The sequence below is a fragment of the Myxocyprinus asiaticus genome, chromosome 34 (genome assembly GCF_019703515.2).
Source record: "Myxocyprinus asiaticus isolate MX2 ecotype Aquarium Trade chromosome 34, UBuf_Myxa_2, whole genome shotgun sequence".
Lineage (NCBI taxonomy): Eukaryota > Metazoa > Chordata > Actinopteri > Cypriniformes > Catostomidae > Myxocyprinus > Myxocyprinus asiaticus.
In genome coordinates this window covers 30701027-30845205 of record NC_059377.1, presented here as the reverse complement: position 1 = coordinate 30845205, position 144179 = coordinate 30701027, and the positions used below count along the sequence as shown (strand labels likewise).

The 144179-nt window shown below is 37.8% G+C and overlaps 2 protein-coding genes, 1 long non-coding RNA gene and 1 pseudogene across 4 annotated transcripts; 2 read left to right on the top strand and 2 right to left on the bottom strand.

Moving 5' to 3' along the window:
• Positions 1-31837: 31837 nt before the first annotated feature.
• Positions 31838-34906, bottom strand: LOC127424973 (E3 ubiquitin-protein ligase TRIM71-like; annotated as a pseudogene).
• A 21832-nt stretch (positions 34907-56738) lies between these two features.
• On the bottom strand, positions 56739-113834 carry topaz1 (testis and ovary specific TOPAZ 1). Its single transcript, XM_051670584.1, has 18 exons — positions 113267-113834; positions 113106-113176; positions 109504-109583; positions 102033-102144; positions 101710-101759; positions 101459-101545; positions 101253-101316; positions 99389-99540; positions 99193-99285; positions 98716-98831; positions 78440-78506; positions 63015-63186; positions 60206-60306; positions 59939-60104; positions 59702-59854; positions 58313-58516; positions 57701-57878; positions 56739-57590 (listed from the first exon to the last, which is right to left on the bottom strand). Exons 1-18 carry the CDS (start codon positions 113800-113802, stop codon positions 57380-57382), a joined length of 2613 nt encoding a protein of 870 aa, XP_051526544.1. The 5' UTR covers positions 113803-113834; the 3' UTR covers positions 56739-57379.
• Positions 90611-94532, top strand: LOC127425013 (uncharacterized). Its single transcript, XR_007894548.1, has 3 exons — positions 90611-91123; positions 91275-91999; positions 93603-94532. It is a non-coding gene; the product is annotated as an uncharacterized LOC127425013 (long non-coding RNA).
• A 19845-nt stretch (positions 113835-133679) lies between the features above and the next one.
• LOC127425012 (uncharacterized) lies at positions 133680-137318 on the top strand. Of its 2 annotated transcripts, none has more exons than XM_051670588.1 (8): positions 133680-133837; positions 133997-134121; positions 134379-134661; positions 135560-135693; positions 135781-135813; positions 136010-136292; positions 136584-136720; positions 136812-137318. In XM_051670588.1, the coding sequence occupies exons 2-8, from the start codon at positions 134028-134030 to the stop codon at positions 136814-136816; spliced, it is 969 nt and encodes a 322-aa protein (XP_051526548.1). In that variant the 5' UTR covers positions 133680-133837; positions 133997-134027; the 3' UTR covers positions 136817-137318. The 2 variants fall into 2 exon arrangements, with proteins under 2 accessions (XP_051526548.1, XP_051526549.1); XM_051670589.1 differs by having other exon boundaries at positions 133689-133837; positions 134057-134121.
• Positions 137319-144179: the final 6861 nt, after the last annotated feature.

The following is a 144179-nucleotide window of genomic DNA, read 5'->3' as shown; positions in this document are numbered from 1 at the left end:
ATACACATGTATAGTGCATTTTGATACTGTACCATACAACCAATAGGACGGAAGGAGAAGAAACGAATGTTATAAGCATGGAACAGCACTTTTATACTTAAAAGAATATTCCATGTTCAATACAAGTTAAGCTCAATTGACAGCTTTTGTGGCATAATGTTAATTAGCACAAAAACTTGTTCCTCCTTTATTTATTTATTTATTTATTTTGCAGAAATCAAGGTTAAAAAAGGGGGTCACACACTGAACGCATCTGGTTGATGACACAGCGTTGTTGACAGATGACAATTGTTTTCTATGAAGGTACACACATTGCTGCCACCACTCTGCGTCTGACGTTGGCACTCAGCTTAGACTCCAGAGCCTGCACAAAGTGCCATTCACATATTCACATTTCCATTATATCTGACCCAAATCATTATCAAAGGACATAGATTATTTACTTTGGCCATGACTGGATGATACATTGTGTAAATGTATCTTTCAGATAGCCTATAAAATGTATTTTCTGTTACAAGTATGTCTTTTTGTGGTTTGAGATCTTGAATGAAGCCTATTCAAGGCTACATATAGAGAAATTGCATAATAAGTGTCACCATTTTTAATCATTTAGTTTGCCGGTTTCATACTCCAACCTGAAAACTCATCAACGTCATTTTTTTCATTCTTGAAGACATACAAAAACCTCTAATTTTGTGTGTATGGTGACTAGATTCACAACTTTGGACTGTCAAGTGCACTGCATCGACGCGTCCAGTGTGCGATACCTGTGCCTTGTCCTATAAGTGACGTGGCGTGGTGCTTCTCATATGGTGTGCAACTGGCTTTACAATGGAAGTGAATGGGGACAAGTTTCGGAGGGTTTAAAATCAGAAATGTGAAGCTTAAAATTTTATAAAAGCACTACATTCATTCATTTGTAAAAACTGTTTATTATTTGAGCTGAAAAGTTGTTTAAATCATGGTTTTACTGTTGTTTTAAGGTTTACAGCATTACGTCATCATGGCAACAAAGTTGTAAAATTGGAAACAAATTTACATATAAGAGGTTAGTAAGCAATTTTATCACACTAACAAACTAACATTTAGAAAAGTCTGAACAAATGTCCATGGTAATCAACATTATGCCAAAAATGCTGTAATTTGTGCTTAACTTGTTTTGTACCAAAAATATTCCTTTAACTGAAAAAAAAATGTTGGCTTGTTTTTCATAAAATCGTATCTCAATAAGCAATATACTTTATATATACACTGGTGGCCAAAGTTTGGAATAATGTACAGATTTTGCTGTTTCAGAAGGAAATTTGTACTTTAATTCACCAAAGTGGCATTCAGCTGATCACAAAGTATAGTCAGGACATTACTGATGTAAAAAAAAAACAGCACCATCACTATTTGAAAAAAGTCATTTTTGATCAAATCTAGACAGGCCCAATTTCCAGCAGCCATCACTCCAACACCTTATTCTTCAGTAATCATACTAAATTGCAAATTTGGTACTAGAAAATCACTTGCCATTATATCAAACACTGCTGAAAGCTATTTGGTTTGTTAAATGAAGCTTAACATTGTCTTTGTGTTTGTTTTTGAGTTGCCACACTATGCAATAGACTGGTATGTCTTAAGGTCAATATTAGGTCAAAAATGGCAAAAAAAAAGAAACAGCTTTCTCTACAAACTCATCAGTCAATCATTGTTTTGAAGAATGAAGGTTATACAATGCTTGAAGTTGCCAAAAAAATGGAAGATTTCATACAAAAGTGTACACTACAGTCTTCAAAGACAAAGAACAATTTTGTTTTCAAATTGTAATAGTAATTTTTTTTATATATATATATATATATATATATATATATATATATATATATATATATATAGATATATATAATTCATACTTAATTTATACCGGGAAATGTGAAATACAAGAAAGAAAAAAAAAACCTGTATTAAAATCTGTATTATTCAAGTTAAAACTTTTCTCTCTTTCCTCTTCTGTTCTGACATTTCACTTGCTCGTGTACAATTCTTGTTTGAAATTGAATATTGTGGCAGTGATAATATATCTGGTTCCTTTATGGTAAATTGCTTCTGTTTTTCCTCATTTGTAAGTTGCTTTGGTGTCTTCTGAATAAATAAATGCATATATTATCTAACAATGCATCCGCTTTTTAAAACCGCTCTGCAATGTAGTTTAGTCCCTTTGCATCATTGGTTATCAAAATCCTCTTTGGCTCTAATTACACAATGCACTTTGACTTTCTTGACTTTCTGCATATTGACTAAGATTTGCTCCTCTGGGTCCTCTAATGACGCTCTCAAAGGGACATCTAGGAGGTTTGTCAGAGTGGAAGTTTGTGGTTGACAGAAGTCAATTTAGAAGTTTGGTGTCCCTTGTGGATTTATAACTATTTAGTGGGTGGTTGTGTAATCATTTGGACAAAATGAACATCATGAGCATTACTTTTCAAATATCAAACTGTTATGGTGATTGCTGTATTACATTTACTGGGGCAAAATAAATGCAATAAACTTGATGACCTCTAAAAAGGCAGACCCAAATCTTTCAACTTCAGCTGTTTTGCCCATTTGCAGCCAATTCTTATTTATTTTGTCAACTCAAGGAATGTGTATAGTATTCCTATTACTATCCTATTATGCACTGAAAAAAATTGCGTTGGCATAACATAATTCAGTTGTGGACACTGGTTCCACACAATGAAAATTAGTTTCTTTGATATGACATTAAAATGTTGGCTCGACTCAAATACTTTATGTAGCTAAATGGATTGAGTTAACCTAACTCAAATTTTATCTGTTCAGATTATTCTGTTGAACTTTGCAGCTTGTTGCTAGCTAGCAGTAAATACATTAGCATATTAAACATATCTTTTTGTACTGTGCAACAAGTATGATACTGCTGAGACTATATACAGTAGATCTCCGATCAGTCATTATACTAATGATCCCTCAGATTTCATTAAAACAGCAATACACACTGATGTTCAAGTAGTGATATACCCAACCTCGATCTAACAATTAGCTTCACTCTTTTTCACAATGGTAACCTCCAAAAAATTTAAACATGACAGAAACTCCTCTAAATCCCAACATAACAGAGCATTAAACAGTAACAAGTCTCCTACTTGTTTCATTTTGCTTAGAAATACATTAAAATAACACTTAATTAAAAAATGTACTCTCCCAATCCAGTCCCAGGAAAAGCAATCTGGGAACTGGAAATCCCCTGCCTGGTTTCAGCAATATATTGATGCAACAGATATTATTTGCATTGTCCCAACACAATTTGATGAAGCGAACATAGACAGATTGTACACAATGAAATTAAGTTGAGGCCAAATGCTAAAGAATTTTGTTGCATCAGCTCATTTGAAATAAGTTAATCGAGCAAGCGGCAAAAATCACGTTGTAATATAATTATGTTCTCATCTCAAACATAAATATATTAAGTTGATTACAAGTCTACTGGTTTAGAATTTTCAATAGAGCTGCTTTCTTTTTTTCAGGGTGTCATAATTTTAATCCAACCCTAAAGGATCCTAATGGCATCAGATAAGAGTCCTCTTAAAGGAACAGTTCACCCAAAAATAAAAATGTTGTCATAATTTACTCACCCTTATGCCATCCCGGATGTGTACGACTACATATTCTCCTCTCTGCTCAGTCAATCTCCACTTTCACTTTAACATACTTCTTGTGTTTTTGGTGATTTTCATTCTTCATGCATATGCCCTCTACTGGGCAGGGAGAAGAATTTCAAGCAAAAATGTACTTAAATATTGATCTGTTTCTCACCCACACCTATCAAATCACTTCTGAAGATATGGATTTATCCAATGGAGTCATATGGATTACTTTTATGCTGCCTTTACATTCTTTTTGGAGCATTAAAATTTTAGCACCCATTCACTTTGTATGGACCTACAGAGCTGAAATATTCTTCTAAAAATCTTTATTTGTGTTCTGCAGAAGAAAGAAAGTCATATACATCTGGGATGGCATGAGGGTGAGTAAATGATGAGAGAATTTAAATTTTTGGGTGAACTATTCCTTTAAAATCATAAAGAGATCCTTCTGAATACATTGTTATTTCTGGAGTTTTGAGTCTTATTTGATTCTAAAGACTATTAGATATTGTGTAATGTTTATCACAAATCTTCTTATATTGTATTGGTATAATGTCTCGCTACTGGTAAATTATTGGGGATCACTGGAGAGTTTAAGGGAAGAATTATATTTAAAATCCTTTAGATGTCCTAGAGAGACATTTTATCAAAATCTTAAAGGTCTTTATTGGGAATTACTTGTTCTAAAAGTATCCTACGATGTTCTAAAAGGAATCGAAGTGGGAATCTGATGGGAAAATTTTATTTGGATCCTTTAGGATTGGTTCTAAATTCTGATAGAATTTTCAATAAGAGTCCTTTACACATTCCTTCAGAAATTTTGTCAAGGGCTTGTTGGTAAGATGCACATATAGTGGAATTTGTCATTAGACAAATACAACCTTTTGTGGTGTGCTTGGTTCCTGGCCTACAATTGAAGCTTTCCAGCTGAATTCCTCTATGCTGTTTGTGGCATAGCTAGAAGTTCAATTGATTGATGTCACAACTGGAGTTTAATTGAAAGAGGTTGAAATGAGGAAGATATTCTGTTTTCGTCTGAAATGGAAATTAGATAAAGCTTAAGTCCATGGCCACAGCGGGGGTCTTGTGTTTAAGTGCATACGGTATAAACAAGTCAAACACACTTTGCCCAAGACACCAATTGGCTTGAGGCTTTGCAAAGTGTTGTGTGAGTGTGTGTGCATGTGCAAGTGGTACACTATATAAATGCTTATGGATGCACTTCACCATGCTTATACAGTACAAGTAACTAAGGAGTGTGAGTGAGTGCATTTGAGGTTGTCAGCCAGTGCCTGCCCATATTAAAGTGCATGAGTGTTTATATGTGTGTGTATTTGTGTGCTTATAAATATTTCATTCCTGGCATGTCTTGCAGTAGCAGCAGATGGCTTGTCTCTTGCCTTCTTAATGTGCACCTGTACCCTCACCACACATATTTAATTAAGCCATTCCTGGAGCATCTGAAATTCCCTCAATCTTTCCATCTCTCAACATTTAAAGTGGAATGTTCTCTTTTCCATCATCACCATCTCATCATCCATCTATTCTATATCCACAAATAAAATTCTCTTAATCAGTATTTTTTTCTACTTTTCCAGTAAAGATATTTAAACATCCTTAAAACAAGATGGATTTACTTTAAAAAAAAAAAAAAAAGCAAAATAGTGTAAGATAATATGACTTGCTCTTACAGAATATGATTTGAATTTAATTTATTTCTCTCATTAGCAAATAGCTTTTTCTTGTTTTTAGAGAGGTTTATAAAAAGAAAAAAGAAAAAACTATTTGCCAGTGGGTTAGGAAAAAAAAAAAACTTTTTTCAGGATATTTTTTTTTCAGGATAAGTCTTAATATACACAGTTTTGCTTCTCAAATAAATGTATCTTGTTTTAGGGATGTTCTGATATTTTTACTGGGATAAAAAGAATAATATTAATAATATAATAATAATAATATATAGAGGTGTAATGATTAAAAAGCAAACATATAAATGAACAGATCAATAAGTGTCCCCTGCTAAACTCATGTTAGGCTATCTTCAGAGTGCATCCGGATTATGATTGGTTAGGTGGATGATGTTCTACTGGAGCTTTTGTCATAGAGCGGTATTGAATGTGGGTTGAAGATCTCATTATCATGCTGGCGTAAAGACTCTATCAGGTAAAGTCAATATGTGAAATAGTTGTTAGTCATTAATTACCTGCCATATGGCGTGTCTTCCGTGGAAAACGGAAGACACGCATTAACACGTCATAAACAGCTGAGTAAATGGTGACATTTAGAAGTATAAGAAACCAGCATGCAGCAACAGATGTACGATCACACCGTTATACTGTTTTTGAGATTAAAATAACTTGGAAATCTTAAAAACAATGACCACTTATTTGCTCTGTACTTAGCTCTGATAAACACTGAACCAGACATGTACACTTAAAAATAATGTATATTTCACATTGGTTACATTCACCTAGCAACAGAATACAGTTGTCAGTTCTCTTTAGGGTGCTACATTTGTTCATACACAGTTTCAATTATGAAAGAGATTGACAACTGCATTCTATTACCGAAGTGATTCCCTAAAAATTTGAAAACTTGCAACCAAATTTTGAAAGCAAGTTTGCTGATACAATTAAAAGTCATGACCCTTACTTAATTTAGCTGCAGAAGATTTTTACAAATAATTTAATGTCTTTCATTAATATATAATTGCACCAACATAGTTTAGTTGGATTAGGTCAAATTAGCATACTATAGTAGTTTTAACTCATCTTTATTAGGTTTGTCAATCTCAGTTTAGTGAGGTTTAGTCAATACATTTTCTTATGTTGGTCCAACTTAATTTATTTATTAATCATTAGTATATACCAGGTGAGCAAGTGTAAGGGCAGTGAGGTGAGCTATCCAGCATTCAAATCAAGTATCACTTAAAAGTGAAGGTCCATCCTTAACCTGAGCATAAGCGCCAATCTTCACCACAGTGGTAACACCCAAAACTCAAGGATAACAGACAATTTTTTTTAAATACCAATATAGCAGAACATTAAACATTAACAAATCTCCTATTCTTCTCTTGCTCAAAACCTTCAGAACTTGTCCTTATCCAGTCCCATACAAAGCATGCTGGGAAATGAAAATCCCCTGCCTCGTTTCATCAATGCTACATTAACACCACAAAAAGTATTCATGTAGGCCAAACTCAAATGGATTAAATCAACATCCACTTTACAAATTTAGATGGATAGAACGCAATAAAATCTACTTGTGACAAAATATTCTAGAATTGTGTTGCTTTAAAGTAAATTGAACAAGCAGCAAAAATATTTCTGTACATACAAATATATTTGTTTATGTCCTGTGTAAACAGACAACTTATTGTCTGTCACATTACTGATGACGTATGTACTATGGCATGAGATGTGCACTGTTGGTTATTGCTTGCTATCAATCACTAATGTTAGGGCTGTCAGTATCTCTCAGGTTATGAAAAATGGCAGTTAATAGGGATATTGTGTGGTCAGAGAGTGAGATAAAACTCTTTTAACTCTTTTGGCAGACAAGGAAGGAATAAAAAAGATATTTTCAATGAATAATGTCATACAGACATTATTTGATCCACTACTGTTTGCTGTCAGATTGAAATCACTGTGAATTCAGCGACAGGAGAGATGCATTCCATTCAGAAGTGATCATCCCTATGCCCTATTCCCTTCAAAGACTTTACCATCCACTGTAAAAGCTTTGGACAGCTGAAAGCTGAGGTGCTCAAAAATAATGTTTTTTTCTGAACTCAGTTCTCCCTTTGAAGTGCCCTTCGGAAGCTGATTTATCCCATTTGGAACACAGGGTAGGTCAGACGTTCTTCAGCTGAAATAAGTCTATGCAGCGAAATTCAAACTGCTGCCCTTAGTGGCTAAAACTGGAAGTGTTGTGGAACGTATGGGCAAGTGTGATTTCCAGTTTCCGGGCGAAGCGTCCACAGAGTGCCGTTGTTTTTAATTGTAATTGATATAATACACACTACAGTAATGCATATTTCATTAGCCATACGTCGTAACCCAATTCCCAACCCTAAACCTAACCACCAGTGGAGTAAAAATGCAACCTTAGAATCACACTCATCATTGATTATGTGAGCGCGATTACCTCCTGGTCTCCAAGGGAAGAGAAACTAGGGACTTAAAATGGTTCAAGGAACGAAAACAAAAAACGGACAATTTTTTTGCAGAACATAACCAAAAACAGGTACAAAGTCCATTAATAACTGGGTAATTTCGTTCAGATAATTTTTTTTTAATGAAACGAAAGACCAAAGAGTTAATCATAATAAATTATTAGAATCACACCATAATTCTATCTTGATCTCTATAGTTCCATATCTTTGTCTACTGATGAAGATATTAGCAACTTTGTGTAACCATTACAACTCCCTAAACTGATGACTGAGCAAAAAAAATTATCTTGATTCTGAGATAACCTTGGAGGAGCTTGGCAAGGTAATTCAGGCCTGGCCAACAGGCAAAGATCTGGGGCCAGACGGCTTTGCCGCTGAATTTTTTTAGATCTTATGCTACAGAACTGGATCCACTTTTGTTAGAAGTTTATATAGAATCATTAAAGAATGGAAAGCTTCCGCCAACCATGACACAAGCCCAGATCAGTCTGATTCTTAAAAAGGACAAAGATCCAAGCGAATGTAAGAGTTACCATCCAATTTCCCTGATCCAGCTAGATGTAAAAATATTGTCTAAAATGTTGGCTCACCGATTAAGTAAAGTTATCTCTTATACATATAGATCAGTTGGGGTTTATTCGAGGCTGCAGCTCTTCTGATAACATTAGGCGTTTCATCAATATCATGTGGTCAGTGGCGAATGATCAGACTCTGGTCGCTGCCATCTCACTCAATGCTGAAAAGGCATTTGATATGGTAGAATGGGGTTATCTTTTTAAGATTTTGGAAATATACGGGTTCAGGAACACTTTTATTGGATGGATTAAGTTACTTTATAGACACCGGTATATATATATATATATAGCAGCGGTACAAACAAGAGTTTCCCCATTATTGTTCTGTCTTGTCCTGGAACCATTAGCAGCCGCGATAAGAAAGGAAGATGATTTTTCAGGGGTGGTGGTGGGAGGTATGGCGCATAAACTTTTGCTTTATGCAGATTATATTTTATTATTCGTCTCCGACCACACTAGATCTATGCCTTGCCTCCACAGAATTATTAATTCCTTTTCTAAATTCTCAGGATACAGAGTCAATTAGTCTTAATCCGAAGCTTTGGCTCTGACAGCGTACTGCCCAGTAAAGGCTTTTCAGCCGGGCGCCTTCCGGTGGCCCAAACAGGGCATTAAGTATTTGGGCATTTTATTCCCAGCAAATTTGTGTGATTTAGTTAGAGTTAATTTTGACCCCTTAATAAAAAGTTTTTCGAGCGATGTGGGCAGGTGGGCTTCATTACATTTATCTATGATTGGGAAGGTTAATGTTATTAAACTGAATTGTATTCCAAAATTCAACTACCAGCTACAATCTCTCCCTGTAGATGTCCCCCTCTCTTATTTCAAGCAATTTGATAGCATAGAAAATTCCTTCATTTGGAATGGTGTCTCAGATTACATTTCAATAAGTTACATAGGCCGATTGACAAAGGTGGGCTAGGCCTACCCAAGATTTTGTTTTATTATTATGCATTTGGTCTCAGACATTTGGCTCATTGGTCGCTTCCACCTGAGAGAGCCCCTCACTGCATTGAACAGGAAGTTCTTGCCCCTATTTTGCCTTTGCAAAGCCTTTCTATCAAACTAATCGGAGAAGTTAAGTTACACCCCATTATCTCGCATTTGCACTCGGTATGGACAAAAGTGTCCAGAGTGTTTAATTCGAACATTTATTTAAATGTTGCCTCGAGCATATGGCTGAACCCAAAAATTATGTATAAATAAGTCCCCTTTCTGCTGGTTGCTACAGTAGGTGACCTATATGAGAGTGGAGTGTTGAGATCCTTTGAAAATTTGGTTCAACATTTTGGGATTCCCAGATCTCAGTTTTTAGGTATTTATAGCTGCGCCACCTGCTCTGTACTATTTTTAGGAGTAGCATACACCCCCCTAAAGTGGCAGACACTCTGGGAGTGGTGATTACTGCTTTTGGAAAAGGTCATGAGGCATCAGTGTATTACTCCCTGCTAATTCGGAGTTTGGGGGATGGAGCTTTAACTTCTATCAAAAGATTATGGAAGAAAGATTTAAGCTTGGTATTGGAGGGAGTGTGGACTAGGATTTAAAAAAATGTCAAGTCTGCATCTAGATATGAAAGGGTGCACCTTATGCAATTCAAGATTTTACATCAATTCTATTGGACCCCTTTTAGATTGTATAGGCTTGGTCTTAAAGACTGGGGAATTTCGACTTGTTGGTGGGGAAATGGAGTAAATATCTGCCGTTTTTGGAGGGCTCTCGGGGAGGGGCAGTGGAGAGAGAGGTGTAGTGGTTAATGAGTGTGATTATTATATATATATATATATATATATATATATATATATATATATATATATATATATATATATATATATATATATATATATTTGTTTTTTTTTTTTTTTTTTTTTGGTCTATAATCATGTGTGACCACTGGGTTGTTGTTGGGGGTCAGGGTGAGATTGGGGATTTGGGGGTGGGGTAATAGTGGGGGTTAAGTATTGATTCTGTTTGTATATACTTTGCTTTCCTTTGTTAAATATATTAATCAATAAAAATGTAAAAAAATTTTAAAAAAAATCACAAAAAAAAAATATACACTTATTGAAAAGACATAATTATATATAGGCTATTGTATACAATGCTTGTTATAATTTTTTGCTGATAATTCCCCACAAAAAATAAAATAATTATTGCTTATATTTTCACTTATTTTAAGTGAAGCAAGCTTGTTTTTCTAGGCCAGGTTGCTTGTTTCTCTGGCAACACTGCAACTGGTACATCACCCACCTTTGGCACAGAGAACTGACATTTTAAAAAGAACATTATTTACTGTTCTTTTTATTTTGTTTTAACCGGTTACCAATTGGAAAGGAGGCTGCAAAACGATAGAACCGGAACGAAAAAATACACTTTATGCTCAGAATGAACCAAAATTACAAACATTTCGTTTTTAGTCCCTGCTAGAAACTGTGTCTCTGAGGCTTCTTATGCAGCGCGCTATCAGTCGGACCACAAGAAAATGTAAACACATTTGAATTGATGCAAAAATGTCTGATGGGAGATGAGGCTTGTCAGAGGCAGAATGGGGTCCATGTCAGGGTACTGGAACATTCGGTAGTAACATGTTGACTTCGAGTGTGATCATGTTGTTGCTGTTATACAGGACACTGTTAAGTCACACTTATTAGTGAATATTGTTGTCATCCCTAAAAACTGATTGTGTTAACATAGCTTTGTGAACTGAAATACAATCTCAAAAGTTTTCTCTGTATTACTCACCCAACTTTGGTCCAAAATGTCTGCAGATTGTTTAATTTGGAAGGCTGAATGTCAGCACATCGCCCACATTTTGTCTTTCATCTTTGCTCAAAGATTTTTCTTTGTACCCCAAACAAAGACATCTGACATACCACTGCTACACAAAAAGTAGAGAAAATGCTGGAAACAGAAAAAGACACAGATAAAAATGTTTTGCTTTTGGCACTTTAACCTGTCACTTTACATTAATACATACACTAATACATATTTATAATCTCTCCACTTTACCTTTCTCTACAGAGACACTTTCTATCAGGACATCTATAGAACTGAACCCACAAAAGCCAAGACTTAACAGGGTATTCGCTTGAAAAGTTTGGGTCTAAAGTTTGAAACATTAATAATGGTTATTTCTATAGTGAATATTGGAGTGCGTAGGAGGCCAACTGACGATCTCTCTTGATGTCTGTGTGGAAGAAGGGAGAGGCTAATTACTACGGGCTTCTGAGACACCAGCAGCTCTCACATCCATGCTGTGGAACTCTCAGCCCTCTATCCCACAAATGGTCATTTCAACATCACTTAACAAAAGTGGCAACAGGAAATGGCTGCATTTGTTTAAGTTGGGGATAGGGCCTGTACTGTGTGTGAGGGTGTGGCTCACTGTTTTGGCCATTAACAAGCCTATTAATATTAGATGCTTGAGATTTTCCCTCAGAGAACCTGTGTGAGAAAACATGTCTTTAGATCATCGTTAATCCTCAGAAAGCCCAAATCAATCCAAACCAATTAGAGAGTGTACCCTACAGATTTAATAGAAATCAAACTCATTGAAAGAACTAATCAAATCTTCAAACATGGGTCTCTACAAATCAAAAGATGGTAGACTTTTTATCTGGCCCAAAACACCACAAGTGCCGAATTCTCCTGACTTTTGAGAAATGAACATGGAAATTTATTCATAATTCTCATGTCTGACGTTTCACTGTGAGAGTTGGTGTTGCCATGTGTCCCTCAGGCTTTAATTAGTGTCTTCATTCAGAACTTCTGTGGAACCCTGCGGGATGGCATTATTAGAATTTCAAAGGTTGAAACGTCACCCCTTCACAAACAGCACCATTGTTGCCTAATTAGGACAGTGGCACAATTATAGGAAATAGGGTTTCTGCACCTGTAATGAATTATGTTTATATGTAATTGCGATTATATGAATATTAATTTTGCTTTGGATGCCTTCTTTAGTTTTCAGCAGCAGACAACTGTTGCTGATATTAAATGGAATATTTCAGGTTCAATACAAGTTAAGCTCACTTGACAGCATTTGTAGTATAGGCCTAATGTTGGTCACCACAAAAGATTATTTCTACTCATCTCTCCTTTTCTTAAAAAAATAAAAAATAATTTGATGCTTAGTTTATAAAAGTGCTTTACACATTAATTTGTCTGTTAATTGATGATGTCATGGCAATAAAGTTGTGAAATTGGATATAAATTTACACATAATGGGTTAGTAAGCAATTTTATCACAATAAAATGATGTTAACACAAATATTCTTTACATCTTGTGGCTATACTTTTGAAACAGTGAGTATTTTAACCTTTACAGATCAGGCCCAATTCACTTCCATTGTAAGTGCCTCACTGTAACCCAGAGTTTTGCTTGTTGTGGTAATCAACATAATGCCATACATGCTGTCCATTGAGCTTAACTTGTATTGAACTCGAAATATACCTTTAATAGTTGTCATGGTTGAAGTCATACCGTTCATTGACCATTTCAAAGGATTTTACAGGATTTGCTATAAGTGAGTGCTGTGGTAACAGCTGTACGGGAAATGAGGATGGGACAAGAAAGAAAACAGCAAACATTGTCAGCATTGTAAATCAAAGAATATTTTCTTGTAAGGATTTCTCACTTAAGTACACAAGAGTGTGACATATGCTTGTTTAACCTGCTACATTTTTAATGTTGCTCTTTGTTAATATTTGATGTCTTTGTCCCTGGGCTTGTCCAAGGACAAGAGAAGTGACATGCAACAGAAGTGTCCTTTGTAATGCTGAAAGCTTATGTGGACAATGTGGCACCATGTTTGTACATTATAAAGGTGAGTATTTTGACTGCTGGGGAAAGATTGAAGCCTTGTTAGTGTAACTGCAGTGTCACTCCAGCACTTGTTGATCAAATTGAAAGAGAAACTGATTTATTTATTTTGTGGTTTTGGATATTTCTTATGCAGCTCCATGAATTTGAATACCCCAGGTTCAGCAAGTGCTTAATTAATGCAAAGTTATTCTTAGTGGGATATATTGGCCTACCTTGAAATACTTGGTCGAAATGGAGTTCCAAACAAATTTTCAGAAGGAGCATGTTCAATTAATCCAGCCAATCACAACACACTAATTTTACATGAGCAAGAGTACTGTTGTACTTGATGTCAGCACGATTTCAATTGTGATATTGCTTTTATACAACAGTTCTATAAAAAAAGTTCTTATTGAGTAATTTATATTTCAGACATAATGTGGCCATTTATTTCATGTTTTTGCTCCACTAATCAAGGAAGATCAACTGTTATGTGTCACCAAGAATTGTACAGACTGACAACCTGTCTAGAACGGTGCTCCAGACAAGCAAAGGGGTACAAACACTGAAGTGTCAGTGCTGTTATTCTAAATATCAGTACAATTGCAATGCTACTTGTTCAATAAGATTAGAGGACCAGAACAAACTCCCTTATAAAAATCAAGAGTTCAGGCAAACTTGCTGAAAACTTGCTGCAAAATGAAATGCAAATCGCCGTTGCAACAAATTCTCAATTGTCAGCAAAGGTTTTCTACAGGTTCACTACTTACGATGCAGTGCTGCAAACTTCGGGCAAGCATTTGCGGGGAATCGCAAGCTAATTTGCATTTAAAAATAATGAGGCAAGTTTGTCAGAACTCTAGATTTTTTGTAAGGGCTGTTACATAATTTGGAATATGGAATATTGGACTGTTCAAGTATCCAGCCAATCACAATGTGAAATATATATAATCATCTGCTTACCTCACTTGTGTGACAATGCTTATGACAATCCTTCACCAACCGAAGTCCGCTTTTCATAAAAAATTCAGCACCCAAATGTGAAGCTCCCTAAAGGACAATTTGAAGGACTCAACATACACAGAGACACTTACAAATACATTTTGCTTAAGTGACACCAAGTGCTATAGTTTTAAAAAAGGACAGAAAACAACCTCAGCGCCTTTGCAACTGCACAGTTACCGCGACTGGTGGGTCAGAGAGTTGGGGAACTCGCTGATCTCTGCAGGAATTATTTTCAAACCTGAGGCTGTTTTCCTCAGTTTGTGTTACTGCCGTGGGGTTCACCACAACATTAAACACCTGCTGGGACCCAGTTGCAAAGCAGATTCCACCGTATCGGCCTTGTTGTTGAAAAGAAGCAACAAACAGGTTTATTTTCTGTTCTCTCCTTCTCTCTCCAAACACACTTTCAGGCTTTTCCTCTCACTAAATCAGATGTCACATTATTTAATCCTAAATTAATTATAAATATAAACTCACTGAGCACTTTATTAGGAACACTTGTAAACCTAGTTTCATTCATGCGATTATCTAATCAGCCAATAGTGTGGCAGCAGTGCAATGCATAAAATCATGCAAATATGGGTCAGGAGCTTCAGTTAATGTTCACATCAACCATCAGAATGGGGAAACAATCTCAGTGATTTCGACCGTTGCATGATTGTTGGTGCCAGATGGGCTGGTTTGAGTATTCCTGTAACTGCTGATCTCCTGGCATTTTCACACACAATAGTTTCTAGAGTTTACTAAGAATGGTGCCAAAAACAAAAAACATCCAGTAAGATGCAGTTCTGCTGACTGAAATGCTTTTTTGGTGAGAGAGGTCAATTGAGAATGACCAGACTGGATCAAGCTGACGGAAAGGCCACGGTAACTAAGATAACCCCTCTGTACAATTGTAGTGAGCAGAATAGCATCTCACAATGCACAACACGTCGAACCTTGAGGTGGATGGGCTACAACAGCAGAAGACCACGTCGGGTTCCACTTCTGTCAGCCAAGAACAAAAAGCTGAGGCTGCAGTGGGCACATCTCACCAAAACTGGACAGTTGAAGACTGGAAAAACTTTGCCTGGTCTGATGAATCTCGATTTCTGCTGAGGCACACAGATGGTAGGGTCAGAACTTGGCGTCAACAGTATGAATCCATTGACCCAACCTGCCTTATGTCAACAGTCCAGGCTGCTGCTGGTGGTGAAATGGTGTGGGGGATGTTTTTTGGCACACTTTGGGCCCATTAATACCAATCAATCATCACTTGAATGCCATAGCCTATTTGAATATTGTTGCTGACCATGTGCATCCCTTCATGGCCACAATTTACCCATCTTCTAATGGCTATTTCCATCATGATGATGCACCATGTCACAAAGCAAAAGCCATCTCAAACTGGTTTCATGAACATGACAACACTGTTCTTCAGTGGCCTTCCCAGTCACCGAATCTGAATCCAAGAGAACACCTTAGGGATGTGGTAGAACTGGAGATTCACAGCATGAATGTGCAGTTGACAAATCTACAAAAATTGTGTAATGCAATCATGTCAACATGGACCAGAATCTCAAAAGAATGTTTCCAACATCTTGTGGTATTCATGTCATGAACAATTGAGGCTGTTTTGAGAGCCTCAAGAAAGGGAGGCCCTACCCACTATTAGTATAGTGTTCCTAACAAAGTACTAAGTGATTGTAAATTTAATAAAGATTTAATAAATTGGGGTAACAGGTTTAAAAGCTTTGATTAGTTTAATGTGATGTGTAATTTTTCATTGTGAAAGTACTTTCTCTTCACCCAGTTCAATAAAACAACAATACTCAGACATTTCTAGGTTGATTCCACTGAAAACACTGTGGCCCTCTGGTGCAAACTCCTTGTTTGAGTATTCCACCGATATTGATACTCTGATGGTTCTGCTTTTTTATGCTACCTTGATTAAAATCACTGATAATTAATTGCACATCTTAGAAAGAAATTAAGAAATAATAACTGCATTCTCTATGTCTCTACATGTTCTCCATGTTTCAGAGTACTTGTTGTAATCAAAACACTAAAGCAAAAAGCACATTATTAACTTACAGTAACATTCTGAACTCACATTAACTGAATTCTGAATAACCTATTGTCAGGCTCACATTAAATAAATTTTTTGCCTTTAAAAAAGACACTTTTGTTTTGAAACTAATTACAATATGACAAAATTATTACATTTTTCATTAAAATCGTTTTGGTGAGTTCATAATGTAATACATTTCTCACAATGTAATAATCTACTACATTTCGTTAAAAAAAAGTTATTACATTCTGTGTTCACAATTTATTAAGTTTTAACAAAATTATAACATTATGAGCATTTATTACATTTAACTTATTACATTATGTGCAGTAATAACATTATACTTTGTTGTTATATTATGAATTGCTACAGACCCCCTTCACATAGAATAAAACACATTTTGCAAGGTTACTGATATGACCGGAGCAAGTTTTTGCAAACAGTTTTTTAAACAAATTCTTATTATATAAAATTAAGTAAAATCTACTTAACTTCATGACACCGTATTAATTAAAGTAAATTTAACTTAAACATTTCAGTTAATACAGTACCTTTCACTTTCACATTTAGTAAAATTTAAATGAACATTTTATTGGAACATTTCACATTTGTAACTTTCCTTATAAACACATTAAATCATGTACCACATGACATATGGAAACCTTCTACAGGGAAGCTTATTGCATGCTAGGTAGTCTATTGGACAACATCACCTTGCATTACAGGCAATAGAACAAGAAACAGAGCTGCGCACACATACCTCAACACTTGGTGCGCAAAACACAATGACGGTAAAAAAAATTTTTAATCATGAACAGGTAATTTTGAGTAGAAAATGAACCTCAGACTTCACAAAATAAGAAGTTACCAAACGTAACAGCAATAAACTTTCAAACAGTGAAACCATGCAAGCTCATAAATTATTTAAGCCTGGTACATGCTGGGAATACCAGTTTTGAAAAGTTTATTAAAATTAACTTATTTTATTTAACTGTGAAATGTACTCAAATTAGCGAATAAATGTGACATGGTTTTCTACTTATGACACATTCTAAAGATAACAAACAATCAAGAATAATATTTACTTATAAGCTAGAAAATGTATGTACAAATGCTAAATTTACTTAATATGTTCAAGTTCACGCTTTAACTTGTTCAATGTAGAAAGTACTTAATCTTTTTTGCTATATTTACTTAACCACATAATATATTTTTTTAAGTGCATGTGATTGCTGATGATTTTAAACATATGTTTCAAAGATTAATTTCTTTAGGAATAAAATTTTTTTTTTTTGATGAGAAAAACATTACTGCACCTTTTAACAATCAGCCGATGTCCACTAATGCAGATAATTGTTTTTTGCCGATACATCGGTGCATCTAAACAGTCATTATTTTTGCAGTTCCATTTGGTGATTCTAGTGGCACATAAATTACACACTGCACCTAAAAATGTAGACTTTTAGGATGCTGAAGCTGAGAGTTACTAAACACTAAACTGGCCCCTCCAGGAAGTTACCTCAGGCTACTAAAAATGTCATAGATAGCTTGGAAAAATAGAAATTGAGGAAATGATTGAAGCTAGAGTCACGAAGTAAACCTGTTCAGCCTAAGACACTGGAATTTACAGAGTGAGCAAAATAAATGACTGGGCAACTTGACCTTAGGGGTTTTTTTCTCCCCAAGAAACAGATAAGTTTTCTTCTTCTGAAGGTAAGAAATGGAGTTATAATCTTCACATAGCCATTTTCTGATTTGTAAAAGGACAATCAGCAACTGCAGCCACTGGATAATGCAAGATAAATGCACAAAAACGACAACGCCCTCCTGCAGATCCAAAGAGGCTTCTTCTATAATTCCAAGGGTTGAAGCAGTGATGTCTCAGCAATTACATAATTTCTATTTGAATTACAAGCAGATCTTTCTAACCTAATTCCCTGTTCCTTCCTGGCCACTTCCTGTTCCGGTTGCCGCCGACACGCTGCACGAGTCTGTGTTTGTAGCTTGCTAGCCTGCGTAGCATTTTGTTCTATCCTTTGCCATTTTACCACATGCTTTGTTTTTTAATGCTTTTCTACTTTTCTACTGTTTCAACTGCGTGTATTTTACCACGCGCACCTGTTTCTCACTTTTTTCCACTTGTCTACATCTCGCGTCTCGACTGCATGCATTCGTTTTCTCCTCTGTGTTTTACACTGATTATTGCATCAATCTCAAACTTCTGCTGATCAGGAACCACAACAAACCACATCGATCTCAAACCCTCGCTGCTCAAGAACAACCATAACAAGAACAACAAACAATTGCGGTAAGTCATGGCATCCGCTCATGTTATTTCTTCCTGCATTGCATGCCACGTGTTTACTATAGCTTGTTCTGTCAGCAGTGAGGGATTCACATGTGATAAATGTAAGGAATTAGGTTGACAGAGAAGACTATTGAGTTAGAGACAAGCATCCAAAAACTAGTGGAGGTCAGTGAGAAAGAGGGTAGAACAGCAAGCAACACACACACTTTTGTTCCAGTAGTAGAGCCCTCACAGCAGGGCATTTGGGTGACGTCTCAGCAGCATACTCGCTCAGCAAAGCGACATCACTCTCCTGTTCCTGTTAGGTTTTCCAATCTATTCTCCCCACTCAGTGATGCACCCACTGAGAATCATGTTGAAAGGGCCTTAGTAATATGTGATTCTATTGTAAGGAATGTGGAAATAGAGTCTCCAGCCACTAATGTTAACTGCATTTCAGGGGCTCGGGCATCTGACATCAGATCAAATTTACAAGTGCTGGCTAATGCTAAACGTTGATTTTTCGAAAATTGTTATTCATGTCAGCACTAACGATGTCCGGCTTTGCCTGTTGGAGCTCACTAAAGATAATGTTAAAGAGGTGTGTGAACTTGCAAAAACGATGTCAGACACTGTAATATGCTCTGGCCCCCTCCATGCTCATCATGGTGACGAGGTTTATAGTAGATTAGTATCACTGCATGGCTGGATATCTGGGTGGTGTCTGGAGAATAGCATAGGCTTTATAGACAATTGAAAGAGTTTTTGGGGTAGACTTGACCTGCTAAAGGAGACGGACTCCATCCCTAGTAATTTGGCTCATAGTCTTAATAATTATAGTTTATAACTAACTTGGGCCCAGGTCAGGAAGCATACAAACTGGTTAATTCGATGTCAGCTAGCTGCCTTAAGACATCACACAGGTCACATAAACTACAACACATAGAGACTATATCATCTAGATATCATACAGAGACTGTGTCTGTTCCCTGAACTACCAAACACAAACCTCTCACTAAATCATTTAGAAGAAATTTGATTGAGGTCAAATTTGAAAAAAAGAAAAAAAAAAAATGAAGATAAACCATATAAAGGTAGGGCTACTAAACATAAGATTTCTTTCAACCAAAGCACTAATTGTAAATGAAATTATTACAGATCATATTTTGGATGTGCTCTTTTTGATTGAAACCTGGCTTAAACCAGATGAATATATTAATTTAAATGAATCTACACTCCCAGTTTATTGTTATAAACATGAGCCTCACCTGAAGGGTCGAGGAGGAGGTGTTGCTACAATTTACAGTGAAGTTTTTGGTGTTACTCAGAGGACAGGATATAAGTTTAAATCTTTTGAAGTAATAATGCTTAATATGACACCATCAGATTTAAATCAAAAATCTCTGTCGTCTCTTGCCCCTGCTACAGTATATAGAAAACCCAGGCCGTATTCTGATTTCTTTGGTGAATTTGCCAATTTTCTATTAGATCTAGTAGTTCCCTATCTGTCACTCACTCGACGTTGTGTCGATGTAGTGACACTAGGGGTCACTCTTGGGAGCCCGAAACACTTCTGGTCTTTGATAAAAGGTCAATGAAAATTGGCGAGTGGTATTTGCATGCCACTCCCCCGGACATACGGGTATAAAAGGAGCTGGTATGCAACCACTCATTCAGAGCAGAACGGTCATGCTCATTGAGCTGAATTCTCACGACTGTTCATTCAGCTCTGCTGGATCTGACGGCGCATTTCAGCGGCTTCTCCCTCCTCTGCACTGGTGCACTGCAGAGAACACCCCTGGGCACTTTGGCAGAAAAAGAGAGTATATTTTCCTGAAAGAGTATATTTCTCTAAAAGAGCAGCACACACGGAACGTCTTTTTAAAGACGCGTATAATTAAAGATGCCTTTCCGATTGTGTGTTATTCCTGGTTGCGGATGTTACCTCTCAACTTCAAACGGTCATGATCGCTGTCTTTCGTGTCTGGGTGCGACCCACGCAGAGGCAGCGTTCGTGGATGGTTCATGTTCTCACTGCGAGAACATGACCATGGCAACGTTGCAAAAAAGCAAGCCACCTCAGAGGCTCCCCGCCTCTGTCCTTCTACCTACTGGTTTGAGGCCAGTGCGGCTAGCACTGGGGGCGATTTGGGGACCCCAATGGGATCGCCTCCACCGAGTATCCCCCTGCGGACCTCCCATTCCCCAGCATGCTCATCTGCCCCGATCAGGCTTACGGATGAGTCCGCCGGCTCGTCTCACGGTGAGTTCGACCTCTTGTTCGGAGCCCGCGAAGTTTATGAGCTCTCGAGTGCAGCATCGGAGAGCGGACTTGTCCAGTCGGATGCAGAAGCCTTACCTGGGCTCCCCCTGTCGGGGTCGATTGCCCAGTCACGGGCTGATGCAGAGATGATGGACATGTTTTCTCGGGCGGAACCCTCTGCTCTCCCCTGAACCCTCGTGGCTCGATGATTGGTTCCTGGGCTCACGCCGCTGCTCAAAGCAGCCTCGACCCGCTCCAGTGCCTTTCTTCCCGGAACCCGATTTCTCAGTTCCCCCGCCCTCACTACCCTCGATGGTGGGGCGACCAGGGGCTATACGGCAATTCCCCCGGTGGATAAGGTGCTCGCGGTGCACCTATACCCGCAGAGCGCTGCTACCTGGCGCGGACTCCCAAAGCTCCCGCCTCTCCTATCCGGCATATCCTGCCCCGGCACGGCTCAAGATCCTGCACCTCGTCTGCTCGTCGCCAAGGGTGTCCCCTTGCGGTGACTGCACCGGCTTCACCGCAGCCCGCCCCTTCGGCCCGGCCCCGGCGTGGAGCCCACCGCAGGAAGCAGATGCCACCCGTCTCATGGCCGGCCACCAAGAACCCACGAAGGTCCTCAAAGCACCTCTGAGACGGGCGACCCAAAGTCAATGAAACCCACTGCATTGGAGCTGGTAGTTAGACCACTCCATCCCCCGGTGGAGGGCCGGGTGGAGAATCTTTTGTTGCCTTTTTATTTGATTTTGCTGCATGCCCAAGTGGCTGCAGTACCCAACAGTTCAGCAAAAGAGCGGTTTCCTCCTCCCCTGGGTCACATACCCAGTGTGCACGGTCGTCATCATGACCACCGTCCACCTTCTTTCCCTTGCAGGATTGGCGCTCCAACGGCGGTCTCCCCGCCCCTGCGCGCCCAGCTGTGGCACACATCCGCCCCCGATGTGACAGTCTCCACGGGTTGCGAGGACAGGCCTCTTCCTCCCCTGTCCCAGGCTGTTCTGGGGGTGGTCACAAGGAGCCAGGTAAGAGCTTCGATGTCCCTAGACTCAGCACGGCCACGACATGGTGTGGCACCTCGAGCTCCGCCCGCCGCGAGGCCCCACCTGCCAGTACGTCCGACGACATTGTCCCTTTGGTCCCCCTTGCACGGAACTTGGATGCGTGGCTTGCGCTTTCCAATCTGTCGCAATGGCTGGTCCGGACCGTCAGACTCAGCTATGCGATTCAGTTCGCCAGGCATCCGCCCAGGTTCAGCGGTATCTACTTCACCTTGGTGAAGGACGAAAACGCTGCTACCTTGCGTGCGGAGATCACTACCCTCCTATGGAAGGGTGTGATAGAACCTGTCCCTCCGGCCGAGATGAAGAAGGGGTTTTACAGCCCCTACTTCATCGTACCGAAAAAAGGCGGTTGGTTGCGGCCAATCTTGGACCTGCGAGTACTGAACCTCGCATTCTAAACTATCTCGAGGATTGGCTAATCCTAGCTCACTCTCAGGACATGGCACACAGGGACTTGGTGCTCTCGCACCTCAGCCGATTAGGGCTTCGGGTCAACTGGGAAAAGAGCAAGCTTCTCCCGGTTCAGAGCATCTCTTTCCTTGGTTTGGAGTTGGACTCAGTCTCTGACAGTGCGCCTCACGAACGAGCATGCACAGTCGGTGCTGGCCCTGACATGATCACTCAGGCTAGGGCCCCCTCTACGAGGCGCCTGTATGCCTTTAAGTGGCGTCTATTCACTAAGTGGTGTTCCTCCTGACGGGAAGACCCCCAGAGATGCGCAGTTGGATCAGTGCTTTCCTTCCTGCAGGAAAGGTTGGAAGGGCGGCTGTCCCCTTCCACCTTGAAGGTGTACGTTGCTACTATAGCAGCACCCCACAACACAGTGGACGGTAAGTCCTTAGGGAAGCACGACCTGATCATCAGATTCCTGAGAGGTGCCAGGAGGCTGAACCCCTCCAGACCGCACCTCGTTCCCTCATGGGACCTCTCTGTTGTTCTTCAGGGTCTACAGAGAGCCCCTTTTGAGTCTTTGCAGTCAGCTGAGCTTAAGGCACTCTCCATGAAGACTGCCCTCCTGACTGAGCTCACTTCCATCAAGAGGGTAGGAGAACTGCAAGCGTTCTCTGTCAGCGAAACGTGCCTGGAGTTCACACCGCCAGTTCACATAACACAGTTCAGCCAGTTGCGCCATTTGTATGAGGACCCCTAGTATCACTACATCGACACAATGTCGAGTGAGTGACAGATAGGGAACGTCCTGGTTACTTGCGTAACCTCCGTTCCCTGATGGAGGGAATGAGACGTTGTGTCCCTCCTGCCACAACGCTGAACTACCCGCTGAAATGGCCGGACCCTGTCTCGGCTCCTCAGCATAAAACCTGAATGAGTGGTTGCAATCCAGCTCCTTTTATACCCATATGTCCGGGGGAGTGGAATGCAAATACCACTTGCCAATTTTCATTGGCCTTTTATCAAAGACCAGAGGTGTTTTGGGCTCCCAAGAGTGATCCCTAGTGTCACTACATCGACACAACGTCTCGTTCCCTCCATCAGGGAATGGAGGTTACACAAGTAACCAGGATGTTACTGTAGATAGAGCTTTAATTGTTGGTGACTTCAACATTCACATAGATAATGAAAATGACACATTGGGATTAACATTTATAGGGTGGCCAGACATCCCGTTATTCCCGGGACAGTCCCGAATTTAAGCACTTTTTCTAATGTCCCGACTTATTCTGAAAAAATCAAGTTTTGTCCCGTATTTCACCTCTCCTAAAATTTCTCTATCACCTATGAGCATTCTCAGTCACGTGAGTATTCCAAAGGTAGCCAAGAATATGGTTTGTAAAACCAATAAAATCACACTATGTTATTTGAAGTACATGATTGGATTAAACTATCCAATCATAATCCTATCAGTAGATGTCCAGTTAGTGAACTGATTGAAGAGTAATTTTGAAAGAGCACACAGATGAAATTGCACATTTAATGAAGATCTTCAAAAAGAGTTTACATTTCTAAAAAAAGGAGTCACAGACAGAGCCTAGTAAAGTAAGGTGTGATATTTGTGGAGCTCGCTTTTCCATCGCCCATGGAGGCCGCACCGACATCGCGCAGCATGTTCATACAAAAAAACATGTGGATGCAATTTTTTGTGAAGCAAAGCTCCAAATCTGACAAGGTGTATGCAAGTGAAGAACTTTTTGCTTATCATTTTGATGTGCACAGCCATAGCTTTGCACATTCATGACCTGAGAAAAGTCTTGCAGGCCAGACTGGAGAAATCATTCATACCCTCTGACATTAAAGAGCAGTTGGATGCCCTGGTTGAAGCTGGTGACATGTGAGCGGATGATTTCTTTTGTGCAGTGAGAAACTTTTATTCAGCATCGGTGGATTACCTCCAAAATTGGAGCCACTCATTGGAGAACACAGAAAAACTTGAGTGGGCCCTATTGAGAGACATCCCAGAGTGGAAAGACATTCAGAGCAGCCTCGAACACTTCTACTCCAGAATCCCCGCTCTCAGTTTGATTGACGAAACCACGCTCTCTGAGTGGGCTTGCGCGAAAAACATTGTCACTCGTCGCATCTCTGAGTGGAACATGAATAAGACGGCCATGTCTGGAGTCTTAGCCAAGGTCGTGCAGTTTGTTTTATGCTTGCCTGGGACATCTGCATCTGTGGAGTGTGTGTTCTCATTAATGAACGCAGCATGGACACTGGATAAATCTCGACTCAGTGTAACAGTCACGAAGGCAATGCTTTTCGTATGTCTTCATTTTGGACTGGACTGCTCTGCAAGATAAACTCTTGAAAGACAAACGCACACTGAGAAAAATTGCTGCCAGCGAAAAGTACAAGGTGACAACAGATACAGATGCGGATTCACCCTCTACTTCGCATTGATCTGCGCCTAGGTAAGGATACGTCAATTTCATTTTTGCTGGGAGGGGGCTGTCCCATTTTCCACAAGCAGGAATCTGGTCACCCTACATTTATCGATATTCTCAACTCTCTTGGAGTCAGACAAAATGTGACAGGACCAACTCATCGCAATAATCATCCGCTAGATTTAATTCTGTCATATGGAGTTGATGTTGATACTATAGAAATTCTACCGCAGAGCGATGACATCTCAGATCATTACCTCGTCTTTGTTTGCTGCGATCAGCTAATGTTACTCACTCGACACCATGTTATCATTCAGGTAGAACTATTCTTTCGACCACTAAAGATAGCTTCACTAATAATCTTCCTGAATTATCTCACATACTCAGTAGCCAAATAGTCTAGAAGAACTTGATGTAATAACAGAAAATATAAATACAGACTTCTCTAGCACTCCTGATAGTGTTGCCCCCCTTCGATTAAAGAAAATTAAAGAAAAAAGCCCCACACCATGGTACAATGATCACACTCATGCTCTCAAGAGAGCAGCTCGGAAAATAAAGTGCAAGTGGAAGAATACAAAATTAGAGGTCTAAAAGCTGCCAGGTCAACATATTTTAGCAAACTCATAGAAAATAACCACAACAATCCAAGTCATTAATCTTACAGTTCATACAAAATCTTTGTTTAAACACTGGCCCTTATCACTTACTTAATTTGCAAATTTTAAACCATGACTTGCACTGCACACAAATAACTAATATTGGCAATATGTTCATACTGTTTAGCCAGAGGGAAACTGGCCCCCACAGTGAGCCTGGTTTCTCCCAAGGTTATTTTTACATCTTATGGAGTTTTGTGTTCCTTGCCTTCAGCTTGCTCACTGGGGTTCAAAACACAATTATTATTTAACTATTTAATTATTTATGTTTGTACAGAATTTACAATTACACAATGATGACTCTAAGACTTTATAGATATTACAGTTTCATTTTCTGTTAAAGCATGATTTTCTGTAAATCTGCTTTGAAATCATGTGTGTTGTGAAACGTGCTATACAAATAAAAATGATTGAAATGATCTTGTTCAGGAAAAGGGGTATATTAGCAGCCTGGCCCAAAATTGTACTTTTCCAGCTAGTAAATAGTTGCAATTTTGCTGTTACTGTGTGCAAAGAGGGCTCATGCAGACAGAACACTACAGAAAAAAAAAACAGAGTTTAAAACAACTCTCCAACCACCTTGTTAGGTCAGATGTAATTTATAGACTCTAGTCTTACAGCCTCTATACATTATGTACACTTCATCTGCTGGTTTCAGTGCTACTGTTGAAGGCAGGGTTTAAGTCTTTTCCGCCCTGAGCACTGACCTGAGCAGGCACAGGCAGAGTGTGAACTGACCCAGTCACATAATGCCATGAAGAAGAGAAACTCAATTACTCTTTCAGTATTTTACAGAATTACACATCTGGAGCTCTTGCCTTTTCAATACGCTTCCTGTCAATGTTACTTAATATTTTTTCCTACACTAAAGGTCACGAAGCCCTGCGAGTTTGACTGTTTGTGAGTACGGTTGGCACTTGTACGCTGCAAAAGTAATTTTCTCAATCAGTATTTTTGTCTTGTTTTCCAGTAAAATATTTAAACATACTTAAAATAAGATACATTTACTTGAGAAGCAAGACTGTTTAAGATATTTAGAATAGTTTTCAGAGAATATATCTTAAATTAAGTTTTCTTTTCTTAGTGGCAAAAAAAAAAATAAATTAAAAAAATTCTTGTAAACTTTCATATTCAAGTTATTGGATATGAGTTAATATAAAACTGTTAAGATTTGGCAAACCTATACATTTAATGTTAGTATATTTGTTATATAATTTGTATTTCAACAATTCATACCTTTAATCTTGTAATGTTCTTGAGCAGCTTAATGTAAAATTACATTGATATCACATCCAAATTCAAGTAGAATTTTAAAGTGTTAAAATGATTTTCAAAATGGTGCATCCAGTAAACAGTGCAATCTTTTTTGTCAAATATCCAGGGGTGGGCTCTTGTCAGCCATATTAAAACAATATTCATATTTATCTTTATTCACAACAGTATTTTATGTTCATATAACAGTACCTTGGGAGATCCAAGAAATCTGTACAACTGCTTTAGAGAAATAACCACAGATGGTCTATCAGGAGGACAACCTCGTTTCAAAGCCCACAGATGCTCCAAATTCAATTAATATAATGAAAAGTTGTCATTCTCAATTCACTGTGGAAAAGAAACAGGCTGATTCCTGTTTACAATGATCCCAAATGTCAGCACGGTTTTGAACACATATATTGTACAGCTATTGAATCAATATTGATCTTACAAGACAAAGTCACATTTAATTTAGTGATGGAATCTATTATGTAACAGCGAAGGATCTTGTTTGGTTTGGATCAACATAGCTTTGATTTTGGATCAACAAAAACACCTCATTGTTTAGCTGGACTTTACTGCACAGGGTGGAAGAACTGGCTTTCCATCCATAGTATTAATGTAATGGTATATTTTCAGCTGTCAGGATGTCTTGTAATACTTTCTTTAAGAGTGAAGTTAAAGCAACATTGACATCATGTGGCTGGTATGAAAAATACCTTTTTTTATTCTTAAAAAAAAAAAAGAAAAAAAAAAGGAAAAACGTTATGAATGAGAGCATAATACATATTTTAATGGAAATAAAGTGAAAGGGAGACATTTTAATTTTATGTGTACTTACTGTGTCACACCACACATTGTTCTAAGTTCGCTACCCAATGAGTACATACATTTTTGCACACTCATTTTGTGTTCATTTGTTTAATGTTTTAGTAATCGAAGAGAAGATGCCAAAATTAAATAAATAATATTCATTTAACTTTAAAAAAAATTTGTTTTTAAATGTCTTAAAGTTTTAAACCTGAACAAGTGAACAAGTGCCTTCTTCAAAGTACAAACAGATGAAAAAGCCAACAGGCTTTATCTTTGAACATCAATTGTTTGGTTTGTACGTGTTTTATTAGTTTCACAGGTTTTTAACAGTCATTTGCAAGCACCTCAGCTGGAAAACGCTGAAATAGGTGGTATGAAATTTCACACTAAAAGTAGCCCTAGGCTCAATAAACAGGGGGGAAAATTATGTCCGTGGAATGCTGTCAGATCATCTGTTTGGCCAATCAGTAGACTTTCTGCCTGTCAGTCGCTGTGCGCGTTCACAGGGCAGCTCATATATTGTCATAGTGCTGGTATGGTCCTGCGGCAATATGGAGTGCAGGGGTTTGGAAAGTGGGGGCGTGACTAATTAAATGGCTAGATTGGTGGAAGTTCCAGAATGGCTAAAATCTTTTAAAGAGATTTATACTTAAAAAATGCAAAATGTAAAAAAAAAAAAAAAAAAAATACAATATAAAAAATAAATAAATAAATACAAGCTATTTGTTGTCTTCTATGTTTTGCAGTATTAAAGAAATATACTAGGTTCAATACAATTTAAGCTCAATTGACAGCATTTGGAATAATGTTGATTACCACAAATAATTATTTCAACCTGTCTCTCCTTTTCTTTAAAAAAACAAAAGCAAAAATTGGAGGGTAAAGTGAGGGACTTACAATGGAAATTAATGGGGCCAATTTTTGGAGGGTTTAAAATCGGCATGAAATCAAAACTGACTCTGTTACTGGTCTTATTGTGAAGGATTCTTCCATGCATATTTGCTATTTTATACAAAAAAATTGACCTCGTAATATTTAATCAAAAAGTCATAACTTGCTCTTCCGTTGAAAATACTGATTCTTCTCTGCTGACCTATGCAAGTGGTAGTGAGGTGCGTCACTTTCAAATATTAATTTCCTCCAAACACAACTGTCTGTTTCAACATTTTTTAGAGCACAGTGAAAGGTGTCAAAACCTCCCCAAACATCTTAAAAAAGGGAGGGTAATATAAGTGATTAGAAAAAAAAAGAGAGAGAGAGAGAGAGAGAGAGAGAGAGAGAGAAAACATTAGATAAAATTTAGATTATTTTCTAAAATACTGAGAGTTTAACCTGAACAATACATATCATGAAATATGTAAGCATCAAGGCGTTATCTAACAGAATTTGCTTATAAGTTAGCTTGTTTGATTCATCCTACCCTGACATATACTGAAGCAGGATTTATTGTTAAATACAACAACTTCTAAACACAGTTGCAGACTATTACCTCAAACCTGCATTTCAAACTAAGCAGCAACATAAAATCTGCCATATGAGGCAATGAAAATGTGAAATGTGAAAAATGACCCTTCAGCATGATGAGAACCCCAGAAACTTTGACCGGTTCAGTATCACATTAAGGTTTTAACCCGAGAAATAGGCGTTGAGAGAGAATCAAGAGGACTTAAAACTTTTAAACAAACAAAACTTAAAAATAATACATCAAGTAAATCAAGTTTGTTTGTACACAAACCCATCTGTGCAAATAACAACAGACTACTTCTGATTATTGATTTTTTTTGCAACTTAAATAGATATAAAGGTTCTGAGGTAGGTAAACGTAAGGTGTTCTTGTTAATATTCAATGCAAAAGGACAGTTCTTCTAGGACTACATTCATATATGTGCTCAGGGTTGGGAGGGTTACTTTTGAAATGTATTCCACTACAGATTACAGAATACATGCTGTAAAATATCATTTGTAACGTATTCCGTTAGATTACTCAAGGTCATTAATGTATTCTAAATACTTTGGATTACTTCTTCAGCACTGGTATATGTTTTCACATGTTTTGACTATAAAAACTCTGCCAGTACAGTAAGACAAAATACACACGTTAAAAATACATTCTCTGAAAAATCTAAATATCTTATGCAGTGTTGTTTCTAAAACAAGATAAATCAAACTGATCTTGTTTTAAGGATTTTTAGATATTTTTACAGGAAAACAATACAAACATTATTATCAAGAATATGATTTTTGCCCTAATATCAAAGGTCTTACTAGAAAAAATAAATTATGATCCAACGTAAATTTTCTTGATAAATAAATATGATCGTGCCTGGAAACGTACATGTAAAATGTCTAGAAATAGCATTTTAGCTTAGCGTAAAGCTGACAATTTACACAAGGTTTATTTCTATTTCTTCTGCTCCAAACTTACTTCAAACTTCTCTGTCTGCTCGTATGAATGTAACACATCATAAGAAAGTGTTTCACCGCTGTTCAAATGCACTTTGGATCGCATCATTTATATGTATAAATGTTTTCCATCTGAAAAGACTAAATAATAAATGAAACAAATGACAATAAAATGCAAAGTAATCTCTTCAGTTATCAAAATACTTTTTGAATGTAACTGTATTCTAATTACCAATTATTAAATTGTAACTGTAGTGGAATACAGTTACTTATATTTTGTGTTTTAAATACGTAATCCCGTTACATGTATTCCGTTACTCCCCAACCCTGTATGTGCTTAATGAGGTTGGCAAGATGCTGAGGTAGACAAAGTCACACAACACAAGCAATCCCTGAGATCAAGAGAGGTTACAGTTTACTGGTGAGACATGAGACCACGCCCAAGTCTGACCTTTAGAGCTGCAGTCAAACCACACTTGATAGAGTTTTATTGATTAGCCCCAAAGTCATAAAGTTCAAGATGTCATGTTGAAAGCTTGTCAACTCATGAAAGGTATTTTCCTGTAGATGGATAGTGGCTTCACACTATTAAATTCCACAGGTTATGGTCACCAGTTTATGAAAAGAATAACAAGATTTATCTCATATTATAAACACATAGAAAAGGCATTGAAACAGATCACACTATGAGAATATTTCCCAAATTTGGCCCCTCAAGTATGACTCGTATTTATGTTAACCTTAAAGGTGATGCATGTAATTGTTTTAGATGTTAAAGATACTTTCTCTTATCCCAGCTTAACTTGGAGAGAAAACCATTTAAGTAAACCATTTGTAGGTTAATTCCCATGAAAAATGGCACTGTAGTGCCATTGAACTTGTATGAAAAGTCATTGTTTTTGTAATTCCATTTGGTGCCACTAGTGGTGCAGAAATTATACACTTATTTGTTAAATGAGGTTTTGTCTTGCTCTCATCTTCTCTTTATATTAACAGAGAGCCTGACACAGTTTGAAAGTGAAACAAAGGAGTAAGAGAGCGAAAGATGAATTGGCCAATCAGAACTTAAGTATGCGGTTGTTTCCAAAATCGACCACAACATTCAGCCCTTCTGGTGTTACTGCGACACACGAAGGTTGGTCCATCTGGCTTGGACCTTCCCCTTGTGTGCCAATTTTGCATAGGAAAGTTCTGTCTGCCTGGAGCACTTGCACTCTGTGGTTTCTTGAGTCAGCAACGATGATGCGATTCTCATGGTCGACTGCAACACCTTGTGGATGCAAGCAGGGCCGTAGCCAGGGTTTAGAAATTAGTGATGTCCAGATTTTTTCTTCTTTTAATAGATCTTATTTACGGCAATTCATACCAAAATTACATCTAAACACAAAAGGTATACACTACAGTCACACGAACTCATTATCTATAATGAAATTCATACAGAGGGACCTGTTGGCAAAAATGCTGCACAACCTCTTCTTCTGTGTGTGTGTGTCTGTGTTGTGACAGAGAGGGAGAGAGAGAAGAGAGATAGATAGTAAAAAAAGAAAGGGAGAGAGAGAGTCAGGTGAAGATAAGACCAAAAAAGCTATTAAACTATTTTGAAAAGGACTATTTGATTACATCAGTTTTCATATTCTCTTATGTAAAAACTGAGATTATATTATGCACTATGTAAAGTGACAATACAGATGCAAAAAATGAGATCCACAGCATTATGCAGATACTATAATGTTAGCCATAATGTGCATTAATGTCAGTGCCACTTATATACAGTTTGGAACAAAAACTTTTCAACCCAACCCCCTCTGAGGTGTTAATACATTGATCTGCGCTGGAAACCCTGTATGACACACAATGTATGACATTTCTTTGTTCTGGTTAACAGGGAGAATAATAAGTTGCAATTTACAGACTTTCAAGAGTGATCTCTCTTCAATCACAGAGAAATTATTGCTCCAAGAAGGCCATAATTATATTCAAAGTGGCTCTTTAAGGCTCCTACCTGGAAGTGAAGGCTTGAACCGGGCAGTGGGCAAAGCAATGTTTGGTTGAAGAGCACACTAACTACAGGCCATTCATCATGGTCTTTCTCTCCACTTCTTGGCTCACTGAAATTGCATAAAATAAGATACAGACACACAAGTTATGATCAGGTAGTGCAAATGTGACAATCTTGGTATACTAATCTTCACAACATGCATTACATTTTGGAAGGCTAGTTGGATCCTCCTGTGGCCAGAGGCATCCCACCACCTGAGAACTCTCTCTTTGTCAATTTTCACTTTCCAGTGAACCATTCATTGGACATGCTGGCTCTGAGCCAAGTTTTGAGCCTTCGCATGGCAGAGAATGACATTTCACAGGCACATGTTGTCACTGGAAGTGTAAGAAACAGTTTCAACATACATTTTATGTTGGGAAAGAAGGTAATTTGTGTTGCTTGCAGAGTTTCCAAAGCTAATAGGAATAATAGGGTTCAAAACAGTGTTACTATGAATGCAAACTTTAATACAGTGAAAAAGACACTCTATTAGCATAACAAATATATATTTAAATAAATAAACATTTCCAACATTCTTTTGAATGTCCATGTACTAAAATAAAATATTTGATGCCATGAGTGTACCTTCATTTACTATTACTATTATTTTGAATGGCCATGGAAAATGAAGCAATGTGATAACAATTTTACCTGGTCACAAAAAATAGTCCGTTAATTTACCTGATGAACTTTCACCTTTGCTGACTCTTTATGCTTTGCAGAGCTAATGTGTGCTTCTAAATCACTTGCACCTTTATTAGCATCTGACACATAAGTGCCAGCTTTGTCATACATTCTGCTTCCCACGGATCTCGACCTGGACGAAAGCATGGGAATTTTTTGTGCGAATCTTCTGTAAATTTGCACTTTCGTTTGGGCACTGTTTCCACTCAGCTGTCATTTGCTGCTACTGTCAAGCAACTGTTTGATGCCGAACACAACAGCGCTTCGCGCGTTCGTGGAGAGATTGACAGGCAGGAATTTGGCCAATAGTTGCTGCAAGCCTCTTATAATCGACCAATTGGTGTGCGAGAAGGCGGGACTTACAAAGAGGGGTTAAAGCAATGCAAATATGCACGCACACACAATGAAGTATTAGACCAGATGCACATAATGCAACTAAAGCTGAATCCCGGACATTTTCGCAAATTTAGAAATCCTGGCCGGATGCTTTTTTAAGGTCCGATAAAGAGGACATGTCCAGGAAAAAGAGGACGTATGGTCACCCTAATAGTATTAGTAGCTAGCTAAATAGTTGCATAGAAAAAACGAATGCCATTGTTTAGCGTTGCTTTCTTCTCTCGTGCCGTGCACTTAAGTTTAGCTTAACGTTAATTAAGTTACATTAATTCAAAACAAATATTATATAGTTAGTTTATAGCAAACACCCATGGTTACTTAAATAATTCATGATTGTTAGCTGTCCTAGTCACATACCTTGGTTCATGCCAGGTCAGTTCGACATTGGACTGTGGCTGGATTGCTCGATTCCGGCTGGCTGTGAACTTGAGCAGCTATCCAATCAACACAGAGATAAGTATCCCGCACCAATCAGAGAGTTATTTAAGATGCAGCTCCATGGAAACACCCGCTGTGAAGATAGACCAGATGTTTTCAACTCCTGATTATACAGTTAAATAGCACCGATTGTATTTTTTTTATTATTAGAAAAATGTTTATAGATAGACATATATTTTTAAAATAATTACCGAGGTCCCGACCTCGGTGACCTCATAGCTTGCTATGGCCCTGGATGCAAGAACTGCCCATTTCCAGAGCCTTCTGCACCTAAGAAGCGTGCTGACTTACAATCCGGCTGGATCACCAGAAGACAGTGGTTGTTAAAGTCAGTCACAACTAAGTGGTCCTCGCAGGTAAAGGCGACATCCCGAGGAGAGTCGAAGTGTTTCCAATGGACTCCTTCACAACCATACTTGTTGAGAGAAGAGCCATCCGAGCCAAAGTGTTGTTTCAACAGTTACGTGTGTCTGACACAAGGATCTGTCCAGATGTGTTGACAGCCACATCCCAAGGGTCACACGCCACACCAGCAGGCCTGTCAAACTGGCCAGGCCATGAACTGAGACTGCCAAAAGCATGCTGGAAATGTCCATTGGGCCCAAACACTTGTGTGCAGTTGTTACTGCGATCAGCCACTATGACAAATCCTTCTACAGCCACCCCACGGCCTGCACAACTGCCCTTCTGTTTCTCCTTCACTGCCGAAGGTGACCACTGGCAGCCTGAATGAACAGTAGGCACTTACTGCTGTCACTTGCACAGAAAACGGACTACCCTTTATGTGCCTATTGCAGACAAGCACTGAAAACAACTTTGGAGCATGTAGGTCAGACTGTATGTGCTGTCATGATGGTCCAACACATCTGCTTCAGAAACACTCCCATCAGCCGCTAAAAGTACAGCTGACACAGAGTGCCCCTCCAGTCTGTCGCCGCTGTACCTCATGGTCGTTGACTGTCAAGGTAAATGTAGCAGGCTTTCCCCGGAAGGCAAAACTGAGACCCTCTCCCTGAGCTGGCCGAGAGAGCGCAGGGTCTGGAGCAGGGCTGAATCTGGAGGGGTAAAGAGGAAACGCTCGTCTTCTTGCGAATGTAGCAGTGAAAGTAGCATGTGCATTTCCTATGCCTGAGCCAGCATTCGCTCCTGTGCCACCAGCACGTCCATAGAACTACCACTGTCTTCCAGGAGTTGGGTGACCGCAGTCACTGTAGAGTCCAGCATACACAGGTATTTCCGCAAACACTCCACCTGCTGGTAGAGGGACTTTGCTTTTTGTCTTCCATTTAAAGGAGTATTGTTTTTCCAAACAGGTTTCCCAACACTCCACCTGTCTGCAATTACTTAGACAAAACAGGTTGTCCCACCCCAAAGTCACTCAATTGGTTGAGCCAATATTGCTACAGTATATAGGGCCGGGCCACTGAAAAAAAACAGTTTGCAATTCCATTTGGTGCCGCTAGTGGCGTAGAAATGAAATACTCCACCTTTAATCTGGCCATTACATCCAGAGTTCATGCAGCTGTAACAGACAAAGAGAGACAACATACATTCTGACAAACAGAAATACTGTACATCCACACTTACCTTCCAGAGTAGCTCAGACTCCTGTTACTCTAGGGCTTTTTTATGGCAGAGAATAATGGCATTTACCTCTGTCTGAACCATCTTCGCCTTCATCTCCATTTGCTCAGCTGCAACCTGTGCCCTCTCTTTGCTAACCTAAACATACAAATACGAACACAAACACACAAAGAAAAGAGCATTTTAAAATTCAGCTCTCCTAATTTTCAACAAACATGTACAGGCAACTTGCATGTAAAGTAAGGATTTAAGGCCTGTTCACATAAAGTCAGTTTTTTCGTTGCAATTGTTCATTCTGAATGAGCTTTTGAACAGGAACAATACATTCTTATGGCGCTATTCACATCGGGTCTGACAAATTGTCCACTGAAAATCCTAAGGTTATTTTTATGGAGAGCGGTCTGATTTTTCTTCAGAATGCGATGAAAACTGACTGACCCCATCATCGTTGAAGCCGAAATCCTACATTAACAGAAAATGAGACTGTAATATCTATAAAGTCTTAGAGTCATCATTGTGTAGTTTGATTAAATATGATTGTGAATTGTGTATAATAATAATTAAATAACTGTATTTAGAAACTGTTGGTTGTTGGAAATGATATACTTACAAAGAAATAGTTGCAGTTCATGAACCCTTTGTACAGCAAACATAAACCAGTCTCCTGTTTTTGAAAGTCTGTTTATGGTGTTCTGTCGTAATGTACATTATTTAATATACGTATATCACTGTCAGGCACGTGCACACATAGACATCAAAAGGGGCTTCAGCACCTGCCCTTTTTCTTCCTCGAGAGAAAGTGCCCTTTTTTCTGGGGTGCTTTTTATATATATATATATATATATATATATTCCTGTTTGCGCACAGCTTCCCTGTCAAACAAATATATTTATTGAATAAAAAAATCTAAATATCAGGTCGGGAGATGAGACTTTGTTGAGTTCCTATGCCCTCCCTCCCTCTCTCCCTCTCCGCGCAGCACACATCGGCACATCAGACACACAGACAGGCAGACAGGCAGGCAGCAGCCCCTCCCAGCTCCTATCCCAGTTGTGTTTTTCTTGGCTTGTGTGGAGGTGAGTGGTGATGAACAAAAGACTAAGCTACCAGTGCCTCGACTTTACAGCTAATTAGCCAAAAGTCAAAAGACAAATATAGTTAACTTGTGTCTTGCGAACATGCATGACTCATGAGCTACTAGCTAATGTAATAATTTAGCTAAAGTTTAGCTAAGGCAAAATATCATGGCCATACAGGCTAATGTACTGTACTTAATGGAGACACTACAGGTGAATACAGTAAAATTTTTGTCTAATAACATCATCACATTCGCCACATTGATATGCAAATTAGACATTAAGTACAATTTTTGCAGTGTTTTTTTCATTATTTTTGCAGTGTTTTTTCCTGTAAAATCAACAAAATAGCAGCAACAGCCTTTTTTTAGTTTAGTGTCAAGATTTGTGTTGATTTTGAAGTGTTATGTATTCCAATAACACCAAAAGAATTAAAACGATTTATTGCCTTGTGCAAAATAAATTATTAGTGAAACTATGTCCCTCTCCTTGGTGCAGTAATTTATTCTAAACATATACTTGAAACTAGTAGCATAGAAAACATGCACATTGTGGCATAGTTTCCTTTGCTGTTGCCTGCTCTTGTGATAAACCTAGTGAATACTAAAGACCATGGTCTCTGTGTGAACTGATTATTTTGTAGAAATCTGTTGAGAATGAAACAATTGCGTGAGTGTGAGGGAATTAAAATAAATTGGTAAGGAAGTCAGAGTTGTGTTAATATATTTAACGGTTTAAATTGTTTTTTTTTTTAAATAAATAATGAGAAGTGCCCTTTTTTTCCACTTGAGCCCCTGCCCCCCAAAATGTCTGTGCACATCCCTGATCACTGTGCCTGTTATATTCTCATGGCATTAAAACACAGATTACATACTCCTCAAAATGCATCAACACCATGGAAAGAACATAATGAAACAGTTATGCCAAATTAGGTAAATAAATGGTTTAAAATTGTTAAATATATGAATCTCTAGCACTGAGAGCCGAAGGATGCTAGCCAAGGAGCTCTAAAATACTGTGCAGACAGGAAACTGGTATAAATGTTTGTAGAACAGCAACAACGCCACCTACTGTACAGGGGTGAAATAATTTTTCGTTTCATGGCGGTGTAAATAGACCTTCAGTTGGAAGTTTGTCTCGCAAAATTGTCACGGATTTGGTGTGAACAGGCCTTTAAATAAACATGCCTCTAGATATTTTTAGTTTGATAGTTAAATCACAAGGAAAATTAATAATGCCCCATCTGATGCCTTCATATAATGGTTTGTATACAAATATGCTTTGTATCAGAAGAAATATTAGCTGTACAAAAATAACAGGGATTCACCTCACCATCCAAAGCAGAATGAGTCAAAGAGTGGGGTTAAAGGCCAACTGATGTAATGTGTGCTAACATGCAAAGCTTTCAGGGATATTAACCCATTAAAAAAAGAAGGGGGAAGGGGGAGAGCATCTGTTTAGAGTATCACGTCCACCCTTTTGTCTTTGGTTTGTTCCTGTTTCAGATACCTCCCCATGGCCTATGGAAAAGTCTCTTGGGAGAAGAGGAGCTAAGGCTTTTCAATGCTTTACATTTGAATAAGATTCCAAAACTATATTATGCACTGTAGCTATTGACATGTTCATATCATCTAGTCTATGCAAGTTGTGATTCCAAGTTAGAAGAATGTCACTTAGAGCAGTAATTCCCAATAGGGGTTATGCGTACCCCAAGCATGTTCCAGGGGGTATACGAAAAGAATGAGATGTTGCTATGTTAAACCTAACAAACTGACATGCATGGCACAAAATAAAAATGATGAAATATCACTTTTCCAATTAATCGTGATCCTCATTTGAACAATCCCGATATCTATATTTTACTCTATGCAACGTTTGGCATAAATATATTTTTCCCATGTAATGTGTGTCCAAAGATGAGATCCACGCAATCCATTTGCCATTGAATAATGTCTTTTTTTAATCACTGTTTGAATTGGTTAGTTACATTTTTTTATTTTTTTACTTGGGCAGTCCCCTGGTGTATCTAAAAAACTAGAATACTAGAAACATAAAACTAGATTTTTGTGACACAACACAATATTGACAATGTTGTGTCCCAGTTTTAATAAATAATCAAAATGTAATTTTTATGTCAGAAAATTCTAAACAGGCCCAAGTGTGCCTCGTGCTGTTTTCTGAAGGAACTCACAAACAGTGACTGAGTGACAGTGGATTTTCACCTCACAATAATGGTAAGATAATATTCTTTGATTTATGATTTTGGTACACCTAAATTACTAACATAAAATCATCTTCAATCTTAGAACTAAACAGTTTCTAGAGGTTAATTAATATGCTTGCAGTGAATATGCAGGTTGTTTTGCCAGTAATATCTAACACTATACTCTAAATTTGGCTGGGTTAAAAATAATCCAATTGGCAACCCAGCGCTGGGTAAATATTGGACAGAACACACGTTGGGTTAAACTAGCCCAGCAAGCTGGGTTGTACATTTTAGCCCAACATGTCAGCTCATATTGACAATATGCTAGGTTAATTTGACCTCATAAATGGTTATCAAAATGTGTATATAGAGATTTTGCTGGAAGTTAAAATGAAAAAAATTTGTTTGTTTATATTTTATTATATATATATATATATATATATACACACATACATATATACACACATACACACACACACACACACAGCCATTCAAAGGTTTGGGGTCACTTGACTGAAATGTTTCTCATGATCTGAAATATCTTTTGATTTGAAGGCGTATGCTTAAATGTTTGAAATTAGTTTTGTAGACAAAAAATATAATTGTGCCACCAAATTAATTTCATTACAAAACTAACATTTTATGTAAAAGAAAAACGTTTTTGGACCGAATAATTAAGAAAAACAGCTAATAAGTGCCCAGTATTGATGGGAACTCCTTGAATACTGTTTAAAAAGCATCCCAGGGTGATACCTCAAGATGTTGGTTGAGAAAATGTCGAGTACATTTCTGTAAATTCTAGGTAAAGGGTGACTACTCTGAAGATGCTAAAATATAACACAGTTTTGATTTATTTTGTTTTAGTCACAACATAATTCCCATAGTTCCATTGATGTTATTCCAAAGTTTTGATGACTTTACTATTATTCTAAAATGTAAAATATAATAATAAAGAATGAGTAAGTGACCCTAAACTTTTGACCAGTAGAGTATATATATGATAAGTTTTGATAAGAATGAAATAAACACAAGAACATTTTAGATTAACTTATTTTATTTGATGACAAAAATTTAAAAGTAAACTATGATAAATTCATTCAGATCCATAAAGTAATCATACATAAAACATTTAAAGGAATAGTTCACCAAAAATTTTTTAATTCTCTCATCATTTACTCATCCTCATGCCATCCCAGATGTGTATGATTTTATTTATTTTCTGCAGAGCACAAATTAAGATTTTTAGAAGAAAATCTCAGGTCTGTTGGTCCAAACAATGCTTTAAGTTAATGTTAAGTTAATGGGTGCCAACATTTTGAAGCTCCAAAAAGCAGCAAAAGGCAGCATAAAAGTAAAACAAAAAATGGTGGTTTAATTAATACCTTCTGTAATATCAATATCTTCGATTACACTTCTTACTGCTTGATGCATGCGCACAGCCGCTGGATGGCGCTAGGAAGAGTAATTGAGCTTGAAATAATGATCGTACCTAGAGACTGCAATGGCAAGATGTACAGTGAAAAAGTAGTTACATTTTAGTTTGTTCTCACCCTAAACCAACTGGATAACTTCAGAATGACTTCAGAAGACATGGATTAAACCACTGAAGTCATATGGGTAACTTTTATGCCACCTTTTTCTGCTTTTTGGAGCTTCAGAGTTCTGGTCACCATTCACTTGCATTGTATGGACCTACAGAACTGAGATATTCTTCTAAACATCTTTGTGTTCTGCAGAAGAAAGAAGTCATACACATCTGGAATGGCATGAGGGTGAATAAATGATGAGAGAATTTACATTTTTGGATGAACTATCCCTTTAAGGCAAAACAGTTCTATTACCTTTTAGGATGTGGCAGAAGCAAAAGGAGCAACCTCAGTGCACTGGTACCTGTGGAAGGACAACCAGTATCAGTATAACTGTCTGTTCCAGTTCAATATATGACAATATATTCATGTTTACAAAGTGATGTAGAAGAAAGAGTTTTAGGCTGCCTTGTGTCTCTGTTGTTTCACGTCCTGTCTAAAAGGTGACGCGACTACAGCCGTGACGCAAAGCAAACTCAATCACTCCCATCATCGTTGAAGCCGAAATCCTACATTAACAGAAAATGAGACTGTAATATCTATAAAGTCATCATTGTGTAGTTTGATTAAATATGATTGTGAATTGTGTATAATAATAATTAAATAATAATGGTATTTAGAAACTGTTGGTTGTTGGAAATTCTTTTTAATTTAGAAAACCAGTCTGCAGCATATGCAGCAAGACAGTAGTGTACAACAGAGGAAAAGTAATGACTTTTTATAAGTATTAAGTAATGATCATTTTTAACACAGTTGGAACCATAAACTTAAAGCATTAAGTGCATACACCATTCTACTTGGAAAACAATAAAAAGAAGATTGACAGAAAACCTGGGGACAGTTTTCATTGATCCCACCTTTGATCCACACGCTGGATAGTTATAACAGACATTGTGTACTGGTTAGGCAATGTTAAGTCTATTTATAATGTGACAACTGCACATTACAGTTATTTTCAGTCAGCACCTCTAAGAGCATTTTGAAACTTGGGCACTTTTTCTTGTTTTGTTATGATTGCGATTAAATTAACTGATTGCTAAAATCTGCTAATAAATTGAAAGGAGATTATTCTTTTTGTGATTAAACCAAAAGTTTTTATTATGTGGTCACAATAATTTACCACAATAATAAAGCATAGTACCAGGTTTTCAAAGAATGACCAGCTATGTTACAGATGTTCAGTTTTGAGATTTGCACACACACACAAAAATGAGCATTTGTGAAATTGTACCAAAGTGATGAATGAAAATGTAAAAAAAAAAAAAAAACAAAAGACCAAAAACCAAGCCCTTGAAGTGCAGAATTGTTAATTACAGTATGTTTTATACATACAATTTATATTTTGCTACTTAATTTCATCATTCATAATTCTTTGAACTATAAATTTGAATTCTGTTTGTGAACTCTCTTTCTTTGCCTTTTATTTAAACATGCTAAAAATGTTTATTTCAGATGATGGCAGAGGTCAGAACCTTTTCCACCCAAATGTAAGTTGTTGCGATATTGAATAATTTCCCATGTGTGCTGGACACTTGTTGGCAATTTTTTTAAGGGTTTGTATAAACATCTATAATTTGGCATACATTTTTTGTATGTACAGGATTAATCCCAAACATTTGAACATAACCCTTCAAATCACAAGGTTTTAAGCTTACGAGAAATTAGGTAGTGTCCAGACTTTGGACTGGTAGAGAAGGCTATATTTATTTTAAATGTATGTTTTTTATATTAATTTTATTTACTACATTTTTCTGTTGTATCTTGCTATTGCTGTAGATAAATCTAGAATAACTATATTGTCTCCACAAGAGTTAATGAGTTAAGGTCTCCAAAACCATAAGACACTATTGTTCAAGCAGTAATACATCCCTTTTGCTTGTTATTAAAATATTTGTTGACTATGTTTCTGGTCAGACAGAGCTTAGATCAAACTAATTCAGTAAACTATGCTCATTTCATTTTATCTCTCCATTTGTCTCCTGCTGCTCTCCACCTGCATCTGCCTCTTAGTTGGTAGTCAAGTTGGTTTAATCAAGTTTACGCATCAGACCAAATCAGATATTTCCTGAGAGCGAGAGAGATCTAGTAATAAAATATGGGGGATCAAACGCAGATGAAAAATTAATAGCAATAAATGTGCCTCTGTCAAAGAAAAAGGCCAACAATAAAGGCCCACTGTTCAAACAACAATTTCAAATTAAATTAATATTTGCAGCAGTTCATACTCCAAGTTGGGTTGTCTGTGGAAATGACTCAGTTATATGAACTTAATATTTTGGTAGGTTTGTTTTTCCAAATGGGTGCTATGAGTGAATATACAAATGCAGGATTGAAATAATGTAAGGTAATTACTTATATTGTATGTATATTTTTTTTACAGTTAAGTAATACCAAATACTAATAAAAATGTTTGTCTATGCTAACCATTTCTTTAATGTTTAAATTAAATATGCTATAGGTGTAACCCCTAACCCACATTTTTAAATACCTTTTCTGTAAACTCAGAGGTGGACAAAGTACACAACTCCATTACTTGAGTGAAAGTACAGATACTACTGGTCAAATATTACTCCATTACAAGTGAACGTTGTAAAGGCAGATTTTTACTTAAGTAAAAGTACAGAAGTACTTAGTTTTAAAAGTACTTTAGTATCAAAAGTAAATTTCCTTTTTTATGTCAATGCATTGTTTTATTATTGTTGCATTGTTGTATGTAATACTTACAATACCTTATGCCTCTGAAGCAACCTACTGAATACACTGACTAGATTCTGGATAAACTGAGAATCACAATTTTTGTTTCAAATAAAGATCATGATTCTCCCACGATTCTGAATGCCAACTAAAGAAAATAACATGTAATTTACTAGAGGTTCTGACAAAATATTAACTGCTGCAGTCTATTTATAAATGTTTAATTGATTTGAATGAATTATTTTAAAAAAATAATCTGTTTGAATGATTCAATGACTCACTCAAATACTTCACTTGTTTCATTACTGGATGAATCAGCATTTTTGAACGAATCTCTTGAATGAATGATTCAATGACAAATACATTTTTTTAACAGTCACTTGTCGCCACCTGGTGGCGAAACAATGTAATCGGCACAATCATTATTTCAAGCGTAAAGTTACTCTCAAAAGGTGTTTGCCCTATTTTGATTTGTTTATGTGCGAACTGTAAACTCTTATCCCAGTACTTTTGTGATAATTTGAATATTTGTAACGCAGAAAGAAATAATGATACTGTGTGGTAGAAAAGACCGTTTATGAAGCTGTTTCATACCTATACATGATAACTGCTCTCTCTGGCTCAGCGGCAGCACCAACGCAGATTTGAATGTTCCGGTATGATTTTTGTCAAAGGTTTAACAGACAGGCGAATCGTTATCATTTAGGAAAGATCGTGTGGGTGTTTGAATCGAGATCGCGATCTTTTTACGATTTAATTGTACAGCTCTACACATAACTATAGTAATTATGCAAGGTAAACAACAACAAAAACAACAACAAAAACTATAAAAGTTACTAGATATTAACTTATTTAACTCTTAAGCTCATTTACATTTGAATTCACGCTTTTGCATGCTATCTTACGTCATTGTCGAACCTTACCTATGTGTTAGCGGTGTATCCACAAGGCTATGGCAACTTGGCGGGCAAATCCATAAAAAATTATTTGACTGACCATACTTCATACTGAAACTTTAGCTCTAAAGCACAGATAATTTCAAGCTTTCACAAGTAACTAAAAGTTTACATACCTCAATATGCTTCCGCAGGTTGGACGGCGAGTTTTTGAAGGCTGTGATATGGTTCGTTTTTGGTAAACAAAGCAAACATTTAAAACTAAACAAATCTTTAACATTTTCAGAAAACTGGAACATATAAGTATGGCCATGGGTGCGCACACTCTGCCGAGGAACCGCCATCTTCCATTTTGCCAACTGATCGGTGTTTAAAAAATGCTGGGAAATCATTGAACTTCATGACACCTGACCCTACAAGAGTGATTATTGATAGGCTGTCTGTCACCTGCAAAAAAAACAATCACATTTTAGAGAAGAAAAAAAAATAATCCATGTTTTTCAAAGCTGCTACATAGTAACGACTTTCTACTCGAGGACATTGATAGAAATGTAGTGGAGTGAAAAGTACGATATTTGTCTTTCAAATGTAGTGAAGTTAAAGTCACAAGTTTCCAGAAAACTTTACAGATACTCAAAAAGTGTACTTAAGTACAGTACTCAAGTAAATGTATTTTGGTACTGTCCACCTCTGTGTAAACTCAAGCAGAATTTAACACTCCTTTTTAACACAGACAGGTGGTCCTGTTTCCCACAACACAGTGCTCAAGGTAAACACCATAGATTTCAAGTTTAATGGGGTGATAAGGCTAAAAACAAACATGAGACACAACATGAGATTTACATTATTGTATTCATCAACCCAAGAGAGTGTGTTGGCTTATTCTACACTTTTATCCTAGCAGTTACACACTACACAGCCTAGAGCAGTTGCAGCTACATTGTAAGCCAAGGAAATCTCAGTTCATACTGTACAGTTGAAGTCTGAAGTTTACATACACTTAGGTTTAAGTCATTAAAACTCTTTTTTTTTTTAACCACTCCACAGATTTAATATTAGCAAACTATAGTTTTGGTAAGTTGTTTAGGCCATCTACTTTGTGCATGACACAAGTAATTTTTCCAACAATTGTTTACAGACTGATTGTTTAACTTTTAATAGGCTATATCACAATTCCAGTGGGTCAGAAGTTTACATACATTAAGTTAACTGTGCCTTTAAGCAGCTTGGGAAATTCCAAAAAATGATGTCAAGCCTTTAGACAACTAGCCAATTAGCATCTGATAGGGGGTGTACTGATTTGGATGTACCTGTGGATGTATTTTAAGGCCTCATGTCTTTGCTTGACATTATCAAAAGAAATCAGCCAAGACCTCAGAAAAAAATTGTGGACCTCCACAAGTCTGGTTCATCCTTAGGAGCAATTTCCAAACTCCTGAAGGTACTATGTTCATCTTTACAAACAATAGTATGCAAGTATAAACACCATGGGACCACGCATACTACTCAGCAAGGAGACGCATTCTGTCTCCTAGAGATGACCGTAGTTTGGTGCGAAAAGTGCAAATCAATCCCAGAATAACAGCAAAGGACCTTGTGAAGATGCTGGAGGAAACAGGTAGACAAGTATCTTTATCCACAGTAAAATGAGTCCTATATCGACATAACCTGAAAGGCTGCTCAGCAAGGAAGAAGCCAATGCTCAAAACTCCCATAAAAAAGCCAGACTACAGTTTGCAAGTGCACATGGGGACAAAGATCTTACTATTTGGAGAAATTTCCTCTGGTCTGATGAAATAAAAATTGAACTTTTTGGCCATAATGACCATCGTTATGTTTGGAGGAAAAAGGGTGAGGCTTGCAAGCCGAAGAACACCATCCCAACCGTGAAGCATGGGGGTGGCAGCATCATGTTGTGGGGATGCTTTGCTGCAGGAGGGACTGGTGCACTTCACAAAATAAATGGCATCATGAGGAAGAAAATTATGTGGATATATTGAAGCAATATCTCAAGACATCAGCCAGGAAGTTAAAGCTCGGTCGCAAACGGGTCTTCCAAATGGACAATGACCCCAAGCATACCTTCAAAGTTGTGGCAAAATGGCTTAAGGACAACAAAGTCAAGATATTGGAGTGGCCATCACAAAGCACTGACCTCAGTCTGATAGAAAATTTGTGGGTAGAATTGAAAAAGTGTGTGCGAGCAAGGAGGCCTACAATCCTGACTCAATTACACCAGTTCTATCTGGAGGAATGGTCCAAAATTCCAGCAATTTATTGTAAGAAGCTTGTGTAAGACTATCCAAAACGTGTGACCCAAGTTAAACAATTTAAAGGCAATGCTACCAAATATTAACAAATTGTATGTAAACTTCTGACCCACTGGGAATGTGATGAAAGAAATAAAAGCTGAAATAAATAATTCTCTCTACTATTATTCTGACATTTCACATTCCTAAAATATAGTAGTGATCCTAACTGACCTAAGACAGGGAATGTTTTCTACAATTAAATGTCAGGAATTGTGAAAGAGTTTAAATGCATTTGGCTAAGGTATATGTAAACTTCTGACTTCAACTGTATATTGCCTGTTATTTGAACACATCCATCCACAAAAGGCTAAAAACAACAACAACAACAAAAACCTTTGCAGTACATGCACAGACCATTTTCGTTGTTGCGTTTGTAGTTTGATGGGGTGAAAGATTAAGTCTTCGGCAATAATAAATGAGGTAGCCTTCCGTTGATTCAGCGATGTACAATTAAACAACAAACAAATGGCATGTTCGCGCATTGTTCTAATCTTACACTGATGGGCTGCTCACGTTGAATGCATATTTTGTGTCCATCTGCGCTGTTTTATAATTGGTTTTCAATGAAAACATGCGCTAGACGGATGTCTTTGATGGCTTGTTCATGTTTTTAGATGCCATGTCAAGTTAAAAACAACCTAAACTGTTAAAAGTTTTTTTCTTTTCATAGTGCTGTCTAATTTTAGCACAACAATGCATTCTTGCATGTAAACGGCCCCTAACTTTTCAAACATTGCGCTGAAATCTCAAATATTTTGAACATTAGCTGCCATATAGGCCTAAATATACAAACACAGACAACGCAGGTCGTGTAAACTTCTAGCAAAACTAAAACTAATAAAAGCATATTCAAAGCGGAATACTGTGGCTGTTTACTTGCAAAAACACTTCTGAATAATTAGTCTTTATAAACATGATGTACTTTGTTCAGCAATGTCACATATAGCATATAAACAAGCCATAATGTTCAGTACAAACACAGACAATTTCCGTTTTTACATTTGGAGTTTGATGGGGTGAAAGATTAGTCTTTGCCAATAATAAATGTTTTAACGATACCAAACACGGCATAAACAAAAGACTCTGGTTTGGAGCGATTTGGACTATATGGAATGGAGAGTGACATTACCACTCCTGAATACAAGCTGTTATTTCTAATGAGGGGAGATAGATACAATGTTTATTTTAATGGCACAAATTAAGCATAAACGAAAGACAACAGTTTCTCAGCAATTTGGACAACATGGGGTGGAGTGTGACGTCTCTGCTTCCAACAAGTTTTCCTGCTATATCCGAGAAAGGGAAAGAGTTACAGTGCTTCTTTTAACGCCACAAACAGGCACAAATCGAGCACAAATGAATGGTGTTCTGTCGAAGTCTGCTCCCCCTATGTTTCGCCTTTGATTATTGTCGAAGTCTGTTCCCCCATGTTTAATGGCGCTGTCGAAGTCTGTTCCCCCAAAGGTTAGTGTTGAAGTCTGTTCCCCCTATGTTTAATGGTGCTGTCGAACTCTGTTCCCCCCATGTTTCCCCTTAGGTTAGTGTCGAAGTCTGTTCTCCCTATGTTTAAAGTTTAACGGCGCTGTCAAAGTCTGTTCCCCCTAAGGTTAATGTCGAAGTCTGTTCCCCCTATGTTTCCCCTTAGGTAAGCGTCAAAGTCTGTTCCCTGCATGTTTAATGTTTAACAGTGCTGTCGAAGTCTGTTCACCCTAAGGTTTGTGTCGAAGTCTGTTCCCCCGTGTTTAATGTTTAACTGCGCTGTCGAACTCTGTTCCCCCATGTTTCCCCTTAGGTTAGTGTCGAAGTCTGTTCTCCCTATATGTAATGTTTAACGGCGCTGTCGAAGTCTGTTCCCCTTATGTTTCCCCTTAGGTTAGTGTAGAAGTCTGTTCTCCCTATGTTTAAAGTTTAACGGCGCAGTCGAATCTGTTCCCCCTAAGGTTAGTGTCAAAGTCTGTTCCCCCTGTGTTTAAAGTTTAATGGCACTGTCGAAGTCTGTTCCCCCTATGTTTCCCCTTGGGTTAATGTCGAAGTCTGTTCCCCCATGTTTAATGTTTAATGGTGCTGTTGAACTCTGTTCCCCCTAAGGTTAGTGTCAAAGTCTGTTCCCCCTGTGTTTAAAGTTTAATGGCACTGTCGAAGTCTGTTCCCCCTATGTTTCCCCTTAGGTTAGTGTCGAAGTCTGTTCCCCCTATGTTTAAAGTTTAACAGCGCTGTCGAAGTCTGTTCCCCCTAAGGTAAGTGTTGAAGTCTGTTCCCCCTATGTTTCCCCTTAGGTTAAGTCTGTTCCCCCATGTTTCCCCTTAGGTTAAGTCTGTTCCCCCATATTTAATGTTTAACAGTGCTGTCGAAGTCTGTTCCCCCTATGTTTAAAGTTTAACGGTGCTGTTGAACTCTGTTCCCCCATGTTTCCCCTTAGGTTAGTGTCGAAATCTGTTCTCCCTATGTTTAAAGTTTAACAGTGCTGTCGAAGTCTGTTCCCCCTATGTTTAAAGTTTAACGGTGCTGTTGAACTCTGTTCCCCCATGTTTCCCCTTAGGTTAGTGTCGAAATCTGTTCTCCCTATGTTTAAAGTTTAACGGTGCTGTCGAAGTCTGTTCCCCCTAAGGTTAGTGTCGAAGTCTGTTCCCCCTATGTTTCCCCTTAGGTTAGTGTCAAAGTCTGTTCCCCCGTGTTTAATGTTTAACAGTGCTGTTGAACTCTGTTCCCCCTATGTTTCCCCTTAGGTTAAGTCTGTTCCCCCATGTTTAATGGCGCTGTCGAAGTCTGTTCCCCCTAAGGTTAGTGTCGAAGTCTGTTCCTCCCATGTTTAACAGCACTATGGGGAACATTAATTTAAGAGGAAACATAGGGGGAACAGACTTCGACACAACAACAGCACCGTTTTGGAGCGATTTGGACCACATGTAGTGGAAAGTGACATCACACAGCCAAAAAAAAAAAAAAGAAAAAAAAGTCTAATATTTCAAATATCAAACCAGCACAAACGTTCATTTTTTGCGGCACATATCAGCACAATATCAGTTTTGGAAATGATTTAATGGGGTGCCAACTTCACGGAGGTCAGAAACCTGTAGTAGCTGTGATTGGCCAAAATGCTCTGTTCGACTTTTCTGAAACCCTCTACTTTTCCCTGTGGAACCCGGAAGCTTGACCTACATCTAGGATTCAAATTTACAAAATTCAAATTCAAAACTATAAAATATGCCATGGAGAATTCAATTTTGTTAAATGCCACGTGTCTAAAATTCAAATGTACAAAATTCAAATCTTTTTGCCATTAATTTACTCTATAGTCTTGGAATTCATTAAAATATCTAACTTACACATTTTTATCAATATATCGAATTATCCTGTGAATGTTTGTTAGGGATTCTTGGGGAGTCGTGCATGCATCTGACGTAATTTCTCAGTTCAGACTTAGCATTTTTTCTGCCTCCCCGAATTCTTTTCTCTGACTGTGATACCATCATCTTTCCCCACATTAATGTTTTCATAAATTAGAGTTGCTGAGTGCCAATGCAGTGACACAGTCAGAGATGTAGTAATGAACGTACTGTAGAACGGAGCAGAAACAACATAGTGAGTTTCAGCAAAAATTAAGCTGAGAAAGAACATGAGGCAACAGTGAAACTATTTCAAGTGTTGGGCACCTCATGCACAAAAGCTCAGCTGAATCAGGTAAACAATGTTTGTGGTCAGGTAAACATGGCTGCCCTGTCGTTGTTAGAAAAACCAAAGATAAAAGTTTGATAAAGATACCATAAATATGTGATTAAAGCGGTGACAATGATTATTAGCTGGATCAGTGCTGTAATTTGTTTATCCGAAATATAGCTTCATTTGAACATCACATTGTTTGTGAAATTGGGGTGGGGGGATTGGGTCATGTAAGGGGACACCCCAAGAGCTCTAACTCAATTCGAACAATGCTTTTAATACCCTTTCTGTTCTTTACAGTTTGTTGACCAAAAACAACAAAAAGGAAACATTAATTCAAATCAAACATATTCTCTCTCGTTAATCACTGGCTGAACTGCCGCCGGTAGTATAAAAGAGACAGTATAATTTTAGCTCTAGTTCTACATATCAATCATATCAAATACTAGTAAAGAGTACAAATTGTGCATGTAAACAATAAATATGTACTAAAACACACATATGTAGTATCTGCAAAGCAATACAATTGTGAACATTCTAAATATTCTTACAATTTTAGCATAAACATTTGCACTTGACCACAGGTCTGCAAAGTTTTTTTCATGCAAGTCTTTTGTTTTTTGTGGTTTGAAGCATAAAATGAGAAGTGTGTGTGTGTATGTGTGTGTGTATGACAAACGAGTACATTTTATACTTATATACATTTTGTATATACATTTTATACTTAAGATATCTGATGAAGATCATTCTGATAGAAATGTTGCTGTGGTTTTTAAATTAATAAAAGGGAATAATTAAACAGTGTGTGGATCCACTTCAGTTTTATTTCAATACTTTTAAGATACCACATAAGACAAAGGAAGAGCTCAGAAACTCAACAGATCCTTTACTGTTCTTTGCATTCATACTGTAAACAGCATATGTATCGAATGGTTTAAAGCTTAATTAGTGATGGTGGCGTAGTGAGCTAAAGCACGGAATTGGTAAAGCAGAAGGTTGCCAGTTCGATCAACACAGCCACCACCACTGTGTTCCTGAGCAAGGCACTTAACTGGTTAACAGGTTCCTCCGGGGGGATTGTCCCTGTAATAGGTGCACTGTTAGTCACTTTGATAAAAGCATCTGTCAAATACATAAATGTAAATTAATTAGAACAAAAGGGCATTCACAAACTCCAAGTATTGTTGTTCTGATTATTACTGAGCCTTTCTGTATTTGGTCTACTTCTCATAAAATCTCTCTATACCTGCAGAAAGGAGGATTTCTCTTTAAGGGACAGTGTCTATTTTAAAACAATGTAGTGCAGCAGGTATTTTGTGACATTCTGACCCATGTCCTTTGACCCCGATTAGACCCAGCTAGAGACATAGGACACAGAGGGTTGCCACCATGGGGGTTACTCGGGAAACAATGCTTTCTCTTAACTCAATATGTACCAAATGTATCACATTGCCTGTGTGTTAGTAGATGTGTATGCAGATACCTCATCTATCTACACTGTAAATACTAATATTTATCTCAAATTGTTAAAAATGAAATTTAATTTGAATAAATTATATATGTTTGGTCAAAACAATTTATTTAAATTTATTTTATTTTAATAATGTATATAGATTTAATTCTTATGACTATTGTTGTTGTTTTGTTGCAGTTGGTTGACAGTTGTGATTTGTGAGAAGTCACCATTAGGGTGATTAGTGTTACCTCTGGTGAACTTGGAGCCTGTTATTAAAGCCAATATTTACTTGTAACAGTTAGTCATAAAAAAATATAAAAAATAATTAAGTGTAGTATACTTGAGCCAAATAAGTATGTTTACTTAAAAAAAAAAAAATAAATAAACATTCAAGCCGATTGCTTAAAAAAAAAATAAAAGTTCAAGGTCAACTAATTAGATTTTACAGTCCATCCATCATTTTTATTAACTTGTTACTTTTATTGTACTGTATGTAGCCCTGTCTTATCAAATATGAACAATGTGTATTGCACTAGAACATTAAATTGTCATCCCTACACAGTCTGTTTCTATAGCGTTGCTACTAGCTGCAAATGTCCAGATGTACTTGTTTTACAGGGCTAATGAAGCTTCAATCTAGACATTGATTGCTTGTGAAATCAGAAAGAAAACTAACAAAATTATTCTGAAAATGTCAATGTGCTATCAATGACTAGAAAAAAGAACAAGGGGCAAAAAAATAACCATTCCCCTCACCCATGTCCAACATGTGGCATTTCCCTCAACCTATTTCCACCTATACTTTGCCCTCTTTTCTCTCTCCCTTTCAATGAGTGAGGGAGGACTAACTAAATATCTGAATAAACCTGTCAGATGTTACATATATATAAATCTCAGCAAAAAAGAAACGTCCCTTTTTCAGGACACTGTATTTTAAGGATAATTTTGTAAAAAATACAATTAACTTTACAGATCTTTATTGTAAAGGGTTTAAACAAAGTTTTCCATGCTTGTTCAATGAACCATAAACAATTAATGAACATGCACCTGTGGAACGGTCATTAAGACACTAACAGCTTACAGACAGTAGGCAATTAAGGTCACAGTTATAAAAAACTTAGGACACTAAAGAGACCTTTCTACTGACTTTGAAAAACACCAAAAGTAAGATGCCCAGGGTCCCTGCTCATCTGCGTGAACGTGCCTTAGGCATGCTGCATGAGGACTGCAGATGTGACCAGGGCAATAAATTGCAATGTCCGTACTGTGAGAGGCCTAAGACAGCGCTAGAGGGAGACAAGGAGGACAGCTGATCGTCCTCGCAGTGGCAGACCACTGTAACAACACCTGCACAGGATCGGTACATCCGAATATCACACCTTCGGGATAGATACAGGATGGCAACAAGAACTGCCCGAGTTACACCAGGAATGCACAATCCCTCCATCAGTGCTCAGACTGTCCGCAATATGCTGAGAAAGGCTGGACTGAGGGCTTGCAGGCCTGTTGTAAGGCAGGTCCTTACCAGACATCACTGGCAACAACATCACCTATGGGCACAAACCCACCTTTGCTGGACCAGACAGGACTGGCAAAAAGTGCTCTTCACTGACAAGTCATGGTTTTGTCTCACCAGGGGTGATGGTCGGACTCACGTTTATCGTCGAAGGAATGAGCGTTACAACGAGGCCTGTATTCTGGATCGGGATCAATTTGGAGGTGGAGGGTCCGTTATGGTCTGGGGCGGTGTCACAGCATCATCGGACTGAGCTTGTTGTCATTGCAGGCAATCTCAACGCTGTGCATTACAGGGAAAACATCCTCCTCCCTCATGTGGTACCCTTCCTGCAGGCTCATCCTGACATGACCCTCCAGCATGACAATGCCACCAGCCATACTGCTCATTCTGTGCGTGATTTCCTGCAAGACAGGAATGTCAGTGTTCTGCCATGGCCAGTGAAGAGCCCAGATCTCAATCCCATTGAGCATGTCTGGGACCTACTGGATTGGATGGTGAGGGCTAGGGCCAGCCATTCCCCCCAGAAATGTCCGGGAACTTGCAAGTGCCTTGGTGTAAGTGTGGGGTAACATCTCACAGCAAGAACTGGCAAATCTGGTGCAGTCCATGAGGAGGAGATGCACTGCAGTACTTAATGCAGCTGGTGGCCACACCAGATACTGACTGTTACTTTTGATTTTGACCCTCCATTTGTTCAGGGTTACACTATCCCATTTCTGTTAGTCACATGTCTGTGAAACTTGTTCATTTTATGTCTTAGTTGTTGAATCTTTTTATGTACATACAAATATTTACACGTTAAGCTTGCTGAAAATAAAAGCAGTTGAAAGTGAGAGGACGTTTCTTTTTTGCTGAGTTTATATATACACACACACACACACACACATATATATATATATATACACATACATATATACAGTGGATATAAAAAGTCTACACACCCGTTAAAACAGCAGGTTTTTGTGATGTAAAAATCAGATATCAGACTTTTTGCACCTTTAATGTAAAAATTACAACCTATGCAATGTCACTGAAAACCAAAGTGACATTTCAGAGAAAAAAATAAAAAATAAAAAACTTAGAATAACTTAACTGCATAAGTGTGCACACCCTTTTATAAAATATATACAAAGCATCAACAGGATCTCATTGTTAAAAGGTATCGCTCAGGTGAAGGCTACAAATTGTTTTGCAAGGCATTAGTGAAGAAAGTATGGCACGACAGTGACATTATCAAGAACGTCCCTCCAAAATTGATGAAAAGACAAATAGAAAACTGGTCAGGGAGGCTGTCAAGAGGCCTACAGCAACATTGAAGGAGCTGCAGCTCTTTCTGGCAAGTACTGGTTGCTCCCTACATGTGACAGCTATCTCCCATATTCTTCATCTGTCTGGGCTGTGGGGCAGGGTGGCAAGACCAAGCCTTTTCTGACGAAAAAAAACAAAAAACATCCAAACCCGGCAAAAACGTATATCCAGTCTCCCAAAACCATGTGGAAAAATGTGTTCTGGTCTGATGAGACCAAGATTGAACTTTTTGCCCAAAATTGAAAAAGGTATGTTTGATGCAAAAACAACACAGCACATCACCAAAAGAACACCATACCCACGGTGAAGGATGGTGGTGGCAGCATCATGCTTTGGGGCTGCTTTTCTTCAGCTGGAACTGGGGCTTTAGTGAAGGTGGAGGGAATCATGAATAGCTCCAAGTACCAGTCAATTTTGTCACAGAACCTTCTGGCATCTGCTAGAAAGCTGAAAATGAAGAGATCTTTCACCTTTCAGCATGACAATGATCTAAAGTACACATCCAAATTAACAAAAGAATGGCTTCAGCAAAAAAAGATTAAAGTTTTGGAATGGCCCAGGCAGAGCCCAGACCTGAATCCTATAGAAAATCTGAGGGGAGACCTGAAGAGGGCCGTACACAGGAGATGCCCTCGCAATTTGACAGATCTGGAAAGTTTGTGCACTAATTTCGCTCTTGCTTCATTATGCTCGTCGGTGCAAGTTTTTTTTTTTCTGTTCCCATTGTGATCTCCTGTTTGATGTAATGTTTCTGAGGTAGAGAAACAAAATCATTCTGAAGTATGAGCCCTCAACATAAGAGTTCCCTTACGACTCAGTACACTTGATATTGCATTTATTAACACATATGGGGAGTGCCTTCCACATGACCTAGTTGAAACCTCTCTTCAATAACGCCAATATTCTAATATTCTATATTGGTAATTAGAATACAGTTACATTCAAAAAGTATTTTGATTACTGAAGAGATTACTTTGCATTTTATTGTCATTTGTTTCATTTAATATTTAGTCCTTTCAGATGGAAAACATTTATACATATAAATGATGTGATCCAAAGTGCATTTGAACAGCGGTGAAATACTTTCTTATGATGTGTTACATTCATACGAGCAGACAGAGAAGTAAGTTTGAAGTAAGTTTGGAGCAGAAGAAATAGAAATAAACCTTGTGTAAATTGTCAGCTTTACTTCCTTCCCGACTGGGTTTGTGAAGGAGTTAATTCATACTATTTGACTACAGTTCATATATTCATCATGAGTGCTCCCCTCCTGGACCAACACAAGGGTCACTCACTGCAGCATACTCATGTTAGTCGCCATCCCACGAGACTGCGGAGTCATGCTTCCTTTCTGGGAGGTTATGTCGTGTAGTGCGGCGTGATGGGATTCTGTTCCCCAAATGCGTTAATAAATGCAAAGTCAAGTGTACTGAGTCATAAGGGAACGTCTCGGTTACGCATGTATCCTCGGTTCCCTGAGACCAAGGGAATGAGACATTGCGGACGCTAGCCGCACTGAGTTTTTGAGGAACGAGCGATACGCTCCTTGTTCTCAGTCAAAAATTCTGAGGTGTTTGTGCACCTGCTTTTAAAACAGACAGCTTCGCGCCAAAACGGGCCGGGCTCAAATACCATAGCCAATCTTAGAATATTGGTGTTGTTGTAGAGGTTTCAACTAGGTTGTGTGGAAGGCACTCCCCATATGTGTTAATAAACGCAAAGTAGTGTTCCCTTCGTCTCAAGGAACTGAGGTTACGTATGTAACTGAGAGTTCCTCACGTACTTCGAAGCATTCAGCAAGGCAGCACACGCTGATCATTCATGCACAATGTTGCGCGCTACCCGCCCCCACACAAATATGCTTAATCCCGTGAGAGAAAGGAACAAATGTTCATGTTCTGGAGCTAATTGCACTTCCGGCTAAATACGTTTAGGGGGCTTGACCAGAGAAAGGAGGGAGCTAGGCGTGTGATACGTGCGAGAGAGTGAGGGGGGAAACACAAAAACAGTCGATGTGTGGTAGACACTCTTAACCGGCGACAGTCCATTATTTGAAAGTCATGCTAATGTACACGATCTATAAACTTAAAATTAATTTGGAAGTCATTTTATCTTTATGTGATAATTCACAAGGACCAGGCTTGTAAATGACATAAAATCATAAATGAAGAATGAAACATAACACACACTATTTTTTAATAAGCTACATTTAAACAATTGTGCAGTCAGCGTATCCGAAATTATTTATGCTATGTAATGAAATGTTTTCTCTCTGGAGGAAAACATACAATGAAATATATAACAATTAACAACAATTTTATGCCCACGCGGTTTTCAACAAAAATCCATATAGATTACAATAAACCAAATTATGCGCAAAAATTTAACTTGTGAATTCTTATTAGATTTGTTTTTATTCCTTTGTATTTTTCATTTCACATAGGCCAAAACGTTTTAAAACTAAAATAATAATAAATTGTCTTATGTTTAAATGTATATTGCCTCTTCAATAAGTCAATATTGAATCATGTGTACTAAAATTATATGCACTATATGTTAATTTAACCCAATACCATTTAAATTCACATTAAATTCTGAAATATTACTACTTATTTAACAAACTTTAAAACATGAATTCATCTCCTTTAAAATAATAAAACAAATCTTCGTATTCACCTCAAATATTGAACTAAAAACTATTTTGATATCTCTAGCGTGATTTCACAAAATGAATTTGCGGTTCCTGAGGTTTATTGGCTCTTTCAGACATAATAATAATTATTAAATCAATAATGTCAAACTCAAAAGCATGAAAAATAAGTTCCAGATTTTTGGCAACCAGTGGACGAGAACACGTTTTTGCTAATGCCTAAAACACCTTATTTAAAGAAGCTAGTGCCTTAAAATCAGAGTAAGTCTGAAAATCTCTCTTTGTGAAACATTCAGACAGGATCATCATAATAAAAGCAAGTGATCAGATTAGATGTATTCACTTTCATTTTATTATTTTCAGCTAAACTGAACAAACTGAAATTTGCACATCCCTTGAGAACCAGACAAAATTAGACCTAATGACAGAATGCCTTTTATTTTAATGTATTCGAGTGCATCTCAGAACGACTGCGCTCAAGTGTTTTCACGTTAACCACAAAAATTATTATTTATTTTATTTGCGTGGCCAATGATAACAGTAAAAAAAATTGGATTGACAAATTACACTGCACAAAAGGTGTCTTTTTCTTAAGTAAAAAAATGGATTTAAATCACAAATGCGGCACAATTATTTTAGAAAAGTAAAAAAAAAAAAAAAATTGTGGCCATGGTGCTTTTTCTTTCCACAGGAGAAAAGTGTGTAGTGTCAGGTGAAAACAGCTCCAGGAGTAAATCTTTGGATTCCTTTAAATGTATGGTATTTGTAGATTTATGTCAAATACTTTAAAACAAAAGAACACAAAGGGAATCATTCGGAAAACCTTTCATTTGTACAACTTTAAACAAAATCTTATCCTTCAATTATGTTTTAACAAAGAAATATATAAACATCTATAAAAGGAGATGAACAAATACCACAAAAACAATTATGTGCAAACAGCTTCAAATTAACAGTCTGAAACACATGCTTTGCTCAGAGTAACCTTTGATTAGACATAGAAAAAGATAGCATTAGTTACGAGCGGGACTGGTCACAAGTGTATTAGCTTGCCCATATCTCTTGTGCCCAGCGCTTGTTCTGTAAAAACCATTTGTGGGCAGACCCACGGTCCAGTTGAAAGAGTTGTTCTTGGCTTTGATTGACAGCTGTGTAGCGGATACTCAGTTTGGGGTTTGGTATGAGAGCCGCAGAGAGGAGCCGACAACTGGCTGCCAAGTACACACTCTCAGTTACATCCGCAGCATCAGCTTGCCTAAAACAAACAATTAAACCAAGATAATTCTGTTTCTAGCGAATGATCAATTTTGAATTTAAACTGTAAAGATGTCCATTAAGATGTCTCTCTTTCACACATACACTCACCGTCTGAGCTTAATCAAAAGTGGTTCAGAGGATCCAGCAGGGGTCTGTAGGCTTGTTTTGATAGAGGTGATAAACATCTCAAAGGCCAGTGTCATCTCAATCTCACTGAGACTACAGGGCAGAAACAGAGTGCTGCTTTCGTACACCACTGCCGAGTAAAACCCGGCTGACTGAGCGCCTAGAACAGATATACACAAAATATCTGACGTTCAGGCCCTGTTTATGCTTGGATATATATATATATATATATATCATTACGACACTGTCACTGCATGTGGATTAAGCTCAAAGGCAGCACACAGTTGCTCCCAAATATACTTGAAGAATGGATGACAATAACTGGTGTAAGTGGGGCTTTAGTGCACTGGTGCACTTCTCACAAAAGACATGCTGAGTTTTGGTGTTTGCTTCACGAGAGGATGGGGGAAATGATAACCAAAAGGTCAAAAAATTTGTGCATGTTGCAAATAAATTGGATAAAAATAAAATAAAAGAATCTTGTGCAAAGCAGAATAAGCAACTTATTTACTTGAGCAGAGCACTGATTCTTGTAAGATCAGTTTGGATGCTGTAACAGCAGCTTACAAGAATTTGAAGATGAAAGTCACTCACATTTAAAAAGAGCCCTGGCACGGCTCCAATTGTTCTGCTTGCCCAGTTTATGGATGAGACTCTGAAGCTGGAGGGTTTCAGGAACCATACCCTGTATTAACATGTACTCAAGAATATCTGCAGCAACCGGTAATGTCTGCTTCATCACACACAGACGTAGATGAGCCCTGAACATTTCAGTATACTCATTTACGTGCACACCGTCTGAAAAAACAAATTTTATGGTTGAACTGTCAAAAAAGAAATGTTGAACAATCAGTCACACACGTGGACTTACGATTTGTTAAATAGTTATTTGTTCCTTTTGCGGAGTAAGGCCCCCATATAAAGATAATTAAATATAAGCAACGCATAATAATTTAAATATTTTTTTAAATATATATTAATAATAAATATAATAGATATTCATATTGAAATATAATTATTATATTGGCAGACGATAACAGCATTGATTAGACAATACAAAAAGTGGCTTTAGAAATCCATATATTGTTTGTTTTATTCCCATGCCGTTGAATTCTCATATTACTGTCAATCTGTCCTTTTCTTACACAATGTGTTCTTGCATTCTGTCTGCACTATTTAACATTTTCGTTCTATGTACAAATGCTTCAGATGCACACTTTGAGCGTTTCACTGGTTTTAAGTGTCATAAAAGCCCCGTTTTTAGGTTGCTGTGTCAAGTAAAAAAATAGTGCATTCCAAGGTGCGCTGACAGCCCCCTTGGTGACGCGGCTCATAAAAACAAAACATTTTAGGGATTTAAATTTTGCCGATAGTAGGAAAATAGGTACTTTTATTAAAGCCAAGCACAAGCACACAGCCAAGTATTGTTTTCCATCGTGCTGGTGCGCATACTACATGACTGATGGCAGACGAGGTGTATCAACAACACGACCATTCGTCCCCAATTGAGGCCCTGTGTATACTAGGGATGTGCGAGACTAGTCGACTAAATGGTACTGATGCCGCTATTCGACACTGGAATAACTAGTCAGTTAATATTTTTCTCCATTAAACTGTTCAACATTTTTACACATTTATGTTTGGCTTTATGTTTTTACAAGGGCTGTGCTTAAATTATTGTCATGTTAATGTTACATTTGAAATATAATTAATAATACAATTATTGAAAAAAAGGATATCTGGAGCAGATGTATACAAAGTTTAATTTCACCCCAGGCTGCTTCTTCCCTCTCGCACTCGCGGCATGCAAAATAACTTCGGACAGGGTGCGGGAAGCAGATTTCCAAAACGTTGGCTTGCAAGTAGCTATGGTTGTTAATTATATCACAAAGCATTGTTATATGAAACATAATGCTTCCAATGTCAACAACTGTTTCTAAAGTTTTGTATAGCGCATACGAAAGATCATATTATATAACTCACTTATATGTTGCCTGAGTCCGGGCAAGTTGGTAAGAATCTCAAAGGTGTCTCTGTTTGATGTTTTCCCAGCTAAGAGAGTCAGGACCCGTTTTCGACTATTTATGTCAGCTTGCTCACAAGGCCACATGTTTGAGGTGACAAACCAGTCATCAGCTGCAGGAATAGAAATACATACACCGATAATCCCTTATTGCAAATTCTGAGCCACACACAAAAAGTTCCATAACTTCCCTTTACCTCGCAGCATTTTTAGAGCTCCCTCAATACTCCCGCTGTGGAGAAAGAGCTCTGTTGCTGTGGTGACCAGCTGACAGCGAGACACACTGTGTTCATTACCCATGAGCCCCTTTAGAGTGGTGAACTCAATGTGCAGTCTGAACATCACACTGACTATCTTCACTCCCTGAGAACATGCAAGAGAGCAGGAAAGGCACACAGACAAAGTAGTCAGTCAAAGGTTCATTATTTTACAAGCGGGCTTTTACAAACAGCATATACACTCACCTTATTCCAGTCTCGTGTCCTGTGGTACTTAAAGATCAGCGAGACTCCGATTCTGCCCAGGATAGTTTTCATCATTTCACTGAATGAGACTTGCTGACATACTAGCAAAAGCACACAACATGAAAATCTAAATGTAGTCATGAAACACACAAGGTTCCCACATCTTTTGACCAATATATTTCCTTGACTTTTCTATGACTTCTTCAGTCATTTGTGAATAATGGATAAGAATATTTTAACATTTTAAGGAGGAATTGCACTCCCAAAAGGGAGAAGAACAAAAAGCTTATAACTACAATTTATATAATAAAAATTGACTATATGAATATGTAAATAGATACCATGATTTTTCCATGACTCAGGAATAGTTCACCCAAAAAGGAAAGTTTGCTTATAATTTACTCACCCTCAGGCCATCCAAGATGTATCTGAGTTTCTTTCTTCATCAAAACAGAATTTAAGATTTTTAGGATTTCATTTCAGGCTGCCTCCTTTAAACAATCCAAGTGAATGTACTCTTGAATGTCCAAAATGCATATTTAGGGTGCATCAAAATAATCCACATGACTCCAGTCGACAAATAAAGTTCTTCTGAACCCAAACGATTGATTATTTTTAGAAACAAAACAATACTTATATACTTTTTAACTACAAATGTTGTGCATCTCTGTGACGTGCATTCATGAGAGGGATGACGTAAGCACGTTGGTAAGGTCACACATCACGTGGAGGAGGAGGCAGGAAGTGTGTCATTGTTTACAAGAGAATGTACAAAAGTTTAATTGTCTTTGTTGTAGATTTGTATAAGTGTATTGTTCAAAATGGTCATTTGGTGTGTGTATCCTGGATGCTTCAACCTTCAGAAACCCCAAAGAGAATGCACGCCGGGAAAAATATTAACTTTTCATCTATTGCATATACATGATCATGAGTGATTGAAGCGCTGGCTTATCACTCTGAACCTGGATATCAGTACACCCCTACATTCTCCAAATATTGGAGGGTGTACAGTGAACATTTTACCCCTGAGGATTTCAGACCATCGAAAGAAACAAAGGGTCCATATCTGAATTCATCGGCTGTGCCCGTGCTGTTCTTCCAGCGAACTCAGGTATGTGTGAAAACTTTGTCATTGTCACGCCTCCCTCAGGCTCTGCTCCACATCACCGATTTCTAATTCACCGCACCTGCACTCAATTCACTCGCTCATCACTGCATGCATAAATAAACCCTTCACGCCACTTCACTGTCAAGTCTCACACAAAGGACTCTAGTTTGACCGTGCTGCTCTCATGCAGTGTTTATTTACCTGTCTGTATTTGCTCTTGATCTTCGTCGATATCTGTTTAGTGCTTACCCTGCTGTTGCCTGCTACCTCTTCAGTTTGTGAAGCTTCTCTTCTGTGATTCCGCTTGTACCATTGATCTCACTGTGTAAACCCTGTAAATCCTGTGAATCTCAGTAAACACTCTCGCACTTGGTTTCACTAACTACAACTTGTGTGGCTTGAATTCCTGACTGTCATATAGCCTATATATTTCTGCTAAAGAAAAAGCACAAGTAGATAACGCAACGGCATTGCTCCGAAATAAAGGATGGTTATTTACTGCAGTAATGTTTTTTATTATTATATTGTTTTGAAATTTTTTTGGACTGTTTTGTTTTATGAACGGCGCTTGGTCTGTGGTCTGTGCAAGTTTCTCTTGTAAACAATGATGCACTTCCTGCCTCCACCTCCACGTGATGCGTGACCTTACCAACGAGCTTACGTCATCCCTCTCATGAGCGCACGTCACAGAGATGTACGGAAGCGAACATTTGTAGTTAAGAAGTATATAAGTATTGTTTTGTTTCTAAAAATAATCAATCGTTTGCGATTCAGAAGAACTTTATTTGGTGACTGGAGTCATGTGGATTATTTTGGTGCACCCTAAATATGCATTTTGGACTGTCAAAAAATGGAGGACATTCACTTGCATTGTTTAGAGGAGGAGGCCTGAAATGAAATCCTTTATTCTGTTTTGATGAAGAAAGAAACTCAGATACATCTTGGATGGCCTGAGGGTGAGTAAATTGTCAGCAAATTTTCATTTTTGTGTGAACTATTCCTTTAAGATAGCTGCTGCTTTGGCTTTATTCAAGGGAATCTCCATTGAGAATGTTTGTGCAATGGCCAATTGGGCTTCCCTGCACACATTTGTGAGGTTCTATAAACTAGATATTATGAGATCTGCTTTGACGCATACAGTGCTGGAATTTTGCATGATTTTGAAAAGGATCTTAAAAATTGTTTTTTAAATAAACCAAAAAAAAAAAAACAATGGGGAGGAATGACTTTAATTAGTCCAGGTGCTCTGATGACAGGCCTGTTCTAGTGAATGAATTTATGGTTGAGTATAAATTGTGCCCACGTAGGAATTACAAAACTAAAATGTTAATTTAATTTTGGATGAGCTGGGCCAGATAGTGAAGGAAAAGCACAAAGCAACTGCCCAGCATAAATGGAAACTCCTTCAACACTATTTAAAAAGCATCCCAATATGTACCTAATGAAGATGATTGAGTGAATGCACAGTGTTCAGAGCTGTAATCTAGACAAAAAGTGGCTACTTCAAAGAAACTAAAATATAAGAGTTTTTATTTCATTTGTTTAATATTTAGTTAACTACAAAATTCCATTACTTCCATTTGTGTTACTTCATAGTTGTGATGATTTAAGTATTACTCTAAAATGTAGAGTAGTTAATCAAAAAGAATGAGTAGGTTTGTCCAAACTTTTGACAGATAGTGTAAAGGTGTGCATGTCTACCTGATTCAGCAAACAGCTCATATGGGAGTGTGAGTTTGTCTTTGGGCTGTTTTAACAGTGCCATTGTAACACAGCAGCAGAACGTGGTGAGTTCAGTAGCACTGTGTGAACCCACACAAACACCACAGAACACTTGTGCCAAACCAGCCCAGTCTTCCTGATGCTTCAACATCTGGCCCCACACACACACACACACACACACACACACAAATGAGTGGATAGCACCAAATGAAGTATAAATTAAGTTTTTGTAAATGGTGTATATATATATATATATATATATATACACACACACATACATACACACACACACACACACACACACACACACACACACACACACACACACACACACACACACACACACACATACACACATACACACCGATCAGCCACAACATTAAAACCACCTGCCTAATATTGTGTAGGACCCCCTCATGCCGCCAAAACAGCGCCAACCCGCATCTCAGAATAGCATTCTGAGATGATATTCTTCTCACCACAATTGTACAGAGCAGTTATCAGAGTTACCGTAGACTTTGTCAGTTTGAACCAGTCTGGCCATTCTCTGTTGACCTCTCTAATCAACAAGGCGTTTCCGTCCACAGAACTGCCGCTCACTGGATGTTTTTTGTTTTTGGCACCATTCTGAATAAATTCTAGAGACTGTTGTGTGTGAAAATCCCAGGAGATCAGCAGTTACAGAAATACTCAAACCAGCCCGCCTGGCACCAACAATCATCCATGCGAATATCTAATCAGCCAATTGTGTGGCAGTAGTGCAGTGCATGAAATCATGCAGATACCAGTCAGGAGCTTCAGTTAATGTTCACATCAACCATCATAATGTTGAAAAAATGGGATCTCAGTGATTTGGAGCATTGCATGATTGTTGGTGGCAGATGGGATGGTTTGAGTATTTCTGTAACTGCTGATCTCGTGGGATTTTCATACACAACAGTTCTCTAGAATATACTCAGAATGGTGCCAAAAACGCAAATCATCCAGTGAGTGGCAGTTCTGTGGATGGAAATGCCTTGTTGATGAGAGAGGTCAACAGAGAATGGCCAGACTGGTTCAAACTGACAAAGTCTACGGTAACTCAGATAACCGCTCTGTACAACTGTGGTGAGAAGAATATCATCTCAGAATATTCTGAGCTGTTTTGGCGGCATGAGGGGGACCTACACAATATTAGGCAGATGGTTTTAATGTTGTGGCTGATCGGTGTGTGTGTGTGTGTGTGTATATATATGTGTGTATATATATATATATATATATATATATATATATATATATACACACACACACACACACACACACACACACACACACACTGTACAGTGGATATAAAAAGTCTGCACACCCCTGTTAAAACAGCAGGTTTTTGTGATGTAAAAAATGAAAAAGATAAATCATAACAGAATTTTTGCACTTTTAATGTAAAAATTACAACTTATGCAATGGCACTGACAAACCAAAGTGACATTTCAGAGAAAAAAAATAAAAATAACCTAACTGCATAAGTGTGCACACATCCCTGAACTAATACTTAGTTGAAGCACCCTTTGATTTTATTACAGCACTCAGTCTGTTTGGATGAGTCTATTAGCTTGGCACATCTTGACTTGAGAATATTTTCCCACTCTTCTTTGCGAAAACGTTCCAGATCTGTCAAACTGCGGGGGCATCTCCTGTGTACGGCCCTTTACAGGTCCCCCCACAGATGTTCTATAGGATTCCGGTCTGGGCTCTGGCTGGGCCATTCCAAAACATTAATCTTTTTATGCTGAAGCCATTCTTTTGTTGATTTAGATCTGTACTTTGTATCATTGTCAAGCTGAAAGTTGAAAGATCTCTTCATTTTCAGCTTTCTAGCAGACGCCAGAAGGTTCTGTGCCAAAATTGACTGGTACTTGGAGCTATTCATGATTCTCTCCACCTTCACTAAAGCCCCAGTTCCAGCTGAAGAAAAGCATGCCACCACCATGCTTCACTGTGGGTATGGTGTTCTTTTGCTGATGTGCAGAGTTGTTTTTGCGCCAAACATACCTTTTACAATTTTTTCCAAAAAGTTCAATCTTGGTCTCATCAGACCATAACACATTTTTCCACATGGTTTTGGAGACTGGATATAGGTTTCTGCCAAGTTTAGCCAGGCTTGGATGTTTTTTTTTTTCCGCCAGAAAAGGCTTGTGTCTTGCCACCCTGCCCCATAGCCCAGACAGATGAAGAATAGGGGAGATAGTTGTGACATGTAGAGAGCAACCAGTACTTGCCAGAACTGTGTGAACTGATCACTTACATCACTGGACGTCCTGTTCCTGTTGCCGATGGCACGCTGCATGAGTGTTTGTAGCCTGCTAGCCTGCTTAGCATTGCTTATTGTTATTCTCATACGTTCATCGTTTTATCCTTGTCATTTAACCTCGTGTTTTGTATTTTTTCACTTTTCTGTTTCATCTGTGTGTATTTTACCTGTTGCTGCTGGCGCCTAGCTCGAGTTTGTGGCCTGCTAGCTTTTTTTTTTTTTTTTTTTTTTTTAAGCATCGCTCATCTATCTGTTTTCAGCTTTTAATCCTTCAGCTTAACATCTGCCATTTTTCAGCACGCATCGGGCTTTCCCCCGCACTATTCTCTTATCGCGATTCAACTGCGTGCATTTTCCGCATACATCCGCTTTCTATTTTTATCGCGATTAAACTGCGTGCATTTTACAGCGCACTCCCGTTTTTCTCCTCTGAGTTACACAGATTATTGCATCGATCTCAAAGCACTACTTATCAAGAACAACAACAAACAATTGCGTGAGGGATTCGCATCGATCTCAAACCCTCACCGCTCAGGAAAAACAGACAACAACAATCAATTGCGGTAAGTCATGGAATCTGCTCATGTTATTTCTTCCTGCATTACATGTCACATGTTTACAATAGCTTCTTCTGTCAGCAGTGAGGGATTCACATGTAATAAATATAAGGATTTAGTCAGGCTGATGGAGAAAGTTAATGAGTTAAGAGACACACATCTGACCGCTAGTGGAGGTCAGTGAGAAAGAGAAGCTGATAGATACCATTTCAGATGCGGGTAGTACAATGAGCAACACACACACTTTGGTTCAAGCTCTAGAGCCCCCGTAGCAGGGCGTCTGGGTGACGTCTTGGCGGAATACTCGCTCAGCAAAGCGACATCACTCTCCCGTTAGGGTTTCCAATCAATTCTCCCCACTCAGTGATGCACCCATTGAGAATCATGTTGAAAGAGCCCTAATAATTGGTGATTCTATTTTAAGGAACGTGGAAATAGAGACTCCAGCCACTATTGTTAAATGAATTTCGGGTGCCAGAGCGTCTGACATCAGATCAAGTTTACAAGTGCTGGCTAATACTAAATGTAGATCTTCTAAAATTGTTATTCATGTTGGCACTAATGATGTCCGGCTTCGCCAGTCAGAAATCACTAGAGATAATGTTAAAGAGGTGTGTGAATTTGCAAAAACGATGTCAGACACTGTAATATGCTCTGGCCCCCTCCCTGCTGGAAGAGTTTTTGGGGTAGACCTGACATGCTAAAGAGAGACAGACTCCATCCCTCCAGGGAAGGTGCCACTCTCCTCTCTAGTAATTTGGCTCATAGTCTTAATAATGATAGTATTTGACTAACTGGGGCCCAGGTCAGGAAGCAGACAATCTGGTTAATCCGAACATCTGCTAGCTGCCTTGAGACGTCACACAGGTCACATAAACTAAAACACATAGAGACTGTATCACCTAGATATCACATAGAGACTGTGTCTGTTCCCCGAACTACCAAACACAAAACTCTCACTAAATAATTTAGAAAAAATTTGATTAAGGTCAAACTTGAACAAAACAAAAATATAAAAAATAAACATCATATGAAGGTAGGGCTACTAAACATTAGATCTCATTCTACCAAAGCACTAATTGTAAATGAAATTATTACAGATCATAGTTTGGATGCGCTCTGTTTGACTGAAACCTGGCTTAAACTGGATGAACATATTAGTTTAAATGAATCTACTCCCCCAGGTTATTGTTATAAACATGAGCCTCGTCTGAAGGGTCGAGGAGGTGTTGTTGCTACAATTTACAGTGAAGTTTTTTGGTGTTACTCAGAGGACAGGATATAAGTTTAAGTCTTTTGAACTAATAATGCTTAATGTGACACCATCAGATATAAATAAAAAAATCTCTGTTGTCTTTTGCCCTTGCTACAGTATATAGATCACCAGGGCCTTATTCTGATTTCCTTGGTGAATTTGCAAATGTTTTTATCAGATCTTGTAGTTACTGTAGATAGAGCTTTAATTGTTGGTGACTTCAACATTCACATAGATAATGAAAATGACACATTAGGATTAGCATTTATCGATATTCTCAACTCTCTTGTAGTCAGACAAAATGTGACAGGACCAACTCATTGCCATAATCATATGCTAGATTTAATTCTGTCATACGGAGTTGATGTTGATACTATAGAAACTCTGCCGCAGAGTGATGACATCTCGGATCATTACCTCGTCTCTTGTATGCTGAGATCAGCTAATGTTACTCAATCTACACCACGCTATTGTTCAGGTAGAACTATTCTTTCGACCACAAAAGGTAGCTTCACTAATAAACCCCAAGGCCTAGAAGAACTTGATGAAATAATAGAAAATATAAATACAGTCTACTCTAGCACTCTTGATAGTGTCGCCCCTTCAATTAAAGAAAAAAGCCCTGCTCCATGGCACAATGATCACACTCATGCTCTCAAGAGAGCAGCTCGGAAAATGGAGCACAATTGGAAGAATACAAAATTAGAGGTGCATGGAAGGATAGTGTCTATAGCTACAGACAGGCACTAAAAGCTGCCAGCACAGCAAATTTGAGCAAGCTCATAGAAAATAACCACAACAATCCTAGGTGTTGATTCAGTACTGTGGCTAAATTGGTTAGGAATAAAGTCTCAACAGAATCAGATATTCCGTCACAGCACAAGAGTAATGACTTCATGAATTTCTGTACTGATAAAATTGAAATAATAAGAAACAAATTGGAATTATGCAATCATCTGTCACAGTACCTCAGAAAACAGTGTCTCAATTTTCCTCACATGCAACTTCAATCCTTCGCTGTCATAGGTCATGAAAAGCTAACAAAACTTATCGAAACATCAAAAGCCACAACATGGTGTTAGATCCAATACCAACCAAGCTCTTAAAAGAGGTATTCCCTGTAATCTCAGAACCTCTTCTTAATATTATTAACTCCTCGCTATCCTTAGGACATGTCCCAAGAAACTTTAAAATGGCAGTTATCAAACCGCTTATTTTAATAAAAAATGTTATTGATTCATGCAGCAAATCACACAGACATAATAGAAAATACAACCTCAAACCACATGAAATCAAAACTTTTTTTTTCCCTCCCCCAGCAATAATCCCTCCACCCCACCCGACACAAACAAGCACTCTAGTGATCAGAAGTCAACTGACAAAGACACACAAATAGACAATAAAACGGTAAATATTTAGATACAGAAATATAAAAATAAAAAAAATAAAAAATAAAACTCTAATCCCTCTCCAATTCCCCTCCCCGAGAACCCTCCAAAAAGGCCAGATAACCGCCCCACTTCCTAATGAAAATATCCATGTTATCCAGCCTTCTGTGCACCATCTCCTCAAACGCCGCCACCCTACCCAGCTCAACGCACCACTCACGAAACAAGGGCGCATCAGATGACTTCCATCCCTTGAGAATTAACCACCTGCCAATCATCGCGCCTGTCAAGACCCAACTCTCCATATTTATCACCCACATGCAGGACCGCTCCATCCCCCAAAACACACAATCTGGGGCAAAAAGAAAACCGTGTGTTGACCACTTCACATACGAACCTCTGTACTTTCAACCAAACTCTTGTATCCTAACACATCCCCAAAAAACATGGGATGTGTCCCCGTCTTCCGAATGACATCTCCAGCTGGTGGGTGTGTCTTTAAGACCAAGCCTATACATTCAAGAGGGGTCCAATAAAATCTATGCAAAATGTTAAATTGCATAAGGCGCACCCTTGCATCTCTAGATGCAGACTTGATGTTTTTTAAAATCCCAGCCCACACCCCATCCTCCAACACCAAATTAAAATCTTTCTCCCATAATCTCTTAATAGAAGTTAAAGCTCCATCCCCCAAACTCTGAATTAGCAAAGTGTAATACACTGATTCCTCATGTCATTTACCAAAAGCAGCAAGCACCTCTCCCAAAATATTTGCCATTCTAGGAGGGTGTATGCTATTCCCAAAAATAGTACAGAGCAGGTGGTGCAACTGTAAATACCTAAAAAAAACTGAGATCTGGGAATCACAAAATTATCAAAGGATCTCAACACTCCGTTCTAATATAGATCACCGAGTGCAGCAACCCCCCTGACAATCCACTCTGACCAGCAGAAGGGGGACTTATCAATACATAATTTTGGGTTCAACCATATGCTCGAAGCAGCATTCAAATAACTGTCCGAATTAAACACTCTGGACACTTTTGTCCATACCGAGTTCAAATTCGAGATGATTGGGTGTAACTTAATTTCACCGGTTAATTTGATAGACAGACCCTGCAATGGCGAAATAGGGGCAAGAACTTCTTGTTCAATACAAAACCAAGGAGGGGCCCTTTCGGGTGGAAGCAACCAATGAGCCAAATGTCTGAGACCGAAAGCATAATAATAAAACAAAATCTTGGGTAGGCCTAGTCCACCTTTGTCAATCGGCCTATGTAATTTGTTGAAGTGCAATCTGGGACGCTTACCATTCCAAATGAAGGACATCGCTATACTTTCAAATTGCTTAAAGTAAGAGAGGGGGACATCTATAGGGAGTGACTGTAGCAGGTAGTTGAATTTTGGAATACAATTCATTTTAATTACATTGACCTTCCCAATCATCAATAAATGTAATGAAGCCCACCTGTCCACATCGCTCGAAAATCTTTTTATTAGAGGGTCAAAATTAACTTCAACTAAGTTAGACAAATTTGGTGGAAATAAAATACCTAAATATTTAATGCCCTGTTTGGGCCACTGGAAAGTGCCTGGCTCGTAAGCCACTACTGGACAGTATGCTGTCAGAGCCAAAGCTTTGGATTTAGACCAAATGACTTTGTATCCTGAGAACTTGGAGAAGGAATTAATAATTCTGTGGAGGCAAGGCAAAGATCTAGAAGGGTCGGAGACAAATAATAAAATATAATCTGCATAAAGCAAAAGCACCACACCTCCCGCAATCACCCCAGGAAAATCATCCTCTTTTCTTATCGCGGCTTCTAATGGTTCCAGGGCAAGACAGAACAATAATGGGGAAAGTGGGCAACCCTGCCGGGTGCCCCTATTCAGATTAAAATTATCTGAAATTAATCCATTTGTTTGTACTGCTGCTGTCTATAAAGTAACTTAATCCAAACAATAAATGTACTCCCGAACCCATACATTTCCAAAATCTTAAAAAGATAATCCCATTCAACCATTTCAAATGCCTTTTCAGTGTCGAGTGAGATAGCAGCGACCGGAGTCTGATCATTCACCACTGACCACATGATATTGATGAAATGCCCAATATTATCAGAAGAGCTACGGCCCCGAATAAACCCCACCTGATCTATATGTATAAGAGATGTCATAACTTTACTTAATTGGTTAGCCAGAATTTTTGACAAAATATTTACATCTAACTGGATCAGGGAAATTGGGTGGTAACTTTTACACTCGCTTGGATTTTTGTCCTTTTTAAGAATCAGACTGATCCGGACTTGTGTCATGGTTGGGGGAAGCTTTCCATTCTTTAATGCTTCTGTATAAACTTCTAGCAAAAGTGGAGCCAATTCTGTTGCACAAGATCTAAAAAATTCAGCAGCAAATCCATCTGGCCCCGGAGCTTTGCCTGTAGGCAGGGACTTAATTACCTCGTCAAGCTCCTTTAAGATTATCTCAGAATCAAGAGAGTTTTTTTGCTCGGTTGTCAGTTTAGGGAGTTCTAATGGATCCACAAATTTTCCAATATCTTCATCAGTAGATGAAGACGTGGAACTATAGAGATCAAAATAGAACTCCCTAAAAGCATTATTAAGATCACTGGTCGAGGTAAATATTTCACCGGCAGAAGATTTTATTGAGGGAATGGTAGAAAAAGACTCTCTCTGTTTTATATATCTAGCTAAAAGCTTCCCTGCTTTGTCCCCCGACTCAAAGTATGACGGTCTTGCCCTGAATAACCAAAACTCCACTTTCCGCAAAAAAATAGCATTATATCTATATTTCAATTGGGTCAATTCTCTGAGGCAATCAGACGACATATGTCATTTCAGCTCTGCCTCTGCCCTTTTAATATTCCCTTCCAATTCCACAAGTTCTTGTGCTTTGGATTTTTTGAGGAATGAGGCATACTGTATGATCCGACCTTAAGTGCCTCCCAAGCCACACCCACAGAGGATACTGAGGACCAGCTGGTCTCCATATAAACATTGATTTCAGCCTTTAACATTTGTTGGAAATCAGGATTTTGCAAAAGGGATACATTAAAGCGGCAACTATATGATTTCTTTTTCTCCGTATGTGGCAACATCTCTAAACTCACCAGGGCGTGATCTGAGACTAAGATGTTTCCAATTGAGCAATCGACTACAGATGAAATGAGGGACTTAGATATATATATATATAAAAAAAAAAATCTATTCTAGAATAGATTTTATGAACTGATGAAAAAAAATTTATAGTCCCTACCAGATGGGTTCAAAAGTCGCCAGATATCTGCAAGACCAAGATTTTTACACATCCTGTTAAGTGTCACTGTTGCTCTAGGGGGCTTACACACTTTTGCTTCACTATGATCAAGAACTGAGTCCATCAAAAATTAAAGTCTCCTCACAATTTTTTTTTTGCAACATCCCTTCAAGAGCTATAAAAAAGCCCTGGTCATCAGCATTAGGTGCATCAATATTAGCCAAAATCAGCCTGTACCTGAATTTCAACTAAAACAATAATGACTCTTCCTAATTTATTCTTAATCTGTTTAAGATATTTGAATTGTAGATGTTTATTTATATAATATAATATTCAATATAATAACTCCCCTGCTCTTTCTTGAGCCAGCAGTAAAAAAAACATGTCCACCCCATATCTTCCCAAATTTTTCAGCTTCCTGTGGGGAAAGGTGTTTCTTGAAGAAACACTATATCATATTTCTTACGCTTAAGTAACAACCTTTCTTCTTTTTATGGGGTGCCCCGACCCATTCACATTCTATGTGGAGAAGGATAATCCATTCATAAAAACAAGATTATACAGACCACAATCCCCATTAGTGCAACATTCAAACCCCGAACTCCCCCCGAACCAAACAAACAAAAAGAAAACGTGCGCATTAACCCCGCACACGAGAGCGCCAACCGGCGTCAATCCCTCCAAACTCGAAAGGTCCATGCACGCCTGCAAGCGCCCCCGCGGTGACTTTGCCATCGGATTGCTCAATTTTGCCTCACAAATTTGTAAGGCAAAATTACATAACAGAAAATACTTTGTAAAACAAACCTCTGCCAATAAGCATCATAAACACACGTAACGTATAGATTAATTCACAGAACTGACTCAAAGATGTGTTCTTCCACAAAACAAAATTCCAGCCGCTATAAACCGTTCAGTGTCCTCGAACATTCAAACAGATGAACGGTGAACCGGTTGCTTATGAATGCAGCAGATGACGTAATCATTCCACTATCCCGCAGAAAAACTCCGCAAATCAAACCCCAGCCAACAGGAGGCATAAGAAACAAAGAACATGCAGGTTCATCCACAAAACTGTCCCAAAGCAGTGTTACTCCACAAAGCAAACACCAGCCGCTAGGCAGAACCATCATAAACAGCAGCAAAACAGGAATCCCGGTTCCTCGGGTGATCAAGAGTCAAGTTCACTCAGAGGTCACATGAAAAGAAGGGCACATGAAAAGAATACACCATGACTTACTCAGACCGCCAACTGTAAAAAAGACATCCTTTGTGTGGGCATGTAAACATTTTGCGGTCATCCATAGTGTCTAATCTCAATCTGGCCGGGAACTTCAGTGCAGAAGCTATCTTCCGTCAATGCAAAAGATTGTTTAAGGAAAAGTGTTATTCCACCAAACGGACTCCAGCCGCCAGGCGGAGTCAACGCAAAAAGAAACAAAAATGAAGCCCAACTTCCTCCAACAGTAGAGTCAATGAACAGCGAGTCGATCCACTTACATGAGAAAAACCCCAATGGTTTACTCACTCATAGATTGTATAAAAGACAGTGCTTGTTTCAGACACATGAATACTTTGCGACCGTCCTTCATCTCTATTCTCAGTCTGGCCGGAAACATCAGTGCAAAAACGATATTTCTTTGATGCAAGATTTTCTTACACTCCTTGAATGGCTCGCGTTTCTCTCATCAAATTCGCAAAGTCCTGGAACAAGAAAATACTGTGATTCTTTCAAGAAAGCCTTCCCTTGTTCCTCGCCTGGCGCAACACAAGATCTTTATCGGATGATCTCAGAAATTTGACCAAAATCGATCAGGGCCTGTTTCCCTCAGTAGATCTACCCGCCGGAACTCTGTGAGCTCGCTCGATTTCCAGCCCGCGGCCCTTTATGTCGATCAGACTCGGGAAGAGTTAATCCAAGAATTACACCATATCTCTGCCCTCCTCATGCTCAGGAATTCCAACAATTCGGATGTTATTCCTGCGATTTCTATTCTCAAGATCTTTTTCCAAGAACACATTCAAAATCAACTTTGGTCACGGGTGGATTAGCGGGTAATTCCCTCTCCGATGACTCAAGACAATCGATTCGTCTCTCAACATCCGACACTCTTGTGACTAACTCAGAGAATTTTGTTTCCATCGCCGTAATCGATCGACGTATAACAGCGAGATCCTCCAAGTCAGCAAGAATCCTGGACAGTTGATGCTGGATCTCCTCTCTCGTCGCATCAACCAAATCGAGTCCCCGGTCTGTAGGCCTGACGGGGCTTTCATCCTGAGCACGTAAGTGTCTTTTAATGTCTCCAGAGCCCAAGGATTTTGAATTCTTTGCCATATTTTACCTCAAAGAGCAAATGTGTAACTGACTGTATCGAATTTCACCAGGTTATCACATAAACATAATGAAAAATTTAGCAAAGTGCGCAGAGCTCATTGCTCACACGTCAGCTCCCTGCATGGCGTCACGTGACCCTCCCTATCAAACCGCTTATTAAGAAGCCACAACTTTATCCTGGAGAACTGGCTAATTATAGACCGATTTCAAATCTCCCGTTTATGTCGAAAATACTAGAAAAGGTAGTATCCTCCCAACTATGTTCATTTCTACAGAGAAATAGTATATATGAACAATTTCATTCAGGATTTAGGCCCCATCACAGTACAGAGACTGCACTTATCAGAGTTACAAATGACTTGCTCTTATCATCTGATCGCAGCTGCATTTAAATTCTAATGCTTTTAGATCTTAGTGCTCGACACGATAGATCACGACATTCTCTTGAATAGGCTAGAGAATTATGTTGGCATTTGTGGAGTTGCATTAGCATGGTTTAGAGGTTTATAGAACAGCATTCTTCCACCTAAGAAATATTGCTAAATTACGACACATGCTCTCTGTTGCTGATGCCGAAAAACTAATTCACGCGTACATGACCTCAAGACTAGATTATTGTAATGCATTACTGGGAGGATGTCCAGCAAGATCAATAAATAAACTTCAATTGGTTCAAAATGCAGCAGCCAGAGTGCTGACTAGAATCAAGAAATATGATCATATTAGCCCCATTTTATCGTCTTTATATTGGCTGCCTGTTAAATTTCGTATTAATTTTAAAATTCTGTTAACTACACACAAAGCTTTGAATGGTCTAGCTCTGCAGTACTTCTACCACGATATATTCCATCATGTTCATAATGATCGCAAAATTCTGGCCTGTTAATAGTTCCTAGAATATCAAAATCCAAAAAAGGAGTTAGATCCTTTTCATATTTGGCTCCTAAACTATGGAATAGTCTCCCTAACACTGTTTGAGATGCAGACACACTCAGTTTAAGTCTAGACTGAAGACTTATCTATTTAGCCAGGCATATACCTAATTTATCCTTCAATTCACAATTAGGCTGCTTTAGTTAGGTCTGCCGAAACCAGAAACCAGAAATATTGATCATGATTTATAACTCTGCAATAAATTGAATGGCATCTATGCTAATTTCATTCTATTTGCTTCCCTGTCTCAACTTCAGGACTCCTATCCTGAGGTCACCAGAACTGGCTGGATCCAGCTCCATTACTGCTTTGTGTTGGACTCCACTGCTATGTATCTCTGAGTGATGACAACTAATAGCAGCCGATGCCAGCCAAACATCACTTCAGTCTATTACGATGAACTTCAGAGGATGAACTGATGCCAACTCCAACCATAAGACATGGGATACTTCATATGCTATTGCCTGAACCTTGGATTTAGGATAGACCTCACCGAAATTACCAGCCGGTTGAACTGCGATACACCTAAATGATCTCTGCCTGCATCACCTCAGTCTAATGATGGACTACACTTTTGAAAAGGAATACATAGACTATCAATTAATTGCCAACAAAACCGTTCATCAGCCAACTAACAAGGACAATTGCATCTATGTGAACTTCTGCAGTTAATCAAGGATGGACTTCAAAGACATTAGTCATTAATCTGACAGTTCATACAAAATCTTTGTTTAAACACTGACCCTTAACACTTACTTCGTTTAATAATTTTAAACCATGACTTGCACTATACATAAGTAATATTGGCATTAAATTCATGATGTTAGCCAGAGGGGAACTGGCCCCCAGAGTGAGCCTGGTTTCTCCCAAGGTTATTTTTCTCCATTAACCAACATCTTACGGAGTTTTGTGTTCCTTGCCACAGTCACCTTCAGCTTGCTCACTGGGGTCTAAATACAATTATTATTTAATCACTTATTTTTAAACTATTCACAATCATATTTTATCAAACTACACAATGATGACTCTAAGACATTATAGATATTACAGTTTCATTTTCTGTTAATGCATGATTTTCTGTAAAGCTGCTTTTAAACGATGTGTGTTGTGAAAGGCACTATACAAATAAAAATGACTTGATTTTAATGTTGCTGGAGGCCTCTTTACAGCCTGAATCTTGACCAGTTTTCTCTGTCTTCTCATCAATTTTGGAGGGATGTCCTATTCTTGATAATGTCACTGTTGTGCCATACTTTCTCCATTTGTTGATGACTGTCTTCAATGTGTTCCATGGTATATCTTATGCCTTGGAAAAATCTTTTGTAGCCCTCACCTGAGCGATACCTTTCAACAATGAGATCCTGCTGATGCTTTGTTAGCTCGTTGTGGCCCATGGCCCTTGTAGTAGCATGCAACCAAGATGATGTCAGAAAAATCCTACAAGAACAGCTGAGATTTATTTGGAGTTAATCAGAGTCATTTCCGGTGAAGACAGGTGTGTACTATTTCACATGAGCTTGATGATTGGTTGATTCTGAACACAGCCACATACTCAATTATAAAAGGGTGTGCACACTTATGCAGTTTTCTTTTTTTTTTTCTGAAATGTGCCACTTTGGTTTTCAGTGGCATTGCATAGGTTGTAGTTTTTACATTAAAGGTGCAAAAAGTCTGATATGATTTATCTTTGTTTCATTTTTTACATCACAAAAACCTGCTGTTTTAACAGGGGTGTATAGACACTTTATATTCACTGTATATACATATACTTATATACAGTGCATTCAGAAAGTATTTAGACCCTTTCATTTTTTTCACATTGTTATGCTGCAGCCTTAAAATGTTGATATTGCATACAAATCGGATGAGGACAACCAAATTCAAACTTGCGTCTGGAATGTATTTTGTCATATTCATAGTCACTGGTGAACACAAACAACCATTGTGTAGTTTGATTTAACAATTTTTTTCCCACATCAATCTACACTCCATACCCCATAAAAAAAAATAAAGAAAAAAAAAAAAAAAAAAAGATTTTTGATAACTTTGCAAATGTATTCAAAATAAATAATCTGAAATATCACATTGACATAAGTATTCAGACCCTTTGCTATGACACTTGAAATTTAGCTCAGGTGCATCCCATTTCTATGGATCATCTTTGAGATTTTTCTACACTTTGACTGGAGCCCACCTGTGGCAAATTCAATTGATTGGACATGATTTGGAAAGGCACAAACCTGTCTATATACGGTCTCACAGCTGAAAATGCATATTGGAGCAAAAACCAAGCCATGAGGTCAAAGGAACTGCCTGCAGAGCTCAGAGACAGGATTGTGTCGAAGCACAGATCTGGAGAAGGCTACAATTTTTTGCATGCATTGAATGTTCCCAAAAGCACAGTGGCCTCCATAATTCTTAAATGGAAGTTAGGAACAACCAGGACTCTGGCCGCCCAGCCAAACTGAGCAATTGGGGGAGAAGGGCTTTAGTAGAGAGATGAACAAGAACACGATAGTCACTCTGTTTGAGCACCAGAGATCATGTGTGGAAATGGGAGAAACTTGCAGAAGGACAACCATCACTACAACACTCCACCCATCTGAACTTTATGGCAGAGTGGCCATATGGAAGCCTCTCATCAGTGTAAGACACATAAAAGACTGAACTGTTTGGCCTCAATTCCAAGCATCATGTCTGGAGGAAACCAGGCACCACTCATCACCTGCGCAGTACCATCTCAACGGTGAAGCATGGTGGTGGTAGCATCATGCTGTGGGGGTGTTTTTCAGAGACAGGGACTGGGGGACTGGTCAGGGATGAAGGAAAGCTGAACACAGCAAAATACAGAGATATCCTTATTAAAAACCTGGTCCAGAGCGCTCAGGACCTCAGACTGGGCCGAAGGTTCACCTTCCAACAGGACAATGACCCTAAGCACACAGCCAAGACAATGCAAGAGTGGCTTAGGGACAACTCTGTGAATGTCCTTGAGTAGCCCAGCCAGAGACCGGACTTGAACCCAATCGAACATCTCTGGAGATACCTGAAAATGGCTGTCCACCGACGGTCCCCATTCCAGCCTGACAGAACTTGAGAGAATCTGCAGAGAAGAATGGCAGAAAGTCCCCAAATCCAGGTGTGCAAAGCTTTTCGCATCATACCCAAAAAGACTTGTGGCTGTACTCGCTGCCAAAGGTGCTTCAACTAAGTACTGAGTTAAGGGTCTGAATACTTATGTCAATAAAATAGTGAAGTACTAAATCAAACTGATAGAATAGAAAAGGTAAAACAGTGAAAGAGCAAATGTAAAGAAAAAAGTTAAAGAAAATTATAGATCAACTATGGAAATTTTAAGTAAACTCACCTCTACTGTTACTACAGCCTGGGCCAGATCAGACAGCTCTGCAATGCGTGGGTTAGTGGCCAGTGCTCTACAGACATAAAAGAAAGTGTGAGTGTATGAAAGTGTGAATATTGTTATTCATGAGGGTTAGAATTCTTCCTGAAAATGACAATGAATCTGAAAAACGAACAAATAAAATGATAAAACTTCAATCTTACAGTCCAGTAACACAAAAGAAAATGGTTTTATATTATTCGACTGGATGAAAGCACACATTTGTATGCACCTGAGTAAGCAGCATTTCAGAGTCTGACTATTTTTTTTTTTTACTAAAAAAAAATGCAAAAATACTAAATCAATGGTACATACACCTTATTAAATAACATTTGACCTTAACAGTGTCATACACCACAAAAACGTACATTTATTTGTAAAGAAACATTTGTACATTCATAAATATTGTGCAGATTAAACAATGATAGCCAGATGTTCACATTGCTCTCATGACCTAATCTCCATGTATATTTTAAGACCAACTTTAAATTGATGAGATAAAAGAATCTTTTCAACTCAGAGTTTGATTATTCAGAAACAACTTTTTCAAATGTCTTAATGTTGAGTTATAACCTCCCAATTTGAGTGGAAGGATTGGTTAAACGTTCACCAGTGACTATGAATATGACAAAATACATTCCAGACGCAAGTTTGAATTTGGTTGTCCTCATCCGATTTGTATGCAATATCAATAAATACATATGAAAAAAAAACAAACAAACATGGAAACGTTATCTTTATGCTGTTTGGTTTTTAGTAATAGATGCCTCTCTCTTCATTGCATGTTTAACGCTCTAAACATGCAAACCAGCAATTACATTACAAATAAAAACGGGAATTGAACATGATGCGACTGCGTAATCAATTAAAAGTAAATTAGCTTCAAAAATTTTCTTTTCAGACTTTCAAATTTATTCCTCTGAGAATAACTTTAAAATTGCTTCTCATTTTTCCTCATTGATTGTAACGCTTTACCTGAAAATCACCTTGCTATTTGTCAAGTTAAAATATCAGTTTAAAATTAAGGTTCACTGTCAAGTTCAATCAATGTAGTTCAAAAACGGACTGCAGGCAAATGTTCCAATACACACGTATCAGAGTTGAAAGCGACGACAAAGCAAGTGCGTAGCAGCCGCGGGGGACACGTACCCCGCACTCTTTAAAAAGTAGATTTTTGTCCCCCACACTTTTCCAAGCTAAACCCAAACAGAGTCCAGATGGTGGATTTGTATACAGTATTCTTTGCGTTTTGTTACTTTGGGCTGATTGAGCGACCATCCAGCCAATAACAGGTGAGTTTCATGAGCAAAACAACCCTTACGTAACAGGCCGTCAGTCAGACAGTCTAATCAACGTGGCTCCATTAATTTCTACAAAGTTGCTTTCAACAATGCTCATTTATCCATGTTTTTTTTATCGGCATGTTGATCTAAATTAATAATCTAGAGATGAGGAACACACAAACGAGAGTTATTTATTGGCATATCATTTTTGATTGGCAGCATTACATGAAATGCACTGCAGAAAACAAAAACAAAGGACAATCCTTTCTTTAAAGCACACATTGTAAGTGGAGTTTATTAGTGATCGCCCAATATGGGTTTTTTTAAAGGCCGTTGTCGACATCTAGAGAGCAGGGTGGCCAATAGGCCAATACTAGGGATGTGCCCGAAGTCGAATACCTTATTCGGAAAGGCACGAATAATGACTTCAAAACGAATAACGGATAAATCAGAATAATATAAAAAGTATTTCAGTGATTTCAGATCGGATGGGCGCAGTCTCGACTCCGTTTGTGGTCTCTGTTAATTGTGCGCATCTGGAGCTTATCAAGTGTAACATTAAGATACGACATCATATACACATTCCACTTCTTGAAATATCTATGTTAATGTATCACACGATTCACACATGATTCCCATGTATTCATTTATAGCCTAAACCTGAGCGCAATGTTAAATTCCTGAAATTCGTCTATTTGTCTCTCAAAGTTGAACACATTTATATTCACATCAGTGATTAAGGTAATTATCTGGTTAAGACTTTATTCCAAAAAATGCTCCATAGAGTATTCATCTATTAGGAATATTCCTCCTTATGTAAAACGAAGTAACTGAAACCTGCTCCGTCTTTATTTCTTCTTCTTTAAACTGTGCTACCTCTGGTGAGGCACTATATAAATGTAACATTATTATTATTATTATTATTATAATTATTATTTAACTAAATAACGGTGTCTTATCGTAAAAATTCCTGATAGATTTACGGGATGTTCACCTGCTTGTTGGCTATATTGATTTTATTTTCACTTTTTAATGTTTGAATTTGCATTTATTATTCATTGCAAAATGTGTGCTTGACATTTCACATTTTGCTTAACACCTCCTGCCTTCAGAATAATGTTGTTATACATGCACAGACAAATGAAAATTCTGTTTCATGCAGATATTAATATAAGAAATCTCCTGACAGTTTAAACAGCCTGGATTGCCTGCTTGGATTGTCACGGACTGACCATCATGATTTGCAAATCAGAGGAACTTTTGATCCTGATACTGAAGTTTTGATACTGGCTGATCAAAAATTAACTGGATTTTCGTGAGGTTCATCATCTGTTTAAATGAGATATCTGCATATTTGCAGATGGTATATAATAAGTCTTATTGATATTTGCCTTTTATCATTAGAAAAGTTACAGAGAACTGTTGAGGAAAGACTGCTAGAATACATCCTTCAGAGGAAGACTCCACAGTTTGCTGGATCTGCTGAAGTTGTGTGAGGTTGGTATATTAAATCGGTTTAAACTAGATATGTGCATATTTGCAGACGGTATATGATTAGTTTTATCGATATTTGCCTTTTTATCATTAGACAAGACAGTTAAAAATTACAGGGAACTGATCAGGGAGAGAGGGAGAATGTAAAAGATGAGCACTTTAACATTAAGCTCAAATGCTTCTGCCGCAGCTCTGATATGCGGACCGTTTACATGAGACTGTGTTGCACACATTCTATTATTCTAATACTGGTCTATTGTTGTAGTAACACGAAGCACGTAACAACAAAATGAACCGTGACTGGTCGTTTATATGTCTCAGTCGCTTCACATGCAAGCAGGTGATTCTCAGAGCCCTCAAGAAAAAATTGGCCACACAGGAAAATTTATCGGCTGATGCCGATGATTAAGAAATTTGTGAGGTAATAGTTTGATTGGTTGTTTTTGCCAATTTAAGCAGATTACTTGATCCGTGTTAAATATGTAAAAAAAAATTTAATATCAGCTCCTGTTTTTTACCTCTATGTTGGTGTGCAGTCGACAAACTGTAGGGATAAAGATAGATCTGCTGTGTTCTTAGAACACTTAGGCATTTTACTGAAGTGAATAGACATGTAGAACATGCTTTTTTATACATGAAAACGTATGGACGTTACTGAAACTCATAATTATTAAAAGACTATTATTGCAGTCTTTTGATAAAGGTCATGCTCAGCAGCTCATAAATTGTAGGGAAATTATAGATTTGATTTGTTCTTATAATGCTTAAAGCCTCTACTAATGTCTCTTTGTTGGTCTGTAGACATACAAATTTTAAAGGATTAAAATTTTCTTTTGATCGTTGATTCAGTGATTAACTAATTTCACACAAGATACTCATTTGTCACCACCTTCTGGCATTACCAGAAATGGTCACTGAATTGAATTAATTGGATCTAAACAAATTTTGGTGAACATAATCAAAACACTCGAGCCACATGGATACATTTAAATCCCACAATGCACAAGCACAGAGTAAAAAATTATATTGTGCAGTTGCACTATTGTCATTATTGTAATTGATTAAATCATTTATTCAGGACTAGCTTGTGCTCAGTCTTTTATTGTCATGTGTAAAACAGAAACAAGTGCTCCACAAGATGCCCTTTATTTTTGCAGCTAATTTTGCAAAATTATGCAATTAATAAAAAAATGCAGGACATTTGATTCCTGGAGGGACCTTAGTTCGGTTTTGGTGATCAAAACCGACCCTGAATTGCCGTTCTTCTTATTGGACAGGTAAGCTTACATAACTGCAAAGCATGTGAAATATAGTGCCATAAGGATTGATCTGTGTAATTTTAACTTGATCTTGCCTGCTAACGCTGATGAATTGCAAGCTACCTTGCTTCGTAACTTTCAAATAATTTCAACTATCTTCTCTTTATACTAAAAGTCAGGTTAATGTCAATGTTAATCTGTAATTATTCAGCAAGGAAAACTACAATAATACATGAAATGAATGCTAGACAATGTTCAAGATAATGCAAAAAGCTCCATTCATTAGTGTAACGTAACTTGGTTATACAGAAAATATATACATTCTATTATTATAAAACAATAGTGCATCAATATATCAAAATGTCAGTTGTGATGGAATCACATCAATACTGAATTGTATCAACATATTTATAATGTACAGTCTATTGTATAAACACCTACTGTCATCATCCACCAAATTTAGCTAACAACTATTGATAAAGCTGGCTAGCTAGCTAATGCCAACATAGCCTATCATATAAATGCAGTCAATGTATCATGCAAAGAAAAGTGATTACTTCAAACTACAGTCTCGCATAGTCAGACCTATAGCCACACTTTGTTTTAGCCCTGTTCCAGCACTGGAGAGTCAAATATAATACGCAGTCTCAAAGTTTGTAGTAAAACAATCATAACTGTGTAATTGTAATTGTAATTATACTACCTCATCTGTCAGCATGTATAGTATATTTTTAATATCAAATATAGAAATAAAGGTACTAATGCAAAAAAAAAGGTTGGTAAGCCAGAAACCTGTAAATGTGACTGTGTGACTACACTATGGGAAATACACATATGTTGTTTTTAACTTAGGTAAAGCGAAACACATATATGTTGTTTTTGACTTAGGTAAAGCACACTCAGCAAGGTTAATGTACACTCAGCAATATTATATTTAGAATAGTCCACTGTGGAGAAAAAACATTCCTTAGACACTGGAAGACACAGCCAAGACATTCTAGTATGTTTAGATTGTTATATTCCATATACTTAGAATGTATACTTTCATAATAAATTAGTTTAAAACTTTGGTTTTTTTTTTTTTTTTAAATAAGCTTAGTGTTGAGATTCCACAATTAAAAAAAGAAGTCAGATGGTCTGATAAATAATAGTGGCGAGCTGAGACAGGTGGGGAAGCAAGCCCATTGGTTAAGATAACAAGAATGTATGATTAGTGGGTCAAAAAGAGATAACAGAAATGTATAAGAATGAGAGTTTGGAACTGGGAAGACAGAACGGACAGCTGGCCTTCTCAAGTTTGTTGGTTTACTCAATAAACTTTAACCTTTGACATCTGGAACCCCTGGCTCTGAGAATTTTCTTGCACAGAGGGAAAGAATCTACACACGATGTCGGTGAATCACGTTCAGCCTCTTTGTACGTTATGTCATTGTTTTGGTCGATGCACGCTCGCGTCCCTATGGAGTATGTGCACAAGCACGAGCAACAGGTAGCTGGCTGCAGTTCACATAATGGCCACAGTTGTTATTAATAACAAGGGTTTCTGAATCTTACATACTGCACCTTTAACAGGCATGTTTATTGAAAACAATTGAATGAATAGCGCAGGACCAATAGAACAACCCAGCCTGTTCTAAATGGAATTCACCAAGTAAAAGTTACTTAACATATTAAAACAGTCAGTACATTGTTGAAAATAATTAACAGGTAGGCTAAGCCAAATCTACGAGAGAAAAAATATGCACTGAATAGTTGCATGTATTACACAATGTGCAGTCGTGCATTAGCCATTGATCTAATATGACAGCTGTTCGGTAAAGAATGTTAACCAATAAGTTACGATGTACATTTTTTTTTTTTTTTAAGAAGCTATAGGATAGAAAAAGTAGGCCTGTGACGTCGCCTAAATTAACCTAATGTATTCTAAACATGACGTGCACACAGAATAAAAGATAGTTTAACCCATTAAGCAGTCGGCACCTCATTGAAAATAGCCTTCTTAATCAGCAGATGTAGGGTATGTTTACACGACAACGATGTACTAAAAACGGAAAAGTTCTTCCTTTGCGTTTTTGAAAAGTTTCGCGTACAGACGACAACGTTATCAAAACGATCCCCGTTCACACGGATCCGCTAAAATGACTAAACACGCTGTATTATGCATGCCAGGCCAGTAGTTGGCGATGTCACTTTGTAAAGAAACACTACGCGCCTGCACACAAGCATTCTTCCAAAGAACAGTGAAAACAAACAATGAAGATGGAGAAAGCATCAAGCAATTTTGTCTGGACAGACGATGAGGTTGCTTTATTACTACAATTACTTTGCTGGAGAAGCGTCAATAAACTCAAAATCTTGAGCAGCACAAACACAGTACTGTAGTCCGCCACTGTAGTTTTGAATGTCTCGTGTGTTGTTTTGAAGTACTCACGTGCATGCCTATAGACTGAACTCTCAAGACTTATTCAGTAAACTCTGCTCATTTTTACCATCACTTCGTCTCCTGCCTTCTTCTGTATTCCCGCTCTTGGACTGGTAGGAGAGTGAGTTAACATAAGCTGTTGATGTTGACTGGTTTTGGATATCAGACAGAACTCTGATATATGGATATCTTCTGACGGAGATAGAGATCTTGTGTACACTGGATCTAACATGCATTTTCACTGCCTCATGTTTTCATATTCTAAGCATATCATTGAATACTGCACATGGCATCACATCTCTGTCTATAGGCTATATACAAAAGCGGTGGGTGAATGAATTGCAGGGTAAAAGGTACATCAAATAAAATTATGTAAATCAATAACATTTAAAATACAAATACATTTTTCCCATCTGAGTCCATACATTAATTTCAAGATTTTCAAATTGCAGGTTCTGCCTACTGTACAATGTTCACACTCCATACAAAACACTCCAAATGAATAAATTGTTGATTATTGTTATTTGCACAGACACCAGTATTCATATAATTATACATCTCAAATTGATGTCTATCAATCCATCATTCTTTATATAACACGTAATACACATGCGCATGATGTCATCATTTTCACAAATTCGCTTTTTTGTATGTTTACACGGAGACGATAATGGCATCCTTTTCAAAAACTTGCACTTTGAAACCCGTTTTCAGGCCCTAAAACGTTGTCGTGTAAACGAACCCTTAAAAAAATGGCATAACTAGACTAAAACAGTCATTTTCTAGGCTACTTACTCAAAAGCATAAATTTTTTGATGAGTAAAATTAACATGTTGACATGGTCACCAGAGGCAGCTATCCTGCGCTTGAAAAAGCCTGCACAGCGGAAAAATAACATACAAACACGCACAAATTTAAAGAAGACTCAAATGTGAAAACATCAATAGGGACTTTTCAACGTTTGGAAATCTGATTCCCGCACCACCACCAAAGTGATTTCATACCTAATTTGCTGAGTTTGCTTGTCTAGCGAGAGGGCATTTTCCTGCATGCGTCGCTAGTGAGAGAGGGAAGAAGCACGCGCAGCACATATTTAAAATATGTAACCTTAATATGACAGTAATTTAAGCACAGTCTCTGTAAAAATATAAAGCCAAGCGGGGGTAAAAATGTTGATCAGTTTAATGGGGGGAAATATTAACCGACTAGTAATTCCAGTGCCAACTAGCAGCATCAGAACCATTTAGCCAACTAGTCTCATACATCCCTATCATGATAGCATATCATGGAAGTCTAGGCTAACTGAAAAACACAAATGACACATCTTTAATTTCAAAATCTATAACTTCAGTGATATACTATTATGTGTTACTTATGGTTTAAAAGTCATAAAATGTTGTATTTACAAAGTTATATTGACACAAAAAAAATGATTTTAAAAGGATTTCAACTCAGCCAGTGAATATAGTACCCATTAATAGGTCCCTCAGCCAATGGAATTGCTGTGATGTCAGAGGGAGACCCGATTTTCAGGGGGAACTCGATTTCTCACGACACCGGCTTGTTTTCATCTAGTGATGGGAACCTGTTCTTTTGGACAGTTAAAAAAACGATTCACCAGTTCTTTTACATCATCGCATAATGACGTCACTGTACATAACGCTGATACCCCGGCATCGTGGAACACGTTCAAACACATTCAATAAAGCCATATTGCTGATTATTACATTTTATTTCATTAAGTTAGAATAATAGGGGTGTTTGTCATCAGTGCTTCATTCAGTTGTCTTACAATACATCCTACATTAAAGTTTTGCACCTAAAGCACCCAATACATGACACTGATATATAAACACGGATGTTCTATGTGTCTGAAGAATCTAAAGTGATTAAATTAGTCTTATAGAATACTAGTCTTACAGAAACCATGATCCAGCTCATAACAACTTCAAATATAATCTGCATGCACAATACTCAATAGTCAAATTCATTGGGCCCTGGGTAGCTCAGTGGTAAAATACGCTGGCTACCACCCCTGGAGTTTGCTAGCTCGCTAGTTCGAATCTCAGGGCGTGCTGAGTGACTCCAGCCAGGTCTCCTAATGTGATGACTCACAAACTTCTGTGATCGACTCAATGTACTGTTGACCCAAGAGCTGCTGCCCCAGATCAGTGTGCTGTTGACTCAAAAACTGTTGCGACCGGATTATCTTCATACGTTGATAAAGCAGTAATACAATCAAGTCATAAACATATTTCCAGTCTGTTTTATTTGTTATATTTTTCTGCTGTTCAGCAAAATACACCAGAAACATACACTTCGCCATTTAACCACACACATACTAAGTATCAGCCGCTCATCAGTTCTCAGTATGTTGGACACCTCTGAAAGAGGCGATTCTCAGTTCAGTGTACTGTTAACTCAAGAACTGTTGCGACCGGAGTGTTCAGTCTGATTTTTGAATAAGCGAGCGGTTTGTTGCACCTTCACCTTCTGATATATGACTCCGATGGTTCAGCTAAGGCAGGTTTGTGACAGGACAAGTTAACGTGGTGCCTATAGACCTTATTCACGTAAGCGCCATCTTTGATTTTTAATGGGAATGACAACGAGGCTGTGAGGAATAGACTTAAAGACTGTTCAATGGCACGAATGATATAAAGCTGTATAAAGCTCCTAGATCACATCTGATTTTCTACAACTCATGTTGTCTGGAGTTCTTTGTATACTGAATGTTCTTGGACAGACATTGTATCAATGTTTTGTCCACGGAACGATCCAAAAACACTTTAAACTGCAGTACAGCCCATTGAATAGACTGTAAGTCTCTCCCTCACAGCCTCGTTGTTATTCCCATTAAAAATCAAAGATGGCACAAGCGTGAATAAGATTGTGAGAAAAGTTGACCTCTCAAGTTGACCTTTTAGTAAATATATTTAAGCAAGCTCACATTTAACAGCTAGTACTCGTATTTCCATAGTGTGTGTGTGTGTGTCAGTAACGGAAATCATGTGGAAAGGGTTCCCCGTTTCACTCCTCTGAGTGTCTCAGGTCAAAAGTTGAACACCATCTAGTTGAACTCTTCTATTCTAGAATATTTTCGTTTCATTTACGTAATTAATGCAGAATCTGTATGCATGTCTTCTTCAAATAAGGCAATGATTGATCTCATTGGACAATGTAGTTAGTGTACTGCTTTTCCTGTTCCTATAAAGGTATATAATGCTGTGCTGAACAATAAAGTACAAGAAATCTCTGATGCATACTTAAGTGTCTGTCATTTCTCCCCTCATGAGGATCCGGATCAAGACTGCGACTGCAGACCTGACTTGATACTTAGGGGCCAATCCTGAAAAATTCCTAACAGACCTGGTGTCAGAAGGTGGGATATTTCCAGACAGGTAGGACAAAATTATATACAATTTTAAGAACTCCTGTCTGCTGAAATATTACACATACAATTTGGTAGAGAATTTGATGGTCACGCCTACAGTCGGGAAGTTTTATACCTCAAATTCACGACTGTAGTCGGGAGTCCTCTTTTTAAGGGTTGACGGTAGCCTTATTTTGAAAGATAAATAAGAAGGAGATTCTAATCTCAAAGTCAATTTTCTCTGGGAGTCGTCCTCAGTGGAGTGGACGGTAGCCTTATTCAGATTGAATAGGAAGGAGATTATATTCTCAAGAAAAAATGTATATTGGACTGCCGTCCTGTTCTCCGTCCAGATAGCATTTTTACTAACTTGCTTCATTCCTCTTGACTAACCACTATATACCTGAATTCTCATACTGTGGTGACATGATGGGACAGGAGATAAGCCATCCTTTACCGGAGCAAACACCAAAACAATGGACGTTTCGTAATAATCAAGGTTATAATACTGAGCCGTTTGCTGATGACACGACGGTGGTAGGTCTGATTACTGACAATGATGAAACAGCCTACAGAGAGGAGGTGCACACTCTGACACACTGGTGTCAGGAGCACAACCTCTCCCTCAATGTCAGTAAGACAAAGGAGCTTGTGGTGGACTTCAGAAGAAAAGACAGAGAACACAGCCCCATCACCATCAATGGAGCACCAGTGGAGAGAGTCAGCAGCTTCAAGTTCCTGGGTGTCCACATCACTGAGGAACTCACATGGTCCATCCACACTGAAGTCGTTGTGAAGAAGGCTCATCAGCGCCTCTTCTTCCTGAGATGGCTGAGGAAGTTTGGAATGAACCGCCACATCCTCACACGGTTCTACACCTGCACTGTAGAGAGCATCCTGACTGGCTGCATCTCTGCCTGGTACGGCAATAGCACCGCCCACAACCGCAAAGCACTGCAAAGGGTGGTGCGAACTGCCAGACACATCATCGGAGGTGAGCTTCCCTCCCTCCAGGAAATATATACCAGGCGGTGCGTGAAAAAAGCTCGGAGGATCATCAGAGACTCCAGCCACCCGAGCCATGGGCTGTTCTCACTGCTACCATCAGGTAGGCGGTATCGCAGCATCAGGACCCGCACCAGCCGACTCCATGATAGCTTCTTCCCCCAAGCAATCAGACTTCTGAACTCTTGATCTCCCACGATCAAATACATCAGCACTGCACTTTATTACCCTTACTCTTATATCTCACACCGGACTGTCATAGAATATAATATAATAATAATATAATTTATCTTAACAACTGACTATCAACCGACAGCCTGAATGTCAATACAGTACAATACTGTACATTCTATATATATATATATATATATATATATACATATATATATACATATACACACACACATACACACACATACTTTTTATATATTTTTATTTTTATTGACTAATGTGTATCTATATAGTGCGTATTGTATACTGTACAGTGTATGTTATTATTTGTATACTGTTGAGTGTAATTATGTGTATAACAGATATTTAATTATGCTGTGTTAATTTGATGCTATTGTAAATTGGTACTGTCTCATCACTGTCACGACTGCTATGTTGATTGGAACTGCACCCAAGAATTTCACACACCATTGCACTTGTGTATATGGCTGTGTGACAATAAAGTGATTTGATTTGATTTGATATACAAGTAATTTGGCTTGGTGGTCAAAAAAAAAAAAAAACCCCAGTTAGATCTGTACCCTAGAGATGGCTTATTTGACGATCGAAATATGAATGAGGCCAAATTGATGGTAAAGGCGGGTGGGGAGATCCACAATGGGATTCCTGACTAAACCTAAACCAACCCCAGTAATGGCACAAGTCGTACAAGATAAGAACAATAGAAATTGCTATTACTGTGGCAAGCTGGGACACTAAGCGCGAATGTCGGAAAAGACAATATGATCTAAAACAGTGCAGAAGCAGGCACAATCGCTGACAGGACGACCGTGGAATCGTGATGACAACTGAAATGACCAAAATGCTCCACATAATTGACCTCAGAGCGCTCTGCACCTGCTTATCCAACAGAGTGGACCCCACATTAGGGATGCCCGCCGAGTACTGAACCCTCGTTATATTGTCTACCTTCTGTTTTGCATTTTGCCGATTCTACCTTGCCCTTTCTTGAGCTATGTTGATCGTAAACTTTATACATTCTTGGTAGACACTGGCGCTTCTAAAAAGCAGGGCACTGTTACGAAGGCTCAATTACGGGACGCACCATAAACTCAGTAGGAATTAACGGCATCCCTCTAAAATGTCAAATGACTCCAAAATTGCCCGTTACCTCCCCAGATGACCCAACTCCATTTAAAATGAATGATTTTGTCATTTTACCTGACTTTTCATTCTGCTTATTGGGGCGTGATCTGATTAACAAAATTGGTGCCAAGATACCATTTGAATCTAACTTATTGCAACTTATATTTTCTTCAGTGTATTCTCAGTCTGTGTGTACAGGAACTTGTGGTGAAGTGCTCAGCTCAACATCTGTGAAGTCTTCTGATGTGAAACAGGAACTACTCAATGTCAACCCAGCATTGTGGGCCGCCCACAAAGATGAGGCTGGCCTAACTGACGTTAGGCCATATGTGGCTAAACTTCGGTCTAACATACCAGTATGCTGCAAACAGTACCCACTCTCAAAAGAAAAGGAAGAAGGTATTGGTTCAATAATACAATGGTTGCTGTCACAAGGTATATTGAAACCAACCAATTCACCATATAACACACCAATCAATCCTGTCAAAAAGGCTAATGGTATGTGGTGACTAACACAAGATTTGAGGAAAATTAATGATTTAATTGTTCCATTGTCTCCTGTGGTGCCAGATGTGTACACAACTATTAATTCTGTTCCAGCAGACCACAATTATTTTACTGTTATTGATCTGTGTTCTGCCTTTTTCAGTGTGCCAGTCTTGCCTGTCACGCAGCCCCTGTTCGCGTTCATGTACGGAGGTCGACAGTACACGCGGACAAGAATGCCCCAAGGATTTAGAGACTCGCCTGCTGTGTTCTCTGCTGTAGTGCACGCTACTTTGAAAGACACCAAGCTGCCACCACAGACCTGTCTGCTGCAATACGCTGATGACATCCTGGTTTCAAGGCGTCAAAAGATATGCTGCAATGGGTGAAACTGAGAGTTGACTATCTGGGTCATGAGCTGCAGAAAGGAACAATAGGAAAAAGTTTGAATCTCCACAGATAGAATCAAGACAATAACCACCTTTCAGCATCCGACAACAAAGACCCAAATGCAAAGTTTTCTGGGCCTAGTTAATTATTGTCGAGCCTGGGTCCCGAACTGCTCATTGTACAACAAGATATTGAGAGAGGCCACACTCTCAGGGGCCGAAGAGCGTAACAGTTTAAGTTCCCCATCAGCTCTAGGTTTGCCAAACTATGGTGAACCTTTCCATCTGTACGTGCATGAGGCTGGAGACACAGCAGCAGCGATCCTCGCCCAGTCCCATGGTGGAACATACAGACCGGTGGCGTACTTGTCGAAGACATTAGATGCAGTTGCCAAAGGCCTCCCTGCGTGTCTGTGGGCAGTTGCTGCTGCAGCATTGATGGTACTAGACGCAGAACGCATTGTTCCCACACCCTATGACTGTGCACACCTTGCATCAGGTAGGAGCAATTATGCATAATATTAATACACAACACATGACAGCACAACATTGATCGGTGTATGAGGCTATTTTGTTGGCTACTGCTAATCTGACTATTAAACCAACCTCCGTTGTGCATGGTCCAACTTTGTCATTGCATAAGTTGTTAACCAATGACCAGTTTTCTGATGATTCACATGATTGTTTGGATCGTCTGCATGCATCCACCTCTTGTAGGCTGGACGTTTTCTCATCCTCCCTAGAGGAGGGGGATCGCTGGTATATAGATGGGTCATGTTCAAAACCGAATGATGCTGTATACTGGTGTGGTTATGCCGTAACTGAACTTCCAAATCGTATTATCGAAGCATATACGCTTCCATACAAATCCGCACAAGCAGCTGAGTTGTTTGCATTGATTAGAGCAAGCCAATTGGCCAAAGACAAATCAATCAATATATATACAGACTCAAAATACGCATATGGGTGGTGCACGATTTTGCCCGTATGTAGGAAGAAAGAGATTTTAAGACAGCCGAGGGCAAACCGATATCCCATCATAATCTAGTAGCAGAGCTCCTGAGAGCAGCACAGTTGCCTGCTAAACTGGTTGTAATAAAAGTAGCAGGACACATGACAGGAGATTCTGAGAAGGCAAGGAGAAACAGATTGGCTGATGAGGTTGCGAAATGGGCAGCGAAGGAAGTTGTGGTAAGTCCTGATCTAAATCAAGCAGATGAAACTGTTTCGATGATGCAATCCACTTTAGTCAGAGATATTGACATCAAATTGTTGCAGGCTAATCCATCTGAATCTGATCTCTAACATTGGGCCTCTAATGAAGTAAAACCAGATCAAAATAATTTGTTACAAGACAAACAAGGGCATCTAGCTTTACAAAAAACAGCCATAGTAGTACTTTGCCGACATTATCATGGTATTTCTCACGTGTCAAAAGAAATGGTAATCCAGTCAATTAATCAAATTTATTGCATAAACGGGGTAGTAATTTAATCCTGGATTAATGTTTAACGCGCGCACAGAATAATAGACATAAGCCTATAGAACACGACTCGTTACCGCATCCGGAACTACCATTCCAACATCTGCAAAATGATTTTACCCACATGCCGCCGTGTCGAAACAAACTATTATTAGTCATTGTGGACCGCTTCTCCAAGTGGACGGAAGCCTTCCAGTGTGCGAGGGAAAATGCTAAGACCTGGTTAAAATTTTAGCTAAAGAAATAATACCGAGGTTGGGTATCCCGTCATTCATTGAACGCTATAATGGCAAACAGTTTGCTTCAAAGGTAACACAGCTCTTAGCAAAAGAACTAAACATAAACTGGCATTTTAACATATCGTATAATCGTAGAACTAACCGCACTCTGAAAGAATACCTACATAAGGCCTGTACTGAAACAGGAAGAACATGGGTTCTCAGAATGTCACCATACTCTACCCAAGCTTTCTCAATTTAAAATACTAATGGGTAGGCCTTTCCCGACCCCATGGGTTTCTTTCCACAGGTGATACCGAGGTGGTGATTGCAGAATATGTGGATTCCCTCATTAAGACATGAAATGGCATAAATGATGATGTCTCTCTCTCTCCCTGCAGATAGTCTTACTCACCCATTTGTCAACGGGTTCTGATCAGGTGTTTAAAACCTACTAAGTTGGGGGAGCCAAAGTATCTGGGCCCAGCTACTGTCCTGGCGGTGACCAGAACCAGTGAGCCAACGGATCTTCAACCACAGTGGATACATGCAAGCTGCGTGAAACCTGCACCTGAGGAGAGCCCGACTATTTCGAAAGCGAACGGTGAAAGTACTGGAGGAGCTGAACACGCAGTGCCAGTGCCTAACCGGGAACTTGAGAATTAGAAGGGCCAGAGGAGGGACGAAAATTACATAATATTGCTATGCTTCATTATCTACACTTACACGCTGTCAAAGTCAACTGAGATTCTGAGTGATCCTTCCAGGATCAAAGCGGGCATTGTGAGAAAAGTTGACCTCTTAAGTTGACCTTCCAGTAAATATATTTAAGCAAGCTGACATTTAATGGCTAGTACTCAGTTCCTATTTTCATAGTGTGTGTGTGTGTGTGTGTGTGTGTCAGTAACGGAAATCATGTCGAAAGGGTTCCCGGTTTCACTCCTCTGAGTGTCTCAGGTCAAAAGTTGAACACCGTCTAGTTGAACTCTTCTATTCTAGAATATTTTCGTTTCATTTATGTAATGAATGCAGAATCTGTATGTATGTCTTCTTCAAATAAGATAATGGTTGATCTCATTGGACAATGTAATTAGTGTACTGCTTTTCCTGTTCCTACAAAGGTATATAATGCTGTGCTTTGACTTGATACTTAGGGGCCAATCCTGAAAAATTCCTAACAAATATCTATAACGTTTTTTTTTTCCTCATCTAAATTTAGCTTCATTAATCAGCATGTTAGGAGCCTTTCATAACAAACAAACTGATTTTTGTTCTAATTTTGTGAAAATTAATCAAAGATGTTATCATCTCTGGCATGGATGGCAAATAAAGAGAACCAAAACTTTTAAATTACAAGTTCTCCACTGTTGAGAAAATTTCTATTATATCATAGTCAGCCTATTTATACCTACAGCCTATATATCTATATATAGCAAACAGCATTTTTATGCTGCACTGTTATGTAAAATGTTTGTGTTAGCAGATCGTCACTTTTAGGAATATATAAAAATGGCCCATTCAGACTTAAATTTTACACATTTTCTTTCAGGAGACACCCCTGAAATCCCATACAGTATTTTCTGATCTATCAAAAGGCCTCCTATGTCCCATACATAGTTATGTATTCTGAATGTAAAAAATATATTCACACAAAAAATGGACTGCTGTCATTCAGCTTAAAAATGAACTGTTGAGCTTATCTTTTAATATTCATATCCAATTGCCCTCGACTGATGAACTCTATGAAATATATTAATCTTTTTGTAGAGAAGATCCCTCAGACCCCAACACCTTTGGCCCCCCCAATGTCCTCATCCCTGTACAGTTTTGAAGAGACTACTGTGAATGTTTATTTATTTATTTTTTACAAAGTACTATTGCTGCCAACGTGAAGTTAGAATAACTATATACACACACACACACACACACACACACACACACAGTTGAAGTAGTAGTTTGCGTATACCTTAGCCAAATACATTTAAACTCGCAATTCCAAACATTTAATTGCAGAAAACATTCCCTGTCTTAGGTCAGTTAGGATCACTACTTTATTTTTAGAATGTGAAATGTCAGAATATATATATATATATATATATATATATATATATATATATATATATATATATATATATATAGAGAGAGAGAGAGAGAGAGAGAGAGAGAGAGAGAGAGAGAGAGAGAGAGAGAGAGAGAGAGAGAGAGAGAGAGAGAGAGAGAGAGCTTTTCAAATTCCCAGTGAGTCAGAAGTTTACACACACTTTGTTAGTATTTGGTAGCATTTCATTTAAATAGTTTAACTTGGGTCAAACTTTTTGGGTAGCCTTCTACAAGCTTCTCACAATAAGTTGCTGGAATTTTGGCCCATTCCTCCAGACAGAACTGGTGTAACTGAGTCAGGTCTGTAGGCCTCCTTTCTCGCACACGCTTTTTCAGTTCTGCCCACAAATTTTCTATCGGATTGAGGTCAGTGCTTTGAGATGGCCACTCCAATACCTTGACTTTGCTGTCCTTAAGCCATTTTGCCACAACTTTGGAGTAATGCTTGGGGTCATTGTCCACTTGGAAGAACCATTTGCGACCGAGTTTTAACTTCCTGGCTGATGTCTTGAGATGTTGCTTCAATATATCCACATAATTTTCCTTCCTCATGATGCCATCTATTTTGTGAAGTGCACCAGTCCCTCCTGCAGCAAATCACCCCCACAACATGATTCTGCCACCCCCATGCTTCACAGTTGGGATGGTGTTCTTTGGCTTGCAAGCCTCACCCTTTTTCCTCCAAACATAACGATGGTCATTATGGCCAAACAGTACAATTTATTTTTCATCAGACCAGAGGACATTTCTCTAAAAAGTAAGATCTTTGTCCCCATGGGCACTTGCAAACTGTAGTCTGGATTTTTATGCCGGTTTTGGAGCAGTGGCATCCTCCTTGCTGAGCAGCATTTCAGGTTATGTCGATATAGGACTTGTATTACTGTGGATATAGATACATGTCTACCCGTTTCCTCCAGCATCTTCACAAGGTCCTTTGCTGTTGTTCTGTGATTGATTTGCACTTTTCGCAAATTATACTTGCGTACTATTGTTTGTACAGATGAACGTGGTACCTTCTGGCATTTGGAAATTGCTCCCAAGGATGAACCAGACTTGTGGAGGTCCACAATTTTTCCTCTGAGGTCTTGGCTGATTTCTTTTGATTTTCCCATGATGTCAAACAAAGAGGCATTGAGTTGAAGGTAGACCTTAAAATACATCCACAGGTACACCTTCTATCAGAAGCTATTTGTCTAAAGGCTTGACATCATTTTCAGGAATTTTCCAAGCTGCTTAAAGGCACAGTTAACTTAGTGTATGAAAACTTCTGACCCACTGCAATTGTGATATAGTCAATTAAAAGAGAAACAATCGGTCTGTAAACAATTGTTGGAAAAATTACTCGAGTCATGCACAAAGTAGATGTCCTAAATGACTTGGCAAAACTATAGTTTGCTAATATTAAAACTGTGGAGTGGTTAAAAAAATTAGTTTTAATGACTTCAACCTAAATGTATGTAAACTTCTGATTTCAAATGTGTGTGTATATATATATATATATATATATATATATATATATACACACACATACACACACACACTGATAATTTTGCAGTGGTCCATTAATTTTTCCATTAAAAAAATTAATGGACCACTGCAAAATTATCAGTTTCTCTGGATTTTAGGTATGTGTTTGAGTAAAATGTTTTTTTTTTTTTTTTGTCTCTATAAAGTAAATTTCTTCCAAATAAAAATATTGTCATTTAGAGCAATTACTTGCAGAAAATGACAACTTGTCAAAATAACAAAAAATGAAGCAGTGTTTTCAGACCTCGAATAATGCAAAGAAAACAAGTTCATATTCATTTTTAAACAACATAATACTAATGTTTTAACTTAGGAAAAGTTCAGAAATCAGTATGTGGTGAAATAACCCTGATTTTCAATGACAGCTTTCATGCGTCTTGGCATGCTCTTTACGAGTCTTTCACATTGCTGTTGGGTGACTTTATGCCACTCCTGGCGCAAAAATTCAAGCAGCTTGGCTTTGTTTGATGGCTTGTGGCCACCCATCTTCTCTTGTTCACATTCCAGAGGTTTTCAAAGGGTTCAGGTCTGGAGATTGGGCTGGCCATGACAGGGTCATGATCCGGTGGTCCTTCATCCACACCCTGATTGACCTGGCTGTGTGACATGGAGCATTGTCCTGCTGGAAAAACCAATCCTCAGAATTGGGGAACATTGTCAGAGCAGAAGGAAGCAAGTTTTCTTCCAGGATAACCTTGTATGTGCGTTTGATTCATGCATCCTTCACAAAGACGAATCTGCCCAATTCCAGCCTTGTTGAAGCACCCCCAGATCATCACCGATCTTCCACCAATTTTCACAGTGGGTACGAGACACTGGCATGAAGGCCTCTCCAGGTCTCCATCTAACCATTAGACAACCAAGTGGAGGATCGGTGATGATCTGGGTGTGATTCAGCAAGGCTGGAATCAGGCAGATTCATCTTTGTGAAGGACACATGAATCAAGCCACGTACAAAGTTATTTTCTTTGCATTATTCCAGGTCTGAAAACACTGCATCTTTTTTGTTATTTTGACCAGTTGTCATTTTCTGCAAATAAATGCTCTAAATCGCAATATTTTTATTTGGAATTTGGGAGACATTCTGTCAGTACTTTAAAGAATAAAACAACAATTTTCACTTTACTCAAACACATACTGTACTTATAAATAGTAAATCCAAAGAAACTGATAATTTTGCAGTGGTCTCTTAATTTTTTCCAGAGCTGCATAAATTTCATAGCCATACTGACTACTGACACCAATAAAGTTATTATTATCCGGAACTATGCTGGTAAGGAAATAGAGAGGTCGGACCTTTAGGAACTTTAATTGAATACCCCTGCTCTATAGGCTTGTTTGTGTTCAGTTCAGCACTGCAGCACATATTCAAAGGGCTCCATTTTCATGACCAAAACAATGAACAATGGTAGCGAAACATAGCATATTTCAAGCAGGTGAGACATGGGCGAGCACGACAACGGCCAACAGTCCCAGAGAGGGTGATAGAGAACATAGAGAACATACAACACATACATCGCAGTCCGGAGCAGCGCAGGTGACAAACAGAGCAGGGGATGCCTTGCATTTACACTACCAAATTCTTATGAATGGGCTGTCTTAATTTATTTCGAAGTTGCTTGACATAAAATGGAATATATAATAGGACGCAGACAGTGCAATAAATGGAGAAGAACCTCAAAATTAAATTGCACTTGACCCAGCCCATCAGCGCTTTGTGCACGTGGTTACGTTAACCCACTTGTACCTAGACTCTGCGCATGCTTGCACGAAAATAGAAAAACTTCATGGCCATGCCCACTGATTTTGTGCATATGACATATCGCATTGCGCTTAAGGCATAGCGCCCATATTTCTCAAAAGGGCCCAAAGGGAGAGAGACAATACCTGCACTTCACAGTGAGGAAAATATCCATCTGTTGCCAAGGAACCTGCATCATTTGAAGGTGTCTCTGCATTACCTCACACTGATCAACACTGAAAACACATCCAGCCTCGACAATCTAAACACAATAACACACAGAGATTACTTATGGCATTACTTCAGGTTGTTTTAAATGCCTAACAGGAGATAATCTTAAATTTAGATCCTTTCTCACTTTATCAGTTCAGCTGATATGCAGCCTTAGATGATCTTGCAGGAGGCAAAAAACAAATCTTGATGATATGAGGGCAATAATGACAATTTGTTTTTGTTTTGTTTTTTTCATTTTTGGGTGAACAGTACCTTTAAAACTAAACACGCTGAAGTGCAAATGCAAAAGGATCTGGAGATGAAGTTTTGTATTTAAAAATTAACATGTATAGAACATCTTTGCTCTCCATTATATTATAATGATCTAATGCTCAGAATGTGAACATTACCTTTGAGGTGAGGAGAATGAGCTCTGGTACAGAGTTGATCAGTCCTCTTTCCCTCACATGTTTAAAAACAGCTAACACAATCTCAGATGGAGGCTAACACACATAGATTACAAACACAAATGTTGACATATATGAAGTTATGCACACACACATTACTTTTGATTCATCAATTGCATTTGACCACAAACACACTCACCAGCCTCTTGTATGTGAGAAGTAAGTTGGTGACTACCAAAAATTCTCTCAGTAAACCCAGATTAAGAAGAGAAGAGAGCAGAGAATTTACAGTCTCCTGACTAAATTTCACACTGGGAGAACTTCTGCTGTAATATCCCATAAACACCTCCACTTCATGTAGAAAGATGGACAAAAACAGACAGCATCAATTTGAACCTTGAAGAGAGAGTTAACCGAAAAATATATATATATATTTTAATCATCATTTACTCACCTTCATGCTGTTCCAAACCCATATGACATCTTTTTTCTCTGGAACACAAAAGTAGATGTTAGGAAGAATGTTAGCCTCAGTCACCATTCACTTGCATTGTTTGGGAAAAAAAGATGCAATGAAAGTGAATGATGACTGAGGATAACATTTTGCCTAACATCTCCATTATTGTTCATCAGAAGAGTGAAAGTCAAACTGGTTTTGAACAACAGGAGGGTGAGTACAGTATATGATAACAAAATTTGCATTTTTGGTTGAACTATCTCTTTAAGCTTGTCATGATATTTTGTAGGACTCTGTAAAAATATTGATTTCCGATGCATCTAGATCTTCGTTTGAATGATTTTGAGATCCATTCTTAAATCCCAAGATCGATCTTTTACTCTATGTGGCAACCCTCGACAAAGTGATTAAATCACTTGCATATGCGACCAAATTTCGCGCTATGCAAGTAAAAATGTCTGTGTTTATTCACTGGCTGGTACACTTTCAGATTTCACTCCAGTGTTTGAGTAGCATAGTGGTGAAGAAATTTAGCATCCTTTAACCGAGTGTTGACAGTACAAGTTTGGTTTGATTCGTTCCGTGAAATGACGACCAAAGATGAGATCCACCAATCCATATATCATTAAATAATTTCTCTTTTAATACCCTTTCTGTTAGGGTGTGCTGAGTGACTCCAGACAGGTCTCCTAAGCAACCAAATTGGGTTGACGATTAGTGGTTCTCACTTTCAATGGGGCGCATGGTAAGTTGTGCGTGGATCGCGGAGAGTAGCTTGAGCCTCCACATGCAGGGAGTCTCCGCAGCGTCATGCACAACGAGCCACGTGATGAGATGCGCGGACTGACTGTCTCAGAAGCAACTGAGACTTGTCCTCCGCCACCCAGATTGAGGTGAGTAACCGCGCCACCACGAGGACCTACTAAGTAGTGGGAATTGGGCATTCCAAATTGGGGAGAAATAATAAAATAAAAAAATATTTCTGTTCTTTACAGTCAATTGTTGATTAAAAAAAAAAACAACAACAACAAAAAAAAAAAAAACATTTAATTCTAATCAAACATAGCATGGACGTGCTAGAGATACGCATCCTCTCGTTAATGTGCACTCACTGGCTTATGCCGGTAGTCTTAAAAGACGGTATCGATTTAGTACCGATTTACCACATGATCTACATACATATGTAAATACTTGTAAATAGTAAAATTATGCATGTTAACAGTAAAAATGTAACAAAACCATATATGCAATGTAATGTATGCAATTTCAAGACATTTATTGGAATACACTAAATTTGAACATTTTTCAAAAGCTAAAATATGACCAATATGATGAACAACTACTGAAAATATAAGTTGTATAATTAATATTTTAGAATAGTATAATAAAGGGTTCCCTAGAAGATTAGAAGGTCCCTTTATTATTAACAGCATTAGCTGAGCGAGCATTTTTTTCCATATGTAAGCAAAATGGACATTGAAACTGAAATATACCAATATGAACCAATACTGAATCAAAATCGAATCAGGAGTTTGTGAATCAAATCGGGAAATCTGTATAAATACCCAGCCCTACTGTATTGAACTGTTTTATAAAGATCAGTTACCTGCTCGCAATACAATAACAGGGTTACCAACATGACAGAACTTCTTCACAGTTTCCATACAGAACTACAAAAGTAAAAACAAAGCAAACCATTACAGACCCACTTCAAAAACACAGTTAGACGCAATGTGGACAGTCTGAAATTCCCCCAGAAGGTGGCACTAGTATCAAAACACTGAACCCATATGACATCATTACAGCACAAACCTTTTCATCCCCATCTCTTGGTGTGTGCAGGAACCGACAGGAAGTTCGCAGGCATGCGTTACGTTCACTAAAGTAGTACCAACAATACTAAATGACAGAGAAACAAAGTAAAAGAATGTAAACGCATTATAGAGTCAGTATGGTATAAAATGTGCTAAAATGTTGATTATATGGCAACAAACCAAATATTTTTTTTGTTTGTTTGTTTAATGGTAGTATGAATATCTATTTCCCAGAATGAGCACACTCACATTGGTTGAAATTCTCCAAGCAGATGTCTCTGTTGCAGTCGTGGCACGACCTTGGACATAAAACAGAGCATTTTCCGTGTAATTTATAAAGAATCAAAACAAAGATTGTACTTGTAGAGTTTTGATGTTATGAGTGTTTATGTTAGTTAAATTGTATAATCACATTTACTCAGATACGCCACATGTATTCAAAAGCAAAACACATGAGCATTTCATTTTAAACATAGGTACAATAATCTCAGATTCTCTGTACATAATGCACCTGACCAAAGTCAATGCACATCAGACTTTAAAACTGCACGTGGATGTTGGGTTTTACTTACCATTATTACATGTGTCCATTACAAGCCTTGCTGATCTTGTATTTATCACTTTGATATCATACAGATTATTTGTGTTTCTGATCTCATGTTTGTTATTGCAGTCTGTGGCATTCTGCAAGAAGATGACAATTAATATAAATTCTAAACTCACCACAATTTGTGTTTGGAACAAAACACAAAATGAAGGTTAAAAATGAAGAGTTTAAATTGTGTACCCCAAAACAGAATTGCAAAAATAATCGGCCGTTTCTTCAACTTCTGGCAATTTCATGTCCTAGGGGTTACATTTTATTAAAATTAACTTATTTCATCTTTTTTCTTTTTGTTACATAAAGAACAAATTACAACTGACTGAAACTTTTTACCATGCCTTAATTTATTTTTGGTATTTTTTAAATGCCTTTAAATTTGAGATTATATTGTTTTAGCCTAGTTCCAGATAGAGAAGACAACAGGTAATCGATTAATCGAGTACTCTTTCAGCTTTAAATATTCAACAAGTAAAAACATTAACACTCTACTACTGATTTTCCTTTATCCCTTTGACTGCAGTGGGCAACAGTGAAACGGCTTCCCTTACCTAAATCTTGATATTACAACTAAATGCATTGGTCGGCGCTGTGGATGCATTATGTTAATAAAAGGAATAATACACCCAAAAGAACATTTAATAAAGTGCTGTAGAAAAGTATTTGCCCCCATTCTGATTTCTTTTGTTTTTGTGTATTTTTCATACTAAATTGTTTTAGATCTTCAAATGAGATAAAACATAAAACAACGGCAAACCGAATAAACACACAAAATAAAACAATTCTGAAGCAAAAAGTTATCCTACACCGATCAGCCACAACATTAAATCCACCTGCCTAATATCATGTAGATCCCCCTCATGCCGCCAAAACAGCTCTGACCCGTCGAGGCATGGACTCAACAAGACCTCTGAAGATGTCCTGTGGTATCTGGCACCAGACATTAGCAGCAGATCCTTTAAGTCCTGTAAGTTGCGAGGTGGGGCCTCCATGGATCGGACTTGTTGGTCTAGCACATCCCATAGATGCGCAATCGGATTGAGATCTGGAGAATCTGGAGGCCAAGTTAACACCTTGAACTCTTTGTCACGTTCCTAATACCATTCCTGAACAATTTTTGCAGTGTGGCAGGGCACATTATTCTGCTGAAAGAGGCTATGCCATCAGGGAATACCGTTGCCATGAAGGGGTGTACATGGTCTGCAACAATCTTTAGGTATGTGGTACGTGTCAAAGTAACATCCACAAGAATGCCAGGACCCAAGGTTTCCCAGCGGAATATTGCCCAGAGCATCACACTTCCTCCGAAGGCCTGCCTTCTTCCCATGATGCATCCTGCTGCCATCTGTTCCCCAGGTGAATGACACACACACACCTGGCTGTCCACATGATCTAAAAGAAAACGTGATTCATCAGACCAGGCCACATTCTTCCATTGCTCACGTGCCCATTGTAGGCACTTTTGGTGGTGGACAGGGGTCAGCACGGGCACTCTGACCGGTCTGCAGCTACACAGACCCATACACAGCAAGCTGCGATACACTGTGTGTCCTGACACTATTCTATTATGGCCAGCCTTAAGTTTTTCAGCAGTTTGTGCTACAGTAGCTCTTCTGTGGGATCGGACCAGAGGGGCCAGCCTTCGCTCACCATGCGCATCAATGAGCCTTGGGCACCCATGACCCTGATGCCAGTTCACCAGTTGTCCTTCCTTGGACCAATTTTGGTAGGTACTAACCACTGCATACCAGGAACACCCCACAAGACCTGCAGTTTTTGGGATACTCTGACCCAGTCTTCCAGCCATCACAATTTGGCCCTTGTCAAATTCGCTCAGATCCTTACGCTTGCCCATTTTTCCTATTTCTAACACATGAAATTCAAGAACTGACTGTTCACTTGCTGCCTAATATAACCCACCCTTTAACAGGTGCCACTGTAACGAGATAATAAATGTTATTCACTTCACCTGTCAGTGGTTTTAATCTTGTGGCTGATCAGTGTATATCACCCATGTGAAAAACAAACTGCTCCCTTAAACTTAATAGCTGGTTGTGCCACCTTTAGCAGCAACAACTGCAACCAAATGCTTCCGATAACTGGAGATCGGTCTTTCACAATGCCGTGGTGGAATTTTGGCCCACTCTTCTTTGCAGAACTGCTTTAGTTCAACCACATTGGAGGGTTTTCCAGCATGATCTGCCTGTTTAAGGTCCTGCCACAGCATCTCAATTTGGCTCAAGTCAGGACATTGACTAGGCCACTCCAAAACTTTAATTTAGCTTCTTTTGAGCCATTCAGAGGTGGGCTTACTCTTATGCTTTGGATCATTGTCTTGCTGCATATTCCAGTTGCACTTGAGCTTCAACTCACAGACTGATGACCGGACGTTCTCCTTTAGGATTTTCTGGTAGACAGCTGAATTCACGTTTCTCTCTTTTATTGTAAGTCACCCTGGAGCAGCAAAGCATCCCCACAGCATCACAATACCACCATCATGCTTGACCATAGGTATGATGTTCTTTTTGTGGAATCCCGTGTTTGATTTACGCCAGATGTAACAGGACCCCTGTCTTCCAAACAGTTCCATTTTCGACTCATCAGTCCACAGAATATTCTCCCAAAAGGTTTGAGGATCATCAAGGTGTGTTTTGGCAAAATTAAGACAAGCCTTAATGTTCTTCTGGGTTAGCAGTGGTTTTCGCCTCGCCACTCTTCCATGGATGGCATTTTTAGCCAGCGTCTTTCTGATAGTGGAGTCATGGACAGTGATTGTTGCCTGCAGTTCCTTGGGTGTTGTCCTTGGCTTTTTTGTGACTTCCTGGATGAGTCGTCGCTGTGCTCTTGGAGGAATTTTGGAAGGTCAGCCACTTCTGGGAAGGTTCACTACTGTGCCAAGTGTTCTCCATTTGGAGATAATGGCTCTCACTGTGGTTCTTTGGAGTCCCAGAGCCTTTGAAATAGCTTTGTAACCCTTCCCAGACTAATGTATTTCAATCACCTTTTTCCTCATAATTTCAGGAATTTCTTTCGACTGTAGCAGAGCGTGCTACTGGGTGAGACCTTTTAGCCAACTCCATGCTGCTGAAAAAGTTATATTTAGGTGTTGATTTGATTGAACAGGGTTTGAAGTTATCAGGCCTGGGTTTGTCTAGTCCAGCTGAACCCCATTATGAATGCGGTTTCATAAATTTGGGGATTTAGTAACTAACAGGCCCAGTTGGTATTGGATAACATTTTTTTGCTTCAATAAATAACATTATCATTTAAACACTGTATTTTGTGTTTACTCAAATTGCCTTTGTTTTATGTTAGATTTTGTTTGAATATTTGAAATAATTTAGTATGAGATACACAAAAACATAAGAAATCAGAATGGAGGCAAATACTTTTCCACAGCACTGTAATTTGAAGCAATCACACTGCTTCAGAAGACTTGGAATGTATGTTTCTATATGTGAACAAAAAAAATAAATGTTCTGTCATTTTTTAATCTAGATGTTGTTGTTTATCCATAGTGCTAATTTTTCAAATGAAAAGCATGTTCAGTGGTTGAAGGTTGAAACTTAAATCCTAAATTTCAAGTAATCGATTACTCTCTCTTTTTTTGGTAGTTCTTGACTACAAAATTATTCTAAATACCCATCCCTAGTTCCATACCCAGACTTTCAATATTAAACTGAGAAAATAAATTATAAAAAAACCAATTAAATAAAACTTAAAATTACATTTGTGTGAAAACCATTTCTATAAAAAAAAAATATATTTTTTTTTGTTTAATGACTGTCCTACAGTTGGGGTGTCATTTCCACCACAACAAACTTTGACCCTAAAAAGTTTCTACAAACATTAGTGTATTTGTTTTTTTTATTCATTTATGCATTTTTGCAGACGCTTTTATCTGGTGACTTACAGTGCATAGAGGGTAAACATTTTATCAGTTTGTGTGTTCCCTGGGAAACCAAGTTGACAACTTTTGTTAACCAAGTTGACAAAAGTGTCAGTGAAGTGCATGCTTGAAGTGAAATATGAGACAATATATATATATTTTTTTTTTTTTTTTTAAATATCATTTAAGTAAAATATTTTTATTGGGCATAATTTCCAATCTAGCTGTTGTTTTGACAAATTATGCAAAAAGTGCTAAAACGTTATTTTAAAAATGTTATTTTCTAATAAACAATACAGAATTTGGGATATGGTGAAAATTTCACTGTGATTGGAATTTTCATGACTTGCAGACTTTAACAAAAATGACATAATACTCCTGTAATGCATGTACAACCACAATTCTGAAAAAGTTGGGACAGTATGAAAAATGCTAATAAAAACAAAAAGGAGAGATTCTCCAGAGATTTTTTTTTTGTTGTTGTTGTTGTTTTTTGTTTTTTTTAAATGTACAGTAATTTCAAATCGGATGTTTGCAACACACTCCAAAAAAGTAGGGACAGTCAAATGTTTACCACTGTAAAACATCATTTCTTTTAATAACGCTTATTATTAATTAATGCCATGTACAATATAATAACAACATATAAACAAACAAGGACAAAGATATATACAAAGACGTACTTAACAAAATGATTGTTAAAAAATACAAAGACAATTGACAGGACATCAAAAATTGTTTCTGGGTACTGTAATATGTAACCTGTATTATATATTTTAATTAACTAGAGCAATTCCAAAGGATATTCCCTTTATTTTCCTCCTACCTTCTCCCCCTTCCTTTCTTCTATCTTCCCCCCTTTTCTTTCTTCCAGCTCCCCCCAACCACCCCTGCCCCCATCCCCCCCATTGTTAAGTTTAAAAAGTGGAATTTTCTCCCATTCATCCATTATGCAGGTCTTCAGCTGCACAATTGTACGGGTCTTCTTTGCCGTATTGTGCGCTTCATAATGCACCACATATTCTCAATTGGAGATGGTCAGCACTGCAGGCAGGCCAATCTAGCACCCGCACTCTCTGCTTATTCGGCCAGTATGTGGTTTGAAGTTGTCCTGCTGAAAATTCCGGGACGTCCCTGGAAAAGACGGTGCTGGATGGCAGTATATGCTGCTCCAAAAATTGTACATATCTGTCTGCATTAATGGTGCCCTCACAGATGGGCGAGTTACCCATGCCATGGGCACTGACACACCCCTGGCCCATACAGACACTGGCTTTTGGACATGATGCTGATATCAGCTTGGATGGTACTTTTCCTCTTTGGCCCGGAGAACACAATAGTGCTGCAACTAATAATTATTTTGATAATCGATTAATCTAATGATTATTAGAATGATTATTTGACTGTTCAGTGATTATTGCAATGATTAATCATTAGCTCCTAACCAATTATTCAGCTTGTGCCCTGACATAAAAGGTTGTATTAAGTGTTTACTAACAATAAAGAGGACAAAATCATCTTTTAAAAATACCTCTAAATGAAAAAAAATACTTTGTATTAAGTTTAATTCAGTAAAGAAGTTCACTGCAAAAAATCTGTTGTTAAAGTGTTTTTGTCTTGTTTTCCATTTAAGATCCTTAAAACAAGATACATTTACTTGAGAAGCAACTTATAAGATATTTTGTATATTAAATGTATTTTGTATACAAGTGTAGTTTGCACTTTGTTATACTTCTGCAATTGCAGTAAAGACAAAATATACTTATATTCAAGATCTATTCTCTAAAAGCAAGTCTAAATATCTTATATGCTGCTTCTCAGGTGAATGCATCTTTTTTTAAAGGATTTTTAGATATTTTAAAATATTAGTATTTTTAATATTATAATCAACATTCTCAGATAACAATTTTTTCTTCTCCAGTATAGCTGCTAAAGTAAATGTACGTTGTTTTAAAGGAGTTTTAGATATTTATATTGGAAAACAAGGCAAAACAAATGGGATGGGATGAGCGTCCCCACGACAGTGTGCATCAGCCGGATGCAGTTTCATTCTCCCCCCCTTAGATCGGGACATTCACGCAACTCATAGAAGAGGCGCTGACCGCCCAGAGAAATGCCAGTTTTGGAGTTTGTAGTTATTTACATGATCTGCTTCCATATTATTTGAACTTTAATAAAGCTATAACTCATCAAATATAACTGCATTAAAGATGTAATGCCGGAGTGTTTCTTTTAAAGCTCCGCATTTTTCACAAAGAGAGTGCTTCAGTATTTAATTATTTTGTATTTTGCATTATAATTCCCTCATACGTTGCATCTGTGAGCTGTGTAATTCTTCCTCTTCTCAATCAGGCACGAGCTGCAGTGCTGCTCTCACGCATCAGAGTTTAATGTGATCTCATGTTAAGTTAAATGAGATCAAACGACTATTCGAAAACGAAACTTTTTGTAGACAATTTCTTATTTTCAACGTTGTCGATAGTTTTTCAAAAACTATTTGAAATGTGGACTCATCTGACCAAAAAACACGGTTCCACTGTTCTACTTTCCATCTAAGATGAGACCGAGCCCAGAGAAGTCGGCAGCGCTTCTGGACAGTGTTGATGTAGGGCTTCTGCTTTGCATAGTAAAGTCTTAACTTGCATCTGTCGATGCAGCGGCGAATGGTGTTGACTAACAAAGGTTTACTAAGGTAATCCCAAGCCCCTGTTCATGATATCCATTACAGATGAATGATGCTTTTTTAACACAGTAATGTCTGAGGGATCAGAGATCACACGCATACAGAAGTCTTGCCCTTTACGCACTGAGATTTGACCATATTCCTTGAATCTTTTAACTATATTGTGCACTGTAGAAGGTGAAATGCCCAAAATCCTTCCAATTTGTCTTTAGGGAACATTGTTCTCAAAGTGCTGGAAAATTTGCTGAAGCATCCGTTGGCAAATTGACAAGTCTTGAATGATCCTTGCTCTTGAAGGACTTGGCTGTTTTTGGAGGCTCCTTATATATTATGACATGATTGCCTCACCTGTTTAACATCTCCTGTTTCACATTGCCTTGTTATTTTAACTCGTAAAATTGTTATTAGTCTTAAATTACCCATCAAAACTTTTTTGGAGTGTGTTGCAATCATCTGATTTGAAATTACTATACATAAAAAAAAATAAAAAAAATGAAATTCACAATGTAAAGCATCATATAATGTTTCGTTGTAGTGCTTTCAATATAGCAAAAGGTGATTATAATTTAGAAATAACTCCTTTTTGTTTTTATTAGCATTTTTCATACTGTCCCAACATTTTTGGAATCGGGGTTGTACATAAACTTCTTGACATTGTTAGCAGGCAAATTAAATAAACAAGTGAGAGTGTGAAAAATGTTTTAACGAGACTTTCATTGCCAAATTCACAACTTAGTTTGCATTGCCAGCAAAATCACTGAATATTCAATATATCACCCAGCCCTAGCTGTTTAATTTCTTACTGTATAATCAAAGCAAATTATATATACAATAAATAACAGCACAAGCATTTGAGGCATAAACACTGACCTCTGACTCTATAGCAGGGCTGAACTGGAGGCAACTAATACGATTATCAGGCTGAGCTCTGTAACTCTGCATCTCCTTTACTGTAGGGGAAAAAGACAAACATTAAAAGTCACTCTCTTACTTTTCACTTGTGTACAAATTTGTTAAACAAATAAATTGAATGATAGATTGAAAAACAAAAGAAATCCAAAGAGAGTTTGACTTTCCCACACAATATTAAATTCACATAATCAGCATTAAGACAGACATACTCAAAAAATTAATCTCTTATTTAAACAATTTCAGTTAGGGCTGAACGATTTGGACAAAAAAAAAAAAAAAACTAAACTGTGATTATTTTGAAAAATATTGCAATATGATAAACCAAACTAAATAAATAACACAAGAGGAAAAAAAAAATCAACCCAATCACATTGCATCGGTCCACTGTGTAGTTTTTGTTTGTCCAATTTGAAAAAGGATCAGCTCACTTGTTCATTAATTATTTAAACTCAGTCAATTTGAATTAGATTATAATGAAATTATTATTAATATAAGTAACATTATTATAGAAATATATTATTTGTTTTATTATTATTACTATTATTGAATAGTAATTTATTGCTTAAAGTGTCATGAAACACAACACTTTTTTTAGATGTTAACAGGTATACCTCTTGCACACAAGGGAAGAGAATTTCAACATTCGTTATTTTTAATTTCAAGAGGAAAAGAGTTAATTTAGGGATTTTTCTGTCCATTTTCATCTTCCAGGTTTGAAATGAACATCGAATCAACGTCACAAGACGTGATGTACAAGGTTTAGCTTTCCATTGAATTTCAGCGACTCTTTGTCATGGCGTTCTTGATATTATTCATGAGAAGGCGTGGTCTTTACCCTTTGACAAGTGAGCGCTGTTTGTCAGTGTGTGGTTGACATGCACATGACCAGCGCTTCAAACTCTCAAGCGCCTCAGTTGAGATAGTTTATCGTAACATGACGCGATTCCCCTCCACACTGCTGAGAGGCTTTCAGTCAGTCAAAGGCAACACCTTTTAACCCTCCTGTTATGTTTGGGGTCAAACTGACCCCACAGCAACTTTGCCATCTCTTAAAAATATGCTAAACTTTTTAGAAAAACTGACTTTTCCTATATTTATTAGATATATGTAGTCATGACCTAACATTAATTTTCTCCCCATTAGAGAGCTTTTATGATCTTTTGGTCCCCCTTTCAGTTTCACGCTTCTGAAAACCTCTTTTTTACTAATTGTGATACTTTATAGCAACAGCTTTCCCTAAAATAAAGAAAACTACTATTTGTAAAAACAACATAATAATGCGTTTATAAATATGTTTTATAATCACTTTTCAATCCAATAAACTTACATTTACAAACAATCTGTACATTGTGCATAGTAGCACAGAGGAGGACTGAACATTCAGTGTCATTGAATATTAATATCACTGTTTTCTTGTTCTTGTTTTTTTTTTTTTTTTTTTTTTTAATAAATATGAAAAACCTGTTTGTTTTGACTGGGGTCAAATTGACCCCAAACATAATAAATGTCATCATTTTTAAAAATATACAGTGAATTAATTTGCCCTTTCTGACTAAAATAAAAATATAATACTTAATGCCACAAACTGAGCCTTTAAAAAGCAAAAAGTATTGTTTGTTAACACTATTGTGATATTGCTGGTATAAAAATGATTTTCCTATGCAAACTGGACATTTCATTATAAATATAAAATAAACAAATATCACATGCCATGTTTTATCCTAATAATTTGTATAAAAAGACTGGTCAGAAGGGACACAATCATTAAGTATGACTTAATAGCAAAAAACATTTTGAATTTGAGTAATTAATCTTATTTTAAAACTTTGGGATCAATAAAGTTGTCGCCCAAATTTAAATGCAACAGGAGGGTTACATTTTTTTTTTCTCTCCCCTTTTTCTCCCCAATTTGGAATGCCCAATTCCCAATGTGCTCTAAATCCTTGCGGTGGCGTAGTGACTCACCTCAATCCGGGTGGTGGAGGACGAAACTCAATTGCCTATGCATCTGAGACCGTCAATCCACGCATCTTATCACGTAGCTTGTCGAGCGCGTTACCACGGAGACATAGCGCATGTGGAGGCTTCACGTTATTCTCCGCGGCATCCACACACAACTCACCACGTGTCCCACAGAGAGCGAGAGCCACACATTATAGCGACCACGAGGAGGTTAACCCATGTGACTCTACCCTCCTTAGCAACCTGGCCAATTTGGTTGCTTAGGAGACCTGGCTGGAGTCACTCAGCACACCCTGGATTCGAACTCGCGACTCCAGGGGTGGTAGTCAGCGTCTTTACTCACTGAGCTACCCAGGCCCCCGCAGTACACATTCATTAACACAAAAGTTTTGAGATATGTGGCGAGGTGGACTGTCTCTGACTGGGACTTGTTTGAGACGTGTTTTTTTCTTGTCAAAGACACAAATGTTACTGATCGATCCATCCATCCTTAATGTGTGTTAACTGATCTAAGCACTTATATCTGTGATGAACATCTTGGAATAAGTCTCAAAAGTTATTAAAGTGTAAAAAACATTCACATATTTTCAATACAGAGTACATGGCTTGACTTTTATTTGTGTATTAAATTACAGATATAAAATTACCAGTATGATTCTGTGTACTGTATAGTGAGTTTACAACAGTGTATAATTTCTTTGTGCATTCTGTTACAAGCAATTGTGAGAATCTTTGATGCTGTTAACTGTATTAGTGAAATAATGCTGAGTGACCAATTCAGATGATTTGTTCCCTCAGGCAATGGCTTTCAACATATTTAGTCGGACTTTAACTTTGCCAGCTATACAAATCTTACAATTAGTCATATTTTATCCTGATAATTAGTGAGAGCTGGTATGGGCAACTGACAGATTGCTTGCCCCCCTCTTTCTCCCCTTCCCTGCACTAAACACTAGGGCCCTTGTTCTCACAGATGTCCACGCCCAGTTGAGTTGCATTTTTCAAATGGCTGTGAGGCAGACTTATGCTGAAAGACGAGTGTTTGATGACCCTTTAAAGCATTGCTTTGCAGTCCAGTTCAACCCTCAAGCTTTTATTTTGGCAGAACTGAAGTGCAGTGAAATGCTCTCTTCTCCCTTTCTGTCCACAAAAACCCAGTGTCATGGGGTTAGTTTAGATTTGTATAGAAAATTGTAGCGGCCAAACATGTGAAATTACGCAAATGTGCAATTAAAGTTAACCTGGAGCGCTTTTAAATATACTGTGCTCAGTGCACGTAAGAACACCAAACTAAACTCAGAGCACATCTGGTACCAGATAGACAGAATTGTTATGTATCAGACACAGAACCACTGAAAACACGTGTAATAAAGTACACTGACCCCGTTTACATGATTTTAAGAAAGCACTACACACTACAGACAAAACAGCTGCGCACTAAAGCGCAGCACAGCAGGCAGCATGTTCAGATTATCTATTTATTGAAATAGAGCCCTCTTGGTTTGATAATCGCACTGGATCATATCGCGATTTCGATTTGATTTTGATTAATCATTCAGACCCAGTTATAAATGCACAGTCATTTAAATGTCACACACCTGAAAGCGGACTCCCATCTTCCATATTTTCCATCTTTTTTTCTGCAGCAGTAAGGACAGATTTGCTAGTGCTTCAAAAAGGAATTTAGAGATTTTTATATGATGGCAAACCGAAGAAACAGAACAGATTTAGTGTATATCTACAATGTTAAATGTACCACCTGTCTGCCTTCAGGTCCCAGACAATCTTGCAATGATTCCCAGTTTGATGTTCTGACTCGGTCTTCATCTGATCCTTGCCATTCTCCTCTGCCAACATACCCTGTTGTTTCACAGTTTCAGCGCCAACCGCACCAAACAACTCTGGATCATCTTGTATCACATCCAGTACAAGGACATCTTCCTCATATGCTCGAGAAACATCCAGAAAGCTGTTGGCAACTGCAGAAGTAGACTCAGATGATTGTGGGGGAGTGAAGCCTTGATCTTCATATTTATTTTGACTGATCGTATCATCACATGACCGCAAGCTCTCTGCTGAAGCCAGTCTACTGACCTGTTCATTTTCATCTTCAGAAGAGGACGAGTCTGAGATTGTATAATTGTCAAATACTCTCTTTTGTTTCCTTTCTTTTAAAGAGGAAGGGTTACTGCTGAGTCTAAGTGGAACAGAATTTTGAGGGCCACTCGCAGGGTTAACTGTAACCTGTTCCACTGTAGGAGTTGTCACAGAGGAAGGGCACTGTGCTTTCAGCATTGCTACTTTAAGACATAGTTCTGAGAGTGACTCTGGATCATAGTGAGCCCCAATTCCATTTCCGGCCCCCTCTTCATTCACAGCTGATGGAGTACTTGATGTTTGGTTAACAGGACGGGTACTTATTTGGGTAATTCTGGGATTTGGAACACATCTTGTAAGCAAGTTTGGATCAACTGTTCTGATGAGAGGAATAACATGCAGATTTTTGCACCCCCTTGAGACAGCTTTCTGATCAGGCAAGTTGAGTGGGGAATGATTTACTAAAAGTTGTGATTGAGGACTGCTCCTCTCAAATGACATTGCATTACCATAGCCAACAGGTTTGCAGACTTTAAACTTTTCAGTGAATGCAGGTGTAAAAAACTGAAGAACATTGTTGCAATTCTCAATGGTTTCCTTAACACTTTGGTTTGATTCAATATCTGCAGGTTTTGATACATGAATATCTTCAGTCAATATACCTCTTGGACTGTTAAGACTTTCTGTAAGTTCATTACCAGTCCTTTCTAGCTCGGTTAACACACACAGGGGAGGCTTCTCGCCTGGCGCATAAGAAAGTGGATGCTGTTCCAGTGTTTCTTTGGTTTCTGCACTGCTACTCCTCTGGTCTGCAAGTTTGGAAGTATGAATATGCCGAGTCAATACTGCTCTTGGATTGTTAAGACCTTCTGCTAGAGCTTTCGGAGTCCTTTCCAATGCTGCTAAGGTGCCAGTGGGCAGCTTCATACCTGGTGCAGAAAAAAGTGCCTGCCCCTCCAGTACTTCTCTTGTTTCAACACTGTCCCTGCTTTGCTTTGTGGGTTTGGAGAGTTTATCTTTTTTCAATAAGCATTCAGGTGCTGTAATGAGAGAAGTTTGTGAACTGGCCACAATCCAGCGAGGTCCAGTGCGCAGCAATGATCTCATTTCGTTAGGTGGCCCCGATCTCGGGAAGGGCCAAGTTTTGTAAGCGCGAGCACAGGAGGATTGAGGAAAAAACAAGTAGGCTTGCGTTCTCTGGCAGGAAAAGCTCTCAGACGAATTAACATCACCATCAAAATCCTCATTTGATCCATTTTCCTCGTCCCCCTCATCCAGAGAAAGACCATTGTTCTCATCGTCATCCTCATCTCTGAAATCAAAACCATTCACTGCAATAACTCGTCTGAGTATTAGAGGTGGTACACGATGCACTGGGCTGGATGTACTTTCAAATTTTTCAGAGATGTTTTGCACTGGGCACGACTTTTCTCCTTCACAACAACACACACCAGGACCACCATTGCTCAAATCATGCTCTCCAGCACACTCTGAGTGTACAGGGGCAGTCCCTTCAGCCTGCCTTCTCTCGCAGTCCTTCACACATCCATTCTGAGTCTCTGTTGTGCCTGAATCGAACTCTCTGCAAGAAGTTTCTGATGGAGGATCACCTGATGAGAAAGAAGCACAGCTATTGGTTTGTGTGGAAACATCCCTGGATTGGTAGTCAATCGTACTCTGATGCTTCTTGTTGCCATGAAGATGAGGATGCACGAGACACCTGAATTCTTTCTTTAAGCACCGCACTCTTTCACGTTTTCCCTTTTGTCTTAGTACTGCTGGCAAGACACACGAGAAGTCATGTGAGGCTATGTCAAACACTCTGGCTACATCGCACATTTTCACCATGGGGTATTTCTCAAACCGGAAAATCGGTGCGGTCGGGGGCTGAGGGGATACTGAGATCACACTGGCACCTTTCTGCCATGCAGTCAGGCGGGGGCAGCCAGCTCTCGATCTGTGTTTGAGTAAACGAACCACATTCTTACTAGGAGGGGGACTGTATTTAACGTCACCACACAAAGCACAGCATGAATTTTTCACCAATCGTTTGAGGTCTTTCCTTGAGCTCAGTCTCATGGATGACCTAAGACATCTCCTCACCTCAAGTTTTGAACTGATATCTGCAATCAAGAGACAAGGAGGGTGAGATGGGTGAGAGCATAAATGCAATATAAATATAAAGAGGCGTTGCAAAACAAACTAATGAACTAATTTCTCCTTTCAAAAACTTAAAATACCCTGAATTCACCAACTATTAAAGGAATAGTTTAACTAAAACTTAAAATTCTGTCATTATTTAAGCCTAGTGCACACTACATGACCCAAGCTTGTTTCCTTTGACGTTTGAGTCTGCGACTAGTCTCAGATCACATGACCGATGGTCCTGTAGTGTGCGCACTTCTACGACATACCCAGATTAGTTAATGGTTCATTTGAAACCTTCTTGAAATCTGGCCGACGAGTTGTCAGGTGTGTGCACCATCCCAACGAGTGAGAGACCGACAATGAGAAAAAGCCAGTGAAATACAGAGAGTGAGCAAGAGGAGAATGCATTGAAAAGCAAGAGAAAAAAAGAATAAGCAAATAAAATAAAACATCACCCACGTCTATCTACCCACTGTCTCATTATTTTCAGGTGTTTTTTATTTTTAAATTGTTCTGTGCAAATTAGAGCAATAAACTGGTAGGAGCCCTTCTTTTATGATGTTTGTTGACATGTTGTCATGAATAAATTCTCCAGATGTGATGAGTCTGTGAGTGAATTAAGGGACTGTATCTTTAAGATGCATTTTGGGTGATACTTTGATCTGTTGCCGGTTACATTATTCATGCTTTAACAGTGTTATGTTATGCATATTGTTCTGTGCATTCACAGAGTGGGCAATCCGGCCTTAGTCTTGATTGATTGTTCTCAGTTTTTTTGCATTGAGCCTGACAGAGTTTGAGTTTCATTTGATTGCTTTATCCTGTGTTGTTGTTGGGCTCAGTAAATTGACAGAAAACAGCTAACTCCTATCCCTTTCCCCAGTGTCTTCTTTACACATAACACATATGATTTGGAGTCGCTGTGTTTAGGACAACAACGACCATCCGGCGCAAGTCTAAAGGAAACACTCTTTTGCTCTCCCTCAAATGCAAACATGCGGAAACTGACAGAAGCTGCACATATCACGTGAAGATGACTGAACTGAAAACTCACATGCTAGTTTCAAGTGGTTTTATTTCTGTTCTTGCTGTTTTTATGTCAAAAAGATGGAAAACATTTGGAATTATCCGTTAAACAAAATCATGGATGATTGAGAGTGAGAGAGAGAAGCCATGTACTGTATAATATATATACAGTATATATACAGTTGAAGTCAGAAGTTTACATACACTTAGGTTGAAGTCATTAAAACAAATTTTTTATCCACTCCACAGATTTAATATTAGCAAACTATAGCTTTTGGCAAGGACATCTACTTTGTGTATGACACAGGTAATTTTTCCAACAAGTGTTTTCAGACAGATTATTTTACTTTTAATTGACTATCACAATTCCAGTGGGTCAGAAGTTTATATACACTAAGTTAAAGCTACACTATGTAACTTTTGGCCCTCTAGTGGCTAAAAAAAATAAAACAGCATGTGTCTTGCGGAAGAACATTGTTTTGGTGATGACATAAATTGTGCTTCGGCTCTGCTCCTCTGCATGGATTAATATGGTTCGAGGCACTGGTGTACACGAGGATACAGGACATCTGTATCAGGACAGCTTATAAAGTGAAACGGTCGCTTTTGGTGCGAAAAAGATCAATATTTAGGTACTTTTTAACTATAAATCATCGCTTCCGCTCAGCAGCAGTACACATGTGTGACACATCCGGAAGAGCAGCGCTGTTTACAACTGAATAGGAGGAGCACTGTACAGAAAATGTGATGGTTTTAGTTTAGATCTGTATTTGTATCTGTTTGTTTACTCATAATGGTGTGTTTGTGTGCTCATCCTGGATGTCTCAACTGAGAGAAAAACGTGAGATTACGTCCGTAACATGCCAAAGCGAATACGTCACATGAGAGACCACGTGAACTCCGCCATCTCATGAACGCGTATACTGCTGCTGACCGGAAGCGATGATTTATATCTAAAAGTACTTAAATATGGATCATTTTCACACCAAAAGCTTAAGAGTTTTAAAGAGCTTCAAAAGGTCAGTGTCCATTTGCATAAAACACTTTAGGTTTTTCCCTTAATTATAACACTTTAAATATGATTTTCATTTACCAAAGGAAATGACATGAGGGTGTTGCATAATCCCTTAGACAGTTCTCTTATCTAAGGGAAACAGTTAAAGAATTTACTACAGTGAGCCATATTTTGCCATAATAAAACTGTACTGTTACCGTGGATATGGCATGTCCCTACCTACTTTCAGAAGATTGGAAAAGTCCCGACCACCATGGGCAATTTTACCACATAGAAAATACTTTCACTTTATACTATGTTTTTATTTTCATTTAAATGACTATTAAATTTTCTCAGTCTCATTATTAATGTGTAAATTATTGTCCGACCTCTTCTGAAGCTGTGAATGCATGAGGGGAGCATTGTCACATGTTAAATGCTCATTTTCTCAGCACTTTTCAGGCTGCACCAAAGGTATTTGTTTGTGATTAAGGCATAAAGATTTTTTCAAGCTAATTTCTGAAGGAAACACTGGAGGATTTCCATTTGTATGATCTACAATCCTCGAAATTAATAGATTCAAACACTTTGAATTCAAATCTTTCCCATGTAAGTAAAAAAAACTTCCTGAGTTTTGCATGTGGACCAATTAATGAAAGATTCTGCTTTTACGGCCAGTAAGCGCCCTCCTGAGTAAGACACCATTGAATTTGAATGATGCCAGGTAAGGGGTGCATGGTGGTGCAAGATGTTTAGATGCTTGTGTAACTGTGCAGAGAACTGACTGCCATCCTAAATTAAGAATATTAGTGGTGGTCAGCAAGACTGTAAGATATATAGCCTATATACATATTTGTGATATATCGCAAATGACCTTGCGGCATGATTTATACAGTTTATAAAGATGCAGAGAGCAGAAAACACTAGGCACACTACTGTGTGTGTGTGTTCCTATTACAGATCACCCTCCTGCTTGTTGGCAATTTCTCATATTATGTGACAGTCAAATATGTCCTATAGCAATAGTTTTTCTATCACGAAAAAAATCGCCTTTACTTAATGTACTCTTCAATTTGTTCTATAAACTAAGCCATTTTGATTTTTAGAAACCCTTTAACTCTTAACGTACACTTAAGGTGAAGTTTTCCCAACATTTAGGTTTACTTAGAAAATGGCACTTAAGGGGCTTCATGCAACACTTAACATGTTTTAAGAGTGTTCTTAAGTAAAACCAAAAGGGATTATGATGTTTTACATATAAAACCCCTTAAATAACACTTTACGGTTATTTTCTGCAGCTCCCTTAAATTTAGGGGAAACTTTTGTGTGTTCTTAAGGGAAAATCACACTTGTTGCTTTATGCAACTGGGCGCTGATCACCATTCACTTGCATTTTAAGGACCTACAGAGCCAAGATGTTTTTCTATATCTTCAAATGTGTTCTGCTGAAGAAAGAAAGTCATACACATATGGGATGGCATAAGTAAATGATGAGAGAATTTTCATTTTTTAAATACATTCTTTTGTGTTCTGCAGAAGAAAGTAATATGGGTTTGGAATGGTATGAGGGTGGGTATATATTATCAGAATATTAATTTTTGGGTTAACTATACCTTTCAATTAATGTAATGGTTCATTACTGACAGACATCTAATCTAGGCCTAATCCTGGTAACAAATGTTATCAGTAAAAATCATATTAACAGATTTAATTCCAAACAACTATGCAAGTATTGCAAAAAAAAAAAAAAAAAAAGTCAAATGCTCCTTTGACAAAACTGTGGCTCTCCAGTTCAGTGCTGGTATTTAACCCCACTGAGTGCTGCTGAGAAACATGATGTCTGTGTTTGAATATATGTAAAATACACATAATTTAAACTAAATTACCTCCAACATTTGTCCTTATTTGTGTGTTTAGGAATGTCTTAGCCCTTACTTGGTGCTCCAGACACAACTGCTCGTCCAAATCGAGAGCGACTGGTTCTACTTGCATGACTCTCTTGGGGAGTTTGAGCTCTCCGGACCTCCGTCTTGATGGTAGTTTTCACCTGTGTGTCAGACTCATCAAAACTATTAATATAAACTTTCATCGGTCTTCCCGGTCTCCGACGAGGCTGTTCTTGCCTCAAAGCATCTGAGCCGCCAGTTTTGACACCAGTAGACTTTGGATCTGGTTGTATCTCCCCCTGGACAGGTGGAGTTGGCCCAACTGTTTCCCCAGGCCGCTCCGCACGGAACGTGGATTTAATGGAAATATTACCGGACTTAACCGGCACGTTACTGTTTATATAAGACAACGTGGGACATTGCGAATCGGTTTGCCCGTGTCTCACGCGCTTCCCGCAGTTCCCTTGTCTTTTATCGTCAAAACACAACGCTAATCGCAAACGATAGCAAATAGACTTTTTTTGTCCACACAATCTTTTCAACGATTTACCAGTTTTGGACGCCGACTGACTCCTTGTACGGGGACCTTGAGTTCTACTGTCACTTACTTTGGATGACAAAATACCTTTATTATGACCTGCTTGTCCATCATCATGTTCAGCAGAGTCTTGATTAAGCTCACAGAAGTTGGAGTTTGTCTGCCCGTGCGAGTAGGACGTTTGCTCAAGACTGCAGGTTTCGTTGCCGTTTAGTTCTGGGTTAATTGCGTCTCCTTTCTCTGAAACCGACGCGTTTTCTGGAGCGCCGTCATGGTGTTGTACCTGTATGACACGGTCGGCTAGTGGATTTAAACCAGACCCAGTTTTAAGGCCAGACCATCGCCGTTTATTCGGCTCTAATTTACTCTCGACTTTAAACGAATCTCTCTTTAATTTTATCCTCGAAACACCCTTGGATGGAAGCATTACTGAAAAGCCAATTAGTAAACTTTAACGGAAAACGTGCATTTCTGTCTCGCATAAATGAACTCAAATCTCACAATGCACTTGAAAAATCAATAAGGGGTCGTTTCTACTGACCACAGATTGGCTATTTAAGACAAAGACATAACAGATAAATTAGAGGAATCGAGAAAAGCACGAGATGACAAACTTAAGATAGCACAGCAGTAACTTCGATGTTTCCCACATTAGGTGCATAAAACGCGATAGTGCTGGTTGAAAATAAAATGTCAAGCTCTTTTATAAAAGACTTAAACTGATTTTTGAAGACTGTAATCTCAATACCTTTCCGTTCCACGGCGTGATTATTATTAAAATGACCAAAAAAACCTCCCACCTCCAATTTCGGCGAAAGACATGCGCAATTGATCTCAGTGTGTTCGATGAGGGACTTGTGTAAATACAGCGAAGAGACGCTGCGTGGTTTAAAACGGTTGCTAAGTCAAAACATAGAGTTAAAGGAATATTCCTGGTTCAATAAAAGTTCAGATCAATCGACAGCATTTGTGACATGTTGATTACCTTAAATTTTATTTATTTTTTTTTAAAGCGAAAATCTGGAATATAGTAAGGCTCTTAAGTGAACGGGCCAGTGGCGTATCCAGGACATTTGTACTGGGGTGGCCAAGATGGGGCAGAGACCTAGTGTGGGGTGGCGATACCGGAAGAACCTTTATGAATGGCACATGATCAAAATGTGTAAATATTGCATTGCTTTGCTTCAACATCTACACATGTAGAATAAATGAATTCGTAAACTCATGTTAGCATTCACTGAATTGTTTGTATTCAATATCAGACTGTTGTTTTGACATTTGACAGTTTTCTATTCCTATTCTATTTCAACCTATTACAGTATCTGGGAATCTCTGGTTATTTTAACATAACATCCATTTTTAAATCAGTAATTGTTTAGGAAAAGTCAGTTACACATTTTTAAGAGCTATTCTCATTGTAGAGAATTAATCTGCGTATAACATCAGGTATAGTGTATAATCATAAAAAGATGATGAAGTACAGGTGATAACTGATTGAGGCGCAATTCAATCAATCATTCAGTCAATTATTCATTCATTTATTAGCTATAACTGCACTGTCCAGCAGAAATATTGTTAAATTGGGTACAAATCAGTGTGTGAAATTGGCTATGAGGGCTTATAGGTGTCTGTCTGGAAACCCCAAAATTGCAGATTGAGCTCTGAATACAGTAAAAAAACAAAACTCTATTTACAGTGTCTACTCAGGTTTATTTTCCACATGTTCTGATAGCTTCAATTACTTTGAATATTACCAAATAAAATAGTTAGTCAAATCAGTTGCGGCACTTAAGTGCAATTTGCCCTGCCTCTGCATATTTAAAATGTCAAATAAGGTATAAAAACTTTGAAGATTTTATTGGTCTGACTGACCAATAATACACATAAAGAGCTCATAAATAACTCATGTAAAGATTTAAAGTACAGTCACAGCACAAACCCTTCCATTTCACACACAGGTTAACCATATATATAACTTTAGCTATTGAACATATACATCTGTAAAACGCTTTACACACCTCCGTCATTAAATCAGAATACATGGCATTTCATATTTCATGTCAATATAAAGATACAAGCTGAATGTGGTGTAGGGTCTAGCTTACTCTTTAACCTAGCTACTGTAACAATGAAAAAAATTTTTCACATTCACATGGAAATTCGGGATAAATTAAACGTTAGATTAGATGAACATACCTCTCAAATAGCAGCTTTCTTTTTGACCACAAATCGACGTCGTCAACTCATTGGAAGTTGGAGGTAGACGCTAGCTCATGTCAGCTTCGTGCTTCTGACTGACCATTATACTCCAGACCTGACACCCGCTGCCCGCGACCCGCGGCACCTGCCTGGCCACCCGCGGCCTCCCCCTCCCCCCACTGATCAAAGATCAGCTCACACAGCTTCAGTCCCACCACTACTATAATGGTCAGAAATATAAAACTGACCCTGGGTCAGTGTGGCTCTAAATCAACAAATGACCTGAGATGTCATCTTTGATTGACAGGTGTTTCTATTGGTTCTTCGTTCTTGTGTTGATGAACATGATGAACTACCAATCAGTTCTGGGGTGGCCACAGGGTGGCCAATGAGATTTCAGGGGTGGCCCAGGCCACCACAGGCCACCCCCTAAAATCGCCACTGAACAGGGCCAGTCCATTAATGTTAAAACACTCAATGTTTCAAAAGTTTAGCAACATGATGTAAACATTATATATGTTCACGTGATTTTAGTGCTATAAAATTGCTTACTAATATTTTATGTGTAAAGTTATATCCCATTTACAACTCAGTTGCCATGATGAATGGTGTAAACCACAAAACGACCATAAAAATTATGATTTTAAAGGTGTACTCAGTAATTTTTTCCTATTTAAAAAAACTTAACTCCTAAAGACATCACCAGCAGATTTCACTGAGGGAATGGTAGAATAAGATCTCTCTGCTTTATATATCTAGCCAAAAGCTTCCCTGCTTTGTCCTCCACTCAAAACATGACTGTCTTGCCCTGAATAGCCAAAACTCCACCTTCCGCAACAAAATAGTATTATATCTGTATTCAGGGTTGTGGAGTAACGAAATACATGTAACTGGATATGTATTTAAAATACAAAATATAAGTAACTGTATTCCAATACAGTTACAATTTAAATCATTGGTAATTAGAATACAGTTACATTAAAAAAGCATTTTGATTACTGAAGAGATTACTTTGCATTTTATTGTCATTTGTTTCATTTAATATTTAGTCCTTTCAGATGGAAAACATTTATACATATAAATGATGCGATCCAAAGTGCATTTGAACAGCGGTGAAACACTTTCTTATGATGTGTTACATTCATACGAGCAGACAGAGAAGTAAGTTTGAAGTAAGTTTGGAGCAGAAGAAATAGAAATAAACCTTGTGTAAATTGTCAGCTTTACGCTAAGCTAAAATGCTATTTCTAGCCATTTTACATGCACGTTGCCAGGCACGATCATATTTTTTTATCAAGAAAATTCATGTTGGATCATAATTTCTTTTTTTCTAGTAAGACCTTTGATATTAGGGCAAAAATAATATTTTTGATAATATATATATATATATATATATATACAGTTGTGCTCAAAAGTTTGCATACCCTGGCAGAAATTGTGAAATTTTGGCATTGATTTTGAAAATATGACTGATCATGCAAAAAAAATGTCTTTTACTTAAGGATAGTGATCATATGAAGCCATTTATTAATCACATAGTTGTTTGGCTCCTTTTTAAATCATAATGATAACAGAAATCACCCAAATGGCCCTGATCAGAAGTTTACATACCCTTGAATGTTTGGCCTTGTTACAGATACACAAGGTGACACACACAGGTTTAAATGGCAATTAAAGGTTAATTTCCCACACCTGTTGCTTTTTAAATTGCAATTAGTGTCCGTGTATAAATAGTCAATGAGTTTGTTAGCTCTCATGTGTATGCACTGAGCAGGCTAGATACTGAGCCATGTGGAGCAGAAAAGAACTGTAAAAAAGACCTGCATAACAAGGTAATGGAACTTTATACAGATAGAAAAGGATATAAAAAGATATCTAAAGCTTTGAAAATGCCAGTCAGCACTGTTCAATCACTTATTAAGAAGTGGAAAATCTGGGGATCTCTAGATACCAAGCCAAGGTCAGGTAGACCAAGAAAGATTTCAGCCACAACTGCCAGAAGAATTGTTCGGGATACAAAGAAAAACCCACAGGTAACCTCAGGAGAAATACAGGCTGCTCTGGAAAAAGATGGTGTGGTTTTTTCAAGGAGCACAATACGACGATACTTGAACAAAAATGAGCTGCATGGTCGAGTTGCCAGAAAGAAGCCTTTACTGCGCCAATGCCACAAAAAAGCCCGGTTACAATATGCCCGACAACACCTTGACATGCCTCACAGCTACTGGCACACTGTAATTTGGAGTGACGAGACCAAAATAGAGCTTTATGGTCACAACCATAAGCGCTATGTTTGGAGAGGGGTCAACAAGGCCTATAGTGAAAAGAATACCATCCCCACTGTGAAGCATGGTGGTGGCTCACTGATGTTTTGGGGGTGTGTGATCTCTAAAGGCACGGGGAATCTTGTGAAAATTGATGGCAAGATGAATGCATGTTATCAGAAAATACTGGCAGACCATTTGCATTCTTCTGCACGAAAGCTGTGCATGGGACGCTCTTGGACTTTCCAGTACGACAATGACCCTAAGCACAAGGTCATGTTGATCCTCCAGTGGTTACAGCAGAAAAAGGTGAAGGTTCTGGAGTGGCTATCATGGTCTCCTGACCTTAAATATCATCGAGCCACTCTGGGAAGATCTCAAATGTGCGGTTCATGCAAGACGACCAAAGACTTTGCATGACCTGGAGGCATTTTGCCAAGACGAATGGGCAGCTATACCACCTGCAAGTATTTGGGGCCTCATAGACAACTATTACAAAAGACTACACGCTGTCATTGATGCTAAATGGGGCAATACACAGTATTAAGGACTAAGGGTATGCAGACTTTTGAACAGGGGTCATTTCATTTTTTTTCTTTGTTGCCATGTTTTGTTTTATGATTGTGCCATTCTGTTATAACCTACAGTTGAATATGAATCCCATAAGAAATAAAAGAAATGTGTTTTGCCTGCTCACTCGTGTTTTCTTTAAAATTTTTACATATAATACCAATTCCCCAAGGGTATGCAAACTTTTGAGCACAACTGTATGTATATATATATATATATATATATATATATATATAATGTGTATATGTATTTTTTTTTATTATTGTTTTCCTGTAAAAATATCTACAAATTCTTAAAACAAGATCAATTTGATTTATCTTGTTTTAGAAACAACACTGCATAAGATATTTAGGTTTTTCAAAGAATGTATTTTTAACATGTGTATTTTGTCTTACTGTACTGGCAGAGTGAAGTGAAGTGAAAAAATCTACCAGTGCTGAAGAAGTAATCCAAAGTATTTAGAATACGTTACTGACCTTGAATAATCTAACAGAATACATTACAAATTACATTTTACAGCATGTATTCTGTAATCTGTAGTGGAATACATTTCAAAAGTAACCCTCCCAACCCTGTCTGTATTTTAATCGGATCAATTCTCTGAGGCCATCAGACGACATTCGTCGCTTCAGCTCTGCCTCGGCACTTTTTATATTCCCTTCCAACTCCACAAGTTCTCGTGCTTTGGACTTTTTGATGAATGAGTCATACTGTATGATCCGACCCCTAAGAACCGCCTTAAGTGTCTCCCAAGCCAAGCCCACAGAGGATACTGAGGATCAGTTGGTCTCCATAAAAACATTGATTTCAGCCTTTAACATTTGTTGGAATTCAGGATTATGCAAAAGGTATCACATTAAAGCGCCAACAATATGATTTATTTTTCTCCATATGTGGCAACACCTCTAAACTCACCAGGGCATGATCTGAGAAGATGTTTCCAATTGAGCAATCCACAACAGATGAAATGAGGGACAAAATAAAAATCTATTCTCTAATAAATCTTATGGGCTGATTAAAAAAAATTATAGTCCCTACCAGATGGGTTCAAAAGTCTCCAAATATCTGTAAGACCAAGATTTTTGCTCAGGAGGATTACACTCTTTTGCTTCACTATGATCAAGGTCCGAGTTCATTAAATGATTAAAGTCTCCTACCAATATCATATCATGAGGGGTGCCAGCGGCTTGCAACATCCCTTCAAGATCTATAAAAAAGCCCTGATCATCAGCGTTAGGTGCGTAAATATTAGCCAAAATCTACCTTTGCCCCTGAATTTCTGCTAAAACAATAATGACTCTTCCTAATTTATCATTAATCTGTTTGAGACATTTCAATTGTAGATGTTTACTTATCAATGTAATGACTCCTCTGGTCTTACTTGAGCCACCACTAAAGAAAACATGTCCACCCCATATCTTCCCAAATTTTTCAGCTTCCTGCGGGGAAAGATGCGTTTCTTGAAGAAACACGATATCATATTTCTTACATTTAAGAAAAGAAATAACCTTCCTTCTTATTATAAATATGTCTTATTATATAATGACATCTTTATAGAACAGTTATGGAACAGGGTGTATAGAATCTCATTGGTTTATGACACAAAAAGTATTAAAAACTAGCAAAGTGCACAGAGCTCGCTGTTCAGGGTCCACACATGGGGGCTGCCGTGTTAGAATTACATGACCAGCCGAATACTACTGGCTTATGTTGCATTCATGTGCTATCAGAATTATCGCAAATACGAGTTTCCCACTCGGAAGATGCACATGAATGACCCCTCAAGTCGTAATTATAACTGGGAAACTTGGAGATAATTTTGATACCTGAGTTTCCCATATGGGAGGAGTCGTAAACTTTCAACATGGCAGAGGTGTCATGTGTATTTTGTTGATTTATGTTTTTTATGTCTTTTATTTTGAAAAGTTTAGTTCCTGTTTCATGTCATGTGTTTCTGGTTATGTGATGTACTGTTTTCTCTCCATGTTCATGTGTCTTGTTTTCATTGGTTCTTTGTTTGATTATCTTGTTTAGAGATCTGTTTTTTCATTGGTTTATGTTCTCCCATGTCCAAGTATTTAGCCCTCATGTTTTCCATTGTTGTTTGTTAGGTATTATGTGTTTGGTAACATTGTTATGTCAAATCAAGTTGATGTCAAGTGAAGTTTTAAGTCAAGTCAAGTCAAGTTCATGTTTATGTTTCACGTTTGTAGTTAGGGTTTTTTGGTTTTCACGTTATTAATAAATTTGCACTTGGGTTCTTCATTCCATCGTCATCGTCATTGCCAAAGCCAGCAACAACGTTACAGGAGGAGAGTATGGTTTCTGTAGTGAATGACAGGTTTTATTCATTTTTTTCTAAATACAGCTAATTGTTAATGCTTGCAGTTTCAGTCATATTAATTTATGTATATCAGCAACCATTTGATGCATTTTGTACATTTGTACACTTTGAAAACAGCTTGAATTTGACCAAAATTCCCTTATCGTCAGCAGGCTGAGTAATGTATTATGCTGTCAAAATAAAAGTTTAAAAAATATATGTATGAATGAACCTGCCGTCGTACATGTTTCCTGTTCTTTCCGACAACAAATCACCTGAACGCGATGTACTTACCACTTCAGAAATGGGAAGTAGGATAATTCTGATAGCACAGGAAGGCAGCATTAATCTCGGTAACCGTCCTGTTATTTGACACTTTCACTCATTGATTAAAATAATCATGGCTGACTATGAATACAAAATTTCTACAATGACATCTAAAACTGAAAACTATTGATTTTAAATGATGCTGCATGCTAGCCGCAAGATGACACAAAGACAAAAGTTACTAAGTGCACCTTTATACAACATTACAGCTCAAATAGTGCACAAGTTTTAACAGAAGAATTAATTTAAGTGCTTTTATAAAATTATAATCTTTACAGTTTTGCCTTTAAACCCTTCAAAAACCCCATTATAAAAACCCATAGGGAAATCCAGAGTGAACCCATGGCAAATTTGACTTCCATGTTCGCCTACAAATTGTCGTCATGGCTAACAGCTCTATAGATCTTTTTCACACTCCGGGTTTTGGAACTCGGAAGTAAACGTTTGCAGGGTAAACTTTGACAGCGTTGAATGGGAGTCAATGGGAGATAACAGCAAATATTATTTTCACTTACCCATTTGGACCAAGACCAAATGAAAAAATTACATTTTACATTTGAATGACTTTCCAGAAGAGGAAAAAATAGAGAGCAGTGGATTAAGACTGTAAAATGGGAGAAGATGCCAAATTTACTGTCACTCTCTCAGCAGCTGTAATCGAAACCGCCTCACAGCTGTGGTCATTTGTTTTTTAAAACTAATTACAGGATAATATAACACAAAGCATAATGTTATAAATTCACACTCAATATTTAAAAAAATGTATAATAAAAAATAAAAAAATGGCAAGATTTACGCTGATAAATAAGGCGGAAACGCGTCATAACAGACTGCCATTGTTCAAACAGTCATATAGTCCCGCATTCAACTTGCGCCACTGGTTGAGTAATGTTGTTGGGGCGGGTCTAAACGTGTGGCTCAACACAAACAGGAATTTTCATAGCTCCACAGAGACAATTAACCTCTGAATGGCTTACTTAAAGTTGCCTTTACATTAAGCTGGGATCAAGGTTATTATTGTAAACTAAATCTAAATGTTAAAAAAAAAAAAAAAAAACAATTGGAAAAAATAAAATAAAAATGCATGGCTCTGAAACTAACTGAAATAAAATACAAATAATCTCGAATAAGATTTAGTTTTCTTTTTTTTTTTGAGGTATGTTTTTAAATGTTTAAACCCACCATTACCATAACATGAAGATGCTACCATGGTGAAAACAGACGGCTTAAAACCTCACTGCATCAGCAACAGAACGAGAATCACTACCAGAGAGGCAAAGCAGGTAGGCTAGATAAAAGTATTTTCTCTCATTCTGTTTTACCCTGTCAATCTGGGATTTGAATAACATTTCATTTGGAACTGGTAAAGAGTTTGGTTTGAATTTAAGCAGGGCTCAACATTAACGCTTGTCTGGGACAAGTGGATTTTTGAAGTGGCAAGTAAAGGAGAAAATTTGTCTGAATGTTAATAACGAAAAAAAGAACCTGCTATATTTGTGATATAGCCAAGGCCTTATTAAAAATGTCTTATTCTTATACTGATGTTAAAAATAATCCAGAGCGCGTAATTTATAATTCGCTAGTGATCTAATAATAGCTATGCTTTCACTGACAGGCGGCTTTGTGTGCACTCACATGCGCGTGTGCTCCGAGAACGCTCGTAATGCGGATATGCACCTGAAATATGTTTCAAAATTCCGCCGAAATGCCCGTCTTGATGAGGAACTCAGAGAGTGAGTAGTATTAATGTATTGTACAGTACATTGTACAGTGAAGACCAGAAGTAGTTTTATTTAGCATTTCATTCTGAATATTTACTTGAATACTTGATACTGCTGTTAAAAATATGTAAAGCTGTTAAAAAAAGCAGTTTTCTTAAATTTATTTACATTTTTTGTTCTATTACTTTTAAATTATATTCATTGCTTTATTGTTATTTTATTATTAACTGTTTAGTAGTCTTGAATAATTATTTGAGTACAATTCTTACATAACAAAATAGTTAGTGTTATTATTTGTTGTGATAAGCTGGTATCAAGAATTGTAAAATTTCACTAACAACTAAAGAAATGTTGGTATCGTGACATATATATACACACATATACATAGTGGATATAAAAGGTCTACACACCCCTGTTAAAACAGCAGGTTTTTGTGATGTAGAAAATTAAAGATAAATCATACCAGAATTTTTGCACCAAAAATTACAACCTATGCAATGCCTCTGAAAACCAAAGTGACACATTTAAAAAAAAAAAAAAAAGAATAATCTTAGAATAATCTAACTGCATAAGTGTGCACATTCCTGAAGTAATACTTAGTTGAAGCACCCTTTGATTTTATTACAGCACTCAGTCTGTTTGGATGAGTCTATTAGCTTGGCACATCTTGACTTGAGAATATTTTCCCACTCTTCTTTGCAAAAACGTTCCAGATCTGTCAAAACTGCGAGGGCATCTCCTGTGTATGGCCCTCTTAACGTCCCCCCACATATTTTCTATAGTATTCAGGTCTGGGCTCTGGCTGGGCCATTCCAAAACATTAATCTTTTTCGCTGAAGCCATTCTTTTGTTGATTTGATTGTGTGCTTTAGATCATTGTCATGTTGAAAGGTGTTTTAATTTTTAGCTTTCTAACAGATGCCAGAATGTTCTGTTCCAAAATTGACTGGTACTTGCAGCTATTCATGATTCCCTCCACCTTCACTAAAGCTCCATTTCCAGCTGAAGAAAAGCAGCCCCAAAACATGATGCTGCCACCACCATGCTTCACCGTGGGTATGGTGTTCTTTTGCTGATGTGCGGTGTAGTTTTTGCGCCAAATATTCCTTTTACAGTTTTGGGCAAAATGTTTAATCTTGGTCTCATCAGACCAGAACACATTTTCCCACATGGTTTCGGGAGACTGGATATAGGTTTTTGCCGGGCTTGGATGTTTTTTGTTTTTTTTGTCAGAAAAGGCTTGGTCTTGCCATCCTGCCCCACAGCCCAGACAGATGAAGAATATGGGAGGTAGCTGTCACATGTAGGGAGCAAGCAGTACTTGCCAGAAAGAGCTGCAGCTCCTTTATGTTGCTGTAGGCCACTTGACAGCCTCCCTGGTCTCTTTGTTTTCTCATCAGTTTTGGAGGGACATCCTGTCCTTGATAATGTCACTGCTGTGCCATACTTTCTCCACTTGTTGATGACTGTCTTCACTGTGTTCCATGGTATATCTAATGCCTTGGAAAAATGTTGTAGCCCTCACCTGAGGGATACCTTTCAACAATGAGATCCCATTGATGCTTTGTAAGCTCTTTGTGGCCCATGGCCCTTGTAGTAGCATGTAACCAAGAAGATGTCAGAAAAATCCTACAAGAACAGCTGAGATTTATTTGGAGTTAATCAGAGTCAATTCAGGTGAAGACAGGTGTGTACTGTTTTACATGAGTTTGATGACTGGTTGATTCTGAACACAGCCACATAACCAATTATAAAAGGGTGTGCACACTTATGCAGATAAGTTATTCTAAGTTTTGAAATTGATGACTTGGACCAAATAATAAAGAAAAGCAGCCAATAAGTGCCCAACAGATGGGAACTCCTTCAATACTGTTTAAAAAGCATCCCAGGGTGACACCTCAAGAAGTTGGTTGAGAAAATGTCAAGAGTACATGTCTGCAAATTCTAGGCAAAGGGTGACTACTTTGAAGATGCTAAAATATAACACAGTTTTGATTTATTTTGGATTTTGTTTAGTCACAACATAATTCCCATAGTTCCATTGATGTTATTACATAGTTTTAATGACTTTACTATTATTCAAAAATGTGGAAAAAAAAATATTATAATAAAGAATGAGTAAGTGTTTCAAAACTTTTGACTGGTAGTGTGTGTGTGTAATATATATATATATATATATATTTGTATTGTGCTTACTGAATAGTTAAGGGTTTGTACTCAATAATTTCTGCTTGTAGGTATTCTTATTATTATTCCTCTTTCTCCCCAATGAGAATTTATTCTCTTACAATTCTGTGTAATTTTTCATATATATATATATATATATATATATTGTGCATGGTAGATCTTGCTGCAATAACATGAAAAAGTAGAACTCATTCCACAGAAGTGTGAGCACCCCTGCTGGAATGAACTACATGGAGATGGAGGCTTTTCTTTCTTTGACTACAGTACATAACAGAATATAACTACCATATCACAATAGCCTCTTCTCCTACCCAGCTCAGTTTTCATTTTTGTCGCAGAGAATCGAGTTAATTACATAAGTGTACATTCAGCAGGGCAGTTTCTAAACATATGGGGGTCCTAAGCGAAATCCTACTCGGAGGCCACCCGCAATAATATTATTTACAAATTGGACATTGGGGAGTCCAGCAATATGACCTTCATTACACAAATGCCTGTTTTCCCCATTCTACAATATCCCTTAATATAAATACTAAATGTACTGAAAAACTAAAACTAACAAATAACTATATAAAAAAATAAAATAAAAAAATAACAAAGAACTAACAAACAAAACGAAAACTAAACTAAATTGGAGTGAAAAATGTAAAATGAAATAGAAATTAAAAACTAAATTAAAAATGCAAAACTATTATAGCCGAATGGGATAGAAGAAAGTTTTTCAACACAGACAAAGTTACATACTTCAGCTTTAACTTGTATTGTACCTGGTATTTTTCTTTTAAGTGAAATGTAAAGTTTTTTTTTTATTTTTTTTTTAAACATCTTAAGCTTATACTTGGTAAAATGAATTTGTCATTGATAAGTGCAATTCTCCTGGGCTTGATAACAGCACATACTGCAACAACAGACTTAAGATTTAAGCTTCAGAACTAAACAGAATTAAGAAATACTATAAAAATATAAGAATTTCATAATTTAGAGTGGTCCATTTTTGTGCATTTCATTTCAAAAGATGCTGCTAAAACAGATAAGGGATAAAAACATGTTTCGCAAGTGAATTCATTTTTTTTTTCATATGTTGCAATATTAAAATAAACAATATTTTTTGTGACCATCTTAAAGGAATAGTCTGGGCTCAATTCAAGGTTCAATCGACAGCATTTTTGGCATAATATTGATTATAATATTAATTATAATATTGATTGATCGAAAAGCGCTATATAAATGTAACGTTCATTCATACAACAAAAAGTAATTTTGACTTGCATATTTTCTTTAAAAAAAGCAAAAATCGGGGTTACAGTGAGGCACTTACAATGGAATTGAATGGGGCTAATCTGTAAACGTTAAAATACTATTTCAAAAGTTTAGCCACAATACGTAAACAATATAAACAACAGTAAACACTAACATGATTTTAGTGTTATAAAATCACTTACTAACCTTTTCTGTTTAAAGTTATATCCAATTTTACAACTTTGCTGCCCTGTCAATGTAATGTCAAAAATTCCTAAAATGGCTGTAAAAATTAAGATTTAAACAACTTTATAGCTTAAATAATACATGAGTTTTAACAGAATAATTAATGTAAGTGCTTTTATAAAATTATAAGTTTCACATTTCTGCCACACATTCACTTCCATTATAATAGCCTCATTGTAACCTCGATTTTTGCTTTTTTAAAGAAAAGAAGATGCAAGTCAAAATTATTTTTTGTGGTAATCAATATTATTCCACAAATGCAGTCGACTGAGCTTAACTTGTATTGAACCTGGAATATTCCTTTAAGTCAAATGTTTAAACAGGAGTCTGAGAAATGGGTGTTATTTCACTTATTTAGAACAGAAGTGAGTATGCCAGGCATTTGAAAGACAGTTTATCTGATTTTGCAACTCATCTTCAACACGTATCAACTCTAACAATCTTACACGTACATACAAGAGTACAGAAGAAACCACGTGTGCTGTATATATATATATAGAGATCACGCCGCGCATTCAAGCCATGTTTATCTGAAGTTCAACCACAACTTTCTAAGCAGAGAAAGGTAAGGATCATGTGGAACACAGTTGTGAATGTATGACAGATGGCATCACTAGGTGTAAAAGTTGACTCACAACCACCAAAAAAAAAGAGAATTTACTCTGACTTTAAGTCAATATTGTATGACATACTTTGCAGTAGCTATATTTTTCTCTGTCTAAAGGAAGAAACTAATTTCTCCATATGCTGAGCTGATGTGCTTAATTCTTATTTCTGAGAGCAGGATGGGCATACTTGTGATTTTGTTGCTCACACTTTTGCCTGGGCTGTTTATGGCTGATTTGACAGGTATGTTTAAAATAATACAAGAACATTCTTGAATCCAGATGCCTGGATTCAAGAATTCTGAGATTCAGTAACAATTTATTTTCATTAACTTCCTTATAAATTGTGTGAAATTAATGTAATAAATTGATTCTATAATGTATTACAGAGTGAAATATAAAGCTTGAGATCCTAATTTATCAGGAATATTTTTGTAAAAAATTTAGCTTCAAAGACAACTGAAAGAATATTTTTAATCACTTTTCTATGATATTGAACAGAGAATTTAGCTCTTTGGGCCAATGCTGTGCAGTCCTCTATGGGTGACCCACAAGGAGATGCACAACATGCAGTAGATGGCAACAGAAACCCAGATTTCTACAAGGACTCATGCACTCAAAGTCTAATTCAGAGTGATCCCTGGTGGAGAGTGGACCTCACAAATAACTACAATATAACCAAGGTTACTATCATTCAACGTGAAGACTGTTGCAAATGGCAAATAGTAGGAGCTCAGATTCGTATCGGTAACAGCCTGGACAAAAACGGAAATAACAATGAGCTGTAAGTTTCTATTGTTGTATCATCTTAACCTGTTTATGATGTCATTTTATATCATTTTATTCAGATTGTGATTAGGCATTTGTAAGGTTACTCCAATGTTTCCAGTATTGGGTAAGTTACAAAAAAAAGAAATCCATTACAAGTTACTATCTACTTCTCTAAAAATTATAATCAGATTACTTTACTGATTACTTCATGGGGAAAGTAATCACATTACTAATTAATTTACTTTTAAGTTGCTTTCTAAAACACTTGTCACAAAAGATTTTGTTTTTCTGCTCAACAAATTCCAAATAATATCTATTTTCTCCTTGTTCATTGTTGCACACACTTCAGCTGTCACATAAGCACAAACAGACGTACATATGAACATATGAATTCACCTTTTAACTATTACACAAATACATTTTTATATATATATATATATATATATATATATATATATATATATATATATATATATATATTTGTAACCCAAATAATGTACTTAAAAGTAATTACTTTCATTGAAAGTCAGTAACTGTAATCTGATTACAAGAATTTAAAATGTAATGTGTTACACTACTTTTTGTGCCTAAAATAAATAGATTACAGTAACTAATTACTTTTTATTTGATTACACCCAACACTCGTTGTTTCCTGTATGTGAAATAAAACACATATCTGCTCCCATACCTGTTTGGAACAATTTACAGTATATAGTAAAAAGTACTATACAAATACATTTTAATTAGTTGTAGTGCTCTCTCTAATCCGAGATACAATATCAATATTGCATGTGTGTGTGTGTGTGATGAAATTATAGTTTTGTATTGTGTTAGACTTAGACGTACAGTATGTGTGCTGGAAAGTCTCTGGTTTTCCTCTTTAACACTCTCTGTCATTTATGTATTTGTAGGGCTGCAACTGTTTCCACAGATCCTCCTGTCACACAAACTTTTGAGTTTAAGCCTATTAATGGGCAATATGTCAACATTTATCTACCTGGGAACCAAAAGGTCCTCAGTCTGTGCGAAGTTGAGGTATTTGCAGGTAAGGGACACAGAGAAGACAACACTGTGATATAATTGGTTTCTGAAAATGTCTATGTGTTCATAACTGTTGTTATTTTATTAACAGAAAAGGAGAATTTAAATCCTACTTGTGTTCCAAGTGAGTGCGTTTCATAACTACAGTATAAAGTGTGCTGTCAGTTGCATATTTACAGTATATTCTTATAAAAATGTAAAAGAAGTCAAATATTTGGAAACCAATATTTAATCATTATGATTACATAGCAGCATAATGTTAACCATTAAATTGGGATTTAACTCAGCACAGTGAAATATATATATATTTTTTTAAACAGGAAATCTTGCTCTTGGAGCCAAAGCTGTCCAATCATCCGCATATAATAATATAGGAGTTGCCCAAAATGCTATAGATGGTAATAGTCAGTCAAATTACATGCTTAGGTCATGCACTCACACTCAAATTGAGAATGATCCCTGGTGGAGGGTTGACTTGCTGGAAGTCTACAGTGTAACCAAAGTTACCATCACTAATCGTGGAGACTGTTGTGAAGAGCGGATAGAAGGTGCTCAGATCCGTATTGGCAACAGCCTGAAAAATAATGGCAACGACAATGAGTTGTAAGTGTCTCTCTCTCTCTCTCTCTCTCTCTCTCTCTCTCTCTCTCTCTCATTCTTACACCATTAGGCATTAATTTTACTTAACCAAGATCAAGTATGGGAGAAATGAATGGTTTCATGGTTTAATAAATAGCTAAACTTAAAAAACTAGGTTATTTATGAATAAATGAAATAAAAGTCCTTTGAATAAATGCTTTCAATATAAGCATATCCAAAAATATATATATATTTTTTTATTATTCCATTTCTCTATGTCATTATTTATTCATCTGCCTCCATGTTTATCCACAGGGCTTCAACAGTTTCATCCATCCCATCTGGAGGCACAAAAACATTTACGTTTAAGCCTATTAAGGGGCAATATGTCAACATTTTTCTTTCAGGACGGAATAAAATTCTCACTCTGTGTGAGGTTCAGGTATTTGCAGGTGAGATATCAAATGAGAGAAACAGACGGTGATGTGTGTACGTGTGTCCTATGTGTAAATTTCCTTAATGATTTTCTGGCTTCATTGACAGATTAATTTGGACAAAATGAAGTAAAACCAAGTCCAGTGATAAAAGAAGAAAAGACAGGAAAAAACATAAAGAAAGGATTTTCAAAACAATACGAAACATTTATTTTCAGATCGTATTAAATGCATATCAGATTTCTATTTTTTTGCATCAACGTACTGTCAGTAGACCTAAAGGAAATTAAAAAAATCTGTAAACATCTACTCACCATCATGCTGTTCCAAACTTTAATTTAAATGTGATATTTGGGTTGGATTACTTACTTTATGGTACACTTTTCGCCTCCATTTTGTAGCTTGGTCTACTTGCATGGTTATGGAAAACAGTAGCCTGGACATTCTGCTATGTATCTTTTTTGTGTTTCATTGAAGATTGATTGGGGATTTTCAGTGCCAGTAAGCTGAGTAGATGATGTCATTTTCTTGGTAAACTTTCCCTTTAAAATGCACTTTTAATATTTAAGAGCTATTTCAGTGAACATTCAATAAATGTTTTAATCTTTAAAACACAGCTTGGGCTCACCTTTAATTTCTAAATGAATAATAAGGACAAAAACATTTGTTATATTCCTGAAAACAAAAAGGCTAATTTGGAAGTCTTTAATTACAGCAGGAGGAGGAGGTATAGTGAAATGTACTCATGTATGTGAGGTTGACAGCATAGGTGTGTTTGACCTTCCAGCATATTTAGTCACACCAAACAGTACCAAATAAATATTGACACTAAAATAAATATCAGCAAGTCCCACACAGCACAACTCATAGTTCATGTCATTCTGTCTTTGGCAAATGCTTTTGTCTGTCTTTGACCTTCATTTATCCAAAGGACTTTTAACCATATTTTTCATATTACAATGGGTGTAATGATTGAAATGTTGGAATGCAGTACACGTTAAGCTCAATCGACAGCATTAGTGGCATTAATTTTTACTCGACCCTCCTTTTCTTAAAAAAAAAAAAAAAGCAGCAAACAATTACTAAATTGACCCCATTTAAGTAAATGGGGTCAATTTAGTAATTGTTTGCTGCTTTTTTTTTTACATCAATATTTGGAGGGTTTAAATGCTGAAATGTGAACCTTATAATTTTATAAAAGCACTTACATTAATACTTCTGTTAAAACTCTGATGTATTATTATTTGAGCTGTAAAGTTGTTTAAATCATCATTTACCAGGATTACAGGATTTAGGGCATTATGTGGTCATGGCAACAAAGTTCTAAAATTGGATTTAATTTTACAAATATTAGTAAGCGATTTTATCACACTAAAATCATGTTAAAATGCATACTGCTTATGTCATGTGGCTTTACTTTTAAAACAGTGAGTATTTTAACGGTAACAGATTGGCCCCATTCACTTCCATTGTATGTTCGTCACTGTGACCCAGATATTTTTTTTCTCTCATTTTTAGAAAAGTAGATTTTTTTCTGTTTGTTTGTTTGTTTGTTTGTATGTTTTTGTTTTTTGTAATCAACATTATGCCACAAATGCTGTCGATTGAGCTTAACTTGTATTGAACCAAAAATTTTAATCTGTCATCATTTATTGGTCTTAAAGACACACCCACCTGCTGGAGATGCCAGTCGGAGGATGGAGACATGGCCCATGTTTTTTGGTGGTGTGTCGAGTTCCAGAAATTCTGGTCAAAGGCTCAGAATTTTGTGTGCGATGTGGTGGGCACTCAGGTTTCGTTTTGCCCCAGTCTTTGTGTTCTGGGCGATGGGGCAGTCATCGATGTGGGGGATGGCCATATAGAGAACTGGGTTCTGACATGTGTGATGATTGCCAGGCAGGTTATTTTGAGGGGTTGGAGGTCATCTGGTGCGCCCCCATATCCGGAGTGTGCACAGAGGTGGGGAGGGTGGTAGCTTATGAGGAGGTGTCATCGGGAAGACGGGGTGGCTTGGATAAGTTTATTCGGAAATGGGGCAGGTCTTTGGAGTTTTTGGAGGGCTCTCAGGTGGGGTGTGGAGAGAGTAGTGTATTATAGTTAGTATGATTATTATGTGTGTGTGTATGTATTTATGTATGTGTGTGTATATATATATATATATATATATATATATATATATATATATATATATATATATATATATATATTTTTTTTTTTTTTTCCTTTTTTTTATATATATATATGTATATATGTGTGTCGGTTTGATTTTTATTTCTATATATTTTCTTATATTTGACCACAGGGTTGTTTTTTGGGGGGCAGGGGCGGGGAGGGGGGGTTGTGAGGTTTAAATGTTGTTTGTTTATATATGTATGTTTACATTTCATTGCTAGTGTATGATTTAATAAAAAATGTTAATTACAACAAAAATAAATAAATAAATCTGTCATCATTTACTCACCCTCAAGTCATTCCAAACTCAAGGAGAAATTCTGAAAACTGTGCTGGTTGTTTTTTCCATACAATTACAGTGAACAGGGACTGAAGCTGAATGACCAGCACAGTTTATAGAATTTCTCCTTCTGTGTTCCACAGAAGAAAGTCATACAGGTTTGGAACAACATTAGGCTGAGTAAATGATGACAACATTTTCATTGTTGGGTGAAATTCTTTGGATACAAGCGACATAAAAGTGCAACTCCTATGTACTTATATGGGGAAAGACCGAAATCTCCAAAATGGTTGGTCAAAGAACATATTTCATATCAGCAGTTAAATTAGGCAACAATGTCATCATAAATTGTGCTTCTTTAGCTCAGATCACACTAAAAAAACTCAGGCTGGTCCCATTAATGCACATTATTGAGTTGACAGACAGGTGATATCTGTATTTAAAAGGTGATTTTAAATGTAAGGCAGGATTATATCCACCAAATTGGGCATTCTAATTTCACCCATTCATTTTAATACCAGCGCTTCATCTCAGGCTAAATAGTCTGATTTAAAGGAAGATAATTATTTTAAGTACATTACTGGGGTTACACATGTTTCTAAAATAATATAATTTATGTAGAATTCTTTTAAATGTGAATTATGTTAAAGGTGTCATGAAACAGAGAATCACATTTTCCTTGATATTTAGACATATAAGAGTACTGTACTATAAAAACATACTGCAAATTTCAAAACACAAAACTTCCTCCCCAGTCGAAAAAGAGCACTTATAGTTGCCACCCTGCTGAAATGTTTCATTTTGAAATCTGTCTGTTTGTGACATCATGACACATTGCTCATTTGTTTTTACACATCCTACAACATGCATCATCGCACCCTTGGTGTGCACTTCAAGTCAAGAGAGTAGGTTTTGCATGGCTAACTATTCCTAACATAGCACCTAGGGGGATCTATCTGGACTATTTTGAATTATTTTGTATATGAACATGAACTACACAGACTCTTTGACCGCTGTCATGTATCTCAGTGCTTTTAAAAGACGTGGTGTCAAGTTACAACTCTAGTCACAAATACGTCATGGACGCATTCTTTCACCCATTTGTGCTATTTTTTAATTCTGGTGTATGTAAACATAGGACGTCTTTGATGACGGACGTCTTTGACCAGTTCGGTGTGTTTCCGGCGATGTGCACCTCAGTTTGCCTTCAGTGTCTGTGTGCGTAATTTCATCGTTCTTTGTACTATGATGATGTGTTCCTTTTTTCTGGCATATGTAAGCATGGATTCCTTGTGAACAGTCAAAAAATGTTTCAAGATTTGCAAAGGAACTGTTTTGAAGGATGGGGCAGTTAAAAACATATAACGAATAAACCGTTTCATTCATGAATATTTCAAATGTCATGGATGTTTGATAGTTTATGGTGCCCTGTGTTAACAGTTGTGCTTGAGATGAACAGTTTAATATATACAGATGCAATGTGTTGGATGTGCGTTATGTGTAAACCCAGCAATTTTGTTTTATAATGTTGAGTTTCATTCTCTTTCAATTGAGTTTGCTGAATTTAAGGGGCTGCATGATGTGAGCCAATCAAAACAGTGTGCGTTTACGCTGAAGTACTATATGAAAATTATCATATATTACTAAATTGTGATTGTTTTGGTGCAAAAAAAAAAAAAAATTTATAACATTATCATTGGACCTCAGGGAAGATAAGTCGATTTTCAATGGCCTATTTTCATTAACAGTTGTGTTTTTACGTAAACCCCAGTTATTTCAATGTAAATAATATAAGTAAACTATCAACCATTAAATATTTAACTTGACTATCATGGCAGTTTAGCACAAACCCCAAGTTATAAAGTATTAGCTAACGTGCTAACACTTGATATTGACATGTATTGGTTTACACATGTCAGGTACCATTAGCACCTGTCAACTGGTTTTGGTATGGCGTTTATTCTCAAAATATAGAACCCAAATAGGTGGGTGATCATGATGTGTGCAATGGTAAAACAGACAAAAATAATTAAAATCAATACAGTGCTTCCAGAATTTGAAATTCTAATTACTGTAACTCTAATTACTGTAGCATGACTTACCGCGGGAAAGGATGAGATGGCAATGAATATCGCGAGACTAAGCGTCACGCAATTGACACTGTTCTCACACTCTCACACCACACGTCTCTTTTTTCACGCAGTGATAACGTCGCGGAGCAAAGAGGATACTGGCAGCGCACAGACAAACAAGACAGAACAGGCAGCACCGTGCAGCAGCAAGTTATTCAGACCAATCAGGGGGAAAACAAAGATGCAAAGCGTCTCTTATGCGTCTTGACTTGACGCATAAGGCTTGCAATTTAAAGCAATGGAGTTAGTAGTTCGTCTATATGGCGGCACTTAGGGGTATCTTTAGCGTCTTAGGGTACGTTTACACGACAACGATGCACTAAAAACGGAAAAGTTTCGCGTACAGACGACAACGTTGTCAAAACGATCCCCGTTCACACGGATCCAAGAAAACGACTAAAAACACTGTATTACACATGCCAGGCCTGTAGTTGCCCTTGTCTTTGTAAAGAAACACTATGCGCCTGCGCACATAAGCATTCTTCCACAGAGCGGTGAATACAGACAATGAAGATGGCGATCGCTGGTCGTAGTAGTGATGCAGTAAATCTACACTTTGCTGGAGAAGCGTCAATAAACTCAAAATCTTGAGCAGCACAAACACAGTCCTGTAGTCCGCCATTGTAGTTTTGAATGTCTCGGGCGTTGTTTTGAAGTACTCACGTGCATGCCTATAGACTGAACTCTCAAGATTTTTCAGTAAACTCTGCTCATTTTTACCATCACTTCGTCTCCTGCCTTCTTCTGTATTCCCTCTGCTGACTCTTGGGCTGGTAGGAGAGTAAATTAACATAACAAGCTGTTGATGTTGACTGGTTTTGGATATCAGACAGAACTCTGATATATGGATATCTTCTGACGGAGAGAGAGGTCTTGTGTACACTGGATCTAACATGCATTTTCACTGCCTCATGTTTTCATATTCTAAACATTGAATACTGTACATGGCATCACATCTCTGTCTATAGGCTATATACAAAAGCGGTGGGTGAATGAATTGCAGGGTAAAGGTACATCAAATAAAATTAAGTAAATAAATAAATAACATTTAAAATACAAATACATTTTTCCCATCTGAATCCATACATTAATTTCAAGATTTTCAAATTGCAGGTTCTGCCTACTGTACAATGTTCACACTCCATACAAACACTCCAAATTAATAAATTGTTGATTATTGTTATTTGCACAGACACCAGTATTCATATTGATAATTATACATCTCAAATTGATGCCTATCAATCCATCATTCTTTATATAACACGTAATACGCGTGCGCATGACGTCATCGTTTTCATATGTTTACACGGAGACGATAACGGCATCGTTTTCAAAAACTTGCACTTTGAAACCCGTTTTCAGGCCCCAAAACACCATTGTCGTGTAAACGAACAGCCAAAACACATAAAAAGTTTTCCGTTTTTAGTTGAAAACGTTGTCGTGTAAACGGCCCCTTAAATAGTGACGCGCAAGGCGCTTCGCCATGCTTTGGTTTTTGACGCCTTCAGAGTGAGGACGGGTTGGGATGCTGCAATTAAAAAAAGCATTAATTTAAATTGGCAAGAGAATTAATTAAACACATAATTATTTTTTTTAAAGAACGTTTTTAGTATGCATAAAATATTTTTGGTCCACTTTGCAACCTCTTATCTAAAAAGTACCGTTTTTTCACATTCTGCCAGAATAATAAATCATTACTTGTCAAAGGTATAATCCAGTCTCTACAATGAGGTCTTAACAATATTAACCATACTCACTGCCAGCTAAATAAGAGCCCTAGATGTATTGCCTATAAAAGTAATTTATTCTGTCATAATTTTATGTGATCTTATAGAGAATGTTGCTAAGGGAGCCAAAACTGCAGTCATCCACCTTTAAAGGATTTGGAGATTCTAAGCATCCAGAAAATGGTCACCAAAGGACCAGCTCCTGCACTATAACTACTACTGAGAATGTTCCCTGGTGGAGAGTGGACCTGGCCAAAGTCTACAATGTAGTCCTGGTGACTGTCTCATTGAAACGTTCATCAGGAGAAGTTAGTCAGGGCTGAGATTCGTATTGGAAACTGCCTGGATAACAACGGAAACAGTAATGAGCTGTAAGACATCTTTTGGTTGTCCTATCATCTTCTCTTTACTGTATTTCTGTTTCCACCATTCCACATCTATTGTCTGGTTCTAGAAAGCAGATAGCAAAAGTTGGATCTAATACAGGGAAAAAATGGTAAAGATTGTTTAATTCAATTTAATGACCAATATTGGAATGCAATATTTGAGGAGGTGGGAAGCAAATATTTTTGTTCCAAGAGTATCTTAAATTGTTTTGCAAGCCTCTTCATTTAAATATAGAAATTTGTAGCCTACAAAATATAGCTGCAAGAAACAATTACGGGGGCAAGCACACTAATGGGACACCCATTGTTAGGTTAAGCTGATTTGTTCACCATTATGTGCAACTTATGTGAAATAACGTTTTACCAATAGGTGGGGCTGTGAGCAGATTTATTTGGTATTCTCGCATGTGGGTATGAATACTGAACAAACAGGCTATACTGTATGTTTGGAATAGCATACTACTCTTACTAATTTTGCCATATCTATATACTGATAGTGCTAGTATGCTGTTCTAACCATCGATACAGTAAGATTCCTGTAGATTTGCAGAGATAATGACTCAGTTCCTGTTTGGCATCTTCGTTTGGGTGTTTCTGAAGAAAAAGTTATTGGGTCAAGGCGGTTGGAGAATTACACTATGACAGAAGCAAAATGTGGAAATTGTGCAAGAGCATAAAGAGCACAAATGAAACAACAGCATAATTAAAACAAAGGTTATTTTGCAAAGATATAGCAAAGTAAGTTCTGATGTTTAAGCTCTTGATTTGACCTCAAAATAT

Excerpts from the sequence above, each read along its gene's own strand:
- topaz1 (XM_051670584.1), bottom strand. The coding sequence starts at position 113,802 with ATGCTGAAAGCACAGTGCCCTTCCTCTGTGACAACTCCTACAGTGGAA. Across the intron at positions 99,286-99,388 it reads TTCTCACATACAAGAGGCTG|CCTCCATCTGAGATTGTGTT; the intron begins GTGAGTGTGTTT and ends TATGTGTGTTAG. Across the intron at positions 57,591-57,700 it reads CTTTTGATTAAGCTCAGACG|GCAAGCTGATGCTGCGGATG; the intron begins GTGAGTGTATGT and ends TGTTTGTTTTAG.
- LOC127425012 (XM_051670588.1), top strand. The coding sequence starts at position 134,028 with ATGTGCTTAATTCTTATTTCTGAGAGCAGGATGGGCATACTTGTGATT. Across the intron at positions 135,694-135,780 it reads CGAAGTTGAGGTATTTGCAG|AAAAGGAGAATTTAAATCCT; the intron begins GTAAGGGACACA and ends TTTTATTAACAG. Across the intron at positions 135,814-136,009 it reads AAATCCTACTTGTGTTCCAA|GAAATCTTGCTCTTGGAGCC; the intron begins GTGAGTGCGTTT and ends TTTTTTAAACAG.